Raw genomic sequence first — 144,179 nt, 5'->3', positions numbered from 1 at the left:
CAATAGCACATCTGGAGGCATTCTGTAATCTGTGGACTAAAAGAGTGTTGATGAAACACAGAAATTGCAACCGGATTGAATACAACTGTCACCATGCGCACTTTACTGCATCGGAGTAATGTTTCAAAGAGTTTACGCTTTGATCGTTCCCTGGAAGACCAGTAGCAGTTTCCGATGCACATCTGGAGGCATTCTGTAATCTGTGGAGTATCAGAGTATTGATGAAACACAGAAATTGCATCGGGATTGAATACAACAGTCACCATGCGCACATTCCTCCAAAAAAGTAATGTCTCAACAGTCTACGCTTTGATCGTTCCCTGGAAGACCAGTAGTAGTTTCCGATGAACATCTGGAGGCATTCTGTAATCTGTGGACTATCAGATTGTTGATGAAACACAGAAATTGCCTCGGGATTGAATACAACAGTCAACATTCGAACTTTCCTCCATGGGAGTAATGTCTCTAACAGTCTACGCTTTTATCGTTCCCCAGAAGACCAGTAGTAGTTTCCTATGCAAATCTGGAGGCTTTCTGTACACTGTGGACTATCAGAGTGTTGATGAAAGACAGAAATTGCATCGGGGTGTAATACAAGAGTCTCCATGCGCAGTTTCCTCCATGGGAGTAAAGTCTCTAACAGTTTACGCTTTGACCGTACCCAGGAAGACCAGTAGTAGTTTCCGATGCACATCTGGAGGCTTTCTGTTCTCTGTGGACTATCAGAGTGTTGATGAAACACAGAAAGTGCATTGGGATTGAATACAACAGTCACCATGCGCACTTAGCTCCATGGGAGTAATTCTCAAACAGTCTATGCTTTGATCGTTCCCTGTAAGACCAGTAGTAGCTTCCGATGCACATCTCGAGGCATTCTGTACTCTGTGGACTATCAGAGTGTTGATGAAACACAGAAATTGCATCGCGATTCAATACAACAGTCACCATGCGCACTTTCCTCCACGGGAGTACTGTCTCAATTAATCTACGCTTTGATCGTTCCCTGGAAGACAAGTAGTAGTTTCCGATGCACATCTGGTGGCATTCTGTAATGTGTAGACTATCAGAGTGTTGATGAAACATAGTAATTGCATCGGGATTGAATACAACAGTCACCATGCGCACTTCCATTCATGGGAGTAATCTCCTAACAGTCTACGCTTTGATCGTTCCCTAGAAGACCAGTAGTAGTTTCCGATGCACATCTGGAGGCTTTCTGTACTCTGTGGACTATCAGAGTGTTGATGAAACACAGAAATTGCATCGGGATTGAATACAACAGTCTCCATGCGCAGTTTCCTCCATGGGAATAATGTCTCAAACAGTCTACGCTTTGATCGTTCCCTGGAAGACCAGTAGTAGTTTCAATTGCACATCTGGAGGCATTCTGTAATCTGTGGGCTAAAAGAGTGTTGATGAAACACAGGAATTGCATCGGGATTGAATACAACAGTCACCATGCGCTTTTCACTCCATGGGAGTAATGTCTCTAACAGTCTACGCTTTGATCGTTCCCTGAAAGACCAGTAGTAGTTTCCGATTCACATATGGAGGCTTTTCGTAATCTGTGGACTATCAGAGTGTTGATGAAACACAGAAATTGCATCGGGATTGAATACAAGAGTCACCATGCGCACTTTCCTCCATTGGAGTAATGTCTCAAACAGTCTACGCTTTGATCGTTCCCTGGAAGACCAGTAGTAGTTTCAGTTGCACATCTGGATTCATTCTGTAATCTGTGGACTATTAGAGTGTTGATGAAACACAGAAATTGCTTTGGGATTGAATACAACAGTCACTATGCGCACTTTCCTCCATGGGAGTAATGTCTCTAACAGTCTACGCTTTGATCGTTCCTGGAATACCAGAAGTTGTTTCCGATGCACATCTGTAGGCATTCTGTAGTCTGTGGACTTTCAGAGTGTTGATGAAACACAGAAATTGCGTCGGGATTGAATACAACAGTCACCATGCGCACTTTACTCCATCGGAGTAATGTTTCAAAGATTTTACGCTTTGATCGTTCCCTGGAAGACCAGTAGCAGTTTCCGATGCACAACTGGAGGCATTCTGTAATCTGTGGAGTATCAGAGTATTGATGAAACACAGAAATTGCATCGGGATTGAATATAACAGTCACCATGCGCTCATTCCTCCATAAAAGTAATGTATCAACAGTCTACGCTTTGATCGTTCCCTGGAAGACCAGTAGTAGTTTCCGATGCACATCTGGAGGCATTCTGTAATCAGTGGACTATCAGAGTGTTGATGAAACACAGAAATTGCATCGGGATTGAATACAACAGTCACCATGCGCACTTTCCTCCATGGGAGTAATTCTCAAACAGTCTGCGCTTTGATCGTTCCCTGGAAGACCAGTAGTAGTTTCTGATGCACATCTGGAGGCTTTCTGTACTCTGTGGACTATCAGAGTGTTGATGAATCACAGAAATTGCATCGGGATTGAATACAACAGTCTCCATGCGCAGTTTCCTCCATGGGAATAATGTCTCAAACAGTCTACGCTTTGATCGTTCCCTGGAAGACCAGTAGTAGTTTCAATTGCACATCTGGAGCCATTCTGTAATCTGTGGGCTAAAAGAGTGTTGATGAAACACAGAAATTGCATCGGGATTGAATACAACAGTCACCATGCGCTTTTCACTCCATGGGAGTAATGTCTCTAACAGTCTACGCTTTGATCGTTCCCTGGAAGACCAGTAGTAGTTTCCGATTCACATATGGAGGCTTTTCGTAATCTGTGGACTATCAGAGTGTTGATGAAACACAGAAATTGCATCGGGATTGAATACAACAATCACCATGCGCACTTTCCTCCATCGGAGTAATGTTTCAATGAGTTCACGCTTTGATCGTTCTCTGGAAGACCAGTAGCAGTTTCCGATGCACATCTGGAGGCATTCTGTAATCTGTGGAGTATCAGAGTATTGATGAAATACAGAAATTGCATCGGGATTGAATACAACAGTCACCATGCGCACATTCCTCCATAAAAGTAATGTCTCAACAGTCTACGCTTTGATCGTTCCCTGGAAGACCAGTAGTAGTTTCAATTGCACATCTGGATTCATTCTGTAATCTGTGGACTAAAAGAGTGTTGATGAAACATAGAAATTGCATCGGGATTGAATACAACAGTCACAATGCGCACTTTCCTCCACGGGAGTACTGTCTCAAACAATCTACGCTTTGATCGTTCCCTGGAAGACCAGTAGTAGTTTCCGATGCACATCTGGGGGCATTCTGTAATGTGTAGACTATCAGAGTGTTGATGAAACACAGTAATTGCATCGGGATTGAATACAACAGTCACCATGCGCACTTCCCTCCATGGGAGTAATGTCCTAAGAATCTACGCATTGATCGTTCACTAGAAGACTAGTAGTAGTTTCCGATGCACATCTGGAGGCTTTCTGTACTCTGTGGACTATCAGAGTGTTAATGAAACACAGAAATTGCATCGGGATTGAATACAACAGTCTCCATGGGCAGTTTCCTCCATGGGAATAATGTCTCAAACAGTCTACGCTTTGAACGTTCCCTGGAAGACCAGTAGTAGTTTCAATTGCACATCTGGAGGCATTCTGTAATCTGTGGGCTAAAAGAGTGTTGATGAAACACAGAAATTGCATCGGGATTGAATACAACAGTCACCATGCGCTTTTCACTCCATGGGAGTAAGGTCTCTAACAGTCTACGCTCTGATCGTTCCCTGGAAGACCAGTAGTAGTTTCCGATTCACATATGGAGGCTTTTCGTAATTTGTGGACTATCAGAGTGTTGAATAAACACAGAAATTGCATCGGGATTGAATACAACAGTCACCATGCGCACTTTCCTCCATCGGAGTAATGTTTCAATGAGTTCACGCTTTGATCGTTCTCTGGAAGACCAGTAGCAGTTTCCGATGCACATCTGGAGGCATTCTGTAATCTGTGGAGTATCAGAGTATTGATGAAATACAGAAATTGCATCGGGATTGAATACAACAGTCACAGTGCGCACATTCCTCCATAAAGGTAATGTCTCAACAGTCTACGCTTTGATCGTTCCCTGGAAGACCAGTAGTAGTTTCCGATGCACATCTGGAGGCATTCTGTAATCTGTGGAATATCAGAGTGTTGATGAAACACAGAAATTGCATTGGGATTGAATACAAGAGTCACCATGCGCACTTTCCTCCATTGGAGTAATGTCTCAAACAGTCTACGCTTTGATCGTTCCCTGGAAGACCAGTAGTAGTTTCCGATGCACATCTGGTGGCATTCTGTAATGTGTAGACTATCAGAGTGTTGATGAAACACAGTAATTGCATCGGGATTGAATACAACAGTCACCATGCGCACTTCCCTCCATGGGAATAATGTCGTAACAATCTACGCATTGAACGTTCACTAGAAGACTAGTAGTAGTTTCCGATGCACATCTGGAGGCTTTCTGTACCCTGTGGACTATCAGAGTGTTGATGAAACACAGAAATTGCATCGGGATTGAATACAACAGTTTCCATGCGCAGTTTCCTCCAATGGAGTAATGTCTCAAATAGTCTACACTTTGATCGTTCCCTGGAAGACCAATAGTTGTTTCAATTGCACATCTGGAGGCATTCTGTAATCTGTGGACTAAAAGAGTGTTGATAAAACACAGAAATTGCATCGGGATTGAATACAACAGTCACCATGCGCACTTTACTCCATGGGAGTAATGTCTTCAACAGTCTGCGCTTTGATCGTTCCCTGGAAGACCAGTAGTATTTTCCGATGCACATATGGAGGTTTTCCGTAATCTGTGGACTACCAGAGTGTTGATGAAACACAGAAATTGCATCGGGATTGAATACAACAGTTACCATGCGCACTTTCCTCCATCGGAGTAATGTTTCAAAGAGTTTACGCTTTGATCGTTCCCTGGAAGACCAGTAGCAGTTTCCGATGCACATCTGGAGGCATTATGTAATCTGTGGAGTATCAGAGTATTCATGAAACACTAAATTGCATCGGGATTGAATACAACAGTCACCATGCGCACATACCTACATAAAAGTAATGTCTCAACAGTCTACGCTTTGATCGTTCCCTAGAAGACCAGTAGTAGTTTCCGATGCACATCTGGAGGCATTCTGTAATCTGTGGAATATCAGCGTGTTGATGAAACACAGAAACTGCATCGGGATTGAATACAACAGTCACCATGCGCACTTTCCTCCATGGGAGTAAAGTCTCATACAGTCTACCCCTTGATCGTTCCCTGGAAGACCAGTAGTAGTTTCCGATGAACATCTGGAGGCATTCTGTAATCTGTGGACTATCAGAGTGTTGATGAAACACAGAAATTGCATCGGGATTGAATACAACAGTCTCCATGCGCAGTTTCCTCCATGGGAGTAATGTCTCAAAGAGTCTACGCTTTGATCGTTCCCTGGAAGACCAGTAGTAGTTCCCGATGCACATCTGGGGGCTTTCTGTAATCTGTGGACTATGAGAGTGGTGATAAAACACAGAAATAGCCTCGGGATTGAATACAACAGTCAACATGCCCACTTTCCTCCATGGGAGTAATTCTCAAACAGTCTATGCTCTGATCGTTCCCTGTAAGATAAGTAGTAGTTTCCGATGCACATCTGGTGGCATTCTGTAATCTGTGGACTATCAGAGTGTTGATGAAACACAGAAATTGCATCGGGAATGAATACAACAGTCACCATGCGCAGTTTCCTCCATGGGAGTAATGTCTCAAACAGTCTACGCTTTGATCATTCCCTGGAAGACCAGTAGTAGTTTCCGATGCACATCTGGAGGAATTCTGTAATCTGTGGAATATCGGAGTGTTAATGAAACACAGAAATTGCATCGGGATTGAATACAAGAGTCACCATGCGCACTTTCCTCCATGGGAGTAATGTCTCAAACAGTCTACGCTTTGATCGTTCCCTGGAAGACCAGTAGTAGTTTCAATTGCACATCTGGAAGCATTCTGTAATCTGTGGACTAAAAGAGTGTTGATGAAACACAGAAATTGCATCGGGATTGAATACAACAGTCACCATGCGCACTTTCCTCCACGGGAGTACTGTCTCAAACAATCTACGCTTTGATCGTTCCCTGGAAGACCAGTAGTAGTTTCCGATGCACATCTGGTGGCATTCTGTAATGTGTAGACTATCAGAGTGTTGATGAAACACAGTAATTGCATCGGGATTGAATACAACAGTCACCATGCGCAGTTCCCTCCATGGGAGTAATGTCCTAACAATCTACGCATTGATCGTTCACTAGAAGACCAGTAGTAGTTTCCGATGCACATCTGGAGGCTTTCTGTACTCTGTGGACTATCAGAGTGTTGATGAAACACAGAAATTGCATCGGGATTGAATACAACAGTCTCCATGCGCAGTTTCCTCCATGGGAGTAATGTCTCAAATAGTCTACGCTTTGATCGTTCCCTGGAAGACCAATAGTTGTTTCAATTGCACATCTGGAGGCATTCTGTAATCTGTGGACTAAAAGAGTGTTGATAAAACACAGAAATTGCATCGGGATTGAATACAACAGTCACCATGCGCACTTTACTCCATGGGAGTAATGTCTCGAACTGTCTACGCTTTGACTGATCCCTGGAAGACCAGTAGTAGTTTCCGATGCACATCTGGAGGCATTCAGTAGTCTGTGGACTAGCAGAGTGTTGATGAAACACAGAAATTGCATCGGGATTGAATACAACAATCACCATGCCCACTTGTCTTCCTTGGGAGTAATGTTTCAAAGAGTTTACGCTTTGATCGTTACCTGGAAGACCAGTAGCAGTTTCCGATGCACATCTGGAGGCACTCAGTAATCTTTGGAGTATCAGAGTGTTGATGAAACACAGAACTTGCATCGGGATTGAATACAACAATCACCATGCGCACATTCCTCTATAAAAGTAATGTCTCAACAGTCTACGCTTTGATCGTTCCCTGGAAGACCAGTAGTAGTTTCCGATGCACATCTGGAGGCATTCTGTAATCTGTGGAATATCAGAGTGTTGATGAAACACAGAAATTGCATCGGGATTGAATACAAGAGACACCATGCGCACTTTCCTCCATGGGAGTACTGTCTCAAACAATCTACGCTTTGATCGTTCCCTGGAAGACCAGTAGTAGTTTCCGATGCGAATCTGGAGGCATTCTGTAATGTGTAGACTATCAGAGTGTTGATGAAACACAGTAATTGCATCGGGATTGAATACAACAGTCACCATGCGCGCTTACCTCCATGGGAGTAATGTCCTAACAATCTACGCATTGATCGTTCACTAGAAGACCAGTAGTAGTTTCCGATGCACATCTGGAGGCTTTCTGTACTCTGTGGACTCTCAGAGTGTTGATGAAACACAGAAATTGCATCGGGATTGAATACAACAGTCTCCATGCGCAGTTTCCTCCATGGGAGTAATGTCTCAAATAGTCTACGCTTTGATCGTTCCCTGGAAGACCAATAGTTGTTTCAATTGCACATCTGGAGGCATTCTGTAATCTGTGGACTAAAAGAGTGTTGATAAAACACAGAAATTTCATCAGGATTGAATACATCAGTCACCATGCGCACTTTACTCCATGGGAGTAATGTCTCCAACTGTCTACGCTTTGATCGATCCCTGGAAGACCAGTAGTAGTTTCCCATGCACATCTGGAGGCATTCAGTAGTCTGTGGACTATCAGAGTGTTGATGAAACACAGAAATTGCGTCGGGATTGAATACAACAGTCACCATGCGCACTTTCCTCCACGGGAGTACTGTCTCAAACAATCTACGCTTTGATCGTTCACTGGAAGACCAGTAGTAGTTTCCGATGAACATCTGGAGGCATTCTGTAATCTGTGGACTATCAGAGTGTTGATGAAACACAGAAATAGCATCGGGATTGAATACAAGAGTCACCATGCGCACTTTCCTCCATGGGAGTAATGTCTCTAACAGTCTACGCTTTGATCGTTCCCTAGAAGACCAGTAGTAGTTTCCGATGCACATCTGGAGGCTTTCTGTACTCTGTGGACTATCAGAGTGTTGGTGAAACAGAGAAATTGCATCGGGATTGAATACAACAGTCTCCATGCGCAGTTTCCTCCATGGGGGTAATTCTCAAACAGTCTTCGTTTTGATAGTTCCCTGGAAGACCAGTAGTAGTTTCAATTGCACATCTGGAGGCATTCTGTAATCTGTGGACTACCAGAGTGTTGATGAAACACAGAAATTGCATCGGGATTGAATACAACAGTCACCATGCGCACTTTACTCCATGGGAGTAATGTCTCTAACAGTCTACGCTTTGATCGTTCCCTGGAAGACCAGTAGTAGTTTCCGATGCACATATATAGGCTTTCCGTAATCTGTGGACTATCAGAGTGTTGATGAAACACAGAAATTGCATCGGGATTGAATACAACAATCACCATGCCCACTTGTCTTCCTTGGGAGTAATGTTTCAAAGAGTTTACGCTTTGATCGTTACCTGGAAGACCAGTAGCAGTTTCCGATGCACATCTGGAGGCACTCAGTAATCTTTGGAGTATCAGAGTGTTGATGAAACACAGAACTTGCATCGGGATTGAATACAACAATCACCATGCGCACATTCCTCTATAAAAGTAATGTCTCAACAGTCTACGCTTTGATCGTTCCCTGGAAGACCAGTAGTAGTTTCCGATGCACATCTGGAGGCATTCTGTAATCTGTGGAATATCAGAGTGTTGATGAAACACAGAAATTGCATCGGGATTGAATACAAGAGACACCATGCGCACTTTCCTCCATGGGAGTACTGTCTCAAACAATCTACGCTTTGATCGTTCCCTGGAAGACCAGTAGTAGTTTCCGATGCGAATCTGGAGGCATTCTGTAATGTGTAGACTATCAGAGTGTTGATGAAACACAGTAATTGCATCGGGATTGAATACAACAGTCACCATGCGCGCTTACCTCCATGGGAGTAATGTCCTAACAATCTACGCATTGATCGTTCACTAGAAGACCAGTAGTAGTTTCCGATGCACATCTGGAGGCTTTCTGTACTCTGTGGACTCTCAGAGTGTTGATGAAACACAGAAATTGCATCGGGATTGAATACAACAGTCTCCATGCGCAGTTTCCTCCATGGGAGTAATGTCTCAAATAGTCTACGCTTTGATCGTTCCCTGGAAGACCAATAGTTGTTTCAATTGCACATCTGGAGGCATTCTGTAATCTGTGGACTAAAAGAGTGTTGATAAAACACAGAAATTTCATCAGGATTGAATACATCAGTCACCATGCGCACTTTACTCCATGGGAGTAATGTCTCCAACAGTCTACGCTTTGATCGTTCCCTGGAAGACCAGTAGTAGTTTCCGATGCACATATGGAGGTTTTCCGTAATCTGTGGACTATCAGAGTGTTGATGAAACACATAAATTGCATCGGGACTGAATACAACAGTTACCATGCGCACTTTCCTCCATCGCAGTAATGTTTCAAAGAGTTTACGCTTTGATCGTTCCCTGGAAGACCAGTAGCAGTTTCCGATGCACATCTGGAGGCATTCTGTAATCTGTGGAGTATCAGAGTATTCATGAAACACAGAAATTGCATCGGGATTGAATACAACAGTCACCATGCGCACATACCTACATAAAAGTAATGTCTCAACAGTCTACGATTTGATCGTTCCCTGGAAGACCAGTAGTAGTTTCCGATGCACATCTGGAGGCATTCTGTAATCTGTGGAATATCAGAGTGTTGATGAAACACAGAAATTGCATCGGGATTGACTACAACAGTCACCATGCGCACTTTCCTCCATGGGAGTAATGTCTCAAACAGTCTACGCTTTGATCGTTCCCTGGAAGACCAGTAGTAGTTTCCGATGCACATCTGGAGGCTTTCTGTTCTCTGTGGACTACCAGAGTGTTGATGAAACACAGAAATTGCATCGGGATTGAATACAACAGTCGTCATGCGCACTTTCCTCCATGGGAGTAGTTCTCAAACAGTCAATGCTTTGATCGTTCCCTGTAAGACCAGTAGTAGTTTCCGATGCACATCTCGGGGCATTCTGTACCCTGTGGACTATCAGAGTGTTGATGAAACACAGAAACTGCATCGGGATTGAATACAACAGTCACCATGCGCAGTTTCCTCCATGGGAGTAATGCTCAAACAGTCTATGTTTTGATCGTTCCCTGTAAGACCAGTAGTAGTTTCCGATGCATATCTGGTGGCATTCTGTAATCTGTGGACTATCAGAGTGTTGATGAAACACAGAAATTGCATCGGGAATGAATACGACAGTCACCATGCGCAGTTTCCTCCATGGGAGTAATGTCTCAAACAGTCTACGCTTTGATCGTTCCCTGGAAGACCAGTAGTAGTTTCCGTTGCACATCTGGGGGCTTTCTGTAATCTATGGACTATCAGAGTGTTGATGAAACACAGAAATTGCCTCGAGATTGAATACAACAGTCACCATGCGCACTTTCCTCCACAGGAGTACTGTCTCAAACATTCTACGCTTTGATCGTTCAGTGGAAGACCAGTAGTAGTTTCCGATGCACATCTGGAGGCTTTCTGTACTCTGTGGACTATCAGAGTGTTGGTGAAACAGAGAAATTGCATCGGGATTGAATACAACAGTCTCCATGCGCAGTTTCCTCCATGGGGGTAATTCTCAAACAGTCTTCGCTTTGATAGTTCCCTGGAAGACCAGTAGTAGTTTCAATTGCACATCTGGAGGCATTCTGTAATCCGTGGACTACCAGAGTGTTGATGAAACGCAGAAATTGCATCGGGATTGAATACAACAGTCACCATGCGCACTTTACTCCATGGGAGTAATGTCTCTAACAGTCTACGCTTTGATCGTTCCCTGGAAGACCAGTAGTAGTTTCCGATGCACATATGGAGGCTTTCCGTAATCTGTGGACTATCAGAGTGTTGATGAAACACAGAAATTGCATCGGGATTGAATACAACAGTCACCATGCCCACTTGTCTTCCTTGGGAGTAATGTTTCAAAGAGTTTACGCTTTGATCGTTACCTGGAAGACCAGTAGCAGTTTCCGATGCACATCTGGAGGCATTCTGTAATCTTTGGAGTATCAGAGTGTTGATGAAACACAGAAATTGCATCGGGATTGAATACAACAGTCACCATTCGCACTTCCCTCCATGGGAGTAATGTCCTAACAATCTACGCATTGATCGTTCACTAGAAGACCAGTAGTAGTTTCCGATGCACATCTGGAGGCTTTCTGTACTCTGTGGACTATCAGAGTGTTGATGAAACACAGAAATTGCATCGGGATTGAATACAACAGTCTCCATGCGCAGTTTCCTCCATGGGAGTAATGTCTCAAATAGTCTACGCTTTGATCGTTCCCTGGAAGACCAATAGTTGTTTCAATTGCACATCTGGAGGCATTCTGTAATCTGTGGACCAAAAGAGTGTTGATAAAACACAGAAATTGCATCGGGATTGAATACAACAGTCACCATGCGCACTTTACTCCATGGGAGTAATGTTTCCAACGGTCTACGCTTTGATCGTTCCCTAGAAGACCAGTAGTAGTTTTCGATGCACATATGGAGGTTTACCGTAAATTGTGGACTATCAGAGTGTTGATGAAACACAGAAATTGCATCGGGACTGAATACAACAGTTACCATGCGCACTTTCCTCCATCGCAGTAATGTTTCAAAGAGTTTACGCTTTGATCGTTCCCTGGAAGACCAGTAGCAGTTTCCGATGCACATCTGGAGGCATTCTGTAATCTGTGGAGTATCTGAGTATTCATGAAACACAGAAATTGCATCGGGATTGAATACAACAGTCACCATGCGCATATACCTACATAAAAGTAATGTCTCAACAGTCTACGATTTGATCGTTCCCTGGAAGACCAGTAGTAGTTTCCGATGCACATCTGGAGGCATTCTGTAATTTGTGGAATATCAGAGTGTTGATGAAACACAGAAATTGCATCGGGATTGACTACAACAGTCACCATGCGCACTTTCCTCCATGGGAGTAATGTCTCAAACAGTCTACGCTTTGATCGTTCCCTGGAAGACCAGTAGTAGTTTCCGATGCACATCTGGAGGCTTTCTGTAATCTGTGGACTACCAGAGTGTTGATGAAACACAGAAATTGCATCGGGATTGAATACAACAGTCGTCATGCGCACTTTCCTCCATGGGAGTAATTCTCAAACAGTCAATGCTTTGATCGTTCCCTGTAAGACCAGTAGTAGTTTCCGATGCACATCTCGGGGCATTCTGTACCCTGTGGACTATCAGAGTGTTGATGAAACACAGAAACTGCATCGGGATTGAATACAACAGTCACCATGCGCAGTTTCCTCCATGGGAGTAATGTCTCTAACAGTCTACGCTGTGATCGTTCCCCAGAAGACCAGTAGTAGTTTCCTATGCACATCTGGAGTCTTTCTGTACACTGTGGGCTAAAAGAGTGTTGATGAAACACAGGAATTGCATCGGGATTGAATACAACAGTCACCATGCGCACTTTACTCCATCGGAGTAATGTTTCAAAGATTTTACGCTTTGATCGTTCCCTGGAAGACCAGTAGTAGTTTCCGATGCACATATGGAGGCTTTCCGTAATCTGTGGACTATCAGAGTGTTGATGAAACACAGAAATTGCATCGGGATTGAATACAACAGTCACCATGCCCACTTGTCTTCCTTGGGAGTAATGTTTCAAAGAGTTTACGCTTTGATCGTTACCTGGAAGACCAGTAGCAGTTTCCGATGCACATCTGGAGGCATTCTGTAATCTTTGGAGTATCAGAGTGTTGATGAAACACAGAAATTGCATCGGGATTGAATACAACAGTCACCATTCGCACTTCCCTCCATGGGAGTAATGTCCTAACAATCTACGCATTGATCGTTCACTAGAAGACCAGTAGTAGTTTCCGATGCACATCTGGAGGCTTTCTGTACTCTGTGGACTATCAGAGTGTTGATGAAACACAGAAATTGCATCGGGATTGAATACAACAGTCTCCATGCGCAGTTTCCTCCATGGGAGTAATGTCTCAAATAGTCTACGCTTTGATCGTTCCCTGGAAGACCAATAGTTGTTTCAATTGCACATCTGGAGGCATTCTGTAATCTGTGGACCAAAAGAGTGTTGATAAAACACAGAAATTGCATCGGGATTGAATACAACAGTCACAATGCGCACTTTACTCCATGGGAGTAATGTTTCCAACGGTCTACGCTTTGATCGTTCCCTAGAAGACCAGTAGTAGTTTTCGATGCACATATGGAGGTTTACCGTAAATTGTGGACTATCAGAGTGTTGATGAAACACAGAAATTGCATCGGGACTGAATACAACAGTTACCATGCGCACTTTCCTCCATCGCAGTAATGTTTCAAAGAGTTTACGCTTTGATCGTTCCCTGGAAGACCAGTAGCAGTTTCCGATGCACATCTGGAGGCATTCTGTAATCTGTGGAGTATCTGAGTATTCATGAAACACAGAAATTGCATCGGGATTGAATACAACAGTCACCATGCGCATATACCTACATAAAAGTAATGTCTCAACAGTCTACGATTTGATCGTTCCCTGGAAGACCAGTAGTAGTTTCCGATGCACATCTGGAGGCATTCTGTAATTTGTGGAATATCAGAGTGTTGATGAAACACAGAAATTGCATCGGGATTGACTACAACAGTCACCATGCGCACTTTCCTCCATGGGAGTAATGTCTCAAACAGTCTACGCTTTGATCGTTCCCTGGAAGACCAGTAGTAGTTTCCGATGCACATCTGGAGGCTTTCTGTAATCTGTGGACTACCAGAGTGTTGATGAAACACAGAAATTGCATCGGGATTGAATACAACAGTCGTCATGCGCACTTTCCTCCATGGGAGTAGTTCTCAAACAGTCAATGCTTTGATCGTTCCCTGTAAGACCAGTAGTAGTTTCCGATGCACATCTCGGGGCATTCTGTACCCTGTGGACTATCAGAGTGTTGATGAAACACAGAAACTGCATCGGGATTGAATACAACAGTCACCATGCGCAGTTTCCTCCATGGGAGTAATGCTCAAACAGTCTATGTTTTGATCGTTCCCTGTAAGACCAGTAGTAGTTTCCGATGCATATCTGGTGGCATTCTGTAATCTGTGGACTATCAGAGTGTTGATGAAACACAGAAATTGCATCGGGAATGAATACAACAGTCACCATGCGCAGTTTCCTCCATGGGAGTAATGTCTCAAACAGTCTACGCTTTGATCGTTCCCTGGAAGACCAGTAGTAGTTTCCGTTGCACATCTGGGGGCTTTCTGTAATCTATGGACTATCAGAGTGTTGATGAAACACAGAAATTGCCTCGGGATTGAATACAACAGTCACCATGCGCACTTTCCTCCACAGGAGTCCTGTCTCAAACATTCTACGCTTTGATCGTTCAGTGGAAGACCAGTAGTAGTTTCCGATGCACATCTGGAGGCTTTCTGTACTCTGTGGACTATCAGAGTGTTGGTGAAACAGAGAAATTGCATCGGGATTGAATACAACAGTCTCCATGCGCAGTTTCCTCCATGGGGGTAATTCTCAAACAGTCTTCGCTTTGATAGTTCCCTGGAAGACCAGTAGTAGTTTCAATTGCACATCTGGAGGCATTCTGTAATCCGTGGACTACCAGAGTGTTGATGAAACGCAGAAATTGCATCGGGATTGAATACAACAGTCACCATGCGCACTTTACTCCATGGGAGTAATGTCTCTAACAGTCTACGCTTTGATCGTTCCCTGGAAGACCAGTAGTAGTTTCCGATGCACATATGGAATCTTTCCGTAATCTGTGGACTATCAGAGTGTTGATGAAACACAGAAATTGCATCGGGATTGAATACAACAGTCACCATGCCCACTTGTCTTCCTTGGGAGTAATGTTTCAAAGAGTTTACGCTTTGATCGTTACCTGGAAGACCAGTAGCAGTTTCCGATGCACATCTGGAGGCATTCTGTAATCTTTGGAGTATCAGAGTGTTGATGAAACACAGAAATTGCATCGGGATTGAATACAACAGTCACCATTCGCACTTCCCTCCATGGGAGTAATGTCCTAACAATCTACGCATTGATCGTTCACTAGAAGACCAGTAGTAGTTTCCGATGCACATCTGGAGGCTTTCTGTACTCTGTGGACTATCAGAGTGTTGATGAAACACAGAAATTGCATCGGGATTGAATACAACAGTCTCCATGCGCAGTTTCCTCCATGGGAGTAATGTCTCAAATAGTCTTCGCTTTGATCGTTCCCTGGAAGACCAATAGTTGTTTCAATTGCACATCTGGTGGCATTCTGTAATCTGTGGACCAAAAGAGTGTTGATAAAACACAGAAATTGCATCGGGATTGAATACAACAGTCACCATGCGCACTTTACTCCATGGGAGTAATGTTTCCAACGGTCTACGCTTTGATCGTTCCCTAGAAGACCAGTAGTAGTTTTCGATGCACATATGGAGGTTTACCGTAAATTGTGGACTATCAGAGTGTTGATGAAACACAGAAATTGCATCGGGACTGAATACAACAGTTACCATGCGCACTTTCCTCCATCGCAGTAATGTTTCAAAGAGTTTACGCTTTGATCGTTCCCTGGAAGACCAGTAGCAGTTTCCGATGCACATCTGGAGGCATTCTGTAATCTGTGGAGTATCGGAGTATTCATGAAACACAGAAATTGCATCGGGATTGAATACAACAGTCACCATGCGCATATACCTACATAAAAGTAATGTCTCAACAGTCTACGATTTGATCGTTCCCTGGAAGACCAGTAGTAGTTTCCGATGCACATCTGGAGGCATTCTGTAATTTGTGGAATATCAGAGTGTTGATGAAACACAGAAATTGCATCGGGATTGACTACAACAGTCACCATGCGCACTTTCCTCCATGGGAGTAATGTCTCAAACAGTCTACGCTTTGATCGTTCCCTGGAAGACCAGTAGTAGTTTCCGATGCACATCTGGAGGCTTTCTGTAATCTGTGGACTACCAGAGTGTTGATGAAACACAGAAATTGCATCGGGATTGAATACAACAGTCGTCATGCGCACTTTCCTCCATGGGAGTAATTCTCAAACAGTCAATGCTTTGATCGTTCCCTGTAAGACCAGTAGTAGTTTCCGATGCAAATCTCGGGGCATTCTGTAGCCTGTGGACTATCAGAGTGTTGATGAAACACAGAAACTGCATCGGGATTGAATACAACAGTCACCATGCGCAGTTTCCTCCATGGGAGTAATGTCTCAAACAGTCTATGTTTTGATCGTTCCCTGTAAGACCAGTAGTAGTTTCCGATGCACATCTGGTGGCATTCTGTAATCTGTGGACTATCAGAGTGTTGATGAAACACAGAAATTGCATCGGGAATGAATACAACAGTCACCATGCGCATTTTCCTCCATGGGAGTAATGTCTCAAACAGTCTACGCTTTGATCGTTCCCTGGAAGACCAGTAGTAGTTTCCGTTGCACACCTGGGGGCTTTCTGTAATCTATGGACTATCAGAGTGTTGATGAAACACAGAAATTGCCTCGGGATTGAATACAACAGTCACCATGCGCACTTTCCTCCATGGGAGTAATGTCTCTAACAGTCTACGCTGTGATCGTTCCCCAGAAGACCAGTAGTAGTTTCCTATGCACATCTGGAGTCTTTCTGTACACTGTGGACTATCAGAGTGTTGATGAAACACAGAAATTGTATCGGGGTGTGATACAAAAGTCTCCATGCGCAGTTTCCTCCGTTTGAGTAATGTCTCTAACAGTTTACGCTTTGATCGTTCCCAGGAAGACCAGTAGTAGTTTAGGATGCACATCTCGAGGCATTCTGTACTCTGTGGACTATCTGAGTGTTGATGAAACACAGAAATTGCATCGGGATTGAATACACCAGTCACCATGCGCACTTTCCTCCATGGGAGTAATGTCTCGAACTGTCTACGCTTTGATCGATCCCTGGAAGACCAGTAGTAGTTTCCCATGCACATCTGGAGGCATTCAGTAGTCTGTGGACTATCAGAGTGTTGATGAAACACAGAAATTGCGTCGGGATTGAATACAACAGTCACCATGCGCACATTCCTCCACAGAAGTACTGTCTCAAACAATCTACGCTTTGATCGTTCCCTGGAAGACCAGTAGTAGTTTCCGATGAACATCTGGAGGCATTCTGTAATCTGTGGACTATCAGAGTGTTGATGAAACACAGAAATTGCATCGGGATTGAATACAACAGTCACCATGCGCACTTTCCTCCATGGGAGTAATGTCTCTAACAGTCTACGCTTTGATCGTTCCCTAGAAGACCAGTAGTAGTTTCCGATGCACATCTGGAGGCTTTCCGTACTCTGTGGACTATCAGAGTGTTGGTGAAACAGAGAAATTGCATCGGGATTGAATACAACAGTCTCCATGCGCAGTTTCCTCCATGGGGGTAATTCTCAAACAGTCTTCGCTTTGATAGTTCCCTGGAAGACCAGTAGTAGTTTCAATAGCACATCTGGAGGCATTCTGTAATCCGTGGACTACCAGAGTGTTGATGAAACGCAGAAATTGCATCGGGATTGAATACAACAGTCACCATGCGCACTTTACTCCATGGGAGTAATGTCTCTAACAGTCTACGCTTTGATCGTTCCCTGGAAGACCAGTAGTAGTTTCCGATGCACATATGGAGGCTTTCCGTAATCTGTGGACTATCAGAGAGTTGATGAAACACAGAAATTGCATCGGGATTGAATACAACAGTCACCATGCCCACTTGTCTTCCTTGGGAGTAATGTTTCAAAGAGTTTACGCTTTGATCGTTACCTGGAAGACCAGTAGCAGTTTCCGATGCACATCTGGAGGCATTCTGTAATCTTTGGAGTATCAGAGTGTTGATGAAACACAGAAATTGCATCGGGATTGAATACAACAGTCACCATGCGCACTTCCCTCCATGGGAGTAATGTCCTAACAATCTACGCATTGATCGTTCACTAGAAGACCAGTAGTAGTTTCCGATGCACATCTGGAGGCATTCTGTAATCTGTGGAGTATCTGAGTATTCATGAAACACAGAAATTGCATCGGGATTGAGTACAACAGTCACCATGCGCACATACCTACATAAAAGTAATGTCTCAACAGTCTACGCTTTGATCGTTCCCTGGAAGACCAGTAGTAGTTTTCTATGCACATATGGAGGTTTACCGTAAATTGTGGACTATCAGAGTGTTGATGAAACACAGAAATTGCATCGGGACTGAATACAACAGTTACCATGCGCACTTTCCTCCATCGCAGTAATGTTTCAAAGAGTTTACGCTTTGATCGTTCCCTGGAAGACCAGTAGCAGTTTCCGATGCACATCTGGAGGCATTCTGTAATCTGTGGAGTATCTGAGTATTCATGAAACACAGAAATTGCATCGGGATTGAATACAACAGTCACCATGCGCACATACCTACATAAAAGTAATGTCTCAACAGTCTACGATTTGATCGTTCCCTGGAAGACCAGTAGTAGTTTCCGATGCACATCTGGAGGCATTCTGTAATTTGTGGAATATCAGAGTGTTGATGAAACACAGAAATTGCATCGGGATTGACTACAACAGTCACCATGCGCACTTTCCTCCATGGGAGTAATGTCTCAAACAGTCTACGCTTTGATCGTTCCCTGGAAGACCAGTAGTAGTTTCCGATGCACATCTGGAGGCTTTCTGTTCTCTGTGGACTACCAGAGTGTTGATGAAACACAGAAATTGCATCGGGATTGAATACAACAGTCGTCATGCGCACTTTCCTCCATGGGAGTAATTCTCAAACAGTCAATGCTTTGATCGTTCCCTGTAAGACCAGTAGTAGTTTCCGATGCACATCTCGGGGCATTCTGTACCCTGTGGACTATCAGAGTGTTGATGAAACACAGAAACTGCATCGGGATTGAATACAACAGTCACCATGCGCAGTTTCCTCCATGGGAGTAATGTCTCAAACAGTCTATGTTTAGATCGTTCCCTGTAAGACCAGTAGTAGTTTCCGATGCACATCTGGTGGCATTCTGTAATCTGTGGACTATCAGAGTGTTGATGAAACACAGAAATTGCATCGGGAATGAATACAACAGCCACCATGCGCAGTTTCCTCCATGGGAGTAATGTCTCAAACAGTCTACGTTTTGATCGTTCCCTGGAAGACCAGTAGTAGTTTCCGTTGCACATCTGGGGGCTTTCTGTAATCTATGGACTATCAGAGTGTTGATGAAACACAGAAATTGCCTCGGGATTGAATACAACAGTCACCATGCGCACTTTCCTCCATGGGAGTAATGTCTCTAACAGTCTACGCTGTGATCGTTCCCCAGAAGACCAGTAGTAGTTTCCTATGCACATCTGGAGTCTTTCTGTACACTGTGGACTATCAGAGTGTTGATGAAACACAGAAATTGTATCGGGGTGTAGTACAAAAGTCTCCATGCGCAGTTTCCTCCGTGGGAGTAATGTCTCTAACAGTTTACGCTTTGATCGTTCCCAGGAGGACCAGTAGTAGTTTAGGATGCACATCTCGAGGCATTCTGTACTCTGTGCACTATCTGAGTGTTGATGAAACACAAAAATTGCATCGGGATTGAATACACCAGTCACCATGCGCACTTTCCTCCATGGGATTAATGTCTCGAACTGTCTACGCTTTGATCGATCCCTGGAAGACCAGTAGTAGTTTCCCATGCACATCTGGAGGCAATCAGTAGTCTGTGGACTATCAGAGTGTTGATGAAACACAGAAATTGCGTCGGGATTGAATACAACAGTCACCATGCGCACTTTCCTCCACAGGAGTACTGTCTCAAACAATCTACGCTTTGATCGTTCCCTGGAAGACCAGTAGTAGTTTCCGATGAACATCTGGAGGCATTCTGTAATCTGTGGACTATCAGAGTGTTGATGAAACACAGAAATTGCATCGGGATTGAATACAACAGTCACCATGCGCACTTTCCTCCATGGGAGTAATGTCTCTAACAGTCTACGCTTTGATCGTTCCCTAGAAGACCAGTAGTAGTTTCCGATGCACATCTGTAGGCTTTCTGTACTCTGTGGACTATCAGAGTGTTGGTGAAACAGAGAAATTGCATCGGGATTGAATACAACAGTCTCCATGCGCAGTTTACTCCATGGGGGTAATTCTCAAACAGTCTTCGCTTTGATAGTTCCCTGGAAGACCAGTAGTAGTTTCAATTGCACATCTGGAGGCATTCTGTAATCCGTGGACTACCAGAGTGTTGATGAAACGCAGAAATTGCATCGGGATTGAATACAACAGTCACCATGCGCACTTTACTCCATGGGAGTAACGTCTCTAACAGTCTACGCTTTGATCGTTCCCTGGAAGACCAGTAGTAGTTTCCGATGCACATATGGAGGCTTTCCGTAATCTGTGGACTATCAGAGTGTTGATGAAACACAGAAATTGCATCGGGATTGAATACAACAGTCACCATGCCCACTTGTCTTCCTTGGGAGTAATGTTTCAAAGAGTTTACGATTTGATCGTTACCTGGAAGACCAGTAGCAGTTTCCGATGCACATCTGGAGGCATTCTGTAATCTTTGGAGTATCAGAGTGTTGATGAAACACAGAAATTGCATCGGGATTGAATACAACAGTCACCATGCGCACTTCCCTCCATGGGAGTAATGTCCTAACAATCTACGCATTGATCGTTCACTAGAAGACCAGTAGTAGTTTCCGATGCACATCTGGAGGCTTTCTGTACTCTGTGGACTATCAGAGTGTTGATGAAACACAGAAATTGCATCGGGATTGAATACAACAGTCTCCATGCGCAGTTTCCTCCATGGGAGTAATGTCTCAAATAGTCTACGCTTTGATCGTTCCCTGGGAGACCAATAGTTGTTTCAATTGCACATCTGGAGGCATTCTGTAATCTGTGGACCAAAAGAGTGTTGATAAAACACAGAAATTGCATCGGGATTGAATACAACAGTCACCATGCGCACTTTACTCCATGGGAGTAATGTCTCCAACGGTCTACGCTTTGATCGTTCCCTGGAAGACGAGTAGTAGTTTTCGATGCACATATGGAGGTTTACCGTAAATTGTGGACTATCAGAGTGTTGATGAAACACAGAAATAGCCTCGGGATTGAATACAACAGTCAACATGCCCACTTTCCTCCATGGGAGTAATTCTCAAACAGTCTATGCTTTGATCGTTCCCTGTAAGACCAGTAGTAGTTTCCGATGCACATCTGGTGGCATTCTGTAATCTGTGGACTATCAGAGTGTTGATGAAACACAGAAATTGCATCGGGAATGAATACAACAGTCACCATGCGTAGTTTCCTCCATGGGAGTAATGTCTCAAACAGTCTACGCTTTGATCGTTCCCTGGAAGACCAGTAGTAGTTTCCGATGCACATCTGGGGGCTTTCTGTAATCTATGGACTATCAGAGTGTTAATGTAACACAGAAATTGCCTCAGGATTGAATACAACAGTCACCATGCGCACTTTCCTCCATGGGAGTAATGTCTCTAACAGTCTACGCTGTGATCGTTCCCCAGGAGACCAGTAGTAGTTTCCTATGCACATCTGGAGGCTTTCTGTACACTGTGGACTATCAGAGTGTTGATGAAACACAGAAATTGCATCGGGGTGTAATACAATAGTCTCCATGCGCAGTTTCCTCCGTGGGAGTAATGTCTCTAACAGTTTACGCTTTGATCGTTCCCAGGAAGACCAGTAGTAGTTTAGGATGCACATCTGGAGGCTTTCTGTTCTCTGTGGACTATCAGAGTGTTGATGAAACACAGAAATTGCATCGGGATTGAATACAACAGTCACCATACGCTCTTTCCTCATTGGGAGTAATTCACAAACAGTCTATGCTTTGATCGTTCCCTGTAAGACCAGTAGTAGTTTCCGATGCACATCTCGAGGCATTCTGTACTCTGTGGACTATCTGAGTGTTGATGAAACACAGAAATTGCATCGGGATTGAATACACCAGTCACCATGCGCACTTTCCTCCATGGTAGTAATGTCTCGAACTGTCTACGCTTTGATCGATCCCTGTAAGACCAGTAGTAGTTTCCGATGCACATCTGGAGGCATTCAGTAGTCTGTGGACTATCAGAGTGTTGATGAAACACAGAAATTGCGTCGGGATTGAATACAACAGTCACCATGCGCACTTTCCTCCACGGGAGTACTGTCTCAAACAATCTACGCTTTGATCGTTCCCTGGAAGACCAGTAGTAGTTTCCGATGAACATCTGGAGGCATTCTGTAATCTGTGGACTATCAGAGTGTTGATGAAACACAGAAATTGCATCGGGATTGAATACAACAGTCACCATGCGCACTTTCCTCCATGGGAGTAATGTCTCTAACAGTCTACGCTTTGATCGTTCCCTAGAAGACCAGTAGTAGTTTCCGATGCACATCTGGAGGCATTCTGTACTCTGTGGACAATCAGAGTGTTGGTGAAACAGAGAAATTGCATCGGGATTGAATACAACAGTCTCCATGCGCAGTTTCCTCCATGGGGGTAATTCTCAAACAGTCTTCGCTTTGATAGTTCCCTGGAAGACCAGTAGTAGTTTCAATTGCACATCTGGGGGCATTCTGTAATCTGTGGACTACCAGAGTGTTGATGAAACACAGAAATTGCATCGGGATTGAATACAACAGTCACCATGCGCACTTTACTCCATGGGAGTAATGTCTCTAACAGTCTACGCTTTGGTCGTTCCCTGGAAGACCAGTAGTAGTTTCCGATGCACATATGGAGGCTTTCCGTAATCTGTGGACTATCAGAGTGTTGATGAAACACAGAAATTGCATCGGGATTGAATACACCAGTCACCATGCCCACTTGTCTTCCTTGGGAGTAATGTTTCAAAGAGTTTACGCTTTGATCCTTACCTGGAAGACCAGTAGCAGTTTCCGATGCACATCTGGAGGCATTCTGTAATCTTTGGAGTATCAGAGTGTTGATGAAACACAGAATTTGCATCGGGATTGAATACAACAGTCACCATGCGCACATTCCTCTATAAAAGTAATGTCTCAACAGTCTACGCTTTGATCGTTCCCTGGAAGACCAGTAGTAGTTTCCGATGCACATCTGGAGGCATTCTGTAATCTGTGGAATATCAGAGTGTCGATGAAACACAGAAATTGCATCGGGATTGAATACAACAGTCACCATTCCCACTTTCCTCCATTGGAGTAATGTCTCTAACAGTCTACGCTTTGATCGTTCCCTGGAAGAGCAGTAGTAGTTTCCGATGCACATCTGGAGGCTTTCTGTTCTGTGTGGACTATCAGAGTGTTGATGAAACACAGAAATTGCATCGGGATTGAATACAACAGTCACCATGCCCACTTGTCTTCCTTGGGAGTAATGTTTCAAAGAGTTTACGCTTTGATCGTTACCTGGAAGACCAGTAGCAGTTTCCGATGCACATCTGGAGGCATTCTGTAATCTGTGGACTATCAGAGTGTTGATGAAACTCAGAAATTGCATCGGGAATGAATACAACAGTCACCATGCGCAGTTTCCTCCATGGGAGTAATGTCTCAAACAGTCTACGATTTGATCGTTCCCTGGAAGACCAGTAGTAGTTTCCGATGCACATCTGGAGGCATTCTGTAATCTGTGGACTATCAGAGTGTTGATGAAACTCAGATATTGCATCGGGAATGAATACAACAGTCACCATGCGCACTTTCCTCCATGGGAGTAATAACTCTAACAGTCTACGCTGTGATCGTTCCCCAGAAGACCAGTAGTAGTTTCCGATGCACATCTGGAGGCTTTCTGTACTCTGTGGACTATCAGAGTGTTGGTGAAACAGAGAAATTGCATCGGGATTGAATACAACAGTCTCTATGCGCAGCTTCCTCCATGGGGGTAATTCTCAAACAGTCTACGCTTTGATAGTTCCCTGGAAGACAAGTAGTAGTTTCAATTGCACATCTGGAGGCATTATGTAATCTGTGGACTAATAGAGTGTTGATGAAACACAGAAATTGCATCGGGATTGAATACAACAGCCACCATGCGCACTTTACTCCATGGGAGTAATGTCTCTAACAGTCTACGCTTTGATCGTTCCCTGGAAGACCAGTAGTAGTTTCCGATGCACATATGGAGGCTTTCCGTAATCTGTGGACTATCAGAGTGTTGGTGAAACAGAGAAATTGCATCGGGATTGAATACAACAGTCTCCATGCGCAGCTTCCTTCATGGGGGTAATTCTCAAAGAGTCTACGCTTTGATAGTTCCCTGGAAGACCAGTAGTAGTTTCAATTGCACATCTGGAGGCATTCTGTAATCTGTGGACTACCAGAGTGTTGATGAAACACAGAAATTGCATCGGGATTGAATACAACAGTCACCATGCGCACTTTACTCCATGGGAGTAATGTCTCTAACAGTCTACGCTTTGATCGTTACCTGGAAGACCAGTAGCAGTTTCCGATGCACATCTGGAGGCATTCTGTAGTCTGTCGTCTATGAGAGTGTTGATGAAACACAGAAATTGCGTCGGGATTGAGTACGACAGTCACCATTCTCACTTTCCTCAACGGGAGTACTGTCTCAAACAATCTACGCTTTGATCGTCCCTGGAAGACCAGTAGTAGTTTCCGATGCACATATGGTGGCATTCTGTAATTTGTAGACTATCAGAGTGTTGATGAAACACAGTAATTGCATCGGGATTGAATACAACAGTCACCATGCGCACTTCCCTCCATGGGAGTAATGTCCTAACAATCTACGCATTGATCGTTCACTAGAAGACCAGTAGTAGTTTCCGATGCACATCTGGAGGCTTTCTGTTGTCTGTGGCCTATCAGAGTGTTGATGAAACACAGAAATTGCATCGGGATTGAATACAACAGTCTCCATGCGCAGTTTCCTCCATGGGAGTAATGTCTCAAATAGTCTATGCTTTGATCGTTCCCTGGAAGACCAATAGTTGTTTCAATTGCACATCTGGAGGCATTCTGCAATCTGTGGACTAAAAGAGTGATGATAAAACACAGAAATTGCATCGGGATTGAATACAACAGTTACCATGCGCACATTCCTCCATCGGAGTAATGTTTCAAAGAGTTTACGTTTTGATCGTTCCCTGGAAGACCAGTAGCAGTTTCCGAAGCACATCTGAAGGCATTCTGTAATCTGTGGATTATCAGAGTATTCATGAAACACAGAAATTGCATCGGGATTGAATAAAACAGTCACCATGCGCACATACCTACATAAAAGTAATGTCTCAACAGTCTACGTTTTGATCGTTCCGTGGAAGACCAGTACTAGTTTCCGATGCACATCTGGAGGCATTCTGTAATCTGTGGAATATCAGAGTGTTGATGAAACACAGAAATTGCTTCGGGATTGAATACAACAGTCACCATGCGCACTTTCCTCCATGGGAGTAATGTCTCAAACAGTCTACGCTTTGATCGTTCCCTGGAAGACCAGTAGTAGTTTCCGATGCACATCTGGAGTCTTTCTGTTCTCTGTGGACTACCAGAGTTTTGATGAAACACAGAAATTGCATCGGGATTGTATACAACAGTCACCATGCGCGCTTTCCTCCATGGGAGTAAAGTCTCAAACAGTCTACCCCTTGATCGTTCCTTGGAAGACCAGTAGAGGTTTCCGATGAACATCTGGAGGCATTCTGTAATCTGTGGACTATCAGAGTGTTGATGAAACACAGAAATTGCATCGGGATTGAATACAACAGTCTCCATGCGCAGTTTCCTCCATGGGAGTAATGTCTCAAACAGTCTACGCTTTGATCGTTCCCTGGAAGACCAGTAGGAGTTTCCGATGCACATCTGGGGGCTTTCAGTAATCTGTGGACTATCAGAGTGTTGATGAAACACAGAAATTGCATCGGGAACGAATACAACAGTCACCATGCGCAGTTTCCTCCATGGGAGTAATGTCTCAAACAGTCTACGCTTTGATCGTTCCCTGGAAGACCAGTAGTAGTTTCCGATGCACATCTGGGGGCTTTCTGTAATCTGTGGACTATCAGAGTGTTGATGAAACACAGAAATTGCCTCGGGATTGAATACAACAGTCACCATGCGCACTTTCCTCGATGGGAGTAAAAACTCTAACAGTCTACGCTGTGATCGTTCCCCAGAAGACCAGTAGTAGTTTCCTATGCACATCTGGAGGCTTTCTGTACACTGTGGACTATCAGAGTGTTGATGAAACACAGAAATTGCATCGGGGTGTAATACAATAGTCTCCATGCGCAGTTTCCTCCGTGGGAGTAATGTCTCTAACAGTTTACGCTTTGATCGTTCCCAGGAAGACCAGTAGTAGTTTAGGATGCACATCTGGAGGCTTTCTGTTCTCTGTGGACTATCAGAGTGTTGATGCAACACAGAAATTGCATCGGGATTGAATACAACAGTCACCATGCGCACTTTCCTCCATGGGAGAAATTCTCAAACAGTCTATGCTTTGATCGTTCCCTGTAAGACCAGTAGTGGTTTCCGATGCACATCTCGAGGCATTCTGTACTCTGTTGACTATCTGAGTGTTGATGAAACACAGATATTGCATCGTTATTGAATACACCAGTCACCATGCGCACTTTCCTCCATGGGAGTAATGTCTCGAACTGTCTACGCTTTGATCGATCCCTGGAAGACCAGTAGTAGTTTCCGATGCACATCTGGAGGCATTCAGTAGTCTGTGGACTATCAGAGTGTTGATGAAACACAGAAATTGCGTCGGGATTGAATACAACAGTCACTATGCGCACTTTCCTCCACGGGAGTACTGTCTCAAACAATCTTCGCTTTGATCGTTCCCTGAAAGACCAGTAGTAGTTTCCGATGTACATCTGGTGGCATTCTGTAATCTGTGGACTATCAGAGTGTTGATGAAACACAGAAATTGCATCGGGAATGAATACAACAGTCACCATGCAGAGTTTCCTCCATGGGAGTAATGTCTAAAACAGTCTACGCTTTGATCGTTCCCTGGATGACCAGTAGTAGTTTCCGATGCATATCTGGGGGCTTTCTGTAATCTGTGAACTATCAGAGTTTGATGAAACACAGAAATTGCCTCGGGATTGAATACAACAGTCACCATGCGAACTTTCCTCCATGGGAGTAATGTCTCTAACAGTTTACGCTTTGATCGTTCCCAGGAAGACCAGTAGTAGTTTAGGATGCACATCTGGAAGCTTTCTGTTCTCTGTGGACTATCAGAGTGTTGATGAAACACAGAAAATTCATCGGGATTGAATACAACAGTCTCCATGCCAGTTTCCTCCATGGGGGTAATTCTCAAACAGTCTACGCTTTGATAGTTCCCTGGAAGACCAGTAGTAGTTTCAATTGCACATCTGGAGTCATTCTGTAATCTGTGGACTACCAGAGTGCTGATGAAACACAGAAATTGCATCGGGATTGAATACAACAGTCACCATGCGCACTTTACTCCATGGGAGTAATGTCTCTAACAGTCTACGTTTGATCGTTACCTGGAAGACCAGTAGTAGTTTCCGCTGCACATATGGAGGCTTTCCGTAATCTGTGGAATATCAGAGTGTTGATGAAACACGGAAATTGCATCGGGATTGAATACAACAGTCACCATGCCCACTTGTCTTCCTTGGGAGTAATGTTTCAAAGAGTTTACGCTTTGATCGTTACCTGGAAGACCAGTAGCAGTTGCCGATGCACACCTGGAGGCATTCTTTAATCTGTGGAGTATCAGAGTGTTGATGAAACACAGAAATTGCATCGGGATTGAATACAACAGTCACCATGCTCACATTCCTCTATAAAAGTAATGTCTCAACAGTCTACGCTTTGATCGTTCCCTGGAAGACCAGTAGTAGTTTCCGATGCACATATGGAGGCTTTCCGTAATCTGTGGAATATCAGAGTGTTGATGAAACACGGAAATTGCATCGGGATTGAATACAACAGTCAAAATGCCCACTTGTCTTCCTTGGGAGTAATGTTTCAAAGAGTTTACGCTTTGATCGTTACCTGGAAGACCAGTAGCAGTTGCCGATGCACATCTGGAGGCATTCTATAATCTGTGGAGTATCAGAGTGTTGATGAAACACAGAAATTGCATCGGGATTGAATACAAAAGTCACCATGCTCACATTCCTCTATAAAAGTAATGTCTCAACAGTCTACGCTTTGATCGTTCCCAGGAAGACCAGTAGTAGTTTAGGATGCACATCTGGAGGCTTTCTGTTCTCTGTGGACTATCAGAGTGTTGATGAAACACAGAAATTGCTTCGGGATTGAATACAACAGTCACCATGCGCACTTTCCTCCATGGGAGTAATGTCTCAAACAGTCTACGCTTTGATCGTTCCCTGGAAGACCAGTAGTAGTTTCCGATGCACATCTGGAGTCTTTCTGTTCTCTGTGGACTACCAGAGTTTTGATGAAACACAGAAATTGCATCGGGATTGTATACAACAGTCACCATGCGCGCTTTCCTCCATGGGAGTAAAGTCTCAAACAGTCTACCCCTTGATCGTTCCTTGGAAGACCAGTAGAGGTTTCCGATGAACATCTGGAGGCATTCTGTAATCTGTGGACTATCAGAGTGTTGATGAAACACAGAAATTGCATCGGGATTGAATACAACAGTCTCCATGCGCAGTTTCCTCCATGGGAGTAATGTCTCAAACAGTCTACGCTTTGATCGTTCCCTGGAAGACCAGTAGGAGTTTCCGATGCACATCTGGGGGCTTTCAGTAATCTGTGGACTATCAGAGTGTTGATGAAACACAGAAATTGCATCGGGAATGAATACAACAGTCACCATGCGCAGTTTCCTCCATGGGAGTAAAGTCTCAAACAGTCTACGCTTTGATCGTTCCCTGGAAGACCAGTAGTAGTTTCCGATGCACATCTGGGGGCTTTCTGTAATCTGTGGACTATCAGAGTGTTGATGAAACACAGAAATTGCCTCGGGATTGAATACAACAGTCACCATGCGCACTTTCCTCGATGGGAGTAAAAACTCTAACAGTCTACGCTGTGATCGTTCCCCAGAAGACCAGTAGTAGTTTCCTATGCACATCTGGAGGCTTTCTGTACACTGTGGACTATCAGAGTGTTGATGAAACACAGAAATTGCATCGGGGTGTAATACAATAGTCTCCATGCGCAGTTTCCTCCGTGGGAGTAATGTCTCTAACAGTTTACGCTTTGATCGTTCCCAGGAAGACCAGTAGTACTTTAGGATGCACATCTGGAGGCTTTCTGTTCTCTGTGGACTATCAGAGTGTTGATGCAACACAGAAATTGCATCGGGATTGAATACAACAGTCACCATGCGCACTTTCCTCCATGGGAGAAATTCTCAAACAGTCTATGCTTTGATCGTTCCCTGTAAGACCAGTAGTGGTTTCCGATGCACATCTCGAGGCATTCTGTACTCTGTTGACTATCTGAGTGTTGATGAAACACAGATATTGCATCGTTATTGAATACACCAGTCACCATGCGCACTTTCCTCCATGGGAGTAATGTCTCGAACTGTCTACGCTTTGATCGATCCCTGGAAGACCAGTAGTAGTTTCCGATGCACATCTGGAGGCATTCAGTAGTCTGTGGACTATCAGAGTGTTGATGAAACACAGAAATTGCGTCGGGATTGAATACAACAGTCACTATGCGCACTTTCCTCCACTGGAGTACTGTCTCAAACAATCTTCGCTTTGATCGTTCCCTGAAAGACCAGTAGTAGTTTCCGATGTACATCTGGTGGCATTCTGTAATCTGTGGACTATCAGAGTGTTGATGAAACACAGAAATTGCATCGGGAATGAATACAACAGTCACCATGCAGAGTTTCCTCCATGGGAGTAATGTCTAAAACAGTCTACGCTTTGATCGTTCCCTGGATGACCAGTAGTAGTTTCCGATGCATATCTGGGGGCTTTCTGTAATCTGTGGACTATCTGAGTTTGATGAAACACAGAAATTGCCTCGGGATTGAATACAACAGTCACCATGCGCACTTTCCTCCATGGGAGTAATGTCTCTAACAGTTTACGCTTTGATCGTTCCCAGGAAGACCAGTAGTAGTTTAGGATGCACATCTGGAAGCTTTCTGTTCTCTGTGGACTATCAGAGTGTTGATGAAACACAGAAAATTCATCGGGATTGAATACAACAGTCTCCATGCCAGTTTCCTCCATGGGGGTAATTCTCAAACAGTCTACGCTTTGATAGTTCCCTGGAAGACCAGTAGTAGTTTCAATTGCACATCTGGAGTCATTCTGTAATCTGTGGACTACCAGAGTGCTGATGAAACACAGAAATTGCATCGGGATTGAATACAACAGTCACCATGCGCACTTTACTCCATGGGAGTAATGTCTCTAACAGTCTACGTTTGATCGTTACCTGGAAGACCAGTAGTAGTTTCCGCTGCACATATGGAGGCTTTCCGTAATCTGTGGAATATCAGAGTGTTGATGAAACACGGAAATTGCATCGGGATTGAATACAACAGTCACCATGCCCACTTGTCTTCCTTGGGAGTAATGTTTCAAAGAGTTTACGCTTTGATCGTTACCTGGAAGACCAGTAGCAGTTGCCGATGCACACCTGGAGGCATTCTTTAATCTGTGGAGTATCAGAGTGTTGATGAAACACAGAAATTGCATCGGGATTGAATACAACAGTCACCATGCTCACATTCCTCTATAAAAGTAATGTCTCAACAGTCTACGCTTTGATCGTTCCCTGGAAGACCAGTAGTAGTTTCCGATGCACATATGGAGGCTTTCCGTAATCTGTGGAATATCAGAGTGTTGATGAAACACGGAAATTGCATCGGGATTGAATACAACAGTCAAAATGCCCACTTGTCTTCCTTGGGAGTAATGTTTCAAAGAGTTTACGCTTTGATCGTTACCTGGAAGACCAGTAGCAGTTGCCGATGCACATCTGGAGGCATTCTATAATCTGTGGAGTATCAGAGTGTTGATGAAACACAGAAATTGCATCGGGATTGAATACAAAAGTCACCATGCTCACATTCCTCTATAAAAGTAATGTCTCAACAGTCTACGCTTTGATCGTTCCCAGGAAGACCAGTAGTAGTTTAGGATGCACATCTGGAGGCTTTCTGTTCTCTGTGGACTATCAGAGTGTTGATGAAACACAAAAATTGCATCGGGATTGAATACAACAGTCTCCATGCGCAGTTTCCTCCATGGGGGTAATTCTCAAACAGTCTACGCTTTGATAGTTCCCTGGAAGACCAGTAGTAGTTTAAATTGCACATCTGGAGTCATTCTGTAATCTGTGGACTACCAGAGTGTTGATGAAACACAGAAATTGCATCGGGATTGAATACAACAGTCACCATGCGCACTTTACTCCATGGGAGTAATGTCTCCAACAGTCTACGTTTGATCGTTCCCTGGAAGACCAGTAATAGTTTCCGATGCACATCTGGAGGCATTCTGTAATCTGTGGAATATCAGAGTGTTGATGAAACACAGAAATTGCATCGGGATTGAATACAACAGTCACCAGGCGCACTTTCCTCCATGGGAGTAATGTCTCAAACAGTCTACGCTTTGATCGTTCCCTGGAAGACCAGTAGTAGTTTCCGATGCACATCTGGAGTCTTTCTGTTCTCTGTGGACTACCAGAGTGTTGATGAAACACAGAAATTGCATCGGGATTGAATACAACAGTCACCATGCGCGCTTTCCTCCTTGGGAGTAAAGTCTCAAACACTCTACCCCTTGATCGTTCCTTGGAAGACCAGTAGAGGTTTCCGATGAACATCTGGAGGCATTCTGTAATCTGTGGACTATCAGAGTGTTGATGAAACACAGAAATTGCATCGGGATTGAATACAACAGTCTCCATGCGCAGTTTCCTCCATGGGAGTAATATCTCTAACAGTCTACGCTTTGATCGTTCCCTGGAAGACCAGTAGTAGTTCCCGATGCACATCTTTGGGCTTTCTGTAATCTGTGGACTATCAGAGTGTTGATGAAACACAGAAATAGCCTCGGGATTGAATACAACAGTCAACATGCCCACTTTCCTCCATGGGAGTAATTCTCAAACAGTCTATGCTTTGATCGTTACCTGTAAGACCAGTAGTAGTTTCCGATGCACATCTGGTGGCATTCTGTAACCTGTGGACTATCAGAGTGTTGATGAAACACAGAAATTGCATCGGGAATGAATACAACAGTCACCATGCGCAGTTTCCTCCATGGGAGTAATGTCTCAAACAGTCTACGCTTTGATCGTTCCCTGGAAGACCAGAAGTAGTTTCCGATGCACATCTGGAGGCTTTCTGTACACTGTGGACTATCAGAGTGTTGATGAAACACTGAAATTGCATCGGGGTGTAATACAATAGTCTCCATGCGCAGTTTCCTCCGTGGGAGTAATGTCTCTAACAGTTTACGCTTTGATCGTTCCCAGGAAGACCAGTAGTAGTTTAGGATGCACATCTGGAGGCTTTCTGTTCACTGTGGACTATCAGAGTGTTGATGATACACAGAAATTGCATCGGGATTCAATACAACAGTCACCATGCGCACTTTCCTCCATGGGAGAAATTCTCAAACAGTCTACGATTTGATCGTTCCCTGGAAGACCAGTAGTAGTTTCCGATGCACATCTGGGGGCTTTCTGTAATCTGTGGACTATCTGAGTGTTGATGAAACACAGAAATTGCATCGGGATTGAATACACCAGTCACCATGCGCACTTTCCTCCATGGGAGTAATGTCTCGAACTGTCTACGCTTTGATCGATCACTGGAAGACCAGTAGTATTTTCCGATGCACATCTGGAGGCATTCAGTAGTCTGTGGACTATCAGAGTGTGGATGAAACACAGAAATTGCGTCGGGATTGAATACAACAGTCACCATGCACAGTTTCCTCCATGGGAGTTATGTCTCAAACAGTCTACGCTTTGATCGTTCCCTGGAAGACCAGTAGTAGTTTCCGATGCACATCTGGGGGCTTTCTGTAATCTGTGGACTATCAGAGTGTTGATGAAACACAGAAATTGCCTCGGGATTGAATACAACAGTCACCATGTGCACTTTCCTCCATGGGAGTAATGTCTCTAACAGTCTACGCAGTGATCGTTCCCCAGAAGACCAGTAGTAGTTTCCTATGCACATCTGGAGGCTTTCTGTACTGTGTGGACTATCAGAGTGTTGGTGAAACAGAGGAATTGCATCGGGATTGAATACAACAGTCTCCATGCGCAGTTTCCTCCATGGGGGTAATTCTCAAACAGTCTTCGCTTTGATAGTTCCCTGGAAGAACAGTAGTAGTTTCAATTGCACATCTGGGGGCATTCTGTAATCTGTGGACTATCAGAGTGTTGGTGAAACAGAGAAATTGCATCGGGATTGAATACAACAGTCTCCATGCGCAGTTTCCTCCATGGGGGTAATTCTCAAACAGTCTTCACTTTGATAGTTCCCTGGAAGACCAGTAGTAGTTTCAATTGCACATCTGGGGGCATTCTGTAATCTGTGGACTACCAGAGTGTTGATGAAACACAGAAATTGCATCGGGATTGAATACAACAGTCACCATGCGCACTTTACTCCATGGGAGTAATGTCTCTAACAGTCTACGCTTTGATCGTTCCCTGGAAGACCAGTAGTAGTTTCCGATGCACATATGGAGGCTTTCCGTAATCAGTGGACTATCAGAGTGTTGATGAAACACAGAAATTGCATCGGGATTGAATACACCAGTCACCATGCCCACTTGTCTTCCTTGGGAGTAATGTTTCAAAGAGTTTACGCTTTGATCCTTACCTGGAAGACCAGTAGCAGTTTCCGATGCACATCTGGAGGCATTCTGTAATCTTTGGAGTATCAGAGTGTTGATGAAACACAGAATTTGCATCGGGATTGAATACAACAGTCACCATGCGCACATTCCTCTATAAAAGTAATGTCTCAACAGTCTACGCTTTGATCGTTCCCTGGAAGACCAGTAGTAGTTTCCGATGCACATCTGGAGGCATTCTGTAATCTGTGGAATATCAGAGTGTCGATGAAACACAGAAATTGCATCGGGATTGAATACAACAGTCACCATTCCCACTTTCCTCCATGGGAGTAATGTCTCAAACAGTCTACGCTTTGATCGTTCCCTGGAATAGCAGTAGTAGTTTCCGATGCACATCTGGAGGCTTTCTGTTCTCTGTGGACTATCAGAGTGTTGATGAAACACAGAAATTGCATCGGGATTGAATACAACAGTCACCATGCCCATTTGTCTTCCTTGGGAGTAATGTTTCAAAGAGTTTACGCTTTGATCGTTACCTGGAAGACCAGTAGCAGTTCCCGATGCACATCTGGAGGCATTCTGTAATCTGTGGACTATCAGATTGTTGATGAAACTCAGAAATTGCATCGGGAATGAATACAACAGTCACCATGCGCAGTTTCCTCCATGGGAGTAATGTCTCAAACAGTCTACGATTTGATCGTTCCCTGGAAGACCAGTAGTAGTTTCCGATGCACATCTGGGGGCTTTCTGTAATCTGTGGACTATCAGAGTGTTGATGAAACACAGAAATTGCCTCGGGATTGAATACAACAGTCACCATGCGCGCTTTCCTCCATGGGAGTAATGTCTCTAACAGTCTACGCTGTGATCGTTCCCCAGAAGACCAGTAGTAGTTTCCTATGCACATATGGAGGCTTTCTGTACACTGTGGACTATCAGAGTGTTGATGATACACAGAATTTGCATCGGGATTGAATACACCAGTCACCATGCGCACTTTCCTCCATGGGAGTAATGTCCCGAACTGTCTACGCTTTGATCGATCACTGGAAGACCAGTAGTATTTTCCGATGCACATCTGGAGGCATTCAGTAGTCTGTGGACTATCAGAGTGTTGATGAAACACAGAAATTGCGTCGGGATTGAATACAACAGTTACCATGCACAGTTTCCTCCATGGGAGTTATGTCTCAAACAGTCTACGCTTTGATCGTTCCCTGGAAGACCAGTAGTAGTTTCCGATGCACATCTGGGGGCTTTCTGTAATCTGTGGACTATCAGAGTGTTGATGAAACACAGAAATTGCCTCGGGATTGAATACAACAGTCACCATGTGCACTTTCCTCCATGGGAGTAATGTCTCTAACAGTCTACGCAGTGATCGTTCCCCAGAAGACCAGTAGTAGTTTCCTATGCACATCTGGAGGCTTTCTGTACTCTGTGGACTATCAGAGTGTTGGTGAAACCGAGAAATTGCATCGGGATTGAATACAACAGTCTCCATGCGCAGTTTCCTCCATGGGGGTAATTCTCAAACAGTCTTCGCTTTGATAGTTCCCTGGAAGAACTGTAGTAGTTTCAATTGCACATCTGGGGGCATTCTGTAATCTGTGGACTATCAGAGTGTTGGTGAAACAGAGAAATTGCATCGGGATTGAATACAACAGTCTCCATGCGCAGTTTCCTCCATGGGGGTAATTCTCAAACAGTCTTCACTTTGATAGTTCCCTGGAAGACCAGTAGTAGTTTCAATTGCACATCTGGGGGCATTCTGTAATCTGTGGACTACCAGAGTGTTGATGAAACACAGAAATTGCATCGGGATTGAATACAACAGTCACCATGCGCACTTTACTCCATGGGAGTAATGTCTCTAACAGTCTACGCTTTGATCGTTCCCTGGAAGACCAGTAGTAGTTTCCGATGCACATATGGAGGCTTTCCGTAATCTGTGGACTATCAGAGTGTTGATGAAACACAGAAATTGCATCGGGATTGAATACACCAGTCACCATGCCCACTTGTCTTCCTTGGGAGTAATGTTTCAAAGAGTTTACGCTTTGATCCTTACCTGGAAGACCAGTAGCAGTTTCCGATGCACATCTGGAGGCATTCTGTAATCTTTGGAGTATCAGAGTGTTGATGAAACACAGAATTTGCATCGGGATTGAATACAACAGTCACCATGCGCACATTCCTCTATAAAAGTAATGTCTCAACAGTCTACGCTTTGATCGTTCCCTGGAAGACCAGTAGTAGTTTCCGATGCACATCTGGAGGCATTCTGTAATCTGTGGAATATCAGAGTGTCGATGAAACTCAGAAATTGCATCGGGATTGAATACAACAGTCACCATTCCCACTTTCCTCCATGGGAGTAATGTCTCAAACAGTCTACGCTTTGATCGTTCCCTGGAAGAGCAGTAGTAGTTTCCGATGCACATCTGGAGGCTTTCTGTTCTCTGTGGACTATCAGAGTGTTGATGAAACACAGAAATTGCATCGGGATTGAATACAACAGTCACCATGCCCACTTGTCTTCCTTGGGAGTAATGTTTCAAAGAGTTTACGCTTTGATCGTTACCTGGAAGACCAGTAGCAGTTTCCGATGCACATCTGGAGGCATTCTGTAATCTGTGGACTATCAGAGTGTTGATGAAACTCAGAAATTGCATCGGGAATGAATACAACAGTCACCATGCGCAGTTTCCTCCATGGGAGTAATGTCTCAAACAGTCTACGATTTGATCGTTCCCTGGAAGACCAGTAGTAGTTTCCGATGCACATCTGGGGGCTTTCTGTAATCTGTGGACTATCAGAGTGTTGATGAAACACAGAAATTGCCTCGGGATTGAATACAACAGTCACCATGCGCGCTTTCCTCCATGGGAGTAATGTCTCTAACAGTCTACGCTGTGATCGTTCCCCAGAAGACCAGTAGTAGTTTCCTATGCACATCTGGAGGCTTTCTGTACACTGTGGACTATCGGAGTGTTGATGAAACACAGAAATTGCATCGGGGTGTAATACAATCGTCTCCATGCGCAGTTTCCTCCGTGGGAGTAATGTCTCTAACAGTTTACGCTTTGATCGTTCCCAGGAAGACCAGTAGTAGTTTAGGATGCACATCTGGAGGCTTCCTGTTCTCTGTGGACTATCAGAGTGTTGATGAAACACAGAAATTGCATCGGGATTGAATACAACAGTCACCATGCGCACTTTCCTCCATGGGAGTAATTCTCAAACAGTCTATGCTTTGATCGTTCCCTGTAAGACCAGTAGTAGTTTCCGATGCACATCTCGAGGCATTCTGTACTCTGTGGACTATCTGAGTGTTGATGAAACACAGAAATTGCATCGGGATTGAATACACCAGTCACCATGCGCACTTTCCTCCATGGGAGTAATGTCTCGAACTGTCTACGCTTTGATCGATCCCTGGAAGACCAGTAGTAGTTTCCGCTGCACATCTGGAGGCATTCAGTTGTCTGTGGACTATCAGAGTGTTGATGAAACACAGAGATTGCGTCGGGATTGAATACAACAGTCACCATGCGCACTTTCCTCCACGGGAGTACTGTCTCAAACAATCTACGCTTTGATCGTTCCCTGGAAGACCAGTAGTAGTTTCCGATGAACATCTGGAGGCATTCTGTAATCTGTGGACTATCAGAGTGTTGATGAAACAGAGAAATTGCATCGGGATTGAATACAACAGTCTCTATGCGCAGCTTCCTCCATGGGGGTAATTCTCAAACAGTCTACGCTTTGATAGTTCCCTGGAAGACCAGTAGTAGTTTCAATTGCACATCTGGAGGCATTATGTAATCTGTGGACTAATAGAGTGTTGATGAAACACAGAAATTGCATCGGGATTGAATACAACAGTCACCATGCGCACTTTACTCCATGGGAGTAATGTCTCTAACAGTCTACGCTTTGATCGTTCCCTGGAAGACCAGTAGTAGTTTCCGATGCACATATGGAGGCTTTCCGTAAACTGTGGACTATCAGAGTGTTGGTGAAACAGAGAAATTGCATCGGGATTGAATACAACAGTCTCCATGCGCAGCTTCCTCCATGGGGGTAATTCTCAAAGAGTCTACGCTTTGATAGTTTCCTGGAAGACCAGTAGTAGTTTCAATTGCACATCTGGAGGCATTCTGTAATCTGTGGACTACCAGAGTGTTGATGAAACACAGAAATTGCATCGGGATTGAATACAACAGTCACCATGCGCACTTCCCTCCATGGGAGTAATGTCCTAACAATCTACGCATTGATCGTTCACTAGAAGACCAGTAGTAGTTTCCGATGCACATCTGGAGGCTTTCTGTACTCTGTGGACTATCAGAGTGTTGATGAAACACAGAAATTGCATCGGGATTGAATACAACAGTCTCCATGCGCAGTTTCCTCCATGGGAGTAATGTCTCAAATAGTCTACGCTTTGATCGTTCCCTGGAAGACCAATAGTTGTTTCAATTGCACATCTGGAGGCATTCTGCAATCTGTGGACTAAAAGAGTGATGATAAAACACAGAAATTGCATCGGGATTGAATACAACAGTTACCATGCGCACATTCATCCATCGGAGTAATGTTTCAAAGAGTTTACGCTTTGATCGTTCCCTGGAAGACCAGTGGCAGTTTCCGATGCACATCTGAAGGCATTCTGTAATCTGTGGAGTATCAGAGTATTCATGACACACAGAAATTGCATCGGGATTGAATACAACAGTCACCATGCGCACATACCTACATAAAAGAAATGTCTCAACAGTCTACGTTTTGATCGTTCCGTGGAAGACCAGTACTAGTTTCCGATGCACATCTGGAGGCATTCTGTAATCTGTGGAATATCAGAGTGTTGATGAAACACAGAAATTGCATCGGGATTGAATACAACAGTCACCATGCGCGCTTTCCTCCATGGGAGTAAAGTCTCAAACAGTCTACCCCTTGATCGTTCCTTGGAAGACCAGTAGAGGTTTCCGATGAACATCTGGAGGCATTCTGTAATCTGTGGACTATCAGAGTGTTGATGAAACACAGAAATTGCATCGGGATTGAATACAACAGTCTCCATGCGCAGTTTCCTCCATGGGAGTAATGTCTCAAACAGTCTACGCTTTGATCGTTCCCTGGAAGACCAGTAGTAGTTCCCGATGCACATCTGGGGGCTTTCTGTAATCTGTGGACTATCAGAGTGTTGATGAAACACAGAAATTGCCTCGGGATTGAATACAACAGTCACCATGCGCACTTTCCTCCATGGGAGTAATAACTCTAACAGTCTACGCTGTGATCGTTCCCCAGAAGACCAGTAGTAGTTTCCTATGCACATCTGGAGGCTTTCTGTACACTGTGGACTATCAGAGTGTTGATGAAACACAGAAATTTGTTCGGGGTGTAATACAATAGTCTCCATGCGCAGTTTCCTCCGTGGGAGTAATGTCTCTAACAGTTTACGTTTTGATCGTTCCCAGGAACACCAGTAGTAGTTTCCTATGCACATCTGGAGGCTTTCTGTACACTGTGGACTATCAGAGTGTTGATGAAACACAGAAATTGCATCGGGGTGTAATACAATAGTCTCCATGCGCAGTTTCCTCCGTGGGAGTAATGTCTCTAACAGTTTACGCTTTGATCGTTCCCAGGAAGACCAGTAGTAGTTTAGGATGCACATCTGGAGGCTTTCTGTTCTCTGTGGACTATCAGAGTGTTGATGCAACACAGAAATTGCATCGGGATTGAATACAACAGTCACCATGCGCACTTTCCTCCATGGGAGAAATTCTCAAACAGTCTATGTTTTGATCGTTCCCTGTAAGACCAGTAGTGGTTTCCGATGCACATCTCGAGGCATTCTGTACTCTGTGGACTATCTGAGTGTTGATGAAACACAGATATTGCATCGTTATTGAATACACCAGTCACCATGCGCACTTTCCTCCATGGGAGTAATGTCTCGAACTGTCTACGCTTTGATCGATCCCTGGAGGACCAGTAGTAGTTTCCGATGCACATCTGGAGGCATTCAGTAGTCTGTGGACTATCAGAGTGTTGATGAAACACAGAAATTGCGTCGGGATTGATCACTATGCGCACTTTCCTCCACGGGAGTACTGTCTCAAACAATCTACGCTTTGATCGTTCCCTGTAAGACCAGTAGTAGTTTCCGATTCACATCTGGTGGCATTCTGTAATCTGTGGACTATCAGAGTGTTGATGAAACACAGAAATTGCATCGGGAATGAATACAACAGTCACCATGCAGAGTTTCCTCCATGGGAGTAATGTCTCAAACAGTCTACGCTTTGATCGTTCCCTGGAAGACCAGTAGTAGTTTCCGATGCACATCTGGGGGCTTTCTGTAATCTGTGGACTATCAGAGTGTTGATGAAACACAGAAATTGCCTCGGGATTGAATACAACAGTCACCATGCGCACTTTCCTCCATGGGAGTAATGTCTCTAACAGTTTACGCTTTGATCGTTCCCAGGAAGACCAGTAGTAGTTTAGGATGCACATCTGGAAGCTTTCTGTTCTCTGTGGACTATCAGAGTGTTGATGAAACACAGAAGATTCATCGGGATTGAATACAACAGTCTCCATGCCAGTTTCCTCCATGGGGGTAATTCTCAAACAGTCTACGCTTTGATAGTTCCCTGGAAGACCAGTAGTAGTTTCAATTGCACATCTGGAGTCATTCTGTAATCTGTGGACTACCAGAGTGTTGATGAAACACAGAAATTGCATCGGGATTGAATACAACAGTCACCATGCGCACTTTACTCCATGGGAGTAATGTCTCTAACAGTCTACGTTTGATCGTTACCTGGAAGACCAGTAGTAGTTTCCGCTGCACATATGGAGGCTTTCCGTAATCTGTGGAATATCAGAGTGTTGATGAAACACGGAAATTGCATCGGGATTGAATACAACAGTCACCATGCCCACTTGTTTTCCTTGGGAGTAATGTTTCAAAGAGTTTACGCTTTGATCGTTACCTGGATGACCAGTAGCAGTTGCCGATGCACATCTGGAGGCATTCTTTAATCTGTGGAGTATCAGAGTGTTGATGAAACACAGAAATTGCATCGGGATTGAATACAACAGTCACCATGCTCACATTCCTCTATAAAAGTATTGTCTCAACAGTCTACGCTTTGATCGTTCCCAGGAAGACCAGTAGTAGTTTAGGATGCACATCTGGAGGCTTTCTGTTCTCTGTGGACTATCAGAGTGTTGATGAAACACAGAAATTGCATCGGGATTGAATACAACAGTCTCCATGCGCAGTTTCCTCCATGGGAGTAATGTCTCAAATAGTCTACGCTTTGATCGTTCCCTGGAAGACCAATAGTTGTTTCAATTGCACATCTGGAGGCATTCTGCAATCTGTGGACTAAAAGAGTGATGATAAAACACAGAAATTGCATCGGGATTGAATACAACAGTTACCATGCGCACATTCCTCCATCGGAGTAATGTTTCAAAGAGTTTACGCTTTGATCGTTCCCTGGAAGACCAGTAGTAGTTTCCGATGCACATCTGGAGTCTTTCTGTTCTCTGTGGACTACCAGAGTGTTGATGAAACACAGAAATTGCATCGGGATTGAATACAACAGTCACCATGCGCGCTTTCCTCCATGGGAGTAAAGTCTCAAACACTCTACCCCTTGATCGTTCCTTGGAAGACCAGTAGAGGTTTCCGATGAACATTTGGAGGCATTCTGTAATCTGTGGACTATCAGAGTGTTGATGAAACACAGAAATTGCATCGGGATTGAATACAACAGTCTCCATGCGCAGTTTCCTCCATGGGAGTAATATCTCAAACAGTCTACGCTTTGATCGTTCCCTGGAAGACCAGTAGTAGTTCCCGATGCACATCTTTGGGCTTTCTGTAATCTGTGGACTATCAGAGTGTTGATGAAACACAGAAATAGCCTCGGGATTGAATACAACAGTCAACATGCCCACTTTCCTCCATGGGAGTAATTCTCAAACAGTCTATGCTTTGATCGTTACCTGTAAGACCAGTAGTAGTTTCCGATGCACATCTGGAGGCATTCAGTAGTCTGTGGACTATCAGAGTGTTGATGAAACACAGAAATTGCGTCGGGATTGAATACAACAGTCACTATGCGCACTTTCCTCCACGGGAGTACTGTCTCAAACAATGTACGCTTTGATCGTTCCCTGTAAGACCAGTAGTAGTTTCCGATGCACATCTGGTGGCATTCTGTAATCTGTGGACTATCAGAGTGTTGATGAAACACAGAAATTGCATCGGGAATGAATACAACAGTCACCATGCGCAGTTTCCTCCATGGCAGTAATGTCTCAAACAGTCTACGCTTTGATCGTTCCCTGGAAGACCAGAAGTAGTTTCCGATGTACATCTGGGGGCTTTCTGTAATCTGTGGACTATCAGAGTGTTGATGAAACACAGAAATTGCCTCGGGATTGAATACAACAGTCACCATGCGCACTTTCCTCCATGGGAGTAATGTCTCTAACAGTCTACGCTGTGATCGTTCCCCAGAAGACCAGTAGTAGTTTCCTATGCACATCTGGAGGCTTTCTGTACACTGTGGACTATCAGAGTGTTGATGAAACACTGAAATTGCATCGGGGTGTAATACAATAGTCTCCATGCGCAGTTTCCTCCGTGGGAGTAATGTCTCTAACAGTTTACGCTTTGATCGTTCCCAGGAAGACCAGTAGTAGTTTAGGATGCACATCTGGAGGCTTTCTGTTCTCTGTGGACTATCAGAGTGTTGATGAAACACAGAAATTGCATCGGGATTGAATACAACAGTCACCATGCTCACATTCCTCTATAAAAGTAATGTCTCAACAGTCTACGCTTTGATCGTTCCCTGGAAGACCAGCAGTTGTTTCCGATGCACATATGGAGGCTTTCCGTAATCTGTGGAATATCAGAGTGTTGATGAAACACGGAAATTGCATCGGGATTGAATACAACAGTCACCATGCCCACTTGTCTTCCTTGGGAGTAATGTTTCAAAGAGTTTACGCTTTGATCGTTACCTGGAAGACCAGTAGCAGTAGCCGATGCACATCTGGAGGCATTCTTTAATCTGTGGAGTATCAGAGTGTTGATGAAACACAGAAATTGCATCGGGATTGAATACAAAAGTCACCATGCTCACATTCCTCTATAAAAGTAATGTCTCAACAGTCTACGCTTTGATCGTTCCCAGGAAGACCAGTAGTAATTTAGGATGCACATCTGGAGGCTTTCTGTTCTCTGTGGACTATCAGAGTGTTGATGAAACACAGAAATTGCATCGGGATTGAATACAACAGTCTCCATGCGCAGTTTCCTCCATGGGAGTAATGTCTCAAATGGTCTACGCTTTGATCGTTCCCTGGAAGACCAATAGTTGTTTCAATTGCACATCTGGAGGCATTCTGCAATCTGTGGACTAAAAGAATGATGATAAAACACAGAAATTGCATCGGGATTGAAAAACAACAGTTACCATGCGCACATTCCTCCATAGGAGTAATGTTTCAAAGAGTTTACGCTTTGATCGTTCCCTGGAAGACCAGTAGCAGTTTCCGATGCACATCTGAAGGCATTCTGTAATCTGTGGAGTATCAGAGTATTCATGAAACACAGAAATTGCATCGGGATAGAATACAACAGTCACCATGCGCACTTTCCTCCATGGGAGTAATGTCTCAAACAGTCTACGCTTTGATCGTTCCCTGGAAGACCAGTAGTAGTTTCCGATGCACATCTGGAGTCTTTCTGTTCTCTGTGGACTACCAGAGTGTTGATGAAACACAGAAATTGCATCGGGATTGAATACAACAGTTACCATGCGCACATTCCTCCATAGGAGTAATGTTTCAAAGAGTTTACGCTTTGATCGTTCCCTGGAAGACCAGTAGCAGTTTCCGATGCACATCTGAAGGCATTCTGTAATCTGTGGACTATCAGAGTGTTGATGAAACACAGAAATTGCATCGGGATTGAATACAACAGTCTCCATGCGCAGTTTCCTCCATGGGAGTAATATCTCAAACAGTCTACGCTTTGATCGTTCCCTGGAAGACCAGTAGTAGTTCCCGATGCACATCTTTGGGCTTTCTGTAATCTGTGGACTATCAGAGTGTTGATGAAACACAGAAATAGCCTCGGGATTGAATACAACAGTCAACATGCCCACTTTCCTCCATGGGAGTAATTCTCAAACAGTCTATGCTTTGATCGTTACCTGTAAGACCAGTAGTAGTTTCCGATGCACATCTGGTGGCATTCTGTAATCTGTGGACTATCAGAGTGTTGATGAAACACAGAAATTGCATCGGGAATGAATACAACAGGCACCATGCGCAGTTTCCTCCATGGCAGTAATGTCTCAAACAGTCTACGCTTTGATCGTTCCCTGGAAGACCAGAAGTAGTTTCCGATGCACATCTGGGGGCTTTCTGTAATCTGTGGACTTTCAGAGTGTTGATGAAACACAGAAATTGCATCGGGATTGAATACAACAGTCACCATGTGCACTTCCCTCCATTTGAGTAATGTCTCTAACAGTCTACGCTGTGATCGTTCCCCAGAAGACCAGTAGTAGTTTCCTATGCACATCTGGAGGCTTTCTGTACACTGAGGACTATCAGAGTGTTGATGAAACACAGAAATTGCATCGGGGTGTAATAGTATAGTCTCCATGCGCAGTTTCCTCCGTGGGAGTAATGTCTCTAACAGTTTACGCTTTGATCGTTCCCAGGAAGACCAGTAGTAGTTTAGGATGCACATCTGGAGGCTTTCTGTTCTCTGTGGACTACCAGAGTGTTGATGAAACACAGAAATTGCATCGGGATTGAATACAACAGTCTCTATGTGCAGTTTCCTCCATGGGAGTAATATCTCAAACAGTCTACGCTTTGATCGTTCCCTGGAAGACCAGTAGTAGTTCCCGATGCACATCTTTGGGCTTTCTGTAATCTGTGGACTATCAGAGTGTTGATGAAACACAGAAATAGCCTCGGGATTGAATACAACAGTCAACATGCCCACTTTCCTCCATGGGAGTAATTCTCAAACAGTCTATGCTTTGATCGTTACCTGTAAGACCAGTAGTAGTTTCCGATGCACATCTGGTGGCATTCTGTAATCTGTGGACTATCAGAGTGTTGATGAAACACAGAAATTGCATCGGGAATGAATACAACAGTCACCATGCGCACTTTCCTCCATGGGAGTAATGTCTCTAACAGTCTACGCTGTGATCGTTCCCCAGAAGACCAGTAGTAGTTTCCTATGCACATCTGGAGGCTTTCTGTACACTGTGGACTATCAGAGTGTTGATGAAACACTGAAATTGCATCGGGGTGTAATACAATAGTCTCCATGCGCAGTTTCCTCCGTGGGAGTAATGTCTCTAACAGTTTACGCTTTGATCGTTCCCAGGAAGACCAGTAGTAGTTTAGGATGCACATCTGGAGGCTTTCTGTTCTCTGTGGACTATCAGAGTGTTGATGAAACAAAGAAATTGCATCGGGATTGAATACAACAGTCACCATGCGCAGTTTCCTCCATGGGAGAAATTCTCAAACAGTCTATGCTTTGATCGTTCCCTGTAAGACCAGTAGTAGATTCCGATGCACATCTCGAGGCATTCTGTACTCTGTGGACTATCTGAGTGTTGATGAAACACAGAAATTGCATCGGGATTGAATACACCAGTCACCATGCGCACTTTCCTCCATGGGAGTAATGTCTCGAACTGTCTACGCTTTGATCGATCCCTGGAAGACCAGTAGTATTTTCCGATGCACATCTGGAGGCATTCAGTAGTCTGTGGACTATCAGAGTGTTGATGAAACACAGAAATTGCGTCGGGATTGAATACAACAGTCACCATGCACAGTTTCCTCCATGGGAGTTATGCCTCAAACAGTCTACGCTTTGATCGTTCCCTGGAAGACCAGTAGTAGTTTCCGATGCACATCTGGGGGCTTTCTGTAATCTGTGGACTATCAGAGTGTTGATGAAACACAGAAATTGCATCGGGATTGAATACAACAGTCTCCATGCGCAGTTTCCTCCATGGGGGTAATTCTCAAACAGTCTACGCTTTGATAGTTCCCTGGAAGACCAGTAGTAGTTTCAATTGCACATCTGGAGTCATTCTGTAATCTGTGGACTACCAGAGTGTTGATGAAACACAGAAATTGCATCGGGATTGAATACAACAGTCACCATGCGCACTTTACTCCATGGGAGTAATGTCTCTAACAGTCTACGTTTGATCGTTCCCTGGATGATCAGTAGTAGTTTCCGATGCACATATGGAGGCTTTCCGTAATCTGTGGAATATCAGAGTGTTGATGAAACACGGAAATTGCATCGGGATTGAATACAACAGTCACCATGCCCACTTGTCTTCCTTGGGAGTAATGTTTCAAAGAGTTTACGCTTTGATCGTTACCTGGAAGACCAGTAGCAGTTGCCGATGCACATCTGGAGGCATTCTTTAATCTGTGGAGTATCAGAGTGTTGATTAAACACAGAAATTGCATCGGGATTGAATACAACAGTCACCATGCTCACATTCCTCTATAAAAGTAATGTCTCAACAGTCTACGCTTTGATCGTTCCCTGGAAGACCAGTAGTAGTTTCCGATGCACATATGGAGGCTTTCCGTAATCAGTGGAATATCAGAGTGTTGATGAAACACGGAAATTGCATCGGGATTGAATACAACAGTCCCCATGCCCACTTGTCTTCCTTGGGAGTAATGTTTCAAAGAGTTTACGCTTTGATCGTTACCTGGCAGACCAGTAGCAGTTGCCGATGCACATCTGGAGGCATTCTTTAATCTGTGGAGTGTCAGAGTGTTGATGAAACACAGAAATTGCATCGGGATTGAATACAACAGTCACCATGCTCACACTCCTCTATAAAAGTAATGTCTCAACAGTCTATGCTTTGATCGTTCCCAGGAAGACCAGTAGTAGTTTAGGATGCACATCTGGAGGCTTTCTGTTCTCTGTGGACTATCAGAGTGTTGATGAAACACAGAAATTGCATCGGGATTGAATACAACAGTCTCCATGCGCAGTTTCCTCCATGGGAGTAATGTCTCAAACAGTCTACGCTTTGATCGTTCCCTGGAAGACCAGTAGTAGTTCCCGGTGCACATCTGGGGGCTTTCTGAAATCTGTGGACTATCAGAGTGTTGATGAAACACAGAAATAGCCTCGGGATTGAATACAACAGTCAACATGCCCACTTTCCTCCATGGGAGTAATTCTCAAACAGTATATGCTTTGATCGTTACCTGTAAGACCAGTAGTAGTTTCCGATGCACATCTGGTGGCATTCTGTAATCTGTGGACTATCAGAGTGTTGATGAAACACAGAAATTGCATCGGGAATGAATACAACAGTCACCATGCGCAGTTTCCTCCATGGGAGTAATGTCTCAAACAGTCTACGCTTTGATTGTTCCCTGGAAGACCAGTAGTAGTTTCCGATGCACATCTGGGGGCTTTCTGTGCTCTGTGGACTATCAGAGTGTTGATGAAACACAGAAATTGCATCGGGGTGTAATACAATAGTCTCCATGCGCAGTTTCATCCGTGGGAGTAATGGCTCTAACAGTTTACGCTTTGATCGTTCCCAGGAAGACCAGTAGTAGTTTAGGATGCACATCTGGAGGCTTTCTGTTCTCTGCGGACTATCAGAGAGTTGATGAAACACAGAAATTGCATCGGGATTGAATACACCAGTCACCATGCGCACTTTCCTCCATGGGAGTAATGTCTCGAACTGTCTACGCTTTGATCGATCCCTGGAAGACCAGTAGTAGTTTCCGATGCACATCTGGAGGCATTCAGTAGTCTGTGGACTATCAGAGTGTTGATGAAACACAGAAATTGCGTCGGGATTGAATACAACAGTCACTATGCGCACTTTCCTCCACGGGAGTACTGTCTCAAACAATGTACGCTTTGATCGTTCCCTGTAAGACCAGTAGTAGTTTCCGATGCACATCTGGGGGCTTTCTGTAATCTGTGGACTATCAGAGTGTTGATGAAACACAGAAATTGCCTCGGGATTGAATACAACAGTCACCATGCGCACTTTACTCCATGGGAGTAATGTCTCTAACAGTCTACGCTGTGATCTTTCCCCAGAAGACCAGTAGTAGTTTCCTATGCACATCTGGAGGCTTTCTGTACACTGAGGACTATCAGAGTGTTGATAAAACACAGAAATAGCATGGGGGTGTAATACAATAGTCTCCATGCGCAGTTTCCTCCGTGGGAGTAATGTCTCTAACAGTTTACGCTTTGATCGTTCCCAGGAAGACCAGTAGTAGTTTAGGATGCACATCTGGAGGCTTTCTGTTCTCTGTGGACTACCAGAGTGTTGATGAAACACAGAAATTGCATTGGGATTGAATACAACAGTCTCCATGCGCAGTTTCCTCCATGGGGGTAATTCTCAAACAGTCTACGCTTTGATAGTTCCCTGGAAGACCAGTAGTAGTTTCAATTGCACATCTGGAGTCATTCTGTAATCTGTGGACTACCAGAGTGTTGATGAAACACAGAAATTGCATCGGGATTGAATACAACAGTCACCATGCGCACTTTCCGCCATGGGAGAAATTCTCAAACAGTCTATGCTTTGATCGTTCCCTGTAAGACCAGTAGTAGTTTCCGATGCACATCTCGACGCATTCTGTACTCTGTGGACTATCTGAGTGTTGATGAAACTCAGAAATTGCATCGGGATTGAATACACCAGTCACCATGCGCACTTTCCTCCATGGGAGTAATGTCTCGAACTGTCTACGCTTTGATCGATCCCTGGAAGACCAGTAGTAGTTTCCGATGCACATCTGGAGGCATTCAGTAGTCTGTGGACTATGAGAGTGTTGATGAAACACAGAAATTGCGTCGGGATTGAATACAACAGTCACTATGCGCACTTTCCTCCACGGGAGTACTGTCTCAAACAATCTACGCTTTGATCGTTCCCTGTAAGACCAGTAGTAGTTTCCCATGCACATCTGGAGTCATTCTGTAATCTGTGGACTATCAGAGTGTTGATGAAACACAGAAATTGCATCGGGATTGAATACAACAGTCTCCATGCGCAGTTTCCTCCATGGGAGTAATGTCTCAAACAGTCTACGCTTTGATCGTTCCCTGGAAGACCAGTAGTAGTTCCCGATGCACATCTGGGGGCTTTCTGTAATCTGTGGACTATCAGAGTGTTGATGAAACACAGAAATAGCCTCGGGATTGAATACAACAGTCAACATGCCCACTTTCCTCCATGGGAGTAATTCTCAAACAGTCTATGCTTTGATCGTTACCTGTAAGACCAGTAGTAGTTTCCGATGCACATCTGGTGGCATTCTGTATTCTGTGGACTATCAGAGTGTTGATGAAACACAGAAATTGCATCGGGAATGAATACAACAGTCACCATGCGCAGTTTCCTCCATTGGAGTAATGTCTCAAACAGTCTACGCTTTGATCGTTCCCTGGAAGACCAGTAGTAGTTTCCGATGCACATCTGGGGGCTTTCTGTAATCTGTGGACTATCAGAGTGTTGATGAAACACAGAAATTGCCTCGGGATTGAATACAACAGTCACCATGCGCACTTTCCTCCATGGGAGTAATGTCTCTAACAGTCTACGCTGTGATCGTTCTCCAGAAGACCAGTAGTAGTTTCCTATGCACATCTGGAGGCTTTCTGTACTCTGTGGACTATCAGAGTGTTGATGAAACACAGAAATTGAATCGGGGTGAAATACAATAGTCTCCATGCGCAGTTTCCTCCGTGGGAGTAATGTCTCTAACAGTTTACGCTTTGATCGTTCCCAGGAAGACCTGTAGTAGTTTAGGATGCACATCTGGAGGCTTTCTGTAATCTGTGGGCTGTCAGAGTGTTGATGAAACACAGAAATTGCATCGGGATTGAATACAAGAGTCACCATGCGCACTTTCCTCCATGGGAGAAATTCTCAAACAGTCTATGCTTTGATCGATCCCTGTAAGGCCAGTAGTGGTTTCCGATGCATATCTCGAGGCATTCTGTACTCTGTGGACTATCTGAGTGTTGATGAAACACAGAAATTGCATCGGGATTGAATACACCAGTCACCATGCGCACTTTCCTCCATGGGAGTAATGTCTCGAACTGTCTACGCTTTGATCGATCCCTGGAAGACCAGTAGTAGTTTCCGATGCACATCTGGAGGCATTCAGTAGTCTGTGGACTATCAGAGTGTTGATGAAACACAGAAATTGCGTCGGGATTGAATACAACAGTCAACATGCCCACTTTCCTCCACGGGAGTACTGTCTCAAGCAATCTACGCTTTGATCGTTCCCTGTAAGACCAGTAGTAGATTCCGATGCACATCTGGTGGCATTCTGTAATCTGTGGACTATCAGAGTGTTGATGAAACACAGAAATTGCATCGGGAATGAATACAACAGTCACCATGCACAGTTTCCTCCATGGGAGTAATGTCTCAAACAGTCTACGCTTTGATCGTTCCCTGGAAGACCAGTAGTAGTTTCCGATGCACATCTGGGGGCTTTCTGTAATCTGTGGACTATCAGTGTGTTGATGAAACACAGAAATTGCCTCGGGATTGAATACAACAGTCACCATGCGCACTTTCCTCCATGGGAGTAATGTCTCTAACAGTCTACGCTGTGATCGTTCCCCAGAAGACCAGTAGTAGTTTCCTATGCACATCTGGAGGCTTTCTGTACACTGAGGACTATCAGAGTGTTGATGAAACACAGAAATTGCATGGGGGTGTAATACAATAGTCTCCATGCGCAGTTTCCTCCGTGGGAGTAATGTCTCTAACAGTTTACGCTTTGATCGTTCCCAGGAAGACCAGTAGTAGTTTAGGATGCACATCTGGAGGCTTTCTGTTCTCTGTGGACTATCAGAGTGTTGATGAAACACAGAAATTGCATCGGGATTGAATACAACAGTCTCCATGCGCAGTTTCCTCCATGGGGGTAATTCTCAAACAGTCTACGCTTTGATAGTTCCCTGGAAGACCAGTAGCAGTTTCAATTGCACATCTGGAGTCATTCTGTAATCTGTGGACTACCAGAGTGTTGATGAAACACAGAAATTGCATCGGGATTGAATACAACAGTCACCATGCGCACTTTCCTCCATGGGAGAAATTCTCAAACAGTCTATGCTTTGATCGTTCCCTGTAAGACCAGTAGTAGTTTCCGATGCACATCTTGAGGCATTCTGTACTCTGTGGACTATCTGAGTGTTGATGAACCACAGAAATTGCATCGGGATTGAATACACCAGTCACCATGCGCACTTTCCTCCATGGGAGTAATGTCTCGAACTGTCTACGCTTTGATCGATCCCTGGAAGACCAGTAGTAGTTTCCGATGCCCATCTGGAGGCATTCAATAGTCTGTGGACTATCAGAGTGTTGATGAAACAGAAATTGCGTCGGGATTGAATACAACAGTCACTATGCGCACTTTCCTCCACGGGAGTACTGTCTCAAACAGTCTAAACTTTGATCGTTCCCTGGAAGAGCAGTAGTAGTATCCGATGCACATCTGGAGGCTTTCTGTTCTCTGTGGACTATCAGAGTGTTGATGTAACACAGAAATTGCATCAGGATTGAATACAACAGTCACCATACGCACTTTCCTCCATAGGAGTAATTCTCAAAGAGTCTATGATTTGATCGTTCCCTGTAAGACCAGTAGTAGTTTCCCATACACATCTCAAGGCGTTGTGTACTGTGTGGACTATCTGTGTGTTGATGAAACACAGAAATTGCATCGGGATAGAATACAACAGTCACCATGCGCACTTTCCTCCATGGGAGTAATGTCTCTAACATTCTACGCTTTGATCGTTCTCTGGAAGACCAGTAGTAGTTTCCGATGCACATCTGGAGGTTTTATGTACTCTGTGGACTATCAGAGTGTTGATGAAACACAGAAATTGCATCACGATTGAATACAACAGTCACCATGCTCACATTCCTCCATGGGAGTAATGTTTCAAATAGTCTACGCTTTGATCGTTCCCTGGAAGACCAGTAGCAGATTCCGATGCACGTCTGGAGGCATTCTGTAATCTGTGGACTATCAGAGTGTTGATGAAACACAGAAATTGTATCGGGAATGAATACAACAGTCACCATGCACAGCTTCCTCCATGGGAGTAATGTCTCAAACAGTCTACGCTTTGATCGTTCCCTGGAAGACCAGTAGTAGTTTCCGATGAACATCTGGGGGCTTTCTGTAATCTGTGGACTACCAGAGTGTTGATGAAACACAGAAATTGCATCGGGATTGAATACAACAGTCACCATGCGCACTTTACTCCATGGGAGTAATGTCTCTAACAGTCTACGTTTGATCGTTCCCTGGAAGACCAGTAGCAGTTTCCGATGCACATATGGAGGCTTTCCGTAATCTGTGGAATATCAGAGTGTTGATGAAACACAGAAATTGCATCGGGATTGAATACAACAGTCACCATTCCCACTTTCCTCCATGGGAGTAATGTCTCAAACAGTCTAAACTTTGATCGTTCCCTGGAAGAGCAGTAGTAGTATCCGATGCACATCTGGAGGCTTTCTGTTCTCTGTGGACTATCAGAGTGTTGATGTAACACAGAAATTGCATCAGGATTGAATACAACAGTCACCATGCGCACTTTCCTCCATAGGAGTAATTCTCAAAGGGTCTATGATTTGATCGTTCCCTGTAAGACCAGTAGTAGTTTCCCATACACATCTCAAGGCGTTGTGTACTGTGTGGACTATCTGTGTGTTGATGAAACACAGAAATTGCATCGGGATAGAATACAACAGTCACCATGCGCACTTTCCTCCATGGGAGTAATGTCTCTAACATTCTACGCTTTGATCGTTCTCTGGAAGACCAGTAGTAGTTTCCGATGCACATCTGGAGGTTTTATGTACTCTGTGGACTATCAGAGTGTTGATGAAACACAGAAATTGCATCACGATTGAATACAACAGTCACCATGCTCACATTCCTCCATGGGAGTAATGTCTCAAATAGTCTACGCTTTGATCGTTCCCTGGAAGACCAGTAGTAGTTTCCGATGCACGTCTGGAGGCATTCTGTAGTCTGTGGTCTATCAGAGTGTTGATGAAACACAGAAATTGCGTCGGGATTGAATACGACAGTCACCATTCGCACTTTCCTCAACGGGAGTACTGTCTCAAACAATCTACGTTTTGATCGTTCCCTGGAAGACCAGTAGTAGTTCCCGATGCACATCTGGGGGCTCTCTGTAATCTGTGGACTATCAGAGTGTTGATGAAACACAGATATAGCCTCGGGATTGAATACAACAGTCAACATGCCCAATTTCCTCCATGGGAGTAATTCTCAAACAGTCTATGCTTTGATCGTTACCTGTAAGACCAGTAGTAGTTTCCGATGCACATCAGGTGGCATTCTGTAATCTGTGGACTATCAGAGTGTTGATGAAACACAGAAATTGCATCGGGAATGAATACAACAGTCACCATGCGCAGTTTCCTCCATGGGAGTAATGTCTCAAACAGTCTACGCTTTGATCGTTCCCTGGAAGACCAGTAGTAGTTTCCGATGCACATCTGGGGGCTTTCTGTAATCTGTGGACTATCAGAGTGTTGATGAAACACAGAAATTGCATCGGGATTGAATACAACAGTCACCATGCGCACTTTCCTCCATGGGAGTAATGTCTCTAACAGCCTACGCTGTGATCGTTCCCCAGAAGACCAGTAGTAGTTTCCTATGCACATCTGGAGGCTTTCTGTACTCAGTGGACTATCAGAGTGTTGATGAAACACAGAAATTGAATCGGGGTGTAATACAATAGTCTCCATGCGCAGTTTCCTCCGTGGGAGTAATGTCTCTAACAGTTTACGCTTTGATCGTTCCCAGGAAGACCAATAGTAGTTTAGGATGCACATCTGGAGGCTTTCTGGAATCTGTGGACTATCAGAGTGTTGATGAAACACAGAAATTGCATCGGGATTGAATACAACAGTCACCATGCGCACTTTCCTCCATGGGAGAAATTCTCAAACAGTCTATGCTTTGATCGTTCCCTGTAAGACCAGTAGTGGTTTCCGATGCACATCTCGAGGCATTCTGTACTCTGTGGACTATCTGAGTGTTGATGAAACACAGAAATTGCATCGGGATTGAATACACCAGTCACCATGCGCACTTTCCTAAATGGGAGTAATGTCTCGAACTGTCTACGCTTTGATCGATCCCTGGAAGACCAGTAGTAGTTTCCGATGCACATCTGGAGGCATTCAGTAGTCTGTGGACTATCAGAGTGTTGATGAAACACAGAAATTGCGTCGGGATTGAATACAACAGTCAACATGCCCACTTTCCTCCACGGGAGTACTGTCTCAAACAATCTACGCTTTGATCGTTCCCTGTAAGACCAGTAGTAGTTTCCGATGCACATCTGGTGGCATTCTGTGATCTGTGGACTATCAGAGTGTTGATGAAACACAGAAATTGCATCGGGAATGAATACAACAGTCACCATGCACAGTTTCCTCCATGGGAGTAATGTCTCAAACAGTCTACGCTTTGATCGTTCCCTGTAAGACCAGTAGTAGTTTCCGATGCACATCTCGAGGCATTCTGTACTCTGTGGACTATCTGAGTGTTGATGAAACACAGAAATTGCATCGGGATTGAATACACCAGTCACCATGCGCACTTTCCTCCATGGGAGTAATGTCTCGAACTGTCTACGCTTTGATCGATCCCTGGAAGACCAGTAGTAGTTTCCGATGCACATCTGGAGGCATTCAGTAGTCTGTGGACTATCAGAGTGTTGATGAAACAGAAATTGCTTCGGGATTGAATACAACAGTCACTATGCGCACTTTCCTCCACGGGAGTACTGTCTCAAACAATGTACGCTTTGATCGTTCCCTGTAAGACCAGTAGTAGTTTCCGATGCACATCTGGTGGCATTCTGTAATCTGTGGACTATCAGAGTGTTGATGAAACACAGAAATTGCATCGGGAATGAATACAACAGTCACCATGCACAGCTTCCTCCATGGGAGTAATGTCTCAAACAGTCTACGCTTTGATCTTTCCCTGGAAGACCGGTAGTAGTTTCCGATGCACATCTGGGGGCTTTCTGTAATCTGTGGACTATCAGAGTGTTGATGAAACACAGAAATTGCCTCGGGATTGAATACAACAGTCACCATGCGCACTTTCCTCCATGGGAGTAATGTCTCTAACAGTCTACGCTGTGATCGTTCCTCAGAAGACCAGTAGTAGTTACCTATGCACATCTGGAGGCTTTATGTACACTGAGCACTATCAGAGTGTTGATGAAACACAGAAATTGCATCGGGGTGTAATACAATAGACTCCATGCGCAGTTTCCTCCGTGGGAGTAATGTCACTAACAGTTTACGCTTTGATCGTTCCCAGGAAGACCAGTAGTAGTTTAGGAAGCACATCTGGAGGCTTTCTGTTCTCTGTGGACTATCAGAGTGATGATGAAACACAGAAATTGCATCGGGATTGAATACAACAGTCTCCATGCGCAGTTTCCTCCATGGGGGTAATTCTCAAACAGTCTACGCTTTGATAGTTCCCTGGAAGACCAGTAGTAGTTTCAATTTCACATCTGGAGTCATTCTGTAATCTGTGGACTACCAGAGTGTTGATGAAACACAGAAATTGCATCGGGATTGAATACAACAGTCACCATGCGCACTTTACTCCATGGGAGTAATGTCTCTAACAGTCTACGTTTGATCGTTCCCTGGAAGACCAGTAGCAGTTTCCGATGCACATATGGAGGCTTTCCGTAATCTGTGGAATATCAGAGTGTTGATGAAACACGGAAATTGCATCGGGATTGAATACAACAGTCACCATGCCCACTTGTCTTCCTTGGGAGTAATGTTTCAAAGAGTTTACGCTTTGATCGTTACCTGGAAGACCAGTAGCAGTTGCCGATGCACATCTGGAGGCATTCTTTAATCTGTGGAGTATCAGAGTGTTGATGAAACACAGAAATTGCATCGGGATTGAATACAACAGTCACCATGCTCACATTCCTCTATAAAAGTAATGTCTCAACAGTCTACGCTTTGATCGTTCCCTGGAAGACCAGTAGTAGTTTCCGATGCACATCTGGAGGCAGTCTGTAATCTGTGGAATATCAGAGTGTTGATGAAACACAGAAATTGCATCGGGATTGAATACAACAGTCACCATTCCCACTCTCCTCCATGGGAGTAATGTCTCAAACAGTCTAAACTTTGATCGTTCCCTGGAAGAGCAGTAGTAGTATCCGATGCACATCAGGAGGCTTTCTGTTCTCTGTGGACTATCAGAGTGTTGATGTAACACAGAAATTGCATCAGGTTTGAATACAACAGTCACCATGCGCACTTTCCTCCATAGGAGTAATTCTCAAAGAGTCTATGATTTGATCGTTCCCTGTAAGACCAGTAGTAGTTTCCCATACACATCTCAAGGCGTTGTGTACTGTGTGGACTATCTGTGTGTTGATGAAACACAGAAATTGCATCGCGATAGAATACAACAGTCACCATGCGCACTTTCCTCCATGGGAGTAATGTCTCTAACATTCTACGCTTTGATCGTTCTCTGGAAGACCAGTAGTAGTTTCCGATGCACATCTGGAGGTTTTATGTACTCTGTGGACTATCAGAGTGTTGATGAAACACAGAAATTGCATCACGATTGAATACAACAGTCACCATGCGCACTTTCCTCCATGGGAGTAATGTCTCAAATAGTCTACGCTTTGATCGTTCCCTGGAAGACCAGTAGTAGTTTCCGATGCACGTCTGGAGGCATTCTGTAGTCTGTGGTCTATCAGAGTGTTGATGAAACACAGAAATTGCGTCGGGATTGAATACGACAGTCACCATTCGCACTTTCCTCAACGGGAGTACTGTCTCAAACAATCTACGCTTTGATCGTTCCCTGGAAGACCAGTAGTAGTTTCCGATGCACATATGGTGGCATTCTGTAATGTATAGACTATCAGAGTGTTGATGAAACACAGTAATTGCATCGGGATTGAATACAACATTCACCATGCGCACTTTCCTCCATGGGAGTAATGTCTCTAACAGTCTACGCTTTGATCGTTCCCTAGAAGACCAGTAGTAGTTTCCGATGCACGTCTGGAGGCTTTCTGTACTCTGTGGACTATCAGAGTGTTGATGAAACACAGAAATTGCATCAGGATTGAATACAACAGTCTCCAAGCGCAGTTTCCTCCATGGGTGTAATGTCTCAAACAGTCTACGCTTTGATCGTTCCCTGGAAGACCAGTAGTAGTTTCAATTGCACATCTGGAGGCATTCTGTAATCTATGGACTACCAGAGTGTTGATGAAACACAGAAATTGCATCGGGATTGAATACAACAGTCACCATGCGCACTTTCCTCCATGGGAGTAATGTTTCAAAGAGTTTACGCTTTGATCGTTCATTGGAAGACCAGTAGCAGTTTCCGATGCACATCTGGAGGCATTCTGTAATCTATGGACTATCAGAGTGTTGATGAAACACAGAAATTGCATCGGGATTGAATACAACAGTCACAATGCGCACTTTCCTCCATTGGACTAATGTCTCAAACAGTCTACGCTTTCATCGTTCCCTGGAAGACCAGTAGTAGTTTTCGATGCACATCTGGAGGCATTCTGTAAAATGTGGACTATCAGAGTGTTGATGAAACACAGAAATTGCATCCGGATTGAATAGAACAGTCACCATGCGCACTTTCCTCCACGGGAGCAATGTCTCAAACAATCTACGATTTGATCGTTCCCTGGAAGACCAGTAGTACTTTCCGATGCACATCTGGTGGCATTTTGTAATGTGTAGACTATCAGGGTGTTGATGAAACACAGTAATTGCATCGGGATTGAATACAACAGTCACCATGCGCACTTTCCTCCATGGGAGAAATGTCTCTAACAGTCTACGCTTTGATCGTTCCCCAGAAGACCAGTAGTAGTTTCCTATGCACATCTGGAGGCTTTCTGTACACTGTGGACTATCAGAGTGTTGATGAAACACAGGAAATGCATCGGGGTTGAATACAACAGTCAACATGTGCACTTTCCTCCATTTGAGTAATTCTCAAACAGTCTATGCTCTGATCGTTCCCTGTTAGACCTGTGGTAGTTTCCGATGCACATCTGGTGGCTTTCTGTAATCTGTGGACTATCAGAGTGTTGATGAAACACAGAAATTGCATCGGGAATGAATACAACAGTCACCATGCGCAGTTTCCTCCATGGGAGTAATGTCTCAAACAGTCTACGCTTTGATCGTTCCCTGGAAGACCGGTAGTAGTTTCCGATTCACATCTGGGGGCTTTCCGTAATCTGTGGAATATCAGAGTGTTGATGAAACACAGAAATTGCATCGGGATTGAATACAACAGTCACCATGCGCACTTTCCTCCATGGGAGTAATGTCTCTAACAGTCTACGCTTTAATCGTTCCCTGGAAGACCAGTAGCAGTTTCCGATCCACATCTGGAGGCTTTCTGTTCTCTGAGGACTATCAGAGTGTTGATGAAACACAGAAATTGCATCGGGATTGAATACAACAGTCACCATGCGCACATTCCTCCATAAAAGTAATGCCTCAACAGTCTACGCTTTGATCGTTCCCTGGAACACAAGTAGTAGTTTCCGATGCACATCTGAAGGCATTCTGTAATCTGTGGAAATTCAGAGTGTTGATGAAACACAGAAATTGCTCCGGGATTGAATACAACAGTCACCATGCGCACTTTCCTCCATGGGAGTAAAATCTCAAACAGTCTCCGCTTTGATCGTTCCCTGGAAGACCAGTAGTAGTTTCCGATGCACATCTGGTGGCATTCTGTAATATGTGGAGTATCAGAGTGTTGATGAAACACAGAAATTGCATCTGGATTGAATACAACAGTCACCATGCGCACTTTCCTACACGGGAGTAATGTCTCAAACAGTCTACGCTTTGATCCTTCACTGGAAGACCAGTAGTAGTCTCCGATGCACATCTGGTGGCATTCTGTAATCTGTGGACTATAAAAGTGTTGATGAAACACAGAAATTGCATCGGGAATGAATACAAGATTCACCATCCGCACTCTCCTCCATGGGAGTAATGTCTGAAACAGTCTACAATTTGATCGTTCCCTGGAAGACCAGTAGTAGTTTCCGATGCACATCTGGTGGCATTCTGTAATCTGGGGACAATCAGAGTGTTGATGAAACTCAGAAATTGCATCGGGATTGAATACAACAGTCTCCATGAGCAGTTTCCTCCATGGGGGTAATTCTCAAACAGTCTACGCTTTGATAGTTCCCTGGAAGACCAGTAGTAGTTTCAATTGCACATCTGGAGTCATTCTGTAATCTGTGGACTACCAGAGTGTTGATGAAACACAGAAATTGCATCGGGATTGAATACAACAGTCACCATGCGCACTTTCCTCCATGGGAGAAATTCTCAAACAGTCTATGCTTTGATCGTTCCCTGTAAGACCAGTAGTAGTTTCCGATGCACATCTCGAGGCATTCTGTACTCTGTGGACTATCTGAGTGTTGATGAAACACAGAAATTGCATCGGGATTGAATACACCAGTCACCATGCGCACTTTCCTCCATGGGAGTAATGTCTCGAACTGTCTACGCTTTGGTCGATCCCTGGAAGACCAGTAGTAGTTTCCGATGCACATCTGGAGGCATTCAGTAGTCTGTGGACTATCAGAGTGTTGATGAAACACAGAAATTGCGTCGGGATTGAATACAACAGTCACTATGCGCACTTTCCTCCACGGGAGTACTGTCTCAAACAATCTACGCTTTGATCGTTCCCTGTAAGACCAGTAGTAGTTTCCGATGCACATCTGGTGGCATTCTGTAATCTGTGGACTATCAGAGTGTTGATGAAACACAGAAATTGCATCGGGAATGAATACAACAGTCACCATGCACAGTTTCCTCCATGGGAGTAATGTCTCAAACAGTCTACGCTTTGATCGTTCCCTGGAAGACCAGTAGTAGTTTCCGATGCACATCTGGGGGCTTTCTGTAATCTGTGGACTATCAGAGTGTTGATGAAACACAGAAATTGCCTCGGGATTGAATACAACAGTCACCATTCGCACTTTCCTCCATGGGAGTAATGTCTCTAACAGTCTACGCTTTGATCGTTCCCCAGAAGACCAGTAGTAGTGTCCTATGCACATCTGGAGGCTTTCTGTACACTGAGGACTATCAGAGTGTTGATGAAACACAGAAATTGCATCGGGGTGTAATACAAAAGTCTCCATGCGCAGTTTCCTCCGTGGGAGTAATGTCACTAACAGTTTACGCTTTGATCGTTCCCAGGAAGACCAGTAGTAGTTTAGGAAGCACATCTGGAGGCTTTCTGTTCTCTGTGGACTATCAGAGTGTTGATGAAACACAGAAATTGCATCAGGATTGAATACAACAGTCTCCATGCGCAGTTTCCTCCATGGGGGTAATTCTCAAACAGTCTACGCTTTGATAGTTCCCTGGAAGACCAGTAGTAGTTTCAATTGCACATCTGGAGTCATTCTGTAATCTGTGGACTACCAGAGTGTTGATTAAACACAGAAATTGCATCGGGATTGAATACAACAGTCACCATGCGCACTTTACTCCATGGGAGTAATGTCTCTAACAGTCTACGTTTGATCGTTCCCTGGAAGACCAGTAGTAGTTTCCGGTGCACATATGGAGGCTTTCCGTAATCTGTGGAATATCAGAGTGTTGATGAAAGACGGAAATTGCATCGGGATTGAATGCAACAGTCACCATGCCCACTTGTCTTCCTTGGGAGTAATGTTTCAAAGAGTTTACGCTTTGATCGTTACCTGGAAGACCAGTAGCAGTTGCCGATGCACATCTGGAGGCATTCTTTAATCTGTGGAGTATCAGAGTGTTGATGAAACACAGAAATTGCATCGGGATTGAATACAACAGTCACCATGCTCACATTCCTCTATAAAAGTAATGTCTCAACAGTCTACGCTTTGATCGTTCCCTGGAAGACCAGTAGTAGTTTCCGATGCACATCTGGAGGCATTCTGTAATCTGTGGAATATCAGAGTGTTGATGAAACACAGAAATTGCATCGGGATTGAATACAACAGTCACCATTCCCACTTTCCTCCATGGGAGTAATGTCTCAAACAGTCTAAACTTTGATCGTTCCCTGGAAGAGCAGTAGTAGTATCCGATGCACATCTGGAGGCTTTCTGTTCTCTGTGGAATATCAGAGTGTTGATGTAACAAAGAAATTGCATCAGGATTGAATACAACAGTCACCATGCGCACTTTCCTCCATAGGAGTAATTCTCAAAGAGTCTATGATTTGATCGTTCCCTGTAAGACCAGTAGTAGTTTCCCATACACATCTCAAGGCGTTGTGTACTGTGTGGACTATCTGTGTGTTGATGAAACACAGAAATTGCATCGGGATAGAATACAACAGTCACCATGCGCACTTTCCTCCATGGGAGTAATGTCTATAACATTCTACGATTTGATCGTTCTCTGGAAGACCAGTAGTAGTTTCCTATGCACATCTGGAGGTTTTATGTACCCTGTGGACTATCAGAGTGTTGATGAAACACAGAAATTGCATCACGATTGAATACAACAGTCACCATGCGCACTTTCCTCCATGGGAGTAATGTCTGAAATAGTCTACGCTTTGATCGTTCCCTGGAAGACCAGTAGTAGTTTCCGATGCACGTCTGGAGGCATTCTGTAGTCTGTGGTCTATCAGAGTGTTGATGAAACACAGAAATTGCGTCGGGATTGAATACGACAGTCACCATTCGCACTTTCCTCAACGGGAGTACTGTCTCAAACAATCTACGCTTTGATCGTTCCCTGGAAGACCAGTAGTAGTTTCCGATGCACATATGGTGGCATTCTGTAATGTGTAGACTATCAGAGTGTTGATGAAACACAGTAATTGCATCGGGATTGAATACAACATTCACCATGCGCACTTTCCTCCATGGGAGTAATGTCTCTAACAGTCTACGCTTTGATCGTTCCCTAGAAGACCAGTAGTAGTTTCCGATGCACATCTGGAGGCTTTCTGTTCTCTGTGGACTATCAGAGTGTTGATGAAACACAGAAATTGCATCGGGATTGAATACAACAGTCTCCAAGCGCAGTTTCCTCCATGGGTGTAATGTCTCAAACAGTCTACGCTTTGATCGTTCCCTGGAAGACCAGTAGTAGTTTCAATTGCACATCTGGAGGCATTCTGTAATCTATGGACTACCAGAGTGTTGATGAAACACCGAAATTGCATCGGGATTGAATACAACAGTCACCATGCGCACTTTCCTCCATGGGAGTAATGTTTCAAAGAGTTTACGCTTTGATCGTTCATTGGAAGACCAGAAGCAGTTTCCGATGCACATCTGGAGGCATTCTGTAATCTGTGGACTATCAGAGTGTTGATGAAACACAGAAATTGCATCGGGATTGAATACAACAGTCACAATGCGCACTTTCCTCCATTGGACTAATGTCTCAAACAGTCTACGCTTTCATCGTTCCCTGGAAGACCAGTAGTAGTTTTCGATGCACATCTGGAGGCATTCTGTAAAATGTGGACTATCAGAGTGTTGATGAAACACAGAAATTGCATCCGGATTGAATAGAACAGTCACCATGCGCACTTTCCTCCACGGGAGCAATGTCTCAAACAATCTACGATTTGATCGTTCCCTGGAAGACCAGTAGTAGTTTCCGATGCACATCTGGTGGCATTTTGTAATGTGTAGACTATCAGGGTGTTGATGAAACACAGTAATTGCATCGGGATTGAATACAACAGTCACCATGCGCACTTTCCTCCATGGGAGAAATGTCTCTAACAGTCTACGCTTTGATCGTTCCCCAGAAGACCAGTAGTAGTTTCCTATGCACATCTGGAGGCTTTCTGTACACTGTGGACTATCAGAGTGTTGATGAAACACAGGAAATGCATCGGGGTTGATTACAACAGTCAACATGCGCACTTTCCTCCATTTGAGTAATTCTCAAACAGTCTATGATTTGATCGTTCCCTGTTAGACCTGTGGTAGTTTCCGATGCACATCTGGTGGCTTTCTGTAATCTGTGGACTATCAGAGTGTTGATGAAACACAGAAATTGCATCGGGAATGAATACAACAGTCACAATGCGCAGTTTCCTCCATGGGAGTAATGTCTCAAACAGTCTACGCTTTGATCGTTCCCTGGAAGACCGGTAGTAGTTTCCGATTCACATCTGGGGGCTTTCCGTAATCTGTGGAATATCAGAGTGTTGATGAAACACAGAAATTGCATCGGGATTGAATACAACAGTCACCATGCGCACTTTCCTCCATGGGAGTAATGTCTCTAACAGTCTACTCTTTAATCGTTCCCTGGAAGAAAAGTAGCAGTTTCCGATCCACATTTGGAGGCTTTCTGTTCTCTGAGGACTATCAGAGTGTTGATGAAACACAGAAATTGCATCGGGATTGAATACAACAGTCACCATGTGCACATTCCTCCATAAAAGTAATGTCTCAACAGTCTACGCTTTGATCGTTCCCTGGAACACCAGTAGTAGTTTCCGATGCACATCTGAAGGCATTCTGTAATCTGTGGAAATTCAGAGTGTTGATGAAACACAGAAATTGCTTCGGGATTGAATACAACAGTCACCATGCGCACTTTCCTCCATGGGAGTAGTGTCTCAAACAGTCTACTCTTTGATCGTTCCCTGGAAGACCAGTAGTAGTTTCCGATGCACATCTGGTGGCATTCTGTAATCTGTGGCCTATCAGCGTGTTGATGAAACACAGAAATTGCATCGGGATTGAATATAACAGTCAGCATGCGCACTTTCCTCCATGGGAGTAATTCTCAAACAGTCTATGATTTGATCGTTCCCTGTAAGACCAGTAGTAGTTTCCGATGCACATCTGGAGGCATTCTGTAATCTGTGGACGATTAGAGTGTTGATGAAACACAGAAATTGCATCGGGATTGAATACAACAGTCACCATGCGCGAATTCCCCCATTAAAGTAATGTCTCAAACAGTATACGATTTGATCGTTCCCAGGAAGACCAGTAGTAGTTTCCGAAGAACATCTGGAATCATTCTGTAATCTGTGGACTATCAGAGTGTTGATGAAACACAGAAATTGCATCGGGATTGAATACAACAGTCACCATGCGCACTTTCCTCCATTGGAGTAATGTCTCAAACAGTCTACGCTTTCATCGTTCCCTGGAAGACCAGTAGTAGTTTCCGATGCACATCTGGAGGCATTCTGTAAAATGTGGACTATCACAGTGTTGATGAAACACAGAAATTGCATCCGGATTGAATACAACAGCCACCATGCGCACTTTCCTCCACGGGAGTAATGTCTCAAACAATCTACGATTTGATCGTTCCCTGGAAGACCAGTAGTAGTTTCCGACGCACATCTGGTGGCATTCTGTAATGTGTAGACTATCAGGGTGTTGATGAAACACAGTAATTGCATCGGGATTGAATACAACATTCACCATGCGCACTTCCCTCCACGGGAGTAATGTCTCTAACAGTCTACGCTTTGATTGTTCCTCTTAAGACCAGTAGTAGTTTCCTATGCACATCTGGAGGCTTTCTGTACACTGTGGACTATCAGAGTGTTGATGGAACACAGAAATTGCGTCGGGATTGAATACAACAGTCACCATGCGCACTTTCCTCCATAAAAGTAATGTCTCAATTAGTCTACGCTTTGATCGTTCCCTGGAAGACCAGTAGTAGTTTCCGATGAACATCTGGCGGCATTCTGTAATCTGTGGACTATCAGAGTGTTGATGAAACACAGAAATTGCATCGGGATTGAACACAACAGTCACCATGCGCACTTTCCTCCATGTTAGTAATGTCTCAAAGAGTCTACGCTTTGATCGTTCCCTGGAAGACCAGTAGTAGTTTCCGATTAATATCTGGAGGCATTCTGTATTCTGTGGAGTATCAGAGTGTTGATGAAACACAGAAATTGCATCGGGATTGAATACAACAGTCACCATGCGCACTATCCTCCATGGGAGTAATGTCTAAACAGTCTACGCTTTGATCGTTCCCTGGAAGACCAGTAGTAGTTTCCGATGCACATCTGGAGGCATTCTGTATAATGTGTAGTATTAGAGTGTTGATGAAACACAGAAATTGCGTCCGGATTGAATACAACAGTCACCATGCGCACTTTCCTCCACGGGAGTAATGTCTCAAACAAACTACGATTTGATCGTTCCCTGGAAGACCAGTAGTAGTTTCCGATGCACATCTGGAGGCATTCTGTAATCTGTGGAATATCAGAGTGTTGATGAAACACAGAAATTGCATCGGGATTGAATACAACAGTCACCATTCCCACTTTCCTCCATGGGAGTAATGTCTCAAACAGTCTAAACTTTGATCGTTCCCTGGAAGAGCAGTAGTAGTATCCGATGCACATCTGGAGGCTTTCTGTTCTCTGTGGAATATCAGAGTGTTGATGTAACAAAGAGATTGGATCAGGATTGAATACAACAGTCACCATGCGCACTTTCCTCCGTAGGAGTAATTCTCAAAGAGTCTATGATTTGATCGTTCCCTGTAAGACCAGTAGTAGTTTCCCATACACATCTCAAGGCGTTGTGTACTGTGTGGACTATCTGTGTGTTGATGAAACACAGAAATTGCATCGGGATAGAATACAACAGTCACCATGCGCACTTTCCTCCATGGGAGTAATGTCTATAACATTCTACGATTTGATCGTTCTCTGGAAGACCAGTAGTAGTTTCCGATGCACATCTGGAGGTTTTATGTACTCTGTGGACTATCAGAGTGTTGATGAAACACAGAAATTGCATCACGATTGAATACAACAGTCACCATGCGCACTTTCCTCCATGGGAGTAATGTCTGAAATAGTCTACGCTTTGATCGTTCCCTGGAAGACCAGTAGTAGTTTCCGATGCACGTCTGGAGGCATTCTGTAGTCTGTGGTCTATCAGAGTGTTGATGAAACACAGAAATTGCGTCGGGATTGAATACGACAGTCACCATTCGCACTTTCCTCAACGGGAGTACTGTCTCAAACAATCTACGCTTTGATCGTTCCCTGGAAGACCAGTAGTAGTTTCCGATGCACATATGGTGGCATTCTGTAATGTGTAGACTATCAGAGTGTTGATGAAACACAGTAATTGCATCGGGATTGAATACAACATTCACCATGCGCACTTTCCTCCATGGGAGTAATGTCTCTAACAGTCTACGCTTTGATCGTTCCCTAGAAGACCAGTAGTAGTTTCCGATGCACATCTGGAGGCTTTCTGTACTCTGTGGACTATCAGAGTGTTGATGAAACACAGAAATTGCATCGGGATTGAATACAACAGTCTCCAAGCGCAGTTTCCTCCATGGGTGTAATGTCTCAAACAGTCTACGCTTTGATCGTTCCCTGGAAGACCAGTAGTAGTTTCAATTGCACATCTGGAGGCATTCTGTAATCTATGGACTACCAGAGTGTTGATGAAACACCGAAATTGCATCGGGATTGAATACAACAGTCACCATGCGCACTTTCCTCCATGGGAGTAATGTTTCAAAGAGTTTACGCTTTGATCGTTCATTGGAAGACCAGTAGCAGTTTCCGATGCACATCTGGAGGCATTCTGTAATCTATGGACTATCAGAGTGTTGATGAAACACAGAAATTGCATCGGGATTGAATGCAACAGTCACAATGCGCACTTTCCTCCATTGGACTAATGTCTCAAACAGTCTACGCTTTCATCGTTCCCTGGAAGACCAGTAGTAGTTTTCGATGCACATCTGGAGGCATTCTGTAAAATGTGGACTATCAGAGTGTTGATGAAACACAGAAATTGCATCCGGATTGAATAGAACAGTCACCATGCGCACTTTCCTCCACAGGAGCAATGTCTCAAACAATCTACGATTTGATCGTTCCCTGGAAGACCAGTAGTAGTTTCCGATGCACATCTGTGGCATTTTGTAATGTGTAGACTATCAGGGTGTTGATGAAACACAGTAATTGCATCGGGATTGAATACAACAGTCACCATGCGCACTTTCCTCCATGGGAGAAATGTCTCTAACAGTCTACGCTTTGATCGTTCCCCAGAAGACCAGTAGTAGTTTCCTATGCACATCTGGAGGCTTTCTGTACACTGTGGACTATCAGAGTGTTGATGAAACACAGGAAATGCATCGGGGTTGAATACAACAGTCAACATGCGCACTTTCCTCCATTTGAGTAATTCTCAAACAGTCTATGCTTTGATCGTTCCCTGTTAGACCTGTGGTAGTTTCCGATGCACATCTGGTGGCTTTCTGTAATCTGTGGACTATCAGAGTGTTGATGAAACACAGAAATAGCATCGGGAATGAATACAACAGTCACAATGCGCAGTTTCCTCCATGGGAGTAATGTCTCAAACAGTCTACGCTTTGATCGTTCCCTGGAAGACCGGTAGTAGTTTCCGATTCACATCTGGGGGCTTTCCGTAATCTGTGGAATATCAGAGTGTTGATGAAACACAGAAATTGCATCGGGATTGAATACAACAGTCACCATGCGCACTTTCCTCCATGGGAGTAATGTCTCTAACAGTCTACTCTTTAATCGTTCCCTGGAAGAAAAGTAGCAGTTTCCGATCCACATTTGGAGGCTTTCTGTTCTCTGAGGACTATCAGAGTGTTGATGAAACACAGAAATTGCATCGGGATTGAATACAACAGTCACCATGCGCACATTCCTCCATAAAAGTAATGTCTCAACAGTCTACGCTTTGATCGTTCCCTGGAACACCAGTAGTAGTTTCCGATGCACATCTGAAGGCATTCTGTAATCTGTGGAAATTCAGAGTGTTGATGAAACACAGAAATTGCTTCGGGATTGAATACAACAGTCACCATGCGCACTTTCCTCCATGGGAGTAATGTCTCAAACAGTCTCCGCTTTGATCGTTCCCTGGAAGACCAGTAGTAGTTTCCGATGCACATCTGGTGGCATTCTGTAATCTGTGGAGTATCAGAGTGTTGATGAAACACAGAAATTGCATCTGGATTGAATACAACAGTCACCATGCGCACTTTCCTACACGGGAGTAATGTCTCAAACAGTCTACGCTTTGAACCTTCACTGGAAGACCAGTAGTAGTTTCCGATGCACATCTGGTGGCATTCTGTAATCTGTGGACTATAAAAGTGTTGATGAAACACAGAAATTGCATCGGGAATGAATAGAAGAGTCACCATCCGCACTCTCCTCCATGGGAGTAATGTCTGAAACAGTCTACGATTTGATCGTTCCCTGGAAGACCAGTAGTAGTTTCCGATGCACATCTGGTGGCATTCTGTAATCTGGGGACAATCAGAGTGTTGATGAAACTCAGAAATTGCATCGGGATTGAATACAACAGTCACCATGCGCACTTTCCTCCATGGGAGTAGTGTCTCAAACAGTCTACTCTTAGATCGTTCCCTGGAAGACCAGTAGTAGTTTGCGATGCACATCTGGTGGCATTCTGTAATCTGTGGCCTATCAGCGTGTTGATGAAACACAGAAATTGCATCGGGATTGAATATAACAGTCAGCATGCGCACTTTCCTCCATGGGAGTAATTCTCAAACAGTCTATGATTTGATCGTTCCCTGTAAGACCAGTAGTAGTTTCCGATGCACATCTGGAGGCATTCTGTAATCTGTGGACGATTAGAGTGTTGATGAAACACAGAAATTGCATCGGGATTGAATACAACAGTCACCATGCGCGAATTCCCCCATAAAAGTAATGTCTCAAACAGTATACGATTTGATCGTTCCCAGGAAGACCAGTAGTAGTTTCCGAAGAACATCTGGAATCATTCTGTAATCTGTGGACTATCAGAGTGTTGATGAAACACAGAAATTGCATCGGGATTGAATACAACAGTCACCATGCGCACTTTCCTCCATTGGAGTAATGTCTCAAACAGTCTACGCTTTCATCGTTCCCTGGAAGACCAGTAGTAGTTTCCGATGCACATCTGGAGGCATTCTGTAAAATGTGGACTATCAGAGTGTTGATGAAACACAGAAATTGCATCCGGATTGAATACAACAGCCACCATGCGCACTTTCCTCCACGGGAGTAATGTCTCAAACAATCTACGATTTGATCGTTCCCTGGAAGACCAGTAGTAGTTTCCGATGCACATCTGGTGGCATTCTGTAATGTGTAGACTATCAGGGTGTTGAAGAAACACAGTAATTGCATCGGGATTGAATACAACAGTCACCATGCGCACTTTCCTCCACGGGAGTAATCTCTCTAACAGTCTACGCTTTGATTGTTCCTCTTAAGACCAGTAGTAGTTTCCTATGCACATCTGGAGGCTTTCTGTACACTGTGGACTATCAGAGTGTTGATGGAACACAGAAATTGCGTCGGGATTGAATACAACAGTCACCATGCGCACTTTCCTCCATAAAAGTAATGTCTCAATTAGTCTACGCTTTGATCGTTCCCTGGAAGACCAGTAGTAGTTTCCGATGAACATCTGGCGGCATTCTGTAATCTGTGGACTATCAGAGTGTTGATGAAACACAGAAATTGCATCGGGATTGAATACATCAGTCACCATGCGCACATTAATCCATGGGAGTAAAGTCTCAAACAGTCTACACTTTGATCGTTGCCTGGAAGACCAGTAGTAGTTTCCGATGAACATCTGGAGGCATTCAGTAATCTGTGGACTACTAGAGTGTTGATGAAACACAGAAATTGCATCGGGATTGGATACAACAGTCTCCATGCGCAGTTTCCTCCATTGGAGTAATTCTCAAACAGTCTATGCTTTGATCGTTCCCTGTAAGACCAGTAGTAATTTCCGATGCACATCTGGTGGCATTCTTAATCTGTGGACTATCACAGTGTTGATGAAACACAGAAATTGCATCGGGAATGAATACAACTGTAGCCATGCGCAGTTTCCTCCATGGGAGTAATGTCTCAAACAGTCTACGCTTTGATCGTTCCCTGGAAGACCAGTAGTAGTTTCCGATGCACACCTGGAGGCATTCTGTAATCTGTGGACTATCAGAGTGTTGATGAAACACAGAAATTGCATTCGGATTGAATACAACAGTGACCATGCGCACTTTCTTCCATGGGAGTAATGTCTCAACCAATCTACGCTTTGATCGTTCCCTGTAAGACCAGTAGTAGTTTCCGATGCTCATCTGGTGGCATTCTGTAATGTGTAGACTATCAGGGTGTTGATGAAATACAGTAATTGCATCGGGATTGAATACAACAGTCACCATGCACACATTACTCCTTAAAAGTAATGTCTCAAACAGTCTACGCTTTGATCGTTCCCTGGAAGACCAGTAGTAGTTTCCGATGCACATCTGGAGGCATTCTGTAATCTGTGGACTATCAGAGTGTTGATGAAACACAGAAATTGCATCGGGATTGAACACAACAGTCACCATGCGCACTTTCCTCCATGTTAGTAATGTCTCAAAGAGTCTACGCTTTGATCGTTCCCTGGAAGACCAGTAGTAGTTTCCGATTAATATCTGGAGGCATTCTGTATTCTGTGGAGTATCAGAGTGTTGATGAAACACAGAAATTGCATCGGGATTGAATACAACAGTCACCATGCGCACTATCCTCCATGGGAGTAATGTCTAAACAGTCTACGCTTTGATCGTTCCCTGGAAGACCAGTAGTAGTTTCCGATGCACATCTGGAGGCATTCTGTATAATGTGTAGTATTAGAGTGTTGATGAAACACAGAAATTGCGTCCGGATTGAATACAACAGTCACCATGCGCACTTTCCTCCACGGGAGTAATGTCTCAAACAAACTACGATTTGATCGTTCCCTGGAAGACCAGTAGTAGTTTCCGATGCACATCTGGTGGCATTCTGTAATGTGTAGTCTATCAGGGTGTTAATGAAACACAGTAATTGCATCGGGATTGAATACAACAGTCACCATGCGCACTTTCCTCCATAGGAGTAATCTCTCTAACAGTCTACGCTTTGATCGTTCCCCAGAAGACCAGTAGTAGTTTCCTATGCACATCTGGAGGCTTTCTGTACACTGTGGACTATCAGAGTGTTGATGAAACACAGAAATTGCATCGGGGTTCAATACAACAGTCTCCTTGCGCAGTTTCCTCCATGGGAGTAATGTCTCAAACAGTCTACGCTTTGATCGATCCAAGGTAGACCAGTAGTAGTTTACGATGAACATCTGGAGGCATTCTGTAATCTGTGGACTATCAGAATGTTGATGAAACACAAAAATTGCATCGGGATTGAATACAAAAGTCACAATGCGCACTTTCCTCCATTTTAGTAATGTCTCTAAGAGTCCACGCTTTGATCGTTCCCTGGAAGACCAGTAGTAGTTTCCGATGCACATCTGGAGGCTTTCTGTACTCTGTGGGCTATCAGAGTGTTGATGAAACACAGAAATTGCATCGGGATTGAATACAACAGTCACCATGCGCACTATCCTCCATGGGAGTAATGTCTAAACAGTCTACGCTTTGATCGTTCCCTGGAAGACCAGTAGTAGTTTCCGATGCACATCTGGAGGCATTCTGTAAATGTGGGCTTTCAGAGTGTTGATGAAACACAGAAATTGCATCCGGATTGAATACAACAGTCACCATGCGCACTTTCCTCCATGGGAGTAATGTCTCAAAGAGTTTACGCTTTGATCGTTCCCTGGAAGACCAGTAGTAGTTTCCGATGAACATCTGGAGGCATCCTGTAATCTGTGGACTATCAGAGTGTTGATGAAACACAGAAATTGCATCGGGATTGAATACAACAGTCACCATGCGCACTTTCCTCCACGGGAGTAATGTCTCTAACAGTCAACGCTTTGATCGTTCCCCAGAAGACCAGTAGTAGTTTCCTATGCACATCTAGAGGCTTTCTGTACACTGTGGACTATCAGAGTGTTGATGAAACACAGAAATTGCATCGGGGTTGAATACAACAGTCTCCATGCCCAGTTTCCTCCATGGGAGTAATGTCTCAAACAGTCTACGCTTTGATCGTTCCCTGGAAGACCAGTAGTAGTTTCCGATGCACATCTGGAGGCTTTCTGTACTCTGTGTACTATCAGAGTGTTGATGAAACACAGAAATTGCATCGCGATTGAATACAACAGTCACCATGCGCACTTTCCTACATGGTAGTAATGTCTCAAATAGTCTACACTTTGATCGTTCCCTGGAAGACCAGTAGTAGTTTCCGATGCACATCTGGAGGCATTCTGTAATCTGTGGAGTATCAGAGTGTTGATGAAACACAGAAATTGCATCGGGATTGAATGCAACAATCACCATGCGCACTTTCCTCCACGGGAGTAATGTCTCAAACTAACTACGATTTGATCGTTCCCTGGAAGACCAGTAGTAGTTTCCGATGCACATCTGGTGGCATTCTGTAATGTGTAGACTATCAGGGTGTTAATGAAACAAAGTAATTGCATCGGGATTGAATACAACAGTCACCATGCGCACTTTCCTCCATGGGAGTAATCTCTCTAACAGTCTACGCTTTGATCGTTCCCCAGAAGACCAGTAGTAGTTTCCTATGCACATCTGGAGGCTTTCTGTACACTGTGGACTATCAGAGTGTTCATGAAACACAGAAATTGCATCGGGGTTGAATACAACAGTCTCCTTGCGCAGTTTCCTCCATGGGAGTAATGTCTCAAACAGTCTACGCTTTGACCGTTCCCTGGAAGACCAGTAGTAGTTTACGATGAACATCTGGAGGCATTCTGTAATCTGTGGACTAACAGAATGTTGATGAAACACGGAAATTGCATCGGGATTGAATACAAAAGTCACCATGCGCACTTTCCTCCATTTTAGTAATGTCTCTAAGAGTCCACGCTTTGATCGTTCCCTGGAAGACCAGTAGTAGTTTCCGATGCACATCTGGAGGCTTTCTGTACTCTGTGGACTATCAGAGTGTTGATGAAACACAGAAATTGCATCGCGATTCAATACAACAGTCACCATGGGCACTTTCTTCCATGGGAGTACTGTCTCAAATAGTCTACACTTTGATCGTTCCCTGGAAAACCAGTAGTAGTTTCCGATGCACATCTGGAGGCATTCTGTAATCTGTGGAGTATCAGAGTGTTGATGAAACACTGAAATTGCATCGGGATTGAATACAACAGTCACCATGCTCAGTTTCCTTTGTGGGAGTAGTGTCTCAAACAGTCTGTTCTTTGATCGTTCCCTGGAAGACCAGTAGTAGTTTCCGATGCACATCTGGTGACATTCTGTAATCTGTGGACTATCAGAGTGTTAAAGAAACACAGAAATTGCATCTGGAATGAATACAACAGTCACCATGCGCACTTTCCACCTCGGGAGGTATGTCTCGAACAATCTACGATTTGATCGTTCCCTGGAAGACCAGTAGTAGTTTCCGATGCACATCTGGTGGCATTCTGTACTGTGTAGACTATCAGGGTGTTAATGAAACACAGTAATTGCATCGGGATTGAATACAACAGTCACCATGCGCACTTTCCCCCATGGGAGTAATCTCTCTAACAGTCTACGCTTTGATCGTTATCCAGAAGACCAGTAGTAGTTTCCTGTGCACATCTGGAGGCTTTCTGTACACTGTGGACTATCAGAGTGTTGATGAAACACAGAAATTGCATCGGGGTTGAATACAACAGTCTCCTTGCGCAGTTTCCTCCATGGGAGTGATGTCTCAAACAGTCTACGCTTTGATCGTTCCCTGGAAGAACAGTAGTAGTTTCCGATGCACATCTGGGGCTTTCTGTAATCTGTGGACTATCAGAGTGTTGATGAAACACAGAAATTGCATCGGGATTGAATACAACAGTCACCATGCGCACTTTCCTCCATGGGATCAATGTCTAAACAGTCTACGCTTTGATCGTTCCCTGGAAGACGAGTAGTAGTCTCCGATGCACATCTGGAGGCATTCTGTAAATGTGGACTATCAGAGTGTTAAAGAAACACAGAAATTGCATCGGGAATGAATACAACAGTCACCATGCGCACTTTCCTCCACGGGAGGTATGTCTCGAACAGTCTACGCTTTGATCGTTCCCTGGAAGACCAGTAGTAGTTCCCGATGCACATCTGGTGGCATTCTGTAATCTGTGGCCTATCAGAGTGTTGATGAAACACAGAAATTGCATCGGGATTGAATACAACAGTCGCCATGCGCACATTCCCCCATAAAAGTAATGTCTCAAACAGTCTACGATTTGATCGTTCCCTGGAAGACCAGTAGTAATTTCCGATGAACATCTGGAGGCATTCTGTAATTTATGGACTATCAGAGTGTTGATGAAACACAGAAATTGCATCGGGATTGAATACAACAGTCACCATGCGCACATTCCTCCATTGCAGTAATGTCTCAAACAGTCTACGCTTTCATAGTTCCCTGGAAGACCAGTAGTAGATTTCGATGCACATCTGGAGGCATTCTGTAAAATGTGTAGTATCAGAGTGTTGATGAAACACAGAACTTGCATCCGGATTGAATACAACAGTCACCATGCGCACTTTCCTCCACGGGAGTAATGACTCAAACAAACTACGATTTGATCGTTCCCTGGAAGACCAGTAGTAGTTTCCGATGCACATCTGGTGGCATTCTGTATGGTGTAGACTATCAGGGTGTTAATGAAACACAGTAATTGCATAGGGATTGAATACAACAGTCACCATGCGCACTTTCCTCCATGGGAGTAATCTCTCTAACAGTCTACGCTTTGATCGTTCCCCAGAAGACCAGTAGTAGTTTCCTATGCACATCTGGAGGCTTTCTGTACACTGTGGCCTATCAGAGTGTTGATGAAACACAGAAATTGCATCGGGGTTGAATACAACAGTCTCCTTGCGCAGTTTCCTCCATGGGAGTAATGTCTCAAACAGTCTACGCTTTGATCGTTCCCTGGAAGACCAGTAGTAGTTTACGATGAACATCTGGTGGCATTCTGTAATCTGTCGACTATCAGAATGTTGATGAAACACAGAAATTGCATCGGGATTGAATACAAAAGGCACCATGCGCACTTTCCTCCATTTTAGTAATGTCTCTAAGCGTCCACGCTTTGATCGTTCCCTGGAAGACCAGTAGTAGTTTCCGATGCACATCTGGAGGCTTTCTGTACTCTGTGGACTATCAGAGTGTTGATGAAACACAGAAATTGCAACGCGATTGAATACAACAGTCACCATGCGCACTTTCTTCCATAGGAGTAATGTCTCAAATAGTCTACACTTTGATCGTTCCCTGGTAGACCAGTAGTAGTTTCCGATGCACATCTGGAGGCATTCTGTATTCTGATGAGTATCAGAGTGTTGATGAAACACAGAAATTGCATCGGGATTGAATACAACAGTCACCATGCGCAGTTTCCTCCACGGGAGTAGTGTCTCAAACAGTCTGTTCTTTGATCGTTCCCTGGAAGACCAGTAGTAGTTTCCGATTCACATCTGGTGACATTCTGTAATCTGTGGACTATCAGAGTGTTAAAGAAACACAGAAATTGCATCGGGAATGAATACAACAGTCACCATGCGCACTTTCCTCCACGGGAGGTATGTCTCGAACAAACTACGATTTATCGATCCCTGGAAGACCACTAGCAGTTTCCGATGCACATCTGGTGGCATTCTGTAATGTGTAGACTATCAGGGTGTTAATGAAACAAGTAATTGCATCGGGATTGTATACAACAGTGACCATGCGCACTTTCCTCCATGGGAGTAATCTCTCTAACAGTCTACGCTTTGATCGTTATCCAGAAGACCAGTAGTAGTTTCCTATGCACATCTGGAGGCTTTCTGTACACTGTGGACTATCAGAGTGTTGATGAAACACAGAAATTGCATCGGGGTTGAATACAACAGTCTCCTTGCGCACTTTCCTCCATGGGAGTAATGTCTCTAACAGTCTACGCTTTGATCGTTCCCTGGAAGACCAGTAGTAGTTTCCTATGCACATCTAGAGGCTTTCTGTACACTGTGGACTATCAGAGTGTTGATGAAAGACAGAAATTGCATCGGAGTTGAATACAAGAGTCTCCATGCGCAGTGTCCTCCATGGGAGTAATGTCTCAAACAGTATACCCTTTGATCGTTCCCTGGAAGACCAGTCGTAGTTTCCGATGCACATCTGGAGGCATTCTGTAATCTGTAGACTATCAGAGTGTTGATGAAACACAGAAATTGCATCGGGAATGAATACAACAGTCACAATGCACACTTTCCTCCAAGTTAGTAATGTCTCAAAGAGTCTACGCTTTGATCGTTCCCTGGAAGACCAGTAGTAGTTTCCGATTAACATCTGGAGGCATTCTGTATTCTGTGGAGTATCAGAGTGTTGATGAAACACAGAAATTACATCGGGATTGAATACAACAGTCACCATGCGCACTATCCTCCATGGGAGTAATGTCTAAACAGTCTACGCTTTGATCGTTCCCTGGAAGACCAGTAGTAGTTTTCGATGCACATCTGGAGGCATTCTGTAAATGTGGGCTATCAGAGTGTTAATGAAACACAGAAATTGCATCCGGATTGAATACAACAGTCACCATGCGCACTTTCCTCCATGGGAGTAATGTCTCAAACAGTTTACGCTTTGATCGTTCCCTGGAAGACCAGTAGTAGTTTCCGATGAACATCTGGAGGCATTCTGTAATCTGTGGACTATCAGAGTGTTGATGAAACACAGAAATTGCATTGGGATTGAATACAACAGTCACCATGCGCACTTTCCTCCACGGGAGTATTGTCTCTAACAGTTTACGCTTTGATCGTTCCCCAGAAGACCAGTAGTAGTTTCCTACGCACATCTAGAGGCTTTCTGTACACTGTGGACTATCAGAGTGTTGATGAAACACAGAAATTGCATCGGGGATGAATACAACAGTCTCCATGCGCAGTTTCCTCCATGGGAGTAATGTCTCAAACAGTCTACGCTTTGATCGTTCCCTGGATGACCAGTAGTAGTTTCTGATGCACATCTGGAGGCTTTCTGTACTCTGTGTACTATCAGAGTGTTGATGAAACACAGAAATTGCATCGCGATTGAATACAACAGTCACCATGCGCATTTTCCTCCATGGGAGTAATGTCTCAAATAGTCTACACTTTGATCGTTCCCTAGAAGACCAGTAGTAGTTTCCGATGCACATCTGGAGGCATTCTGTAATCTGTGGAGTATCAGAGTGTTGACGAAACACAGAAATTGCATCGGGATTGAATACAACAGTCAGAATGCGCACTTTCCTCCACGGGAGTAGTGTCTCAAACAGTCTATTCTTTGATCGTTCCCTGGAAGACCAGTAGTAGTTTCCGATGCACATCTGGTGGCATTCTGTAATCTGTGGACTATCAGAGTGTTAAAGAAACACAGAAATTGCATCGGGAATGATTACAACAGTCCCCATGAGCACTTTCCTCCACGGGAGGTATGTCCCAAACAGTCTACGCTTTGATCGTTCCCTGGAAGACCAGTGATAGTTTCCGATGCACATCCTGTGGCATTCTGTAATCTGTGGACTATCAGAGTGATGATGAAACCCAGAAATTGCATCCCGATTGAATACAACACTCACCATGCGCACTTTCCTCCATGGGAGTAATGTCCCAAACAGTCAACGCTTTGATCGTTCCCTGGAAGACCAGTAGTATTTTCCGATGCACATTTAGCGGCATTCTGTAATCTGTGGACTATCAGAGAGTTGATGAAACACAGAAATTGCGTCGGGAATGAATACAACAGTCGCCATGCGCAGTTTCCTTCATGGGAGTAATGTCTCTAACAGCCTACGCTTTGATCGTTTCCCAGAAGATCAGTAGTAGTTTCCTATGCAAATCTAGAGGCTTTCTGTACACTATGGACTATCAGAGTGTTGATGAAAGACAGAAATTGCATCGGGGTTGAATACAAGAGTCTGCATGCGCAGTGTCCTCCATGGGAGTAATGTCTGAAACAGTCTACGCTTTGATCGTTCCCTGGAAGACCAGTAGCAGTTTACGATGAACATCTGGAGGCATTCTGTAATCTGTGGACTATCAGAATGTTGATGAAACACAGAAATAGCATCGGGATTGAATACAACAGTCACCATGCGCACTTTCCTCCATAGGAGTAATGTCTCAAATAGTCTACGCTTTGATCGTTCCCTGGAAGACCAGTAGTAGTTTCCGATGCACATCTGGAGGCATTCTGTAATCTGTGGACTATCAGAGTGTTGATGAAACACAGAAATTGCATCGGGATTGAATACAACAGTCACCATGCGCACTTTCCTCCATGTTAGTAATGTCTCAAAGAGTCTACGCTTTGATCGTTCCCTGGAAGACCAGTAGTAGTTTCCGATTAACATCAGGAGGCATTCTGTATTCTGTGGAGTATCAGAGTGTTGATGAAACACAGAAATTGCATCGGGATTGAATACAGCTGTCACCATGCGCACTTTCCTCCATGGGAGTAATGTCTCTAACAGTCTACGCTTTGATCGTTCCCCAGAAGACCAGTAGTAGTTTCCTATGCAAATCTAGAGGCTTTCTGTACACTGTGGACTATCAGAGTGTTGATGAAAGACAGAAATTCCATCGGGGTTGAATACAAGAGTCTGCATGCGCAGTGTCCTCCATGGGAGTAATGTCTGAAAAAGTCTACGCTTTGATCGTTCCCTGGAAGACCAGTAGCAGTTTACGATGAACATCTGGAGGCATTCTGTAATCTGTGGACTATCAGAATGTTGATGAAACACAGAAATTGCATCGGGATTGAATACAACAGTCACCATGCGCACTTTCCTCCATGGGAGTAATGTCTCAAATAGTCTACGCTTTGATCGTTCCCTGGAAGACCAGTAGTAGTTTCCGATGCACATCTGGAGGCATTCTGTAATCTGTGGACTATCAGAGAGTTGATGAAACACAGAAATTGCGTCGGGAATGAATACAACAGTCGCCATGCGCAGTTTCCTTCATGGGAGTAATGTCTCTAACAGCCTAAGCTTTGATCGTTCCCCAGAAGACCAGTAGTAGTTTCCTATGCAAATCTAGAGGCTTTCTGTACACTGTGGACTATCAGAGTGTTGATGAAAGACAGAAATTGCATCGGGGTTGAATACAAGAGTCTGCATGCGCAGTGTCCTCCATGGGAGTAATGTCTGAAACAGTCTACGCTTTGATCGTCCCTGGAAGACCAGTAGCAGTTTACGATGAACATCTGGAGGCATTCTGTAATCTGTGGACTATCAGAATGTTGATGAAACACAGAAATAGCATCGGGATTGAATACAACAGTCACCATGCGCACTTTCCTCCATGGGAGTAATGTCTCAAATAGTCTACGCTTTGATCGTTCCCTGGAAGACCAGTAGTAGTTTCCGATGCACATCTGGAGGCATTCTGTAATCTGTGGACTATCAGAGTGTTGATGAAACACAGAAATTGCAACGGGATTGAATACAACAGTCACCATGCGCACTTTCCTCCACTCTAGTAATGTCTCAAACAGTCTACGCTTTGATCGTTCCCTGGAAGACCAGTAGTAGTTTCCGATGAACATCTGGCGTCATTCTGTAATCTGTGGACTATCAGAGTGTTGATGAAACACAGAAATTGCAACGGGATTGAATACAACAGTCACCATGCGCACTTTCCTCCATGTTAGTAATGTCTCAAAGAGTCTACGCTTTGATCGTTCCCTGGAAGACCAGTAGTAGTTTACGATTAACATCTGGAGGCATTCTGTATTCTGTGGAGTATCAGAGTGTTGATGAAACACAGAAATTGCATCGGGATTGAATACAGCTGTCACCATGCGCACTTTCCACCATGGTAGTAATGTCTCTAACAGTCTACGCTTTGATCGTTCCCCAGAAGACCAGTAGTAGTTTCCTATGCAAATCTAGAGGCTTTCTGTACACTGTGGACTATCAGAGTGTTGATGAAAGACAGAAATTGCATCGGGGTTGAATACAAGAGTCTGCATGCGCAGTGTCCTCCATGGGAGTAATGTCTGAAACAGTCTACGCTTTGATCGTTCCCTGGAAGACCAGTAGCAGTTTACGATGAACATCTTTAGGCATTCTGTAATCTGTGGACTATCAGAATGTTGATGAAACACAGAAATTGCATCGGGATTGAATACAACAGTCACCATGCGCACTTTCCTCCATGGGAGTAATGTCTCAAATAGTCTATGCTTTGATCGTTCCCTGGAAGACCAGTAGTAGTTTCCGATGCACATCTGGAGGCATTCTGTAATCTGTGGACTATCAGAGTGTTGATGAAACACAGAAATTGCAACGGGATTGAATACAACAGTCACCATGCGCACTTTCCTCCACGGTAGTAATATCTCAAACAGTCTACGCTTTGATCGTTCCCTGGAAGACCAGTAGTAGTTTCCGATGAACATCTGGCGGCATTCTGTAATCTGTGGACTATCAGAGTGTTGATGAAACACAGAAATTGCATCGGGATTGAATACAACAGTCACAATGCGCACCTTCCTCCATGTTAGTAATGTCTCAAAGAGTCTACGCTTTGATCGTTCCCTGGAAGACCAGTAGTTGTTTCCGATTAACATCTGGAGGCATTCTGTATTCTGTGGAGTATCAGAGTGTTGATGAAACACAGAAATTGCATCAGGATTGAATAGAAGTGTCATTATGCGCACTTTCCTCCACGGGAGTAATGTCTCTAACAGTCTACGCTTTGATCGTTCCCCAGAAGACCAGTAGTAGTTTCCTATGCACATCCAGAGGCTTTCTGTACACTGTGGACTATCAGAGTGTTGATGAAACACAGAAATTGCATCGGGGATGAATACAACAGTCTCCATTCGCAGTTTCCTCCATGGGAGTAATGTCTCAAACAGTCTACGTTTTGATCGTTCCCTGGAAGACCAGTAGTAGTTTCCGATGCACATCTGGTGGCATTCTGTAATCTGTGGACTATCAGAGTGTTAAAGAAACACAGAAATTGCATCGGGAATGAATACAACAGTCACCATGCGCACTTTCCTCCACGGGAGGTATGTCTCGAACAGTCTACGCTTTGATCGTTCCCTGGAAGACCAGTAGTAGTTTCCGATGCACATCTGGTGGCATTCTGTAATCTATGGCCTATCAGAGTGTTGATGAAACACAGAAATTGCATCGGGATTGAATACAACAATCACCATGCGCACTTTCCTCCATGGGAGTAATTCTCAAACAGTCTATGCTTTGATCGTTCACTGTAAGACCAGTAGTAGTTTCCGATGCACATCTGGAGAATATCTGTAATCTGTGGACTATTAGAGTGTTGATGAAACACAGAAATTGCATCGGGATTGAATACAATAGTCGCCATGCGCACATTCCCCCATAAAAATAATGTCTCAAACAGTCTACGATTTGATCGTTCCCTGGAAGACCAGTAGTAGTTTCCGATGAACATCTGGAGGCTTTCTGTAATCTATGGACTATCAGAGTATTGATGAAACACAGAAATTGCATCGGGATTGAATACAACAGTCACCATGCGCACATTCCTCCATTGGAGTAATGTCTCAAACAGTCTACGCTTTCAAAGTTCCCTGGAAGACCAGTAGTAGTTTTCGATGCACATCTGGAGGCATTCTGTAAAATGTGTAGTATCAGAGTGTTGATGAAACACAGAAATTGCATCCGGATTGAATACAACAGTCACCATGCGCACTTTCCTCCACGGGAGTAATGTCTCAAACAAACTACGATTTGATCGTTCCCTGGAAGACCAGTAGTAGTTTACGATGCACATCTGGTGGCATTCTGTAATGTGTAGACTATCAGGGTGTTAATGAAACGCAGTAATTGCATCGGGATTGAATACAACAGTCACCATGCGCACTTTCCTCCATGGGAGTAATCTCTCTAACAGTCTACGCTTTGATCGTTCCCCAGAAGACCAGTAGTAGTTTCCTATGCACATCTGGAGGCTTTCTGTACACTGTGGACTATCAGAGTGTTGATGAAACACAGAAATTGCATCGGGGTTGAATACAACAGTCTCCTTGCGCAGTTTGCTCCATGGGAGTAATGTCTCAAACAGTCTACGCTTTGATCGTTCCCTGGAAGACCAATAGTAGTTTACGATGAACATCTGGAGGCATTCTGTAATCTGTGGACTATCAGAATGTTGATGAAACACAGAAATTGCATCGGGATTGAATACAAAAGTCACCATGCGCACTCTCCTCCATTTTAGTAATGTCTCTAAGAGTCCACGCTTTGATCGTTCCCTGGAAGACCAATAGTAGTTTCCGATGCACATCTGGAGGCTTTCTGTACTCTGTGGACTATCAGAGTGTAGATGAAACACAGAAATTGCAACGCGATTGAATACAACAGTCACCATGCGCACTTTCTTCCATGGGAGTATTGTCTCAAATAGTCTACACTTTGATCGTTCCCTGGAAGACCAGTAGTAGTTTCCGATGCACATCTGGAGGCATTCTGTAATCTGTGGAGTATAAGAGTGATGATGAAACATAGAAATTGCATCGGGATTGAATACAACAGTCACCATGCGCAGTTTCCTCCACGGGAGTAGTGTCTCAAACAGTCTGTTCTTTGATCGTTCCCTGGAAGACCAGTAGTAGTTTCCGATGCACATCTGGTGACATTCTGTAATCTGTGGACTATCAGAGTGTTAAAGAAACACAGATATTGCATCGGGAATGAATACAACAGTCACCATGCGCCCTTTCATCCACGGGAAGTATGTCTCGAACAAACTATGATTTGATCGTTCCCTGGAAGACCAGTAGCAGTTTCCGATGCACATCTGGTGGCATTCTGTAATGTGTAGACTATCAGGGTGTTAATGAAACACAGTAATTGCATCGGGATTGAATACAACAGTCACCATGCGCACTTTCCTCCATGGGAGTAATCTCTCTAACAGTCTACGCTTTGATCGTTATCCAGAAGACCAGTAGTAATTTCCTATGCGCATCTGGAGGCTTTCTGTACACTGTGGACTATCAGAGTGTTGATGAAACACAGAAATTGCATCGGGGTTGAATACAACAGTCTCCTTGCGCAGTTTCCTCCATGGGAGTGATGTCTCAAAGAGTCTACACTTTGATCGTTCCCTGGAAGAACAGTAGCAGTTTCCGATGCACATCTGGGGCTTTCTGTAATCTGTGGACTATCAGAGTGTTGATGAAACACAGAAATTGCATCGGGATTGAATACAACAGACACCATGCGCACTTTCCTCCATGGGAGTAATGTCTCAAACAGTTTACGCTTTGATCGTTCCCTGGAAGACCAGTAGTTGTTTCCGATGAACATCATTGAGGCATTCTGTAATCTGTGGACTATCAGAGTGTTGATGAAACACAGAAATTGCATCGGGATTGAATACAACAGTCACCATGCGCACTTTCCTCCATGGGAGTAATGTCTCTAACAGTCTACGCTTTGATCGTTCCCTGGAAGACCAGTCGTAGTTTCCGATGCACATCTGGAGGCATTCTGTAATGTGTGGACTATCAGAGTGTTGATGAAACACAGAAATTGCATCGGGATTGAATACAACAGTCACCATGCGCACTTTCCTCCAAGTTAGTAATGTCTCAAAGAGTCTACGATTTGATCGTTCCCTGGAAGACCAGTAGTAGTTTCCGATTAACATCTGGAGGCATTCTGTATTCTGTGGAGTATCAGAGTGTTGATGAAACACAGAAATTGCATCGGGATTGAATACAACAGTCACCATGCGCACTATCCTCCATGGGAGTAATGTCTAAACAGTCTACGCTTTGATCGTTGCCTGGAAGACCAGTAGTAGTTTCCGATGCACATCTGGAGGCATTCTGTAAATGTGGGCTATCAGAGTGTTGATGAAACACAGAAATTGCATCCGGATTGAATACAACAGTCACCATGCGCACTTTCCTCCATGGGAGTAATGTCTCAAACAGTTTACACTTTGATCGTTCCCTGTAAGACCAGTAGTAGTTTCCGATGAACATCTGGAGGCATTCTGTAATCTGTGGACTATCAGGGTGTTGATGAAACACAGAAATTGCATCGGGATTGAATACAACAGTCACCATGCTCACTTTGCTCCATGGGAGTAATGTCTCTAACAGTCTACGCTTTGATCGTTCCCTGGAAGACCAGTAGCAGTTTACGATGAACATCTGGAGGCATTCTGTAATCTGTGGACTATCAGAATGTTGATGAAACACAGAAATTGCATCGGGATTTAATACAACAGTCACCATGCGCACATTCCTCCATGGGAGTAATGTCTCAAACAGTCTACGCTTTGATCGTTCCCTGGAAGACCAGTAGTAGTTTCCAATGCACATCTGGAGGCATTCTGTAATCTGTGGACTATCAGAGTGTTGATGAAACACAGAAATTGCAACGGGATTGAATACAACAGTCACCATGCGCACTTTCCTCCACGGTAGTAATGTCTCAAACAGTCTACGCTTTGATCGTTCCCTGGAAGACCAGTAGAAGTTTCCGATGAACATCTGGCGGCATTCTGTAATCTGTTGACTATCAGAGTGTTGATGAAACACAGAAATTGCATCGGGATTGAATACAACAGTCACCATGCGCACTTTCCCCCATGTTAGTAATGTCTCAAAGAGTCTACGCTTTGATCGTTCCCTGGAAGACCAGTAGTAGTTTCCGATTAACATCTGGAGGCATTCTGCATTCTGTGGAGTATCAGAGTGTTGATGAAACACAGAAATTGCATCGGGATTGAATACAACAGTCTCCATGCGCACTTTCCTCCACGGGAGTAATGTCTCTAACAGTCTACGCTTTGATCGTTCCCCAGAAGACCAGTAGTAGTTTCCTATGCACATCCAGAGGCTTTCTGTACACTGTGGACTATCAGAGTGTTGATGAAACACAGAAATTGCATCGGGGATGAATACAACAGTCTCCATGCGCAGTTGCCTCCATGGGAGTAATGTCTCAAACAGTCTACGCTTTGATCGTTCCCTGGAAGACCAGTAGTAGTTTCCGATTAACATCTGGAGGCATTCTGTATTCTGTGGAGTATCAGAGTGTTGATGAAACACAGAAATTGCATCGGGATTGAATACAACAGTCACCATGCGCACTTTCCTCCACGGGAGTAATGTCTCTAACAGTCTACGCTTTGATCGTTCCCCAGAAGACCAGTAGTAGTTTCCTATGCACATCCAGAGGCTTTCTGTACACTGTGGACTATCAGAGTGTTGATGAAACACAGAAATTGCATCGGGGATGAATACAACAGTCTCCATGCGCAGTTGCCTCCATGGGAGTAATGTCTCAAACAGTCTACGCTTTGATCGTTCCCTGGAAGACCAGTAGTAGTTTCCGATTAACATCTGGAGGCATTCTGCATTCTGTGGAGTATCAGAGTGTTGATGAAACACAGAAATTGCATCGGGATTGAATACAACATTCTCCATGCGCACTTTCCTCCACGGGAGTAATGTCTCTAACAGTCTACGCTTTGATCGTTCCCCAGAAGACCAATAGTAGTTTCCTATGCACATCCAGAGGCTTTCTGTACACTGTGGACTATCAGAGTGTTGATGAAACACAGAAATTGCATTGGGGATGAATACAACAGTCTCCATGCGCAGTTGCCTCCATGGGAGTAATGTCTCAAACAGTCTACGCTTTGATCGTTCCCTGGAAGACCAGTAGTAGTTTCCGATTAACATCTGGAGGCATTCTGTATTCTGTGGAGTATCAGAGTGTTGATGAAACACAGAAATTGCATCGGGATTGAATACAACAGTCACCATGCGCACTTTCCTCCACGGGAGTAATGTCTCTAACAGTCTACGCTTTGATCGTTCCCCAGAAGACCAGTAGTAGTTTCCTATGCACATCCAGAGGCTTTCTGTACACTGTGGACTATCAGAGTGTTGATGAAACACAGAAATTGCATCGGGGATGAATACAACAGTCTCCATGCGCAGTTGCCTCCATGGGAGTAATGTCTCAAACAGTCTACGCTTTGATCGTTCCCTGGAAGACCAGTAGTAGTTTCCGATGCACATCTGGTGGCATTCTGTAATCTGTGGCCTATCAGAGTGTTGATGAAACACAGAAATTGCATCGGGATTGAATACAACAGTCACCATGCGCACTTTCCTCCACGGGAGTAATGTCTCTAACAGTCTACGCTTTGATCGTTCCCCAGAAGACCAGTAGTAGTTTCCTATGCACATCCAGAGGCTTTCTGTACACTGTGGACTATCAGAGTGTTGATGAAACACAGAAATTGCATCGGGGATGAATACAACAGTCTCCATGCGCAGTTGCCTCCATGGGAGTAATGTCTCAAACAGTCTACGCTTTGATCGTTCCCTGGAAGACCAGTAGTAGTTTCCGATGCACATCTGGTGGCATTCTGTAATCTGTGGCCTATCAGAGTGTTGATGAAACACAGAAATTGCATCGGGATTGAATACAACAGTCGCCATGCGCACATTCCCCCATAAAAGTATTGTCTCAAACAGTCTACGATTTGATCGTTCCCTGGAAGACCAGTAGTGGTTTCCGATGAACATCTGGAGGCATTCTGTAATCTATGGACTATCAGAGTGTTGATGAAACACAGAAATTGCGTCGGGATTGAATACAACAGTCACCATGCGCACTTTCCTCCATTGGAGTAATGTCTCAAACAGTCTACGCTTTCATAGTTCCCTGGAGGACCAGTAGTAGTTTTCGATGCACATCTGGAGGCATTCTGTAAAATGTGTAGTATCAGAGTGTTGACGAAACACAGAAATTGCATCCGGATTGAATACAACAGTCACCATGCGCACTTTCCTCCACGGGAGTAATGTCTCAAACAAACAACGATTTGATCGTTCCCTGGAAGGCCAGTAGTAGTTTCCGATGCACATCTGGTGGCATTCTGTAATGTGTAGACTATCAGAGTATTAATGAAACACAGTAATTGCATCGGGATTGAATACAACAGTCACCATGCCCACTTTCCTCCATGGGAGTAATCTCTCTAACAGTCTACGCTTTGATCGTTCCCCAGAAAACCAGTAGTAGTTTCCTATGCACATCTGGAGGCTTTCTGTACACTGTGGACTATCAGAGTGTTGATGAAACACAGAAATTGCATCGGGAATGAATACAACAGTCACTATGCGCAGTTTCCTCCATGGGAGTAATGTCTCAAACAGTCTACGCTTTGATCGTTCCCTGGAAGACCAGTAGTAGTTTACGATGAACATCTGGAGGCATTCTGTAATCTGTGGACTATCACAATGTTGATGAAACACAGAAATTGCATCGGGATTGAATACAAAAGTCACCATGCGCACTTTCCTCCATTTTAGTAATGTCTCTAAGAGTCCACGCTTTGATCGTTCCCTGGAAGACCAGTAGTAGTTTCCGATGAACATCTGGCGGCATTCTGTGATCTGCGGACTATCAGAGTGTTGATGAAACACAGAAATTGCATCGGGATTGAATACAACAGTCACCATGCGCACTTTCCTCCACGGGAGGTATGTCTCGAACAGTCTACGCTTTGATCGTTCCCTGGAAGACCAGTAGTAGTTTCCGATGCACATCTGGTGGCATTCTGTAATCTGTGGCCTATTAGAGTGTTGATGACACACAGAAATTGCATCGGGATTGAATACAACAATCACCATGCGCACTTTCCTCCATGGGAGTAATTCTCAAACAGTCTATGCTTTGATCGTTCCCTGGAAGACCAGTAGTAGTTTAGGATGCACATCTGGAGAATTTCTGTAATCTGTGGACTATTAGAGTGTTGATGAAACACAGAAATTGCATCGGGATTGAATACAACAGTCGCCACTTGCACATTCCCGCATTAAAGTAATGTCTCAAACAGTCTACGATTTGATCGTTCCCTGGAAGACCAGTAGTAGTTTCCGATGAACATCTGGAGGCATTCTGTAATCTATGGACTATCAGAGTGTTGATGAAACACAGAAATTGCTTCGGGATTGAATACAACAGTCACCATGCGCACTTTCCTCCATTGGAGTAATGTCTCAAACAGTCTACGCTTTCATAGTTCCCTGGAAGACCAGTAGTAGTTTTCGATGCACATCTGGAGGCATTCTGTAAAATGTGTAGTATCAGAGTGTTGATGAAACACAGAAATTGCATCCGGATTGAATACAACAGTCTCCATGCGCACTTTCCTCCACGGGAGTAATGTCTCAAACAAACTACGATTTGATCGTTCCCTGGAAGACCAGTAGTAGTTTACGATGAACATCTGGAGGCATTCTGTAATCTGTGGACTATCAGATTGTTGCTGAAACACAGAAATTGCATCCAGATTGAATACAAAAGTCACCATGCGCACTTTCCTCCATTTTAGTAATGTCTCTAAGAGTCCACGCTTTGATCGTTCCCTGGAAGACCAGTAGTAGTTTCCGATGCACATCTGGAGGTTTTCTGTACTCTGTGGACTATCAGAGTGTTGATGAAACACAGAAATTGCAACGCGATTGAATACAACAGTCACCATGCGCACTTTCTTCAATGGGAGTAATGTCTCAAATAGTCTACACTTTGATCGTTCCCTGGAAGACCAGTAGTAGTTTTTGATGCACATCTTTAGGCATTCTGTAATCTGTGGAGTATCAGAGTGTTGATGAAACACAGAAATTGCATCGGGATTGAATAGAACAGTCACCATGCGCAGTTTCCTCCACGGGAGTAGTGTCTCAAACAGTCTGTTCTTTGATCGTTCCCTGGAAGACAAGTAGTAGTTTCCGATGCACATCTGGTGACATTCTGTAATCTGTGGACTATCAGAGTGTTAAAGAAACACAGAAATTGCATCGGGAATGGATACAACAGTCACGATGCGCACTTTCCTCCACGGCCGGTATGTCTCGAACAAACTACGATTTGATCGTTCCCTGGAAGACCAGTAGCATTTTCCGATGCACATCTGGTGGCATTCTGTAATGTGTAGACTATCAGGGTGTTAATGAAACACAGTAATTGCATCGGGATTGAATTCAACAGTCACCATGCGCACTTTCCTCCATGGGAGTAATCTCTCTAACAGTCTACGCTTTGATCGTTATCCAGAAGACCAGTAGTAGTTTCCTATGCACATCTGGAGGCTTTCTGTACACTGTGGACTATCAGAGTGTTGATGAAACACAGGAATTTTATCGGGGTTAAATACAACAGTCTCCTTGCGCAGTTTCCTCCATGGGAGTGATGTCTCAAACAGTCTACGCTTTGATCGCTCCCTGGAAGAACAGTAGTAGTTTCCGATGCACATCTGGGGCTTTCTGTAATCTGTGGACTATCAGAGTGTTGATGAAACACAGAAATTGCATCGGGATTGAATACAACAGTCACCATGCGCACTATCCTCCATGGGAGTAATGTCTAAACAGTCTACGCTTTGATCGTTCCCTGGAAGACCAGTAGTAGTTTCCGATGCACATCTGGAGGCATTCTGTAAATGTGGGCTATCAGAGTGTTGATGAAACACAGAAATTGCATCCGGATTGAATACAACAGTCACCATGCGCACTTTCCTCCACGGGAGTAATGTCTCTAACAGTCTACGCTTTGATCGTTCCCCAGAAGACCAGTAGTAGTTTCCTATGCACATATAGAGGTTTTCTGTACACTGTGGACTATCAGAGTGTTGATGAAACACAGAAATTGCATCAGGGATGAATACAACAGTCTCCATGCGCAGTTTCCTAAATGGGAGTAATGTCTCAAACAGTCTACGCTTTGATCCTTCCCTGGATGACCAGTAGTAGTTTCCGATGCACATCTGGAGGCTTTCTGTACTCTGTGTACTATCAGAGTGTTGATGAAACACAGAAATTGCATCGCGATTGAATACAAGAGTCACCATGCGCACTTTCCTCCTTGGGAGTAATGTCTCAAATAGTCTACACTTTGATCGTTCCCTGGAAGACCAGTAGCAGTTTCCGATGCACATCTGGAGGCATTCTGTAATCTGTGGAGTATCGGAGTGTTGATGAAACACAGAAATTGCATCGGGATTGAATACAACAATCACCATGCACACTTTCCTCCACGGTAGTAGTGTCTCAAACAGTCTATTCTTTGATCGTTCCCTGGAAGACCAGTAGTAGTTTCCGATGCACATCTGGTGGCATTCTGTAATCTGTGGACTATCAGAGTGTTAAAGAAACACAGAAATTGCATCGGGAATGAATACAACAGTCACCATGCGCACTTTCCTCCACGGGAGGTATGTCTCGAACAGTCTACGCTTTGATCGTTCCCTGGAAGACCAGTAGTAGTTTCCGATGCACATCTGGTGGCATTCTGTAATCTGTGGACTATCAGAGTGATGATGAAACCCAGAAATTGCATCCCGATTGAATACAACACTCACCATGCGCACTTTCCTCCATAAAAGTAATGTCCCAAACTGTCAACGCTTTGATCGTTCCCTGGAAGACCAGTAGTAGTTTCCGATGCACATCTGGTGGCATTCTGTAATCTGTGGACTATCAGAGTGTTAAAGAAACACAGAAATTGCATCGGGAATGAATACAACAGTCACCATGCGCACTTTCCTCCACGGGAGGTATGTCTCGAACAGTCTACGCTTTGATCGTTCCCTGGAAGACCAGTAGTAGTTTCCGATACACATCTGGGGGCTTTCTGTAATCTGTGGACTATCAGAGTGTTGATGAGACACAGAAGTTGTCTCGGGATTGAATACAACAGTCACCATGCGCACTTTCATCCATGGGAGTAATGTCTCTAACAGTCTACGCTTTGATCGTTCCCCAGAAGACCAGTAGTAGTTTCCTATGCAAATCTAGAGGCGTTCTGTACACTGTGGACTATCAGAGTGTTGATGAAAGACAGAAATTGCATCGGGGTTGAATACAAGAGTCTGCATGCGCAGTGTCCTCCATGGGAGTAATGTCTCAAACAGTCTACGCTTTCATCGTTCCCTGGAAGACCCGTAGCAGTTTACGATTAACATCTGGAGGCATTCTGTTATCTGTGGACTATCAGAATGTTGATGAAACACAGAAATTGCATCGGGATTGAATACAACAGTCACCATGCGCACTTTCCTCCATGGGAGTAATGTCTCAAATAGTCTACGCTTTGATCGTTCCCTGGAAGACCAGTAGTAGTTTCCGATGCACATCTGGAGGCATTCTGTAATCTGTGGACTATCAGAGTGTTGATGAAACACAGAAATTACAACGGGATTGAATACAACTGTCACCATGCGCAATTTCCTCCACGGTAGTAATGTCTCAAACAGTCTACGCTTTGATCGTTCCCTGGAAGACCAGTAGTAGTTTCCGATGAACATCTGGCGGCATTCTGTAATCTGTGGACTATCAGAGTGTTGATGAAACACAGAAATTGCATCGGGATTGAATACAACAGTCACCATGCGCACATTCCTCCATGGGAGTAAAGTCTCAAACAGTCTATTCTTGGATCGTTCCCTGGAAGACCAGTAGTAGTTTCCGATGAACATCTGGAGGCATTTAGTAATCTGTGGACTATCAGAGTGTTGATGAAACACAGAAATTGCATCGGGAATGAATACAACAGTCACCATGCGCAGTTTCCTCCAGGGAGTAATGTCTCAAACAGTCTACGCTTTGATCGTTCCCTGGAAGACCAGTAGTAGATTCCGATGAACATCTGATGGCATTCTGTAATCTGTGGACTATCAGAGTGTTGATGAAACACAGAAATTGCATTGGGATTGAATACAACAGTGACCATGCGCACTTCCTTCCATGGGAGTAATGTCTCAAACAATCTACGCTTTGATCGTTCCCTGGAAGACCAGTAGTAGTTTCCTATGCACATCTAGAGGCTTTCTGTACACTGTGGACTATCAGAGTGTTGATGAAAGACAGAAATTGCATCGGGGTTGAATACAAGAGTCACCATGCGCAGTGTCCTCCATGGGAGTAATGTCTCAAACAGTCTACGCTTTGATCGTTCCCTGGAAGACCAGTAGTAGTTCACGATGAACATCTGGAGGCATTCTGTAATCTGTGGACTATCAGAATGTTGATGAATCACAGAAATTGCATCAGGATTGAACACAACAGTCACCGTGCGCACTTTCCTAGACGGGAGTAATGTCACTAACAGTCTACGCTTTGATCGTTCCCCAGAAGACCAGTAGTAGTTTCCTATGTACATCTAGAGGCTTATAGTACACTGTGGACTATCAGAGTGTTGATGAAACACAGAAATTGCACCGGGATTGAATACAACAGTCACCATGCGCACTTTCCTCCACGGGAGTAATGTCTCAAACAAACTACGATTTGATCGTTCCCTGTAAGACCGGTAGTAATTTCCGATGCACATCTGCTGGCACTCTGTAATCTGTGGACTATCTGAGTGTTGATGAAACACAGAAATTGCATCGGGAATGAATACAACAGTCACCATGCGCACTTTCCTCCATGGGAGTAATGTCTCAAATAGTCTACACTTTGATCGTTCCCTGGAAGACCAGTAGTAGTTTCCGATGCACATCTGGAGGCATTCTGTAATCTGTGGAGTATCAGAGTGTTGATGAAACACAGAAATTGCGTCGGCATTGAATACAACAGTCACCATGCGCACTTTCCTCCAAGGGAGTAGTGTCTCAAACAGTCTATTCTTTGATCGTTCCCTGGAAGACCAGTAGTAGTTTCCGATGAACATCCGGAGGCATTCTGCAATCTGTGGACTATCAGAGTGTTGATGAAACACAGAAATTGCATTGGGATTGAATACAACAGTCACCATGCGCACTTTCCTTCACGGGAGTAATGTCTCAAACAAACTACGATTTGATCGTTCCCTGGAAGACCAGTGGTAGTTTCCGATGCACATCTGGTGGCATTCTGTAATGTGTAGACTATCAGAGTGTTAATGAAACACAGTAATTGCATCGGGATTGAATACAACAGTCACCATGCGCACTTTCCTCCATGGGAGTAATCTCTCTAACAGTCTACGCTTTGATCGATCCCCAGAAGACCAGTAGTAGTTTCCTATGCACATCTGGAGGCTTTCTATACACTGTGGACTATCAGAGTGTTGATGAAACACAGAAATTGCATCGGGGTTGAATACAACAGTCTCCTTGCGCAGTCTCCTCCATGGGAGTAATGTCTCAAACAGTCTACGCTTTGATCGTTCCCTGGAAGAACAGTAGTAGTTTCCGATGCACATCTGGGGCTTTCTGTAATCTGTGGACTATCAGAGTGTTGATGAAACACAGAAATTGCATCGGGATTGAATACAACAGTCAATATGCGCACTTTCCTCCATAAAAGTAATGTCTCAAACAGTCTACGTTTTGATCGTTCCCTGGAAGACCAGTAGTAGTTTCCGATGCACATCTGGTGGCATTCTGTAATCTGTGGCCTATTAGAGTGTTGATGAAACACAGAAATTGCATCGGGATTGAATACAACAATCACCATGCGCACTTTCCTCCATGGGAGTAATTCTCAAACAGTCTATGCTTTGATCGTTCACTGTAAGACCAGTTGTAGTTTCCGATGCACATCTGGAGAATTTCTGTAATCTGTGGACTATTAGAGTGTTGATGAAACACAGAAATTGCATCGGAATTGAATACAACAGTTACCATGCGCACTTTCCTCCATTGGAGTAATGTCTCAAACAGTCTACGCTTTCATAGTTCCCTGGAAGACCAGTAGTAGTTTTCGATGCACATCTGGAGGCATTCTGTAAATGTGGGCTATCAGAGTGTTGATGAAACACAGAAATTGCATCCGGATTGAATACAACAGTCACCATGCGCACTTTCCTCCATGGGAGTAATATCTCAAACAGTTTACGCTTTGATCGTTCCCTGGAAGACCAGTAGTAGTTTCCGATGAACATCTGGAGGAGTTCTGTAATCTGTGGACTATCAGAGTGTTGATGAAACACAGAAATTGCATCGGGATTGAATACAACAGTCACCATGCGCACTTTCCTAGACGGGAGTAATGTCACTAACAGTCTACGCTTTGATCGTTCCCCAGAAGACCAGTAGTAGTTTCCGATGAACATCTGGAGGCATTCTGTAATCTGTGGACTATCAGAGTGTTGATGAAACACAGAAATTGCATCGGGATTGAATACAACAGTCTCCATGCGCAGTTTCCTCCATGGGAGTTATTCTCAAACAGTCCATGCTTTGATCGTTCCCTGTAAGACCGGTAGTAATTTCCGATGCACATCTGGTGGCATTCTGTAATCTGTGGACTATCAGAGTGTTGATGAAACACAGAAATTGCATCGGGAATGAATACAACAGTCACCATGCGCACTTTCCTCCATGGGAGTAATGTCTCAAATAGTCTACACTTTGATCGTTCCCTGGAAGACCAGTAGTAGTTTCCGATGCACATCTGGAGGCATTCTGTAATCTGTGGAGTATCAGAGTGTTGATGAAACACAGAAATTGCGTCGGCATTGAATACAACAGTCACCATGCGCACTTTCCTCCAAGGGAGTAGTGTCTCAAACAGTCTATTCTTTGATCGTTCCCTGGAAGACCAGTAGTAGTTTCCGATGCACATCTGGTGGCATTCTGTAATCTGTGGACTATCAGAGTGTTAAAGAAACACAGAAATTGCATCGGGAATGAATACAACAGTCACCACGCGCACTTTCCTCCACGGGAGGTATGTCTCGGACAGTCTACGCTTTGATCGTTCCCTGGAAGACCAGTAGTAGTTTCCGATGCACATCTGGTGGCATTCTGTAATCTGTGGCCTATTAGAGTGTTGATGAAACACAGAAATTGCATCGGGATTGAATACAACAATCACCATGCGCACTTTCCTGCATGGGAGTAATTCTCAAACAGTCTATGCTTTGATCGTTCACTGTAAGACCAGTAGTAGTTTCCGATGCACATCTGGAGAATTTCTGTAATCTGTGGACTATTAGAGTGTTGATGAAACACAGAAATTGCATCGGGATTGAATACAACAGTCGCCATGCGCACATTCCCCCATAAATGTAATGTCTCAAACAGTCTACGATTTGATCGCTCCCTGGAAGAACAGTAGTAGTTTCCGATGAACATCTGGAGGCATTCTGTAATCTATGGACTATCAGAGTGTTGATGAAACACAGAAATTGCATCGGGATTGAATACAACAGTCACCATGCGCACTTTCCTCCATTGGAGTAATGTCTCAAACAGTCTACGCTTTTATAGTTCCCTGGAAGACCAGTAGTAGTTTTCGATGCACATCTGGAGTCATTCTGTAAAATGTGTAGTATCAGAGTGTTGATGAAACACAGAAATTGCATCCGGATTGAATACAACAGTCACCATGCGCACTTTCCTCCACGGGAGTAATGTCTCAAACAAACTACGATTTGATCGTTCCCTGGAAGACCAGTAGTAGTTTCCGATGCACATCTGGTGGCATTCTGTAATGTGTAGACTATCAGGGTGTTAATGAAACACAGTAATTGCATCGGGATTGAATACAACAGTCACCATGCGCACTTTCCTCCATGGGAGTAATCTCTCTAACAGTCTACGCTTTGATCGTTATCCAAAGGACCAGTAGTAGTTTCCTATGCACATCTGGAGGCTTTCTGTACACTGTGGACTATCAGAGTGTTGATGAAACACAGAAATTTTATCGGGGTTGAATACAACAGTCTCCTTGCGCAGTTTCCTCCATGGGAGTGATGTCTCAAACATTCTACGCTTTGATCGTTCCCTGGAAGAACAGTAGTAGTTTCCGATGCACATCTGGGGCTTTCTGTAATCTGTGGACTAATAGAGTGTTGATGAAACACAGAAATTGCATCGGGATTGAATACAACAGTCACCATGCGCACTTTCCTCCAAGTTAGTAATGTCTCAAAGAGTCTATGCTTTGATCGTTCCCTGGAAGACCAGTAGTAGTTTCCGATTAACATCTGGAGGCATTCTGTATTCTGTGGAGTATCAGAGTGTTGATGAAACACAGAAATTGCATCGGGATTGAATACAACAGTCACCATGCGCACTATCCTCCATGGGAGTAATGTCTAAACAGTCTACGCTTTGATCGGTCCCTGGAAGACCAGTAGTAGTTTCCGATGCACATCTGGAGGCATTCTGTAAATGTGGGCTATCAGAGTGTTGATGAAACACAGAAATTGCATCCGGATTGAATACAACAGTCACCATGCGCACTTTCCTCCAAGTTGGTAATGTCTCAAAGAGTCTATGCTTTGATCGTTCCCTGGAAGACCAGTAGTAGTTTCCGATTAACATCTGGAGGCATTCTGTAATCTGTGGACTATCAGAATGTTGATGAATCACAGAAATTGCATCGGGATTGAATACAACAGTCACCATGCGCACTTTCCTCCATTTTAGTAATGTCTCTAACAGTCCACGATTTGATCGTTCCCTGGAAGACCAGTAGTAGTTTCCGAAGCACATCTGGAGGCATTCTGTAATCTGTGGAGTATCAGAGTGTTGATGAAACACAGAAATTGCGTCGGGATTGAATACAACAGTCACCATGCGCACTTTCCTCCAAGGGAGTAGTGTCTCAAACAGTCTATTCTTTGATCGTTCCCTCGAAGACCAGTAGTAGTTTCCGATGAACATCTGGAGGCATTCTGTAATCTGTGGACTATCAGAGTGTTGATGAAACACAGAAATTGCATCGGGATTGAATACAACAGTCTCCATGCGCAGTTTCCTCCATGGGAGTTATTCTCAAACAGTCCATGCTTTGATCGTTCCCTGTAAGACCGGTAGTAATTTCCGATGCACATCTGGTGGCATTCTGTAATCTGTGGACTATCAGAGTGTTGATGAAACACAGAAATTGCATCGGGAATGAATACAACAGTCACCATGCGCACTTTCCTCCATGGGAGTAATGTCTCAAATAGTCTACACTTTGATCGTTCCCTGGAAGACCAGTAGTAGTTTCCGATGCACATCTGGAGGCATTCTGTAATCTGTGGAGTATCAGAGTGTTGATGAAACACAGAAATTGCGTCGGCATTGAATACAACAGTCACCATGCGCACTTCCCTCCAAGGGAGTAGTGTCTCAAACAGTCTATTCTTTGATCGTTCCCTGGAAGACCAGTAGTAGTTTCCGATGAACATCTGGAGGCATTCTGTAATCTGTGGACTATCAGAGTGTTGATGAAAGACAGAAATTGCGTCGGGATTGAATATAACAGTCACCATGCGCACTTTCCTCCAAGGGAGTAGTGTCTCAAACAGTCTATTCTTTGATCGTTCCCTGGAAGACCAGTAGTAGTTTCCGATGAACATCTGGAGGCATTCTGTAATCTGTGGACTATCAGAGTGTTGATGAAACACAGAAATTGCATCGGGATTGAATACAACAGTCTCCATGCGCAGTTTCCTCCATGGGAGTTATTCTCAAACAGTCCATGCTTTGATCATTCCCTGTAAGACCGGTAGTAATTTCCGATTCACATCTGGTGGCATTCTGTAATCTGTGGACTATCAGAGTGTTGATGAAACACAGAAATTGCATCAGGAATGAATACAACAGTCACCATGCGCACTTTCCTCCATGGGAGTAATGTCTCAAATAGTCTACACTTTGATCGTCCCCTGGAAGACCAGTAGTAGTTTCCGAAGCACATCTGGAGGCATTCTGTAATCTGTGGACTATCAGAGTGTTGATGAAACACAGAAATTGCATTGGGATTGAATACAACAGTCACCATGCGCACTTTCCTCCACGGGAGTAATGTCTCAAACAAACTACGATTTGATCGTTCCCTGGAAGACCAGTGGTAGTTTCCGATGCACATCTGGTGGCATTCTGTAATGTGTAGACTATCAGGGTGTTAATGAAACACAGTAATTGCATCGGGATTGAATACAACAGTCACCATGCGCACTTTCCTCCATGGGAGTAATCTCTCTAACAGTCTACGCTTTGATCGATCCCCAGAAGACCAGTAGTAGTTTCCTATGCACATCTGGAGGCTTTCTATACACTGTGGACTATCAGAGTGTTGATGAAACACAGAAATTGCATCGGGGTTGAATACAACAGTCTCCTTGCGCAGTTTCCTCCATGGGAGTAATGTCTCAAACATTCTACGCTTTGATCGTTCCCTGGAAGAACAGTAGTAGTTTCCGATGCACATCTGGTGCTTTCTGTAATCTGTGGACTATCAGAGTGTTGATGAAACACAGAAATTGCATCGGGATTGAATACAACAGTCAACATGCGCACTTTCCTCCATAAAAGTAATGTCTCAAACAGTCTACGTTTTGATCGTTCCCTGGAAGACTAGTAGTAGTTTCCGATGCACATCTGGTGGCATTCTGTAATCTGTGGCCTATTAGAGTGTTGATGAAACACAGAAATTGCATCGGGATTGAATACAACAATCACCATGCGCACTTTCCTCCATGGGAATAATTCTCAAACAGTCTATGCTTTGATCGTTCACTGTAAGACCAGTAGTAGTTTCCGATGCACATCTGGAGAATTTCTGTAATCTGTGGACTATTAGAGTGTTGACGAAACACAGAAATTGCATCGGGATTGAATACAACAGTCGCCATGCGCACATTCCCCCATAAAAGTAATGTCTCAAACAGTCTACGATTTGATCGTTCCCTGGAAGACCAGTAGTAGTTTCCGATGAACATCTGGAGGCATTCTGTAATCTATGGACTATCAGAGTGTTGATGAAACACAGAAATTGCATCGGGATTGAATACAACAGTCACCATGCGCACTTTCCTCCATTGGAGTAATGTCTCAAACAGTCTACGCTTTCATAGTTCCCTGGAAGACCAGTAGTAGTTTTCGATGCACATCTGGAGGCATTCTGTAAAATGTGTAGTATCAGAGTCTTGATGAAACACAGAAATTGCATCCGGATTGAATACAACAGTCACCATGCGCACTTTCCTCCACGGGAGTAATGTCTCAAACAAACTACGATTTGATCGTTCCCTGGAAGACCAGTAGTAGTTTCCGATGCACATCTGGTGGCATTCTGTAATGTGTAGACTATCAGGGTGTTAATGAAACACAGTAATTGCATCGGGATTGAATACAACAGTCACCATGCGCACTTTCCTCCATGGGAGTAATCTCTCTAACAGTCTACGCTTTGATCGTTATCCAAAGGACCAGTAGTAGTTTCCTATGCACATCTGGAGGCTTTCTGTACACTGTGGACTATCAGAGTGTTGATGAAACACAGAAATTTTATCGGGGTTGAATACAACAGTTTCCTTGCGCAGTTTCCTCCATGGGAGTGATGTCTCAAACAGTCTACGCTTTGATCGTTCCCTGGAAGAACAGTAGTAGTTTCCGATGCACATCTGGGGCTTTCTGTAATCTGTGGACTATCAGAGTGTTGATGAAACACAGAAATTGCATCGGGATTGAATACAACAGTCACCATCCGCACTTTCCTCCAAGTTAGTAATGTCTCAAAGAGTCTACGCTTTGATCAATCCCTGGAAGACCAGTAGTAGTTTCCGATTAACATCTGGAGGCATTCTGTATTCTGTGGAGTATCAGAGTGTTGATGAAACACAGAAATTGCATCGGGATTGAATACAACAGTCACCATGCGCACTATCCTCCATGGGAGTAATGTCTAAACAGTCTACGCTTTGATCGTTCCCTGGAAGACCAGTAGTAGTTTCCGATGCACATCTGGAGGCATTCTGTAAATGTGGGCTATCAGAGTGTTGATGAAACACAGAAATTGCATCCGGATTGAATACAACAGTCACCATGCGCACTTTCCTCCATGGGAGTAATATCTCAAACAGTTTACGCTTTGATCGTTCCCTGGAAGACCAGTAGTAGTTTCCGATGAACATCTGGAGGCGTTCTGTAATCTGTGGACTATCAGAGTGTTGATGAAACACAGAAATTGCATCGGGATTGAATACAACAGTCACCATTCGCACTTTCCTAGACGGGAGTAATGTCACTAACAGTCTACGCTTTGATCGTTCCCCAGAAGACCAGTAGTAATTTCCTATGCACATCTAGAGGCTTTCTGTACACTGTGGACTATCAGAGTGTTGATGAAACACAGAAATTGCATCGGGATTGAATACAACAGTCACCATGCGCACTTTCCTCCACGGGAGTAATGTCTCAAACAAACTACGATTTGATCGTTCCCTGGAAGACCAGTAGTAGTTTCCGATGCACATCTGGTGGCATTCTGTAATGTGTAGACTATCAGGGTGTTAATGAAACACAGTAATTGCATCGGGATTGAATACAACAGTCACCATGCGCACTTTCCTCCATGGGAATAATCTCTCTAACAGTCTACGCTTTCATCGTTCCCCAGAAGACCAGTAGTAGTTTCCTATGCACATCTAGAGGCTTTCTGTACACTGTGGACTATCAGAGTGTTGATGAAAGACAGAAATTGCATCGGGGTTGAATACAAGAGTCACCATGCGCAGTGTCCTCCATGGGAGTAATGTCTCAAACAGTCTACGTTTTGATCGTTCCCTGGAAGACCAGTAGTAGTTTACGATGAACATCTGGAGGCATTCTGTAATCTGTGGACTATCAGAATGTTGATGAATCACAGAAATTGCATCGGGATTGAACACAACAGTCACCATGCGCACTTTCCTCCATTTTAGTAATGTCTCTAACAGTCCACGTTTTGATCGTTCCCTGGAAGACCAGTAGTAGTTTCCGAAGCACATCTGGAGGCATTCTGTAATCTGTGGAGTATCAGAGTGTTGATGAAACACAGAAATTGCGTCGGGATTGAATACAACAGTCACCATGCGCACTTTCCTCCAAGGGAGTAGTGTCTCAAACAGTCTATTCTTTGATCGTTCCCTCGAAGACCAGTAGTAGTTTCCGATGAACATCTGGAGGCATTCTGTAATCTGTGGACTATCAGAGTGTTGATGAAACACAGAAATTGCATCGGGATTGAATACAACAGTCTCCATGCGCAGTTTCCTCCATGGGAGTTATTCTCAAACAGTCCATGCTTAGATCGTTCCTTGTAAGACCGGTAGTAATTTCCGATGCACATCTGGTGGCATTCTGTAATCTGTGGACTATCAGAGTGTTGATGAAACACAGAAATTGTATCGGGAATGAATACAACAGTCACCATGCGCACTTTCCTCCATGGGAGTAATGTCTCAAATAGTCTACACTTTGATCGTTCCCTGGAAGACCAGTAGTAGTTTCCGATGCACATCTGGAGGCATTCTGTAATCTGTGGAGTATCAGAGTGTTGATGAAACACAGAAATTGCGTCGGCATTGAATACAACAGTCACCATGCGCACTTTCCTCCAAGGGAGTAGTGTCTCAAACAGTCTATTCTTTGATCGTTCCCTGGAAGACCAGTAGTAGTTTCCGATGAACATCTGGAGGCATTCTGTAATCTGTGGACTATCAGAGTGTTGATGAAACACAGATATTGCATTGGGATTGAATACAACAGTCACCATGCGCACTTTCCTCCACGGGAGTAATGTCTCAAACAAACTACGATTTGATCGTTCCCTGGAAGACCTGTGGTAGTTTCCGATGCACATCTGGTGGCATTCTGTAATGTGTAGACTATCAGGGTGTTAATGAAACACAGTAATTGCATCGGGATTGAATACAACAGTCACCATGCGCACTTTCCTCCATGGGAGTAATCTCTCTAACAGTCTACGCTTTGATCGATCCCCAGAAGACCAGTAGTAGTTTCCTATGCACATCTGGAGGCTTTCTATACACTGTGGACTATCAGAGTGTTCATGAAACACAGAAATTGCATCGGGGTTGAATACAACAGTCTCCTTGCGCAGTTTCCTCCATGGGAGTAATGTCTCAAACAGTCTACGCTTTGATCGTTCCCTGGAAGACCAGTAGTAGTTTCCGATGAACATCTGGATGCATTCTGTAATCTGTGGACTATCAGAGTGTTGATGAAACACAGAAATGGCATTGGGATTGAATACAACAGTGACCATGCGCACTTTCTTCCATGGGAGTAATGTCTCAAACAATCTACGCTTTGATCGTTCCCTGGAAGACCTGTGGTAGTTTCCGATGCACATCTGGTGGCATTCTGTAATGTGTAGACTATCAGGGTGTTAATGAAACACAGAAATTGCATCGGGATTGAATACAGCAGTCAACATGCGCACTTTCCTCCATAAAAGTAATGTCTCAAACAGTCTACGTTTTGATCGTTCCCTGGAAGACCAGTAGTAGTTTCCGATGCACATCTGGAGGAATTCTGTAATCTGTGGACTATCAGAGTGATGATGAAACCCAGAAATTGCATCCCGATTGAATACAACACTCACCATGCGCACTTTCCTCCATGGGAGTAATGTCCCAAACAGTCAACGCTTTGATCGATCCCTGGAAGACCAGTAGTATTTTCCGATGCACATTTGGTGGCATTCTGTAATCTGTGGACTATCAGAGAGTTGATGAAACACAGAAATTGCGTCGGGAATGAATACAACAGTCGCCATGCGCAGTTTCCTCCATGCAAGTAATGTCTCAAAGAGTCTACGCTTTGATCATTCCCTGGAAGACCAGTATTAGTTTCCGTTACACATCTGGGGGCATTCTGTAATCTGTGGACTATCAGAGTGTTGATGAAACACAGGAATTGCATCGGGATTGAATACAACAGTCACCATGCGCACTTTCCTCCATTGGAGTAATGTCTCATACAGTCTACGCTTTCATAGTTCCCTGGAAGACCAGTAGTAGTTTCCGATGAACATCTGGAGGCGTTCTGTAATCTGTGGACTATCAGAGTGTTGATGAAACACAGAAATTGCATCGGGATTGAATACAACAGTCACCATTCGCACTTTCCTAGACGGGAGTAATGTCACTAACAGTCTACGCTTTGATCGTTCCCCAGAAGACCAGTAGTAATTTCCTATGCACATCTAGAGGCTTTCTGTACACTGTGGACTATCAGAGTGTTGATGAAACACAGAAATTGCATCGGGATTGAATACAACAGTCACCATGCGCACTTTCCTCCACGGGAGTAATGTCTCAAACAAACTACGATTTGATCGTTCCCTGGAAGACCAGTAGTAGTTTCCGATGCACATCTGGTGGCATTCTGTAATGTGTAGACTATCAGGGTGTTAATGAAACACAGTAATTGCATCGGGATTGAATACAACAGTCACCATGCGCACTTTCCTCCATGGGAATAATCTCTCTAACAGTCTACGCTTTCATCGTTCCCCAGAAGACCAGTAGTAGTTTCCTATGCACATCTAGAGGCTTTCTGTACACTGTGGACTATCAGAGTGTTGATGAAAGACAGAAATTGCATCGGGGTTGAATACAAGAGTCACCATGCGCAGTGTCCTCCATGGGAGTAATGTCTCAAACAGTCTACGTTTTGATCGTTCCCTGGAAGACCAGTAGTAGTTTACGATGAACATCTGGAGGCATTCTGTAATCTGTGGACTATCAGAATGTTGATGAATCACAGAAATTGCATCGGGATTGAACACAACAGTCACCATGCGCACTTTCCTCCATTTTAGTAATGTCTCTAACAGTCCACGTTTTGATCGTTCCCTGGAAGACCAGTAGTAGTTTCCGAAGCACATCTGGAGGCATTCTGTAATCTGTGGAGTATCAGAGTGTTGATGAAACACAGAAATTGCGTCGGGATTGAATACAACAGTCACCATGCGCACTTTCCTCCAAGGGAGTAGTGTCTCAAACAGTCTATTCTTTGATCGTTCCCTCGAAGACCAGTAGTAGTTTCCGATGAACATCTGGAGGCATTCTGTAATCTGTGGACTATCAGAGTGTTGATGAAACACAGAAATTGCATCGGGATTGAATACAACAGTCTCCATGCGCAGTTTCCTCCATGGGAGTTATTCTCAAACAGTCCATGCTTAGATCGTTCCTTGTAAGACCGGTAGTAATTTCCGATGCACATCTGGTGGCATTCTGTAATCTGTGGACTATCAGAGTGTTGATGAAACACAGAAATTGTATCGGGAATGAATACAACAGTCACCATGCGCACTTTCCTCCATGGGAGTAATGTCTCAAATAGTCTACACTTTGATCGTTCCCTGGAAGACCAGTAGTAGTTTCCGATGCACATCTGGAGGCATTCTGTAATCTGTGGAGTATCAGAGTGTTGATGAAACACAGAAATTGCGTCGGCATTGAATACAACAGTCACCATGCGCACTTTCCTCCAAGGGAGTAGTGTCTCAAACAGTCTATTCTTTGATCGTTCCCTGGAAGACCAGTAGTAGTTTCCGATGAACATCTGGAGGCATTCTGTAATCTGTGGACTATCAGAGTGTTGATGAAACACAGATATTGCATTGGGATTGAATACAACAGTCACCATGCGCACTTTCCTCCACGGGAGTAATGTCTCAAACAAACTACGATTTGATCGTTCCCTGGAAGACCTGTGGTAGTTTCCGATGCACATCTGGTGGCATTCTGTAATGTGTAGACTATCAGGGTGTTAATGAAACACAGTAATTGCATCGGGATTGAATACAACAGTCACCATGCGCACTTTCCTCCATGGGAGTAATCTCTCTAACAGTCTACGCTTTGATCGATCCCCAGAAGACCAGTAGTAGTTTCCTATGCACATCTGGAGGCTTTCTATACACTGTGGACTATCAGAGTGTTCATGAAACACAGAAATTGCATCGGGGTTGAATACAACAGTCTCCTTGCGCAGTTTCCTCCATGGGAGTAATGTCTCAAACAGTCTACGCTTTGATCGTTCCCTGGAAGACCAGTAGTAGTTTCCGATGAACATCTGGATGCATTCTGTAATCTGTGGACTATCAGAGTGTTGATGAAACACAGAAATGGCATTGGGATTGAATACAACAGTGACCATGCGCACTTTCTTCCATGGGAGTAATGTCTCAAACAATCTACGCTTTGATCGTTCCCTGGAAGACCTGTGGTAGTTTCCGATGCACATCTGGTGGCATTCTGTAATGTGTAGACTATCAGGGTGTTAATGAAACACAGAAATTGCATCGGGATTGAATACAGCAGTCAACATGCGCACTTTCCTCCATAAAAGTAATGTCTCAAACAGTCTACGTTTTGATCGTTCCCTGGAAGACCAGTAGTAGTTTCCGATGCACATCTGGAGGAATTCTGTAATCTGTGGACTATCAGAGTGATGATGAAACCCAGAAATTGCATCCCGATTGAATACAACACTCACCATGCGCACTTTCCTCCATGGGAGTAATGTCCCAAACAGTCAACGCTTTGATCGATCCCTGGAAGACCAGTAGTATTTTCCGATGCACATTTGGTGGCATTCTGTAATCTGTGGACTATCAGAGAGTTGATGAAACACAGAAATTGCGTCGGGAATGAATACAACAGTCGCCATGCGCAGTTTCCTCCATGCAAGTAATGTCTCAAAGAGTCTACGCTTTGATCATTCCCTGGAAGACCAGTATTAGTTTCCGTTACACATCTGGGGGCATTCTGTAATCTGTGGACTATCAGAGTGTTGATGAAACACAGGAATTGCATCGGGATTGAATACAACAGTCACCATGCGCACTTTCCTCCATTGGAGTAATGTCTCATACAGTCTACGCTTTCATAGTTCCCTGGAAGACCAGTAGTAGTTTTCGATGCACATCTGGAGGCATTCTGTAAAATGTGGACTAACAGAGTGTTGATGAACCACAGAAATTGCATCGCGATTGAATACAACAGTCACCATGCGCAGTTTCCTCCATGGGAGTAATGTCTCAAACAGTCTACGCTTTGATCGTTCCCTGGAAGACCAGTAGTAGTTTCCGATGAACATCTGGATGCATTCTGTAATCTGTGGACTATCAGAGTGTTGATGAAACACAGAAATGGCATTGGGATTGAATACAACAGTGACCATGCGCACTTTCTTCCATGGGAGTAATGTCTCAAACAATCTACGCTTTGATCGTTCCCTGGAAGACCAGTAGTAGTTTCCGATGCTCATCTGGTGGCATTCTGTAATGTGTAGACTATCGGAGTGTTGATGAAACACAGTAATTGCATCGGGATTGAATACAACAGGCACCATGCGCATATTCCTCCTTAAAAGTAATGTCTCAAACAGTCTACGCTTTGATCGTTCCCTGGAAGACCAGTAGTAGTTTCCGATGCACATCTGGAGGCATTCTGAAATCTGTGGACTATCAGAGTGTTGATGAAACACAGAAATTGCATCCGGATTGAATACAACAGTCACCATGCGCGCTTTCCTCCATGGGAGTAATGTCTCTAACAGTCTACGCTTTGATCGTTCCCCAGAAGACCAGTAGTAGTTTCCTATGCACATCTAGAGGCTTTCTGTACACTGTGGACTATCAGAGTGTTGATGAAAGACAGAAATTGCATCGGGGTTGAATACAAGAGTCACCATGCGCAGTGTCCTCCATGGGAGTAATGTCTCAAACAGTCTACGCTTTGATCGTTCCCTGGAAGACCAGTAGTAGTTTACGATGAACATCTGGAGGCATTCTGTAATCTGTGGACTATCAGAGTGTTGATGAAACACAGAAATTGCACCGGGATTGTACACAACAGTCACCATGCGCACTTTCCTCCATTTTAGTAATGTCTCTAACAGTCGACGCTTTGATCGTTCCCTGGAAGACCAGTAGTAGTTTCCGATTAACATCTGCAGGCATTCTGTAATCTGTGGAGTATCAGAGTGTTGATGAAACACAGAAATTGCGTCGGGATTGAATACAACAGTGACCATGCGCACTTTCCTCCAAGGGAGTAGTGTCTCAAACAGTCTATTCTTTGATCGTTCCCTGGAAGACCAGTAGTAGTTTCCGATGCTCATCTGGTGGCATTCTGTAATGTGTAGACTATCGGGGTGTTGATGAAACACAGTAATTGCATCGGGATTGAATACAACAGTCACCATGCGCATATTCCTCCTTAAAAATAATGTCTCAAACAGTCTACGCTTTGATCGTTCCCTGGAAGACCAGTAGTAGTTTCCGATGCACATCTGGAGGCATTCTGTAAATGTGTGCTATCAAAGTGTTGATGAAACACAGAAATTGCATCGGGATTGAATACAACAGTCACCATGCGCACTTTCCTCCATTTTAGTAATGTCTCTAACAGTCGACGCTTTGATCGTTCCCTGGAAGACCAGTAGTAGTTTCCGAAGCTCATCTGGAGGCTTTCTGTACTCTGTGGACTATCAGAGTGTTGATGAAACACAGAAATTGCATCGCGATTGAATACAACAGTCACCATGCGCACTTTCCTCCATGGGAGTAATGTCTCAAATAGTCTATACTTTGATCGTTCCCTGGAAGACCAGTAGTAGTTTCCGATGAACATCTGGAGGCATTCTGTAATGTGTAGACTATCGGGGTGTTGATGAAACACAGTAATTGCATCGGGATTGAATACAACAGTCACCATACGCATATTCCTCCTTAAAAGTAATGTCTCAAACAGTCTACGCTTTGATCGTTCCCTGGAAGACCAGTAGTAGTTTCCGATGCACATCTGGAGGCATTCTGAAATCTCTGGACTATCAGAGTGTTGATGAGACACAGAAATTGTCTCGGGATTGAATACAACAGTCACCATGCGCACTTTCCTCCATGGGAGTAATGTCTCTAACAGTCTACGCTTTGATCGTTCCCCAGAAAACCAGTAGTAGTTTCCTATGCACATCTAGAGGCTTTCTGTACACTGTGGACTATCAGAGTGTTGATGAAAGACAGAAATTGCATCGGGGTTGAATACAATAGTCACCATGCGCAGTGTCCTCCATGGGAGTAATGTCTCAAACAGTCTACGCTTTGATCGTTCCCTGGAAGACCAGTAGTAGTTTACGATGAACATCTGGAGGCATTCTGTAATCTGTGGACTATCAGAATGTTGATGAAACACAGAAATTGCATTGGGATTGAACACAACAGTCACCATGCGCACTTTCCTCCATTTTAGTAATGTCTCTAACAGTCCACGCTTTGATCGTTCCCTGGAAGACCAGTAGTAGTTTCCGAAGCACATCTGGAGGCTTTCTTTACTCTGTGGACTATCAGAGTGTTGATGAAACACAGAAATTGCATCGCGATTGAATACAGCATTCACCATGCTCACTTTCCTCCATGGGAGTAATGTCTCAAATAGTCTACACTTTGATCGTTCCCTGGAAGACCAGTAGTAGTTTCCGATGCACATCTGGAGGCATTCTGTAATCTGTGGAGTATCAGAGTGTTGATGAAACACAGAAATTGCGTCGGGATTGAATACAACAGTCACCATGCGCACTTTCCTCCAAGGGACTTGTGTCTCAAAGAGTCTATTCTTTGATCGTTCCCTGGAAGACCAGTAGTAGTTTCCGATGCTCATCTGGTGGCATTCTGTAATGTGTAGACTATCGGGGAGTAGATGAAACACAGTAATTGCATCGGGATTGAATACAACAGTCACCATGCGCATATTCCTCCTTAAAAGTAATGTCTCAAACAGTCTACGCTTTGACCGTTCCCTGGAAGACCAGTAGTAGTTTCCGATGCACATCTGGAGGCATTCTGTAAATGTGGGCTATCAGAGTGTTGATGAAAGACAGAAATTGCATCGGGATTGAACAAAACACTCACCATGCGCACTTTCCTCCATTGGAGTAATGTCTCATACAGTCTACGCTTTCTTAGTTCCCTGGAAGACCAGCAGTAGTTTTCGATGCACATCTGGAGGCATTCTGTAAAATGTGGACTATCAGAGTGTTGATGAAACACAGAAATTGCATCGGGATTGAATACAACAGTCAACATGCGCACTTTCCTCCATAAATGTAATGTCTCAAACAGTCTACGCTTTGATCGTTCCCTGGAAGACTAGTAGTAGTTTCCGATGCACATCTGGAGGCATTCTGTAATCTGTGGACTATCAGAATGTTGATGAAACACAGAAATTGCATCGCGATTGAATACAACAGTCACCATGCGCACTTTCCTCCATGGGAGTAATTTCTCAAATAGTCTACGCTTTGATCGTTCCCTGGAAGACCCGTAGTAGTTTCCGATGCACATCTGGAGGCATTCTGTAATCTGTGGACTATCAGGGTGTTGATGAAACACAGAAATTGCAACGCGATTGAATACAACAGTCACCATGCGCACTTTCCTAAACGGTTGTAATGTCTCAAACAGTCTACGCTTTGATCGTTCCCTGGAAGACCAGTAATAGTTTCCGATGAACATATGGCGGCATTCTGTAATATGTGGACTATCAGAGTGTTGATGAAACACAGAAATTGCATCGGGATTGAATACAACAGTCACCATGCGCACATTCCTCCATGGGAGTAAAGTCTCAAACAGTATACGCTTGGATCGTTCCCTGGAAGACCAGTAGTAGTTTCCGATGAACATCTGGAGGCATTCTGTAATCTGCGGACTATCAGAGTGTTGATGAAACACAGAAATTGCATCGGGATTCAATACAACAGTCTCCATGCGCAGTTTCCTCCATGGGTGTAATTCTCAAACAGTCTATGCTTTGATCGTTCCCTGTAAGACCAGTAGTAATTTCCGATGCACATCTGGTGGCATTCTGTAATCTGTGGACTATCAGAGTGTTGATGAGACACAGAAATTGCATCGGGAATGAATACAACAGTCACCATGCGCAGTTTCCTCCATGGGTATAATGTCTCAAACAGTCTACGCTTTGATCGTTCCCTGGAAGACCAGTAGTAGTTTCCGATGAACATCTGGATGCATTCTGTAATCTGTGGACTATCGGAGTGTTGATGAAACACAGAAATTGCATTGGGATTGAATACAACAGTGACCATGCGCACTTTCTTCCATGGGAGTAATGTCTCAAACAATCTACGCTTTGATCGTTCCCTGGAAGACCAGTAGTAGTTTACGATGAACATCTGGAGGCATTCTGTAATCTGTGGACTATCAGAATGTTGATGAAACACAGAAATTGCATTGGGATTGAACACAACAGTCACCATGCGCACTTTCCTTCATTTTAGTAATGTCTCTAACAGTCCACGCTTTGATCGTTCCCTGGAAGACCAGTAGTAGTTTCCGAAGCACATCTGGAGGCTTTCTTTACTCTGTGGACTATCAGAGTGTTGATGAAACACAGAAATTGCATCGCGATTGAATACAGCATTCACCATGCTCACTTTCCTCCATGGGAGTAATGTCTCAAATAGTCTACACTTTGATCGTTCCCTGGAAGACCAGTAGTAGTTTCCGATGCACATCTGGAGGCATTCTGTAATCTGTGGAGTATCAGAGTGTTGATGAAACACAGAAATTGCGTCGGGATTGAATACAACAGTCACCATGCGCACTTTCCTCCAAGGGACTTGTGTCTCAAAGAGTCTATTCTTTGATCGTTCCCTGGAAGACCAGTAGTAGTTTCCGATGCTCATCTGGTGGCATTCTGTAATGTGTAGACTATCGGGGAGTAGATGAAACACAGAAATTGCATCGGGATTGAACAAAACAGTCACCATGCGCACTTTCCTCCATTGGAGTAATGTCTCAAACAGTCTACGCTTTCTTAGTTCCCTGGAAGACCAGCAGTAGTTTTCGATGCACATCTGGAGGCATTCTGTAAAATGTGGACTATCAGAGTGTTGATGAAACACAGAAATTGCATCGGGATTGAATACAACAGTCAACATGCGCACTTTCCTCCATAAATGTAATGTCTCAAACAGTCTACGCTTTGATCGTTCCCTGGAAGACTAGTAGTAGTTTCCGATGCACATCTGGAGGCATTCTGTAATCTGTGGACTATCAGAATGTTGATGAAACACAGAAATTGCATCGCGATTGAATACAACAGTCACCATGCGCACTTTCCTCCATGGGAGTAATTTCTCAAATAGTCTACGCTTTGATCGTTCCCTGGAAGACCCGTAGTAGTTTCCGATGCACATCTGGAGGCATTCTGTAATCTGTGGACTATCAGGGTGTTGATGAAACACAGAAATTGCAACGCGATTGAATACAACAGTCACCATGCGCACTTTCCTAAACGGTTGTAATGTCTCAAACAGTCTACGCTTTGATCGTTCCCTGGAAGACCAGTAATAGTTTCCGATGAACATATGGCGGCATTCTGTAATATGTGGACTATCAGAGTGTTGATGAAACACAGAAATTGCATCGGGATTGAATACAACAGTCACCATGCGCACATTCCTCCATGGGAGTAAAGTCTCAAACAGTATACGCTTGGATCGTTCCCTGGAAGACCAGTAGTAGTTTCCGATGAACATCTGGAGGCATTCTGTAATCTGCGGACTATCAGAGTGTTGATGAAACACAGAAATTGCATCGGGATTCAATACAACAGTCTCCATGCGCAGTTTCCTCCATGGGTGTAATTCTCAAACAGTCTATGCTTTGATCGTTCCCTGTAAGACCAGTAGTAATTTCCGATGCACATCTGGTGGCATTCTGTAATCTGTGGACTATCAGAGTGTTGATGAGACACAGAAATTGCATCGGGAATGAATACAACAGTCACCATGCGCAGTTTCCTCCATGGGTATAATGTCTCAAACAGTCTACGCTTTGATCGTTCCCTGGAAGACCAGTAGTAGTTTCCGATGAACATCTGGATGCATTCTGTAATCTGTGGACTATCGGAGTGTTGATGAAACACAGAAATTGCATTGGGATTGAATACAACAGTGACCATGCGCACTTTCTTCCATGGGAGTAATGTCTCAAACAATCTACGCTTTGATCGTTCCCTGGAAGACCAGTAGTAGTTTACGATGAACATCTGGAGGCATTCTGTAATCTGTGGACTATCAGAATGTTGATGAAACACAGAAATTGCATTGGGATTGAACACAACAGTCACCATGCGCACTTTCCTCCATTTTAGTAATGTCTCTAACAGTCCACGCTTTGATCGTTCCCTGGAAGACCAGTAGTAGTTTCCGAAGCACATCTGGAGGCTTTCTTTACTCTGTGGACTATCAGAGTGTTGATGAAACACAGAAATTGCATCGCGATTGAATACAGCATTCACCATGCTCACTTTCCTCCATGGGAGTAATGTCTCAAATAGTCTACACTTTGATCGTTCCCTGGAAGACCAGTAGTAGTTTCCGATGCACATCTGGAGGCATTCTGTAATCTGTGGAGTATCAGAGTGTTGATGAAACACAGAAATTGCGTCGGGATTGAATACAACAGTCACCATGCGCACTTTCCTCCAAGGGACTTGTGTCTCAAAGAGTCTATTCTTTGATCGTTCCCTGGAAGACCAGTAGTAGTTTCCGATGCTCATCTGGTGGCATTCTGTAATGTGTAGACTATCGGGGAGTAGATGAAACACAGTAATTGCATCGGGATTGAATACAACAGTCACCATGCGCATATTCCTCCTTAAAAGTAATGTCTCAAACAGTCTACGCTTTGACCGTTCCCTGGAAGACCAGTAGTAGTTTCCGATGCACATCTGGAGGCATTCTGTAAATGTGGGCTATCAGAGTGTTGATGAAAGACAGAAATTGCATCGGGATTGAACAAAACAGTCACCATGCGCACTTTCCTCCATTGGAGTAATGTCTCATACAGTCTACGCTTTCTTAGTTCCCTGGAAGACCAGCAGTAGTTTTCGATGCACATCTGGAGGCATTCTGTAAAATGTGGACTATCAGAGTGTTGATGAAACACAGAAATTGCATCGGGATTGAATACAACAGTCAACATGCGCACTTTCCTCCATAAATGTAATGTCTCAAACAGTCTACGCTTTGATCGTTCCCTGGAAGACTAGTAGTAGTTTCCGATGCACATCTGGAGGCATTCTGTAATCTGTGGACTATCAGAATGTTGATGAAACACAGAAATTGCATCGCGATTGAATACAACAGTCACCATGCGCACTTTCCTCCATGGGAGTAATTTCTCAAATAGTCTACGCTTTGATCGTTCCCTGGAAGACCCGTAGTAGTTTCCGATGCACATCTGGAGGCATTCTGTAATCTGTGGACTATCAGGGTGTTGATGAAACACAGAAATTGCAACGCGATTGAATACAACAGTCACCATGCGCACTTTCCTAAACGGTTGTAATGTCTCAAACAGTCTACGCTTTGATCGTTCCCTGGAAGACCAGTAATAGTTTCCGATGAACATATGGCGGCATTCTGTAATATGTGGACTATCAGAGTGTTGATGAAACACAGAAATTGCATCGGGATTGAATACAACAGTCACCATGCGCACATTCCTCCATGGGAGTAAAGTCTCAAACAGTATACGCTTGGATCGTTCCCTGGAAGACCAGTAGTAGTTTCCGATGAACATCTGGAGGCATTCTGTAATCTGCGGACTATCAGAGTGTTGATGAAACACAGAAATTGCATCGGGATTCAATACAACAGTCTCCATGCGCAGTTTCCTCCATGGGTGTAATTCTCAAACAGTCTATGCTTTGATCGTTCCCTGTAAGACCAGTAGTAATTTCCGATGCACATCTGGTGGCATTCTGTAATCTGTGGACTATCAGAGTGTTGATGAGACACAGAAATTGCATCGGGAATGAATACAACAGTCACCATGCGCAGTTTCCTCCATGGGTATAATGTCTCAAACAGTCTACGCTTTGATCGTTCCCTGGAAGACCAGTAGTAGTTTCCGATGAACATCTGGATGCATTCTGTAATCTGTGGACTATCGGAGTGTTGATGAAACACAGAAATTGCATTGGGATTGAATACAACAGTGACCATGCGCACTTTCTTCCATGGGAGTAATGTCTCAAACAATCTACGCTTTGATCGTTCCCTGGAAGACCAGTAGTAGTTTCCGATGCTCATCTGGTGGCATTCTGTAATGTGTAGACTATCGGAGTGTTGATGAAACACAGAAATTGCGTCGGGATTGAATACAACAGTCACCATGCGCACTTTCCTCCATTCTAGTAATGTCTCTAACAGTCCACGCTTTGATCGTTCCCTGGAAGACCAGTAGTAGTTTCTGAAGCACATCTGGAGGCTTTCTGTACTCTGTGGCCTATCAGAGTGTTGATGAAACACAGAAATTGCATCGCAATTGAATACAACAGTCACCATGCGCACTTTCCTAGATGGGAGTAATGTCTCAAATAGTCTACACTTTGATCGTTCCCTGGAAGACCAGTAGTAGTTTCCGATGCACATTTGGAGGCATTCTGTAATCTGTGGAGTATCAGAGTGTTGATGAAACACAGAAATTGCGTCGGGATTGAATACAACAGTCACCATGCGCACTTTCCTCCATTCTAGTAATGTCTCTAACAGTCCACGCTTTGATCGTTCCCTGGAAGACCAGTAGTAGTTTCTGAAGCACATCTGGAGGCTTTCTGTACTCTGTGGCCTATCAGAGTGTTGATGAAACACAGAAATTGCATCGCAATTGAATACAACAGTCACCATGCGCACTTTCCTAGATGGGAGTAATGTCTCAAACAGTCTACGCTTTGATCGTTCCCTGGAAGACCAGTAGTAGTTTCCGATGCACATCTGGAGGCATTCTGAAATCTCTGGACTATCAGAGTGTTGATGAGACACAGAAATTGTCTCGGGATTGAATACAACAGTCACCATGCGCACTTTCCTCCATGGGAGTAATGTCTCTAACAGTCTACGCTTTGATCGTTCCCCAGAAAACCAGTAGTAGTTTCCTATGCACATCTAGAGGCTTTCTGTACACTGTGGACTATCAGAGTGTTGATGAAAGACAGAAATTGCATCGGGGTTGAATACAATAGTCACCATGCGCAGTGTCCTCCATGGGAGTAATGTCTCAAACAGTCTACGCTTTGATCGTTCCCTGGAAGACCAGTAGTAGTTTACGATGAACATCTGGAGGCATTCTGTAATCTGTGGACTATCAGAATGTTGATGAAACACAGAAATTGCATTGGGATTGAACACAACAGTCACCATGCGCACTTTCCTCCATTTTAGTAATGTCTCTAACAGTCCACGCTTTGATCGTTCCCTGGAAGACCAGTAGTAGTTTCCGAAGCACATCTGGAGGCTTTCTTTACTCTGTGGACTATCAGAGTGTTGATGAAACACAGAAATTGCATCGCGATTGAATACAGCATTCACCATGCTCACTTTCCTCCATGGGAGTAATGTCTCAAATAGTCTACACTTTGATCGTTCCCTGGAAGACCAGTAGTAGTTTCCGATGCACATCTGGAGGCATTCTGTAATCTGTGGAGTATCAGAGTGTTGATGAAACACAGAAATTGCGTCGGGATTGAATACAACAGTCACCATGCGCACTTTCCTCCAAGGGACTTGTGTCTCAAAGAGTCTATTCTTTGATCGTTCCCTGGAAGACCAGTAGTAGTTTCCGATGCTCATCTGGTGGCATTCTGTAATGTGTAGACTATCGGGGAGTAGATGAAACACAGTAATTGCATCGGGATTGAATACAACAGTCACCATGCGCATATTCCTCCTTAAAAGTAATGTCTCAAACAGTCTACGCTTTGACCGTTCCCTGGAAGACCAGTAGTAGTTTCCGATGCACATCTGGAGGCATTCTGTAAATGTGGGCTATCAGAGTGTTGATGAAAGACAGAAATTGCATCGGGATTGAACAAAACAGTCACCATGCGCACTTTCCTCCATTGGAGTAATGTCTCATATAGTCTACGCTTTCTTAGTTCTCTGGAAGACCAGCAGTAGTTTTCGATGCACATCTGGAGGCATTCTGTAAAATGTGGACTATCAGAGTGTTGATGAAACACAGAAATTGCATCGGGATTGAATACAACAGTCAACATGCGCACTTTCCTCCATAAATGTAATGTCTCAAACAGTCTACGCTTTGATCGTTCCCTGGAAGACTAGTAGTAGTTTCCGATGCACATCTGGAGGCATTCTGTAATCTGTGGACTATCAGAATGTTGATGAAACACAGAAATTGCATCGCGATTGAATACAACAGTCACCATGCGCACTTTCCTCCATGGGAGTAATTTCTCAAATAGTCTACGCTTTGATCGTTCCCTGGAAGACCCGTAGTAGTTTCCGATGCACATCTGGAGGCATTCTGTAATCTGTGGACTATCAGGGTGTTGATGAAACACAGAAATTGCAACGCGATTGAATACAACAGTCACCATGCGCACTTTCCTAAACGGTTGTAATGTCTCAAACAGTCTACGCTTTGATCGTTCCCTGGAAGACCAGTAATAGTTTCCGATGAACATATGGCGGCATTCTGTAATATGTGGACTATCAGAGTGTTGATGAAACACAGAAATTGCATCGGGATTGAATACAACAGTCACCATGCGCACATTCCTCCATGGGAGTAAAGTCTCAAACAGTATACGCTTGGATCGTTCCCTGGAAGACCAGTAGTAGTTTCCGATGAACATCTGGAGGCATTCTGTAATCTGCGGACTATCAGAGTGTTGATGAAACACAGAAATTGCATCGGGATTCAATACAACAGTCTCCATGCGCAGTTTCCTCCATGGGTGTAATTCTCAAACAGTCTATGCTTTGATCGTTCCCTGTAAGACCAGTAGTAATTTCCGATGCACATCTGGTGGCATTCTGTAATATGTGGACTATCAGAGTGTTGATGAGACACAGAAATTGCATCGGGAATGAATACAACAGTCACCATGCGCAGTTTCCTCCATGGGTATAATGTCTCAAACAGTCTACGCTTTGATCGTTCCCTGGAAGACCAGTAGTAGTTTCCGATGAACATCTGGATGCATTCTGTAATCTGTGGACTATCGGAGTGTTGATGAAACACAGAAATTGCATTGGGATTGAATACAACAGTGACCATGCGCACTTTCTTCCATGGGAGTAATGTCTCAAACAATCTACGCTTTGATCGTTCCCTGGAAGACCAGTAGTAGTTTCCGATGCTCATCTGGTGGCATTCTGTAATGTGTAGACCATCGGAGTGTTGATGAAACACAGAAATTGCGTCGGGATTGAATAAAACAGTCACCATGCGCACTTTCCTCCATTCTAGTAATGTTTCTAACAGTCCACGCTTTGATCGTTCCCTGGAAGACCAGTAGTAGTTTCTGAAGCACATCTGGAGGCTTTCTGTACTCTGTGGCCTATCAGAGTGTTGATGAAACACAGAAATTGCATCGCAATTGAATACAACAGTCACCATGCGCACTTTCCTAGATGGGAGTAATGTCTCAAATAGTCTACACTTTGATCGTTCCCTGGAAGACCAGTGGTAGTTTCCGATGCACATCTGGAGGCATTCTGTAATCTGTGGAGTATCAGAGTGTTGATGAAACACAGAAATTGCGTCGGGATTGAATACAACAGTCACCATGCGCACTTTCCTCCATTCTAGTAATGTCTCTAACAGTCCACGCTTTGATCGTTCCCTGGAAGACCAGTAGTAGTTTCCGAAGCATATCTGGAGGCTTTCTGTACTCTGTGGACTATCAGAGTGTTGATGATACGCAGAAATTGCATCGCGATTGAATACAACAGTCACCATGCGCACTTTCCTAGATGGGAGTAATGTCTCAAATAGTCTACGCTTTGATCGTTCCCTGGAAGACCAGTAGTAGTTTCCGATGCACATCTGGTAGCATTCTGTAATCTGTGGCCTATCAGAGTGTTGATGAAACACAGAAATTGCATCGGGATTGAATACAACAGTCACCATGCGCACTTTCCACCATGGGAGTTATTCTCAAACAGTCTACGCTTTGATCGTTCCCTGTAAGACCAGTAGTAGTTTCCCATGCACATATGGAGGCATTCTGTAATCTGTGGACTATTAGAGTGTTGATGAAACACAGAAATTGCATCGGGATTGAATACAACAGTCGCCATGCGCACAATCCCCCATAAAAGTAATGTTTCAAACAGTCTACGATTTGATCGTTCCCTGGAAGACCAGTAGTAGTTTCCGATGAACATCTGGAGGCATTCTGTAATCTATGGACTATCAGAGTGCTGATGAAACACAGAAATTGCATCGGGATTGAATACAACAGTCACCATGCGCACTTTCCTCCATTGGAGTAATGTCTCATACAGTCCACGCTTTCATAGTTCCCTGGAAGACCAGTAGTAGTTTTCGATGCACATCTGGAGGCATTCTGTAAAATGTGGACTATCAGAGTGTTGATGAAACACAGAAATTGCATCGGGATAGAATACAACAGTCAACATGCGCACTTTCCTCCATAAAAGTAATGTCTCAAACAGTCTACGCTTTGATCGTTCCCTGGAAGACTAGTAGTAGTTTCCGATGCACATCTGGAGGCATTCTGTAATCTGTGGACTATCAGAGTGTTGATGAAACACAGAAATTGCATCTCGATTGAATACAACACTCACCATGCGCACTTTCCTCCATGGGAGTATTGTCCCAAACAGTCAACGCTTTGATCGTTCCCTGGAATACCAGTAGTAGTTTCCGATGCACATCTGGTGGCATTCTGTAACTTGTGGACTATCAGAGAGTTGATGAAACACAGAAATTTCGTCGGGAATGAATACAACAGTCACCATGCGCACTTTCCTCCATGGGAGTAATGTCTCTAACAGTCTACGCTTTGATCGTTCCCCAGAAGACTAGTAGTAGTTTCCTATGCATATCTGGAGGCTTTCTGTACACTGTGGACTATCAGAGTGTTGATGAAACTCACAAATTGCAACGGGGTTGAATACAACAGTCTCCATGCCCAGTTTCCTCCATGGGAGTAATGTCTCAAACAGTCTACGCTTTGATCGTTCCCTGGAAGACCAGTAGTAGTTTACGATGTACATCTGGAGGCATTCTGTAATCTGTGGACTATCAGAGCGTTGATGAAACACAGAAATTGCAACGGGATTGAATACAACACTCACCATGCGCACTTTCCTCCATTTTAGTAATGTCTCTAACAGTCCACGCTTTGATCGTTCCCTGGAAGGCTAGTAGTAGTTTCCGGTACACATCTGGAGGCTTTCTGTACTCTGTGGACTATCAGAGTGTTGATGAAACACAGAAATTGCATCGCGATTGAATACAACAGTCTCCATGCGCAAGTTCCTCCACGGGAGTAGTGTCTCAAACAGTCTATATTTTGATCGTTCCCTGGAAGACCATTAGTAGTTTCCGATGCACATCTGGTGGCATTCTGTAATCTGTGGACTATCAGAGTGTTAAAGAAACACAGAAATTGCATCGGGAATGAATACAAAAGTCACCATGCACACTTTCCTCCACAGGAGGTATGTCTCGAACAGTCTACGCTTTGATCGTTCCCTGGAAGACCAGTAGTAGTTTCCGATGCACATCTGGTGGCATTCTGTAATCTGTGGCCTATCAGAGTGTTGATGAAACACAGAAATTGCATCGGGATTGAATACAACAGTCACCATTCGCACTTTCCTCCATGGGAGTAATTCTCAAACAGTCTATGCTTTGATCGTTCCCTGTAAGACCAGTAGTAGTTTCCGATGCACATCTGGAGGCATTCTGTAATCTGTGGACTATTAGAGTGTTGATGAAACACAGAAAATGCATCGGGATTGAATACAAAAGTCGCCATGCGCACATTCCCAAATAAAAGTAATGTCTCAAACAGTCTACGATTTGATCGTTCCCTGGAAGACCAGTAGTAGTTTCCGATGAACATCTGGCGGCATACTGTTATCTATGGACTATCAGAGTGTTGATGAAACACAGAAATTGCATCCGGATTGAATACAACATTCACCATGCGCACTCTCCTCCACGGGAGTAATGTCTCAAACAAACTACGATTTGATCGTTCCCTGGAAGACCTGTAGTAGTTTCCGATGCACATCTGGTGGCATTCTGTAATGTGTAGACTATCAGGGTGTTGACGAAACACAGTAATTGCATCGGGATTGAATACAACGGTCACCATGCGCACTTTCCGCCATGGGAGTAATGTCTCTAACAGTCTACGCTTTGATCGTTCCCCAGAAGACCAGTAGTAGTTTCCTATGCACATCTGGAGGCTTTCCGTACACTGTGGACTATCAGAGTGTTGATGAAACTCAGAAATTGCATCGGGGTTGAATACAACAGTCTCCATGCGCAGTTTCATCCATGGGAGTAATGTCTCAAACATTCTACGCTTTGATCGTTCTCTGGAAGCCCAGTAGTAGTTTACGATGTACATCTGGAGGCATTCTGTAATCTGTGGACTATCAGAGCGTTGATGAAACACAGAAATTGCAACGGGATTGAATACAACACTCACCATGCGCACTTTCCTCCATGGTAGTAATGTCTCAAACAGTCTACGCTTTGATCGTTCCCCAGAAGACCAGTAGTAGTTTCCTATGCACATCTAGAGGCTTTCTGTACACTGTGGACTATCAGAGTGTTGATGAAAGACAGAAATTGCATCGGGGTTGAATACAAGAGTCACCATGCGCAGTGTCCTCCATGGGAGTAATGTCTCAAACAGTCTACGCTTTGATCGTTCCCTGGAAGACCAGTAGTAGTTTACGATGAACATCTGGAGGCATTCTGTAATCTGTGGACTATCAGAATGTTGATGAAACACAGAAATTGCATCGGGATTGAACACAACAGTCACCATGCGCACTTTCCTCCATTTTAGTAATGTCTCTAACAGTCCACGCTTTGATCGTTCCCTGGAAGACCAGTAGTAGTTTCCGAAGCACATCTGGAGGCTTTCTTTACTCTGTGGACTATCAGAGTGTTGATGAAACACAGAAATTGCATCGCGATTGTATACAACAGTCACCATGCGCACTTTCCTCCATGGGAGTAATGTCTCAAATAGTCTACACTTTGATCGTTCCCTGGAAGACCAGTAGTAGTTTCCGATGCACATCTGGAGGCATTCTGTAATCTGTGGAGTATCAGAGTGTTGATGAAACACAGAAATTGCGTCGGGATTGAATACAACAGCCACCATGCGCACTTTCCTCCAAGGGAGTAGTGTCTCAAACAGTCTATTCTTTGATCGTTCCCTGGAAGACCAGTAGTAGTTTCCGATGCTCATCTGGTGGCATTCTGTAATGTGTAGGCTATCGGGGTGTTGATGAAACACAGTAATTGCATCGGGATTGAGTACAACAGTCACCATGTGCATATTCCTCCTTAAAAGTAATGTCTCAAACAGTCTACGCTTTGATCGTTCCCTGGAAGACCAGTAGTAGTTTCCGATGCACATCTGGAGGCATTCTGAAATCTGTGGACTATCAGAGTGTTGATGCAACACAGAAATTGCATCGGGATTGAATACAACAGTCACCATGCGCACTATCCTCCATGGGTGTAATGTCTAATCAGTCTACGCTTTGATCGTTCCCTGGAAGACCAGTAGTAGTTTCCGATGCACATCTGGAGGCATTCTGTAAATGTGGGCTATCAGAGTGTTGATGAAACACAGAAATTGCATCCGGATTGAATACAACAGTCACCATGCGCACTTTCCTCCATGGGAGTAATGTCTCTAACAGTCTACGCTATGATCGTTCCCCAGAAGACCAGTAGTAGTTTCCTATGCACATCTAGAGGCTTTCTGTACACTGTGGACTATCAGAGTGTTGATGAAAGACAGAAATTGCATCGGGGTTGAATACAAGGGTCCCCATGCGCAGTGTCCTCCATGGGAGTAATGTCTCAAACAGTCTACGCTTTGATCGTTCCCTGGAAGACCAGTAGTAGTTTACGATGAACATCTGGAGGCATTCTGTAATCTGTGGACTATCAGAATGTTGATGAAACACAGAAATTGCATCGGGATTGAACAAAACAGTCACCATGCGCCCTTTCCTCCATTCTAGTAATGTCTCTAACAGTCCACGCTTTGATCGTTCCCTGGAAGACCAGTAGTAGTATCCGAAGCACATCTGGAGGCTTTCTGTACTCTGTGGACTATCAGAGTGTTGATGAAACACAGAAATTGCATCGCGATTGAATACAACAGTCACCATGCGCACTTTCCTAGATGGGAGTAATGTCTCAAATAGTCTACATTTTGATCGTTCCCTGGAAGACCAGTAGTAGTTTCCGATGCACATCTGGAGGCATTGTGTAATCTGTGGAGTATCAGAGTGTTGATGAAACACAGAAATTGCGTCGGGATTGAATACAACAGTCACCATGCTCACTTTCCTCCAAGGGAGTAGTGTCTCAAACAGTCTATTCTTTGATAGATCCCTGGAAGACCAGTAGTAGTTTCCGATGCACATCTGGTGGCATTCTGTAATCTGTGGACTATCAGTGTGTTAAAGAAACACAGAAATTGCATCGGGAATGAATACAACAGTCACCATGCGCACTTTCCTCCACGGGAGGTATGTCTCGTACAGTCTACGCTTTGGTCGTTCCCTGGAAGACCAGTAGTAGTTTCCGATGCACATCTGGTAGCATTCTGTAATCAGTGGCCTATCAGAGTGTTGATGAATACAACAGTCACCATGCGCACTTTCCTCCATTGGAGTAATGTCTCATACAGTCTACGCTTTCATAGTTCCCTGGAAGACCAGTAGTAGTTTTCGATGCACATCTGGAGGCATTCTGTAAAATGTGGACTATCAGAGTGTTGATGAAACACAGAAATTGCATCGGGATTGAATACAACAGTCAACATGCGCACTTTACTCCATTGGAGTAATGTCTCATACAGTCTACGCTTTCATAGTTCCCTGGAAGACCAGTAGTAGTTTTCGATGCACATCTGGAGGCATTCTGTAAAATGTGGACTATCAGAGTGTTGATGAAACACAGAAATTGCATCGGGATTGAATACAACAGTCAACATGCGCACTTTACTCCATAAAAGTAATGTCTCAAACAGTCTACGCTTTCATCGTTCCCTGGAAGACCAGTAAAAGTTTCCTATGCACATCTAGAGGCTTTCTGTACGCTGTGGACTATCAGAGTGTTGATTAAAGACAGAAATTGCATCGGGGTTGAATACAAGAGTCACCATGCGCAGTGTCCTCCATGGGAGTAATGTCTCAAACAGTCTACGCTTGGATCGATCCCTGGAAGACCAGTAGTAGTTTACGATGAACATCTGGAGGCATTCTGTAATCTGTGGACTATCAGAATGTTGATGAAACACAGAAATTGCATCGGGATTGAACACAACACTCACCATGCGCACTATCCTCCATGGGTGCAATGTCTAATCAGTCTACGCTTTGATCGTTCCCTGGAAGACCGGTAGTAGTTTCCGATGCACATCTGGAGGCATTCTGTAAATGTGGGCTATCAGAGTGTTGATGAAACACAGAAATTGCATCCGGATTGAATACAACAGTCACCATGCGCACTTTCCTCCATGGGAGTAATGTATCTAACAGTCTACGCTATGATCGTTCCCCAGAAGACCAGTAGTAGTTTCCTATGCACATCTAGAGGCTTTCTGTACACTGTGGACTATCAGAATGTTGATGAAACATAGAAATTGCATCGGGATTGAACAAAACAGTCACCATGAGCACTTTCCTCCATTCTAGAAATGTCTCTAACAGTCCACGATTTGATCGTTCCCTGGAAGACCAGTAGTAGTTTCCGAAGCACATCTGGAGGCTTTCTGTACTCTGTGGACTATCAGAGTGTTGATGAAACACAGAAATTGCATCGCGATTGAATACAACAGTCACCATGCGCACTTTATTAGATGGGAGTAATGTCTCAAATAGTCTACTCTTTGATCGTTCCCTGGAAGACCAGTAGTAGTTTCCGATGCTCATCTGGAGGCATTCTGTAATCTGTGGTGTATCAGAGTGTTGATGAAACACAGAAATTGCGTCGGGATTGAATACAACAGTCACCATGGGCACTTTCCTCCATTGGAGTAATGTCTCATACAGTCTACGCTTTCATAGTTCCCTGGAAGACCAGTAGTAGTTTTCGATGCACATCTGGAGGCATTCTGTAAAATGTGGACTATCAGAGTGTTGATGAAACACAGAAATTGCATCGGGATTGAATACAACAGTCAACATGCGCACTTTCCTCCATAAAAGTAATGTCTCAAACAGTCTACGCTTTGATCGTTCCCTGGAAGACCAGTAGTAGTTTCCTATGCACATCTAGAGGCTTTCTGTACACTGTGGACTTTCAGAGTGTTGATGAAAGACAGAAATTGCATCGGGGTTGAATACAAGAGTCACCATGCGCAGTGTCCTCCATGGGAGTAATGTCTGAAACAGTCTACGCTTGGATCGTTCCCTGGAAGACCAGTAGTAGTTTACGATGAACATCTGGAGGCATTCTGTAATCTGTGGACTATCAGAATGTTGATGAAACACAGAAATTGCATCGGGATTGAACACAACAGTCACCATGCGCACTTTCCTCCATTTTAGTAATGTCTCTAACAGTCTACGCTTTGATCGTTCCCTGTAAGACCACTAGTAGTTTCTGATGCACATCTGGTGGCATTCTGTAATCTGTGGACTATCAGAGCGTTGATGAAACACAGAAATTGCAACGGGATTGAATACAACACTCACCATGCGCACTTTCCTCCATGGTAGTAATGTCTCAAACAGTCTACGCTTTGATCGTTCCCCAGAAGACCAGTAGTAGTTTCCTATGCACATCTAGAGGCTTTCTGTACACTGTGGACTATCAGAGTGTTGATGAAAGACAGAAATTGCATCGGGGTTGAATACAAGAGTCACCATGCGCAGTGTCCTCCATGGGAGTAATGTCTCAAACAGTCTACGCTTTGATCGTTCCCTGGAAGACCAGTAGTAGTTTACGATGAACATCTGGAGGCATTCTGTAATCTGTGGACTATCAGAATGTTGATGAAACACAGAAATTGCATCGGGATTGAACACAACAGTCACCATGCGCACTTTCCACCATTTTAGTAATGTCTCTAACAGTCCACGCTTTGATCGTTCCCTGGAAGACCAGTAGAAGTTTCCGAAGCACATCTGGAGGCTTTCTTTACTCTGTGGACTATCAGAGTGTTGATGAAACACAGAAATTGCATCGCGATTGTATACAACAGTCACCATGCGCACTTTCCTCCACGGGAGTAATGTCTCAAATAGTCTACACTTTGATCGTTCCCTGGAAGACCAGTAGTAGTTTCCGATGCACACCTGGAGGCATTCTGTAATCTGTGGAGTATCAGAGTGTTGATGAAACACAGAAATTGCGTCGGGATTGAATACAACAGCCACCATGCGCACTTTCCTCCAAGGGAGTAGTGTCTCAAACAGTCTATTCTTTGATCGTTCCCTGGAAGACCAGTAGTAGTTTCCGATGCTCATCTGGTGGCATTCTGTAATGTGTAGGCTATCGGGGTGTTGATGAAACACAGTAATTGCATCGGGATTGAGTACAACAGTCACCATGCGCATATTCCTCCTTAAAAGTAATGTCTCAAACAGTCTACGCTTTGATCGTTCCCTGGAAGACCAGTAGTAGTTTCCGATGCACATCTGGAGGCATTCTGAAATCTGTGGACTATCAGAGTGTTGATGAAACACAGAAATTGCATCGGGATTGAATACAACAGTCACCATGCGCACTATCCTCCATGGGTGTAATGTCTAATCAGTCTACGCTTTGATCGTTCCCTGGAAGACCAGTAGTAGTTTCCGATGCACATCTGGAGGCATTCTGTAAATGTGGGCTATCAGAGTGTTGATGAAACACAGAAATTGCATCCGGATTGAATACAACAGTCACCATGCGCACTTTCCTCCATGGGAGTAATGTCTCTAACAGTCTACGCTACGATCGTTCCCCAGAAGACCAGTAGTAGTTTCCTAAGCACATCTAGAGGCTTTCTGTACACTGTGGACTATCAGAGTGTTGATGAAAGACAGAAATTGCATCGGGGTTGAATACAAGAGTCCCCATGCGCAGTGTCCTCCATGGGAGTAATGTCTCAAACAGTCTACGCTTTGATCGTTCCCTGGAAGACCAGTAGTAGTTTACGATGAACATCTGGAGGCATTCTGTAATCTGTGGACTATCAGAATGTTGATGAAACACAGAAATTGCATCGGGATTGAACAAAACAGTCACCATGCGCCCTTTCCTCCATTCTAGTAATGTCTCTAACAGTCCACGCTTTGATCGTTCCCTGGAAGACCAGTAGTAGTATCCGAAGCACATCTGGAGGCTTTCTGTACTCTGTGGACTATCAGAGTGTTGATGAAACACAGAAATTGCATCGCGATTGAATACAACAGTCACCATGCGCTCTTTCCTAGATGGGAGTAATGTCTCAAATAGTCTACATTTTGATCGTTCCCTGGAAGACCAGTAGTAGTTTCCGATGCACATCTGGAGGCATTGTGTAATCTGTGGAGTATCAGAGTGTTGATGAAACACAGAAATTGCGTCGGGATTGAATACAACAATCACCATGCGCACTTTCCTCCAAGGGAGTAGTGTCTCAAACAGTCTATTCTTTGATAGATCCCTGGAAGACCAGTAGTAGTTTCCGATGCACATCTGGTGGCATTCTGTAATCTGTGGACTATCAGTGTGTTAAAGAAACACAGAAATTGCATCGGGAATGAATACAACAGTCGCCATGCGCACTTTCCTCCACGGGAGGTATGTCTCGTACAGTCTACGCTTTGGTCGTTCCCTGGAAGACCAGTAGTAGTTTCCGATGCACATCTGGTAGCATTCTGTAATCAGTGGCCTATCAGAGTGTTGATGAATACAACAGTCACCATGCGCACTTTCCTCCATTGGAGTAATGTCTCATACAGTCTACGCTTTCATAGTTCCCTGGAAGACCAGTAGTAGTTTTCGATGCACATCTGGAGGCATTCTGTAAAATGTGGACTATCAGAGTGTTGATGAAACACAGAAATTGCATCGGGATTGAATACAACAGTCAACATGCGCACTTTACTCCATTGGAGTAATGTCTCATACAGTCTACGCTTTCATAGTTCCCTGGAAGACCAGTAGTAGTTTTCGATGCACATCTGGAGGCATTCTGTAAAATGTGGACTATCAGAGTGTTGATGAAACACAGAAATTGCATCGGGATTGAATACAACAGTCAACATGCGCACTTTACTCCATAAAAGTAATGTCTCAAACAGTCTACGCTTTCATCGTTCCCTGGAAGACCAGTAAAAGTTTCCTATGCACATCTAGAGGCTTTCTGTACACTGTGGACTATCAGAATGTTGATTAAAGACAGAAATTGCATGGGGTTGAATACAAGAGTCACCATGCGCAGTGTCCTCCATGGGAGTAATGTCTCAAACAGTCTACGCTTGGATCGTTCCCTGGAAGACCAGTAGTAGTTTACGATGAACATCTGGAGGCATTCTGTAATCTGTGGACTATCAGAATGTTGATGAAACACAGAAATTGCATCGGGATTGAACACAACACTCACCATGCACACTATCCTCCATGGGTGTAATGTCTAATCAGTCTACGCTTTGATCGTTCCCTGGAAGACCGGTAGTAGTTTCCGATGCACATCTGGAGGCATTCTGTAAATGTGGGATATCAGAGTGTTGATGAAACACAGAAATTGCATCCGGATTGAATACAACAGTCACCATGCGCACTTTCCTCCATGGAAGTAATGTATCTAACAGTCTACGCTATGATCGTTCCCCAGAAGACCAGTAGTAGTTTCCTATGCACATCTAGAGGCTTTCTGTACACTGTGGACTATCAGAATGTTGATGAAACATAGAAATTGCATCGGGATTGAACAAAACAGTCACCATGAGCACTTTCCTCCATTCTAGAAATGTCTCTAACAGTCCACGATTTGATCGTTCCCTGGAAGACCAGTAGTAGTTTCCGAAGCACATCTGGAGGCTTTCTGTACTCTGTGGACTATCAGAGTGTTGATGAAACACTGAAATTTCATCGCGATTGAATACAACAGTCACCATGCGCACTTTATTAGATGGGAGTAATGTCTCAAATAGTCTACTCTTTGATCGTTCCCTGGAAGACCAGTAGTAGTTTCCGATGCTCATCTGGAGGCATTCTGTAATCTGTGGAGTATCAGAGTGTTGATGAAACACAGAAATTGCGTCGGGATTGAATACAACAGTCACCATGGGCACTTTCCTCCATTGGAGTAATGTCTCATACAGTCTACGCTTTCATAGTTCCCTGGAAGACCAGTAGTAGTTTTCGATGCACATCTGGAGGCATTCTGTAAAATGTGGACTATCAGAGTGTTGATGAAACACAGAAATTGCATCGGGATTGAATACAACAGTCAACATGCGCACTTTCCTCCATAAAAGTAATGTCTCAAACAGTCTACGCTTTGATCGTTCCCTGGAAGACCAGTAGTAGTTTCCTATGCACATCTAGAGGCTTTCTGTACACTGTGGACTTTCAGAGTGTTGATGAAAGACAGAAATTGCATCGGGGTTGAATACAAGAGTCACCATGCGCAGTGTCCTCCATGGGAGTAATGTCTGAATCAGTCTACGCTTGGATCGTTCCCTGGAAGACCAGTAGTAGTTTACGATGAACATCTGGAGGCATTCTGTAATCTGTGGACTATCAGAATGTTGATGAAACACAGAAATTGCATCGGGATTGAACACAACAGTCACCATGCGCACTTTCCTCCATTTTAGTAATGTCTCTAACAGTCCACGCTTTGATTGTTTCCTGGAAGACCAATAGTAGTTTCCGAAGCACATCTGGATGCTTTCTGTAATCTGTGGACTATCAGAGTGTTGATGAAACACAGAAATTTCGTCGGGATTGAATACAACAGCCACCATGCGCACTTTCCTCCAAGGGAGTAGTGTCTCAAACAGTCTATTCTTTGACCGTTCCCTGGAAGACCAGTAGTAGTTTCCGATGCTCATCTGGTGGCATTCTGTAATGTGTAGACTATCGGGGTGTTGATGAAACACAGTAATTGCATCGGGATTGAGTACAACAGTCACCATGCGCATATTCCTCCTTAAAAGTAATGTCTGAAACAGTCTACGCTTTGATCGTTCCCTGGAAGACCAGTAGTACTTTCCGATGCACATCTGGAGGCATTCTGAAATCTGTGGACTATCAGAGTGTTGATGAAACACAGAAATTGCATCGGGATTGAATACAACAGTCACCATGCGCACTATCCTCCATGGGTGTAATGTCTAATCAGTCTACGCTTTGATCGTTCCCTGGAAAAACAGTAGTAGTTTCCGATGCACATCTGGAGGCATTCTGTAAATGTGGGCTATCAGAGTGTTGATGAAAGACAGAAATTGCATCGGGGTTGAATACAAGAGTCACCATGCGCAGTGTCCTTCATGGGAGTAATGTCTCAAACAGTCTACGCTTTGATCGTTCCCTGGAAGACCAGTAGTAGTTTACGATGAACATCTGGATGCATTCTGTAATCTGTGGACTATCAGAATGTTGATGAAACACAGAGATTGCATCGGGATTGAACAAAACAGTCACCATGCGCACTTTCCTCCATTCTAGTAATGTCTCTAACAGTCCACGCTTTGATCGTTCCCTGGAGGACCAGTAGTAGTTTCCGATGCACATCTGGAGGCATTCTGTAATCTGTGGAGTATCAGAGTTTTGATGAAACACAGAAATTGCGTCGGGATTGAATACAACAGTCACCATGCGCACTTTCCTCCAAGGGAGTAGTGTCTCAAACAGTCTATTCTTTGATAGTTCCCTGGAAGACCAGTAGTAGTTTCCGATGCACATCTGGTGGCATTCTGTAATCTGTGGACTATCAGAGTGTTAAAGAAACACAGAAATTGCATCGGAAATGAATACAACAGTCACCATGCGCACTTTCCTCCACGGGAGGTATGTCTCGTACAGTCTATGCTTTGATCGTTCCCTGGAAGACCAGTAGTAGTTTCCGATGCACATCTGGTAGCATTCTGTAATCTGTGGCCTATCAGAGTGTTGATGAATACAACAGTCACCATGCGCACTTTCCTCCATGGGAGTAATTCTCAAACAGTCTACGCTTTGATCGTTCCCTGTAAGACCAGTAGTAGTTTCCCATGCACATATGGAGGCATTCTGTAATCTGTGGACTATTAGAGTGTTGATGAAACACAGAAAATGCATCGGGATTGAATACAACAGTCGCCATGCGCACAATCCCACATAAAAGTAATGTCTCAAACAGTCTACGATTTGATCGTTTCCGGAAGACCAGTAGTAGTTTCCGATGAACATCTGGAGGCATTCTGTAATCTATGGTCTATCAGAGTGTTGATGAAACACAGAAATTGCATCGGGATTGAATACAACAGTCACCACGCGCACTTTCCTCCATTGGAGTAATGTCTCATACAGTCTACGCTTTCATAGTTCCCTAGAAGACCAGTAGTAGTTTTCGATGCACATCTGGAGGCATTCAGTAAAATGTGGACTATCAGAGTGTTGATGAAACACAGAAATTGCATCGGGATTGAATACAACAGTCAACATGCGCACTTTCCTCCATAAAAGTAATGTCTCAAACAGTCTACGCTCTGATCGTTCCCTGGAAGACCAGTAGTAGTTTCCTATGCACATCTAGAGGCTTTCTGTACACTGTGGACTATCAGAGTGTTGATGAAACACAGAAATTGCATCGGGATTGAACACAACAGTCACCATGCGCACTTTCCTCCATTTTAGTAATGTCTCTAACAGTCCACGCTTTGATTGTTTCCTGGAAGACCAATAGTAGTTTCCGAAGCACATCTGGATGCTTTCTGTAATCTGTGGACTATCAGAGTGTTGATGAAACACAGAAATTTCGTCGGGATTGAATACAACAGCCACCATGCGCACTTTCCTCCAAGGGAGTAGTGTCTCAAACAGTCTATTCTTTGACCGTTCCCTGGAAGACCAGTAGTAGTTTCCGATGCTCATCTGGTGGCATTCTGTAATGTGTAGACTATCGGGGTGTTGATGAAACACAGTAATTGCATCGGGATTGAGTACAACAGTCACCATGCGCATATTCCTCCTTAAAAGTAATGTCTCAAACAGTCTACGCTTTGATCGTTCCCTGGAAGACCAGTAGTACTTTCCGATGCACATCTGGAGGCATTCTGAAATCTGTGGACTATCAGAGTGTTGATGAAACACAGAAATTGCATCGGGATTGAATACAACAGTCACCATGCGCACTATCCTCCATGGGTGTAATGTCTAATCAGTCTACGCTTTGATCGTTCCCTGGAAAAACAGTAGTAGTTTCCGATGCACATCTGGAGGCATTCTGTAAATGTGGGCTATCAGAGTGTTGATGAAACACAGAAATTGCATCCGGATTGAATACAACAGTCACCATGCGCACTTTCCTCCATGGGAGTAATGTCTCTAACAGTCTACGCTATGATCGTTCCCCAGAAGACCAGTAGTAGTTTCCTATGCACATCTAGAGGCTTTCTGTACACTGTGGACTATCAGAATGTTGATGAAACACAGAAATTGCATCGGGATTGAACAAAACAGTCACCATGCGCACTTTCCTCCATTCTAGAAATGTCTCTAACAGTCCACGCTTTGATCGTTCCCTGGAAGACCAGTAGTAGTTTCCGAAGCACATCTGGAGGCTTTCTGTACTCTGTGGACTATCAGAGTGTTGATGAAACACAGAAATTGCATCGCGATTGAATACAACAGTCACCATGCGCACTTTCCTAGATGGGAGTAATGTCTCAAATAGTCTACAATTTGATCGTTCCCTGGAAGACCAGTAGTAGTTTCCGATGCACATCTGGAGGCATTCTGTAATCTGTGGAGTATCAGAGTGTTGATGAAACACAGAAATTGCGTCGGGATTGAATACAACAGTCACCATGCGCACTTTCCTCCAAGGGAGTAGTGTCTAAAACAGTCTATTCTTCGATAGTTCCCTGGAAGACCAGTAGTAGTTTCCGATGCACATCTGGTGGCATTCTGTAATCTGTGGACTATCAGAGTGTTAAAGAAACACAGAAATTGCATCGGAAATGAATACAACAGTCACCATGCGCACTTTCCTCCACGGGAGGTGTGTCTCGTACAGTCTACGCTTTGATCGTTCCCTGTAAGACCAGTAGTAGTTTCCCATGCACATATGGAGGCATTCTGTAAACTGTGGACTATTAGAGTGTTGGTGAAACACAGAAATTGCATCGGGATTGAATACAACAGTCGCCATGATCACAATCCCCCATAAAAGTAATGTCTCAAACAGTCTACGATTTGATCGTTCCCTGGAAGACCAGTAGTAGTTTCCGATGAACATCTGGAGGCATTCTGTAATCTATGGACTATCAGAGTGTTGATGAAACACAGAAATTGCATCGGGATTGAATACAACAGTCACCATGCGCACTTTCCTCCATTGGAGTAATGTCTCATACAGTCTACGCTTTCATAGTTCCCTGGAAGACCAGTAGTAGTTTTCGATGCACATCTGGAGGCATTCTGTAAAATGTGGACTATCAGAGTGTTGATGAAACACAGAATTTGCATCGGGATTGAATACAACAGTCAACATGCGCACTTTCCTCCATAAAAGTAATGTCTCAAACAGTCTACGCTTTGATCGTTCCCTGGAAGACCAGTAGTAGTTTCCTATGCACATCTAGAGGCTTTCTGTACACTGTGGACTATCAGAGTGTTGGTGAAAGACAGAAATTGCATCGGGGTTGAATACAAGAGTCACCATGCGCAGTGTCTTCCATGGGAGTAATGTCCCAAACAGTCTACGCTTGGATCGTTCCCTGGAAGACCTGTAGTAGAATACGATGAACATCTGGAGGCATTCTGTAATCTGTGGACTATCAGAATGTTGATGAAACACAGAAATTGCATCGGGATTGAACACAACAGTCACCATGCGCACTTTCCTCCATTTTAGTAATGTCTCTAACAGTCCACGCTTTGATCGTTTCCTGGAAGACCAGTAGTAGTTTTCGAAGCACATCTGGATGCTTTCTGTAATCTGTGGACTATCAGAGTGTTGATGAAACACAGAAATTGCATCGGGATTGAATACAACAGTCACCATGCGCACTTTACTCCAAGGGAGTAGTGTCTCAAACAGTCTATTCTTTGATCGTTCCCTGGAAGACCAGTAGTAGTTTCCGATGCTCATCTGGTGGCATTCGGTAATGTGTAGACTATCGGGGTGTTGATGAAACACAGTAATTGCATCGGGATTGAGTACAACAGTCACCATGCGCATATTCCTCCTTAAAAGTAATGTCTGAAACAGTCTACGCTTTGATCGTTCCCTGGAAGACCAGTAGTAGTTTCCGATGCACATCTGGACGCATTCTGAAATCTGTGGCTATCAGAGTGTTGATGAAACACAGAAATTGCATCGGGATTGAATACAACAGTCACCATGCGCACTATCCTCCATGGGTGTAATGTCAAATCAGTCTACGCTTTGATCGTTACCTGGAAGACCAGTAGTAGTTTCCGATGCACATCTGGAGGCATTCTGTAGATGTGGGCTATCAGAGTGTTGATGAAACACAGAAATTGCATCCGGATTGAATACAACGGTCACCATGCGCACTTTCCTCCATGGGAGTAATGTCTCTAACAGTCTAAGCTATGATCGTTCCCCAGAAGACCAGTAGTAGTTTCCTATGCACATCTAGAGGCTTTCTGTACACTGTGGACTATCAGAGTGTTGATGAAAGACAGAAATTGCATCGGGGTTGAATACAAGAGTCACCATGCGCAGCGTCCTCCATGGGAGTAATGTCTCAAACAGTCTACGCTTTGATCGTTCCCTGGAAGACCAGTAGTAGTTTACGATGAACATCTGGAGGCATTCTGTAATCTGTGGACTATCAGAATGTTGATGAAACACAGAAATTGCATCGGGATTGAACAAAACAGTCACCATGCGCACTTTCGTCCATTCTAGTAATGTCTCTAACAGTCCACGCTTTGATCGTTCCCTGGAAGACCAGTAGTAGTTTCCGAAGCACATCTGGAGGCTTTCTGTACTCTGTGGACTATCAGAGTGTTGATGAAACACAGAAATTGCATCGCGATTGAATACAACAGTCACCATGCGCACTTTCCTAGATGGGAGTAATGTCTCAAATAGTCTACACTTTGATCGTTCCCTGGAAGACCAGTAGTAGTTTCCGATGCACATCTGGTAGCATTCTGTAATCTGTGGTCTATCAGAGTGTTGATGAATACAACAGTCACCATGCGCACTTTCCTCCATGGGAGTAATTCTCAAACAGTCTACGCTTTGATCGTTCCCTGTAAGACCAGTAGTAGTTTCCCATGCACATATGGAGGCATTCTGTAATCTGTGGACTATTAGAGTGTTGATGAAACACAGAAATTGCATCGGGATTGAATACAACAGTTGCCATGCGCACAATCCCCCATAAAAGTAATGTCTCAAACAGTCTACGATGTGATCGTTCCCTGGAAGACCAGTAGTAGTTTCCGATTAACATCTGGAGGCATTCTGTAATCTATGGACTATCAGAGTGTTGATGAAACACAGTAATTGCATCGGGATTGAATACAACAGTCACCATGCGCACTTTCCTCCATTGGAGTAATGTCTCATACAGTCCACGCTTTCATAGTTCCCTGGAAGACCAGTAGTAGTTTTCGATGCACATCTGGAGGCATTCTGTAAACTGTGGACTATCAGAGTGTTGATGAAACACAGAAATTGCATCGGGATTGAATACAACAGTCACCATGCGCACTATCCTCCATTGGAGTAATGTCTCATACAGTCTACGCTTTCATAGTTCCCTGGAAGACCAGTAGTAGTTTTCGATGCACATCTGGAGGCATTCTGTAAAATGTGGACTATCAGAGTGTTGATGAAACACAGAAATTGCATCGGGGTTGAATACAAGAGTCACCATGCGCAGTGTCCTCCATGGGAGTAATGTCTCAAACAGTCTACGCTTGGATCATTCCCTGGAAGACCAGTAGTAGTTTACGATAAACATCTGGAGGCATTCTGTAATCTGTGGTCTATCAGAATGTTGATGAAACACAGAAATTGCATCGGGATTGAACACAACAGTCACCATGCGCACTTTCCTATATTTTAGTAATGTCTCTAACAGTCCACGCTTTGATCGTTTCCTGGAAGACCAGTAGTAGTTTCCGAAGCACATCTGGATGCTTTCTGTAATCTGTGGACTATCAGAGTGTTGATGAAACACAGAAATTGCGTCGGGATTGAATACAACAGTCACCATGCGCACTTTCCTCCAAGGGAGTAGTGTCTCAAACAGTCTATTCTTTGATCGTTCCCTGGAAGACCAGTAGTAGTTTCCGATGCTCACCTGGTGGCATTCTGTAACGTGTAGACTATCGGAGTGTTGATGGAACACAGTAATTGCATCGGGATTGAGTACAACAGTCACCATGCGCATATTCCTCCTTAAAAGTAATGTCTCAAACAGTCTACGCTTTGATCGTTCCCTGGAAGACCAGTAGTAGTTTCCAATGCACATCTGGACGCATTCTGAAATCTGTGGACTATCAGAGTGTTGATGAAACACAGATATTGCATCGGGATTGAATACAACAGTCACCATGCGCACTATCCTCCATGGGTGTAATGTCTAATCAGTCTACGCTTTGATCGTTCCCTGGAAGACCAGTAGTAGTTTCCGATGCACATCTGGAGGCATTCTGTAAATGTGGGCTATCAGAGTGTTGATGAAACACAGAAATTGCATCCGGATTGAATACAACAGTCACCATGCGCACTTTCCTCCATGGGAGTAATGTCTCTAACAGTCTACGCTATGATCGTTCCCCAGAAGACCAGTAGTAGTTTCCTATGCACATCTAGAGGCTTTCTGTACACTGTGGACTATCAGAGTGTTGATGAAAGACAGAAATTGCATCGGGGTTGAATACAAGAGTCACCATGCGCAGTGTCCTCCATGGGAGTAATGTCTCAAACAGTCTACGCTTTGATCGTTCCCTGGAAGACCAGTAGTAGTTTACGATGAACATCTGGAGGCATTCTGTAATCTGTGGACTATCAGAATGTTGATGAAACACAGAAATTGCGTCGGGATTGAACAAAACAGTCACCATGCGCACTTCCCTCCATTCTAGTAATGTCTCTAACAGTCCACGCTTTGATCGTTCCCTGGAAGACCAGTAGTAGTTTCCGAAGCACATCTGGAGGCTTTCTGTACTCTGTAAACTATCAGAGTGTTGATGAAACACAGAAATTGCATCGCGATTGAATACAACAGTCACCATGCGCACTTTCCTAGATGGGAGTAATGTCTCAAATAGTCTACACTTTGATCGTTCCCTGGAAGACCAGTAGTAGTTTCCGATGCACATCTGGAGGCATTCTGTAATCTGTGGAGTATCAGAGTGTTGATGAAACACAGAAATTGCGTCGGAATTGAATACAACAGTCACCATGCGCACTTTCCTCCAAGGGAGTAGTGTCTAAAAAAGTCTATTCTTTGATCGTTCCCTGGAAGACCAGTAGTAGTTTCCGATGCACATCTGGTGGCATTCTGTAATCTGTGGACTATCAGAGCGTTAAAGAAACACAGAAATTGCATCGGGAATGAATACAACAGTCACCATGCGCACTTTCCTCCACGGGAATTATGTCTCGTACAGTCTACGCTTTGATCGTTCCCTGGAAGACCAGTAGTAGTTTCCGATGCACATCTGGTAGCCTTCTGTAATCTGTGGTCTATCAGAGTGTTGATGAATACAACAGTCACCATGCGCACTTTCCTCCATGGGAGTAATTCTCAAACAGTCTACGATTTGATCGTTCCCTGGAAGACCAGTAGTAGTTTCCGATGAACATCTGGAGGCATTCTGTAATCTATGGACTATCAGAGTGTTGATGAAACACAGAAATTGCATCGGGATTGAATACAACAGTCACCATGCGCACTTTCCTCCATTGGAGTAATTTCTCATACAGTCTACGCTTTCATAGTTCCCTGGAAGACCAGTAGTAGTTTTCGATGCACATCTGGAGGCATTCTGTAAAATGTGGACTATCAGAGTGTTGATGAAACACAGAAATTGCATCGGGATTGAACACAACAGACAACATGCGCACTTTCCTCCATAAAAGTAATGTCTCAAACAGTCTACGCTCTGATCGTTCCCTGGAAGACCAGTAGTAGTTTCCTATGCACATCTAGAGGCTTTCTGTACACTGTGGACTATCAGAGTGTTGATGAAAGACAGAAATTGCATCGGGGTTGAATACAAGAGTCACCATGCGCAGTGTCCTCCATGGGAGTAATGTCTCAAACAGTCTACGCTTGGATCGTTCCCTCGACGACCAGTAGTAGTTTTCGATGCACATCTGGAGGCATTCTGTAAAATGTGGACTATCAGAATGTTGATGAAACACAGAAATTGCATCGGGATTGAACACAACAGTCACCATGTGCACTTTCCTCCATTTTAGTAATGTCTCTAACACTCCACGCTTTGATCGTTTCCTGGAAGACCAGTAGTAGTTTCCGAAGCACATCTGGAGGCTTTCTGTACTATGTGGACTATCAGAGTGTTGATGAAACACAGAAATTGCATCGCGATTGAATACAACAGTCACCATGCGCACTTTCCTCCATGGGAGTAATGTCTCAAATAGTCTACACTTTGATCGTTCCCTGGAAGACCAGTAGTAGTTTCCGATGAACATCTGGAGGCATTCTGTAATGTGTAGACTATCGGGGTGTTGATGAAACACAGTAATTGCATCGGGATTGAATACAACAGTCACCATGCGCATATTCCTCCTTAAAAGTAATGTCACAAACAGTCTACGCTTTGATCGTTCCCTGGAAGACCAGTAGTAGTTTCCGATGCACATCTGGAGGCATTCTGAAATCTGTGGACTATCAGAGTGTTGATGAGAGACAGAAATTGTCTCTTGATTGAATACAACAGTCGCCATGCGCACTTTCCTCCATGTGAGTAATGTCTCTAACAGTCTACGCTTTGATCGTTCCCCAGAAGACCAGTAGTAGTTTCCTATGCACATCTAGAGGCTTTCTGTACACTGTGGACTATCAGAGTGTTGATGAAAGACAGAAATTGCATCGCGATTGAATACAACAGTCACCATGCGCACTTTCCTCCATGGGAGTAATGTCTCAAATAGTCTACACTTTGATCGTTCCCTGGAAGACCAGTAGTAGTTTCCGATGCACATCTGGAGGCATTCTGTATTCTGTGGAGTATCAGAGTGTTGATGAAACACAGAAATTGCGTCGGGATTGAATACAACAGTCACCATGCGCACTTTCCTCCAAGGGAGTAGTGTCTCAAACAGTCTATTCTTTGATCGTTCCCTGGAAGACCAGTAGTAGTTTCCGATGCTCATCTGGTGGCATTCCGTAATGTGTAGGCTATCGGGGTGTTGATGAAACACAGTAATTGCATCGGGATTGAATACAACAGTCACCATGCGCATATTCCTCCTTAAAAGTAATGTCTCAAACAGTCTACGCTTTGATCGTTCCCTGGAAGACCAGTAGTAGTTTCCGATGCACATCTGTAGGCATTCTGAAATCTGTGGACTATCAGAGTGTTGATGAGACACAGAAATTGTCTCTTGATTGAATACAACAGTCACCATGCGCACTTTCCTCCATGGGAGTAAAGTCTCTAACAGTCAACGCTATGATCGTTCCCCAGAAGACCAGTAGTAGTTTCCTGTGCACATCTAGAGGCTTTCTGTACACTGTGGACTATCAGAGTGTTGATGAAAGACAGAAATTGCATCGATGTTGAATATAAGAGTCACCATGCGCAGTGTCCTCAATGGGAGTAATGTCTCAAACAGTCTACGCTTTGATCGTTCCCTGGAAGACCAGTAGTAATTTACGATGAACATCTGGAGGCATTCTGTAATCTGTGGACTATCAGAATGTTGGTGAAACACAGAAATTGCATCGGGATTGAACAAAACAGTCACCATGCGCACTTTCCTCCATTCTAGTAATGTCTCTAACAGTCCACGCTTTGATCGTTCCCTGGAAGACCAGTAGTAGTTTCCGAATCACATCTGGAGGCTTTCTTTACTCTGTGGACTATCAGAGTGTTGATGAAACACAGAAATTGCATCTCGATTGAATACAACACTCACCTTGCGCACTTTCCTCCATGGGAGTAATGTCCCAAACAGTCAACGCTTTGACCGTTCCCTGGAAGACCAGTAGTAGTTTCCGATGCACATCTGGTGGCATTCTGTAATCTGTGGACTATCAGAGAGTTGATGAAACACAGAAATTGCATCGGGAATGAATACAAAAGTCACCATGCACACTTTCCTCCACGGGAGGTATGTCTCGAACAGTCTACGCTTTGATCGTTCCCTGGAAGACCAGTAGTAGTTTCCGATGCACATCTGGTGGCATTCTGTAATCTGTGGCCTATCAGAGTGTTGATGAAACACAGAAATTGCATCGGGATTGAATACAACAGTCACCATTCGCACTTTCCTCCATGGGAGTAATTCTCAAATAGTCTATGCTTTGATTGTTCCCTGTAAGACCAGTAGTAGTTTCCGATGCACATCTGGACGCATTCTGAAATCTGTGGACTATCAGAGTGTTGATGAAACACAGAAATTGCATCGGGATTGAATACAACAGTCACCATGCGCACTATCCTCCATGGGTGTAATGTCTAATCAGTCTACGCTTTGATCGTTCCCTGGAAGACCAGTAGTAGTTTCCGATGCACATCTGGAGGCATTCTGTAAATGTGGGCTATCAGAGTGTTGATGAAACACAGAAATTGCATCCGGATTGAATACAACAGTCACCATGCGCACTTTCCTCCATGGGAGTAATGTCTCTAACAGTCTACGCTATGATCGTTCCCCAGAAGACCAGTAGTAGTTTCCTATGCACATCTAGAGGCTTTCTGTACACTGTGGACTATCAGAGTGTTGATGAAAGACAGAAATTGCATCGGGGTTGAATACAAGAGTCACCATGCGCAGTGTCCTCCATGGGAGTAATGTCTCAAACAGTCTACGCTTGGATCGTTCCCTGGAAGACCAGTAGTAGTTTACGATGAACATCTGGAGGCATTCTGTAATCTGTGGACTATCAGAATGTTGATGAAACACAGAAATTGCATCGGGATTGAACACAACAGTCACCATGCGCACTTTCCTCCATTTTATTAATGTCTCTAACACTCCACGCTTTGATCGTTTCCTGGAAAACCAGTAGTAGTTTCCGCAGCACATCTGGAGGCTTTCTGTACTATGTGGACTATCAGAGTGTTGATGAAACACAGAAATTGCATCGCGATTGAATACAACAGTCACCATGCGCAGTTTCCTCCATGGGAGTAATGTCTCAAACAGTCTACGCTTTGATCGTTCCCTGGAAGACCAGTAGTAGTTTCCGATACACATCTGGGGGCTTTCTGTAATCTGTGGACTATCAGAGTGTTGATGAGACACAGAAATTGTCTCGGGATTGAATACAACAGTCACCATGCGCACTTTCCTCCATGGGAGTAATGTCTCTAACAGTCTACGCTTTGATCGTTCCCCAGAAGACTAGTAGTAGTTTCCTATGCACATCTGGAGGCTTTCTGTACACTGTGGACTATCAGAGTGTTGATGAAACTCAGAAATTGCATCGGGGTTGAATACAACAGTCTCCATGCCCAGTTTCCTCCATTGGAGTAATGTCTCAAACAGTCTACGCTTTGATCGTTCCCTGGAAGACTAGTAGTAGTTTACGATGTACATCTGGAGGCATTCTGTAATCTGTGGACTATCAGAGCGTTGATGAAACACAGCTATTGCAACGGGATTGAATACAACACTCACCATGCGCACTTTCCTCCATGGTAGTGATGTCTCAAGCAGGCTACGCATTGATCGTTCCCTGGAAGACCAGTAGTAGTTTCCGATGAACATCTGGCGGCATTCTGTAACCTGTGGACTATCAGAGTGTTGATGAAACACAGAAATTGCATCGGGATTGAATACAACAGTCTCCATGCGCAGTTACCTCCATTGGAGTAATGTCTCAAACATTCTACGCTTTGATCGTTCCCTAGAAGAACAGTAGTAGTTCCCGATGAACATCTGGAGGCATTCTCTAATCTGTGGACTATTAGAGTGTTGATGAAACACAGAAATGGCGTCGGGATTGAATACAACGGTCACCATGCGCACTATCCTCCATGGGTGTAATGTCTACTCAGTCTACGCTTTGATCGTTCCCTGGAAGACCAGTAGTAGTTTCCGATGCACATCTGGAGGCATTCTGTAAATGTGGGCTATCAGAGTGTTGATGAAACACAGAAATTGCATCCGGATTGAATACAACAGTCACCATGCGCACTTTCCTCCATGGGAGTAATGTCTCTAACAGTCTACGCTATGATCGTTCCCCAGAAGACCAGTAGTAGTTTCCTATGCACATCTAGAGGCTTTCTGTACACTGTGGACTATCAGAGAGTTGATGAAAGACAGAAATTGCATCGGGGTTGAATACAAGAGTCACCATGCGCACTTTCCTCCATTTCAGTAATGTCTCTAACAGTCCACGCTTTGATCGTTCCCTAGAAGACTAGTAGTAGTTTCCGGTACACATCTGGAGGCTTTCTGTACTCTGTGGACTATCAGAGTGTTGATGAAACACAGAAATTGCATCGCGATTGAATACAACAGTCACCATGCGCACTGTCCTCCATGGGAGTAATGTCTCAAATAGTCTACGCTTTGATCGTTCCCTGGAAGAACAGTAGTAGTTTCCGATGCACATCTGGAGGCATTCTGTAATCTGTGGAGTATCAGAGTGTTGACGAAACACAGAAATTGCATCGGGATTGAATACAACAGTCACCATGCGCCAGTTCCTCCACGGGAGTAGTGTCTCAAACAGTCTATACTTTGATCGTTCCCTGGAAGACCAGTAGTAGTTTCCGATGCACATCTGGTGGCATTCTGTAATCTGTGGACTATCAGAGTGTTAAAGAAACACAGAAATTGCATCGGGAATGAATACAAAAGTCACCATGCACACTTTCCTCCACGGGAGGTATGTCTCGAACAGTCTACGCTTTGATCGTTCCCTGGAAGACCAGTAGTAGTTTCCGATGCACATCTGGTGGCATTCTGTAATCTGTGGCCTATCAGAGTGTTGATGAAACACAGAAATTGCATCGGGATTGAATACAACAGTCACCATTCGCACTTTACTCCATGGGAGTAATTCTCAAATAGTCTATGCTTTGATTGTTCCCTGTAAGACCAGTAGTAGTTTCCGATGCACATCTGGACGCATTCTGAAATCTGTGGACTATCAGAGTGTTGATGAAACACAGGAATTGCATCGGGATTGAATACAACAGTCACCATGCGCACTATCCTCCATGGGTGTAATGTCTAATCAGTCTACGCTTTGATCGTTCCCTGGAAGACCAGTAGTAGTTTCCGATGCACATCTGGAGGCATTCTGTAAATGTGGGCTATTAGAGTGTTGATGAAACACAGAAATTGCATCCGGATTGAATACAACAGTCACCATGCGCACTTTCCTCCATGGGAGTAATGTCCCTAACAGTCTACGCTATGATCGTTCCCCAGAAGACCAGTAGTAGTTTCCTATGCACATCTAGAGGCTTTCTGTACACTGTGGACTATCAGAGAGTTGATGAAAGACAGAAATTGCATCGGGGTTGAATACAAGAGTCACCATGCGCAGTGTCCTCCATGGGAGTAATGTCTCTAACAGTCCACGCTTAGATCGTTCCCTGGAAGACCAGTAGTAGTTTTCGAAGCACATCTGGAGGCTTTCTGTACTCTGTAAACTATCAGAGTGTTGATGAAACACAGAAATTGCATCGCGATTGAATACAACAGTCACCATGCGCACTTTCCTAGATGGGAGTAATGTCTCAAATAGTCTACACTTTGATCGTTCCCTGGAAAGACCAGTAGTAGTTTCCGATGCACATCTGGAGGCATTCTGTAATCTGTGGAGTATCAGAGTGTTGATGAAACACAGAAATTGCGTCGGGATTGAATACAACAGTCACCATGCGCACTTTCCTCCAAGGGAGTAGTGTCTCAAAAAGTCTATTCTTTGATCGTTCCCTGGAAGACCAGTAGTAGTTTCCGATGAACATCTGGTGGCATTCTGTAATCTGTGGACTATCAGAGTGTTAAAGAAACACAGAAATTGCATCGCGAATGAATACAACAGTCACCATGCGCACTTTCCTCCACGGGAGGTATGTCTCGTACAGTCTACGCTTTGATCGTTCCCTGGAAGACCAGTAGTAGTTTCCGATGCACATCTGGTAGCATTCTGTAATCTGTGGTCTATCAGAGTGTTGATGAATACAACAGTCACCATGCGCACTTTCCTCCATGGGAGTAATTCTCAAACAGTCTACGATTTGATCGTTCCCTGGAAGACCAGTAGTAGTTTCCGATGAACATCTGGAGGCATTCTGTAATCTATGGACTATCAGAGTGTTGATGAAACACAGAAATTGCATCGGGATTGAATACAACAGTCAGCATGCGCACTTTCCTCCATTCTAGTAATGTCTCATACAGTCTACGTTTTCATAGTTCCCTGGAAGACCAGTAGTAGTTTTCGATGCACATCTGGAGGCATTCTGTAAAATGTGGACTATTAGAGTGTTGATGAAACACAGTAATTGCATCGGGATTGAATACAACAGTCACCATGCGCATATTCCTCCTTAAAAGTAATGTCTCAAACAGTCTACGCTTTGATCGTTCCCTGGAAGACCAGTAGTAGTTTCCGATGCACATCTGGAGGCATTCTGAAATCTGTGGACTATCAGAGTGTTGATGAGACACAGAAATTGTCTCTTGATTGAATACAACAGTCACCATGCGCACTTTCCTCCATGGGAGTAAAGTCTCTAACAGTCAACGCTATGATCGTTCCCCAGAAGACCAGTAGTAGTTTCCTATGCACATCTAGAGGCTTTCTGTAC

Source organism: Schistocerca gregaria, unplaced genomic scaffold, assembly GCF_023897955.1.
Source record: "Schistocerca gregaria isolate iqSchGreg1 unplaced genomic scaffold, iqSchGreg1.2 ptg000001l___fragment_3, whole genome shotgun sequence".
Taxonomy (NCBI): Eukaryota; Metazoa; Arthropoda; class Insecta; order Orthoptera; family Acrididae; genus Schistocerca; species Schistocerca gregaria.
This window is presented reverse-complemented; position numbering follows the sequence as displayed.